The sequence below is a fragment of the Neomonachus schauinslandi genome, chromosome 6 (genome assembly GCF_002201575.2).
Source record: "Neomonachus schauinslandi chromosome 6, ASM220157v2, whole genome shotgun sequence".
Classification (NCBI taxonomy): Eukaryota; Metazoa; Chordata; class Mammalia; order Carnivora; family Phocidae; genus Neomonachus; species Neomonachus schauinslandi.
This window is the reverse complement of record NC_058408.1, coordinates 39,573,939-39,718,117: the sequence shown is the minus strand read 5'-3', so window position 1 is coordinate 39,718,117 and position 144,179 is coordinate 39,573,939. Positions and strand designations below refer to the sequence as shown.

Genomic DNA, 144,179 nt, shown 5'->3' with positions numbered 1-144,179 from the left:
AGACATGAAAAGACATTTTTCCAAAGAAGACATCCAAATGGCCAACAGACACATGAAAAAGTGCTCAGTATCGCTCGGCATCAGGGAAATCCAAATCAAAACCTCAATGAGATACCACCTCACACCTGTCAGAATGGCTAAAATTAACAAGTCAGGAAATGACAGATGTTGGCGGGGATGCGGAGAAAGGGGAACCCTCCTACACTGTTGGTGGGAATGCAAGCTGGTGCAGCCACTCTGGAAAACTGTATGGAGGTTCCTCAAAAAGTTGAAAATAGAGCTACCATATGATCCAGCAATTGCACTACTGGGTATTTACCCCAAAGATACAAAAGTAGGGATCCGAAGGGGTACGTGCACCCCGATGTTTATAGCAGCAATGTCCACAATAGCCAAACTGTGGAAAGAGCCAAGATGTCCATCGACAGATGAATGGATAAAGAAGATCTGGTATATATATACAATGGAATATTATGCAGCCATCAAAAGGAACGAGATCTTGCCATTTGCAACGATGTGGATGGAACTGGAGGGTATTATGTTGAGTGAAATAAGTCAAACAGAGAAAGACATGTATCATATGATCTCACTGATATGAGGAATTCTTAATCTCAGGAAACAAACTGAGGGTTGCTGGAGTGGGGGGTGGGGTGGGAAGGATGGGGTGACTGGGTGATAGACACTGGGGAGGGTATGTGCTCTGGTAAGCGCTGTGAATTTTGCAAGACTGTTGAATCTCAGATCTGTACCTCTGAAACAAATAACGCAATATATGTTAAGAAAAAAAAAAAAAGAAGAAGAAGAAGAAGGTAGCGGGAGGGGAAGAATGAAGCGGGGGAAATCGGAGGGGTAGACGAACCATGAGAGACGATGGACTCTGAAAAACAAACAGGGTTCTAGAGGGGAGGGGGGTGGGAGGATGGGTTAGCCTGGTGGTGGGTATTGAGGAGGGCACATTCTGCTTGGAGCACTGGGTGTTATGCACAAACAATGAATCATGGAACACTTCATCTAAAACTAATGATGTAATGTATGGGGATTAACATAAGAATAAAAAAAAAATTAAAAAAAAAGAAAACACAAGAGAAAATTCTCATGAGTTGGGTTAGAAAAAGCATTGTTAGATACAACACTAGGAGCTTGATCCATAAGAGATCCATAAGAGAAGAAAAAATGGATCAGTTGTACCTCATCATAACTAAAACCTTTTTCTCTATAAGATATGGTTCAGAAAATGAAAAGCAGAGAGTGGAAAATGTCTTCAAATCACAAATCCAACAAGTTAATTTATACCCATAATTTTAAAAGAACTCTCAAAACCAACAATAAGAAAACAAAGATCCAGTAAAAAAATGGACAAAGATTTGAACACATTTCAACAAACAGGATATTCAGATCACAAACAAGCAGATGAAAAGATGCTCGGGGCGCCTGGGTGGCTCAGTTGGTTAAGTGTCTGCCTTGGGTTCAGGTCATGATCCCAGGGTCCTGGGATCGAGCCCCGCATCGGGCTCTCTGCTCAGTGGGGAGTCTGCTTCTCCCTCTTCCTTTGCCCCTCCTCCTGCTCTTGCATGCTCTCTCTCTCTCTCAAATAAGTAAATAAAATGTTTTTTTTTTTTTAAAGAAAAGATGCTCAATGTCTTAAACCACAATGAGATGCCATTGCATCTTATTAGATGCACTTATTAGAATTGTTAAGAAATAAAAACAAACAAAAAAATAAATGGACAATACCAAGTGCGGACAGGAAGGCCGAGTAACTACAAATCTCATACATTGCTGGTAGGAATGCAAAATGGTAAAGTCACTCTGGAAATTTACATTTACCATATGATTGGCAATCCCACACCTAGGTATTCATTTACGCTAGGGAAATGAAAACTTATATTCATACAAAAACTTGTGTTTAAAGCAAATTCTATGTAGAGCAACATTGTTCAGAATCCCCGCAAACTGGACACAGCCTGAGTGTTCTTCATTGGTTGAATAAATCAACACACTCTGGTACAATAAAATACTGCTCCTCAATAGAGGGAAACAAAGTATTGATAGATATGACAACAGGGATGAATCACAGATGCATTCTGCTAAGTAAAAGAAAACAGACTCAAAAGGTTGCAAGCTTATGATTTCTCTTACAGGACATTCTGGAAGAGGCAAAACTATAGAAACAAAAAACAGGTAAGTGGTCCCAGGACCTAGACATGAGGGAGTTTCCACGATAAAGTGGCTGCAGGAGAGAATATTTTGGGGGTGAAAGAACTGTTCTTTATCTTGATTATGGCGCTGGTAACAAGACTCACAGACCTACGCACACAAAAATTAGTGAATTTTACTTCATGTGGATTTTTAAATAACTTAAAAAATACATACAAAACAAAAAGCTGTGTTCAGTGAGCAGATTATCTCACCCTGAAGGAGTGAGAATCCTACACCTTTCTCAAAATAAAACAAATCTTAAAAACATGAAGGCAAAGAAGCAAGAACTTTTTCGGGACTGCACTACTCAGAACTCTAAACTGTCAAGGTGTGAAAAGAAATTGGTGGCTTTTGCACATGACTGTTCGATTCATCTTGACCTGTCCCCTCAGGTTTCAAAAGGGGGAAAACAGCATGAGGAAAACAAAACACTTTGGCATCATACTATGTGATGACCGGTAATCACATCTCTATTAGCTCTGCTGCACTTAGTCTAACTTAAATGCCATTTGTCTCACAGGAGGAAGGAATGATCAGGATAATACTATCTGAGCAATGCTCATGCAGAACAAGGGAAGGGCTTCTCTAAGCTTCATTCTATTCCATTCAAATGCATCAAAGCCCTCTATTCCACGATTTCTTCTTTAAGCCTACATTTTTCATGAAATACCACCAACCAAAACTATTGCACAGAACATGTGGCAATGTTAACCTTTGAAATGAAAAGAAAATGAGGAACTGGGCTAAAAGAGTCTTGCACACCCAAAGCTACTAATATGAAAAAAATCAACATGTTGCATTTCAAAATCACCTAGTGGTTAACTGTGAGATAGTTGCATTCTGCTGCTATATAGTTTTTTTTCTGTTTTTCTCTTGCACTTATCAATTGTGGTTCCTGCTGGCTAAAATCTTCAGTCATACCAAGGAAAGCTTCTGATTACTAGATTCGAGTCAACAGATAGAACTATGCCCTGAGTCTCAAAATCTATGCCTGTATGATGTAGCTTACCAGCCTCTGAGGAGCTATGGGGCAGAGTTTTACCTGACGTCGTCACCTTGTTAATTGGTACACATATAGTTATATCATATTATATTATAATTATTATATAAATAATAATATCTATAATATACATAAAATAATATAAAAGTATAAAGTCCAATTGTCCAGATCCATATCATTTCAGCCAAGCAAGGTTGCCAGGATCACAACTGTAGCCTTGACTCCTTTGTAAAATAAAAAGTATAAATGAGTAAATATGAATATCCTTACTCTCTTGAAGTGTCTGGTATATATTGGTAGTGGAGAAGACAGGGAATTGCAGAAACTCAAGTTTTTCTGCACACCTGACTGAGGTTGACCTAGTTGCCCAAGTCTGCTCTGTGTGTACCTGGTTGGGTCTCTGGGGCAGGCACAATGCAAGGTAAGTGTTAATTACTGCTTCAGTTTAAGGCTCCCATTAAAGCATGAAAGAAGCAGATGAATTCTATATTTCTGGATAAAAATCAGAGATTATCCTAAAACCATTAGACAAATTATGCTAGATGCAAAGTCTCATTTCTCCATATTCAACCTTCTCCTTAGACTATTCTGCTTCATTCTGCTTTATTACTCGTATTATACAGCAGAAGAAGTAAACACCCTCTGCTTTAAGGGTGAGAACAAGTGAAATAATGTATATGAAAATGTTTTGAAAAGAAAATGGCACTATATAGATGCAAGATAATACTTTCTTTAATAGCCACTACTGACACTCTCCCAAATACATAGTGACTTTCCACTTAGTAAATCTGACAGCTAGATTGTTATTTCATATCTGTGATGTGGAAACATTGCTTAAGCCAGTTTAAGCAGTAGTGTAAGAATGATGGTTCTGCCAAGTGCTTTGCACTTGTAACAAATGAACACAATAAATCAAATCATCAAAATACACTGTCCACATCAAACTTTGGTTTTTGCAGGCACTATAGAAAGATGTCATAGGAAATATCTTGAAGATGAACATTTCCAGTCCTTAAACTCTCGAAAAAAACCATATCTGCTGAGAATGATTATGCTGATTACGGTGGGTTCCCTAAGATGATTAGACACAGGACGGAAGGGAAATTAATTAGTGATAGCCAATCCAGTGTTTCCACTGTCTTAACCATTGAGGACTGTAGACGGTCAAATTGATTTTACCACCTAACACATCTAAATCATCTAAAAAAACTTCATTATTTTCGATTTGTACATTCTGATTGCCTTACTCATTCTTTCATTGCACTTGTAGAAGTTTTGCTTAACAATTTTTGTATATTAGGAGCCCACTAAGTGAAGAATAGATATTTCTATCGAGTCACATCTTTGGGTAGCATTTAGCACAACCAAGGAATTTAGATTATTTTTTTTATTATTATTATGTTATGTTAATCACCATACATTACATCATTAGTTTTTGATGTAGTGTTAAGGAATCTAGTTTATTTTAAACAGCTAGAATGACTAGAACCACATAGTCAGAAAGGCCCCTAGAGCTCATGTAGTTTAGCCATCCTATTGCACTCTTACTATAGGCCAAGCTTGGCACAAATTGTCTCATTTAATCTTTACAGTAGTAATTCTAAGGAGGAAGAATTGTTAACTCCATATTATATATGAAGAATCAGAAACTTAGAGTTTCTCCAGGTCACATAGTTTATAAGCAGGGGGTCTGGAATTCCAAGAAATATTTGTCTGACTCCAAATACTTGCTTTCCCCTCCATTTTGAATCTCCTTATCTGTATCATATCACCAGTGGCAGGGAGCTCATTTTTCTTGGTACAGCAAATCTTGAACAGTTCTGGCTATAGATCTTTCTGATGTCAAGCAACTAACTAGAAAAAAATTATAATACGCCATAAAAATTCAAGTTATAATTTGTCATCAGTAACTACATCCCAATCATTCTGGAGGGCGGAGGGGTTCTAAGCTGACATCTTCCTTTTGAAGATAATCCTCAAAATCTTAATCATTCTACCATATATCACTGACTGGCTTTCATTAAATAATCCTATGCCTTAGGACTTCTCTAATATTGCATCATTTCTTGATTGAATTCCCAGAATTCTACATAATAAATCCAGATAATGTTACCCTGAAAAAGTGTTTGTGCAGATGATATCAACAAACCTTCTAATTCTTAAGAGAGCTTCCAAACAGTTCCTATAGAATATCTTATTCTAATGAGAATTATATTCTGACAGATCTGCCTGTATAAATTATATGTAAAATATACCTCTAAGTAGGAGACAGAACTGACCTGTTAGTGGGATAATTTAAGCTTATCCAAATGCTATATATGATTACCCCCAAAGTATTTTACCTTGATGATAATTGTTGCTTAGTTACACTTCCTGTCAGTTCCTACCCAAAGGATCCTACCACCACTTCTAACAAGATGTGGTAAAATCACCTGTATAGCATTCTTGCTACTTATAGTAGCAGAAGGACATGCATTCAGTTTAACAAGTATCTATGGCAAGTGATCTAGAACAAAATTAGAGAGCCACAACAGTGTTATCTGGCATCATAGAAGATAGAAATGGCAGCTCTAATAAATCTGCCTTACCTCTCTAGCTCTCTTCCATTGAGTGCCTTTCTCTGTGTTTTCTGCTTCTCTCCTGTCACTCCAGGAACACTTGGTTTGACTCCAAAATTCTCTTCATCTACTTGCCTCTCGGTTTGTTTTCATGCTCCTTACGCCTAAAAAATGATCTCCCCCATTTGAGGGTTTGGCCAATGTCTTGGCTTACCCACCAATCTTCAGCAGAGGGGGCTCCAAAATAGCTAATTACAAATGCTACAAATTAACACCTGGAAATTACATCCTAATTGGAAATCAGCTGATATTTTATACACTGAATTGCTCCAAAAACTTTATATCCCTTCAAATAAACAACGAGTTTTTGAACTCTTGTATTTGAAAAGGAAAACAACCAAGAATAGAAAATGATGAGAAATTTGATTTTTAAAGAAATTCTTTATTGAAGGTAGTAATGCAATGTAACCTCATTATGCAGTTCCTGTTAAACAGAATTCAATCACATTCATGGATAAGTTAATAAAGTAGAATCCTGATATGAAATGATTACTGTACACTCAAGGCATTTGTCCTATTACCCAACACCAGCATATATACATTCAAAAACTATCTATTAAGTATATACTCTGCCAGGCACTGAAGATGGACTTAGCTATGTTGAATATTTACATAGAGTTATGCTATTGAAGAACTTGATTCACATTTCCAAGATCATAATCCTATTCCTATGGAGTAAAAAATCTCTTACATAGAGACATCTAAATAATTTTTCAAACAAAACTACTAACCAAATAAATATAGAAATGAACAAAGAAGTCTCAGTTCCCAAGTTTTAGTGTAAACTATCATAGCTTTTCTTCCCCATTTCCAAGATTCTGAGCTATCTCTTCCCTAGTAAACAAATAAGATTCACTGAGGAAATAACTATATAACTAATATTCTGAGTAAATTGCAAATAACATGTGTCAATCTATATGTGGAAAAATTGATTACAAGACATAAACCAAAGCAAAGATAGTTTAAATGACCAGAGTCCAAACGTAATGGAATGTGTAGATACTTATGTTCATCAACTTTGCATTGCCAGAATCAATACATCACACAATAAAAGCCTGATATAACATGTCTATTATGTAAAACATGCCCACATGAACGTGTAATTTATTTCAGTGTTGCAAGGTCATGGAAAAAATTCCAGTAACTAACCCTCTGTTGGAACCACCCAATGAGTTTAATTACAGACTTGTCTATGAAGACTCCCTACATCAAATACTCGCTTGGAAATCTACCCCACGTACTCCAGAAATTTTGAAAACAAATGAGGTACTTGACTCTTGCTAAGATACTTACAGTAGAAGTTCCTTTTTGCTTGTGGGTTCATCATTTGGGGATGTTTTCATCAGGAGTCATCATGCTTTTGATCTTGAATGCCGTTCTTCCACCAAGGTTTCTTGTCCGTAATTTCCAAAACAGAGTCCCTTGTACTAACAAGCCATCGTCCCATACTGTTTCCTTTCTTGTGTGAAAGTTACCCTGTAGATCGATTTCCTGTCCAAAAACCCTCCAAAATGAACCAACACTGCTGTACGCCAGTGAAATGTGCTACTCAAATACTCTGTCTTAGGAGTTTGGTTCAGAAAGAAATTCCCTGATTGAAACGAGGAATTAGATCCTGATTGCTCCAGGGAGCTTAAAAGACAGACGTTTCTTCCTCATGAAAGAGCCTGTTAAAATGTGCCAGCGTCATTTATTCTCACTAGTCTGTGGCTTGAGTACTATTGCCCACGAAGCCTCCACATACTGTGTGCTTCCTGAAGACCCTCCCAATTGCCACGGTAACAGTATCCCAACTATATTTTAAAATCAGGCTTAGTATGCTTTGAAGTACATAATGTTTTCCATTCCTGAAAGGACAAAGAGATCTACATTGTCAAAGTTTATTTTTAAGCTCATGTGCTTGCTAAGCGCAGTGGCGAATGGGCTTTCCGTGCCTGTACTACCATCGCTGGAACCTATTAATGCAAACAGATGAATCTCTGGCTTGCTTCCACAGAGGCTTTTCTTTCTTTCTTTTAAACCTTATCTAAATTGCCTTGATTATAATTTTTTTTTAAATCAAGAATGCTATCAGTTTTCTGAGCTTGCTTGTTTTAATTTTATCAGTACAGAAGCCATGTGAGAAAGGCAAATAAGAGGAAGGTTTCAAATAGCTTTGGCTGAGATAAGAAAGTAATTGGAGGTAGATTCTGTGTCTGGAAGAACTTTGAGGGACATGTGGAGACAGTAAAAATGACTTTTTTTTTAAATAAAGGAACCAACAATAAAGAATGAAAGACAATGATAAATAATGAAAGGGTGACAGAAGAGAGGAGGTAAGGTGGGAGAGAGAGAAAGAGGGAGAGACAGAGAGAGAAAGAGAGAGAGAGATGCCTTGACTATTAGCAACAATTCTCATGTATTTTCTTATTGTTGGGAAAGCAAATTGCTCTGGTTTGTATAACCCCCTACCAGTCTGCTCAACCCACCAAAATTAGCCCACATGTCATCTAATACCAGACTAAGACTTGTGGAAACACATTATTGCTCTATTAAAGCCATAACAAAATACAGCTGAGCAGTGAACATTAGGTGGTAGGGTGACCCTGAGGTAATACAATCCGTATTATGGAATTTCTAGCCCAAATTTTAAACATCTGGTTTTGATATGATAACAAATGTGATAATGTACATTAAATACCAGTATTCAAGTAACATAATCCTTCCATCTGACTCAAACAATGAATGCTTTTCAAATCGTTTGAAAGGGAGATATTAGGTAGACAGACACTTACACTTGTGCACAGACCAACAATGACCCTCCCGTGCACAAACACACATGTACATACAACGCAAGAGCATATAAACTGTCAGTTGACTTTCCAGAAATAAGAGTGGGTTTTTGCCCCCACCCCCTGCTGTCCTCTCTTTTCAGGAACCCCTTTGCACAATTGCTCTAAATTGCAGGAGACTTGGCTGAGATTGGGAGGAAGGGAAGGGAAATGTGAAAAACAATAATGCTAATCGGACCAGACAGAGATGTGGACCCTGACCTTTGCTTCATTAGTACCATTTCATGCTATCATCTGATCAAGTCCCCAGCCAGCCCCTTGCAGCTTGATAAATAAACGACATCAGATTATCCTTATCCTGTTTTACTTTCATGAGAAAGAGCTTCTATATTATAAATCCAAATATTACCATGTTATTAGATGTCCAATAATTCAGTGCTTTAAATGTTGCTGGAGTCCAGAAGTTAAGATCCCTTTAAATGAGCACCTTAGAATTAGACCAGCTGGTGGAAGAGTACTAATCATTAGCATTTGCTGACCTTTTATGTTTGCATAAGAGGTTGAGAGAGTGACCTGGAGGATGGAGAGGGTGTGTGGAACCTGCAGGGATGAAAGTTAAGTTGGGAACAATGAGTGGGTGATTAGCATGGGGTTAAGAGATAAGGAAGAGGCTAATGTTGATGGAAGCCTCGTGTATTTTGGAAAGGAAAGCTTGTACGGTGGTGTATCATGCAATCCATTTCCATTTATCAAACATCTACTATGCCCCCAGGCACTGTGCTAAGAACACAATTTTGTATGTTAAATGCACCAATATAAATTTGTACAACGTAGAGAGATAGCAAAGATGAGGAAGTGGTTAATTAAGTTTGGCAAGATAAAGGTTGATGTCTGAGCGGCATGTGGGAGACGATTGGAATTTGCTAGGCAGACAAGAGGTGGTAGGACATTCCAGACCATGCATCAGCATATGCAATAGTGAAAGAGCAAAATTATTCTCAAAAAACACAAATGAGGGGCATTGCTGGGTTTTAAAATTCCAGTGAAATTTCAGAATGGGCAAGATAATTTGGTCCAGCTTTCTCCCCCCCACACTTGACCATGTGAGCCATCTAAGGGGAGGAACGAATTCTGGTGCACCGTGGTATCACCTAATTCCTGGCACATAATGAATTGACTGATTCACAGATAGCATTTCACTCTGCCCCTCAGCAAAGACTGTTCGGTAGGAGTCCGTCTTGCTCCAGCGGTATTCTGTGTTCTGTTTCTTCTCCCAGTTAAGAGGAAGCCTCATTCAAAGTATGTCTGAACATGAGGAATATTGGAAATGTATTCACTCCCTTGTTTCCTCCTGATGTTCAAAGCTTCATGAGTCAGGTGAATGGTATTTGAAGGAGCCGGCAGAAAATAAAAACCCCAAGTGCTTTTTCTTGGTTTGAGCCAAACCCGAACCTTTTCAAAGGCGTGAAAACATGCAGCTACATTGGTTTGGTTTTCCCTTCCTGGGCCGCTCTTCTTCCTGGTGCTGGCCAGCACCACACAGAAGTCTTGCGACATGAGCCATTTCCACGGAATTGAAAATTCTGCCAAAAACAAGAGGGATTGGAAATTTCGTGAGAATGGTTATTCTTAGGAGCTTTCCATCCCAGATTCCTAACTCATGTGGCTCAGATAAGCATCTAAAATGCACTGCCAAACCTTCTGAGGTCCCTAATGCACTTATTTCTACTCACATTTCTGCACAGAGACTCCAAAGTTACAGTGAAGGCAATGGTTTGTTGGGAAATTGCTTCTGTATGTCTGCCCAAGGTCCCCTACCTATGTGGAAATGGGTTTGGAATGCCATTTACAACACAAACATGTTCGATTTTTAGATGAGACATGTTTACATTCTTCCAAATCAAAACAACCTACCCCAAAGCAACCCTTCAACTATTTTCTTTGTTTTGTTGTTTCTGAGCAACTTCAAAATATAAGAATATTTTTTTCTTAGCATGTTGTTAAGTGTGTAGCTACTCAAGCTCTTCCCACACATAGATTCATTTTTCATGAGAAGACTACATCCTAAACTCAACCAAAATCTCACTTACTGGGACACCATATCAGTTAGTCATTGCTGTGTAACACCCCTCCTCCAAAACTCAAGTGGCTTCAAACAATAAGCATTTATTATTGTTAATTTTCGTACAGGTCAGCATGACAATTCTGGTCTCATCTGGACTCATTTGTGCATCAGCTGCAAGTCAGGTAAGTGACACTGTGATCTTGTCTGGGTTCTTCAATGTGTTTGAAGGTCAGCTGACTGCAGGCTGTGATGTGGGAAAGCCCCAGCTGGGACCACTGAGCTCGTCTTGTGTTCTTACTTGTATATATCTCTCATGTCCTTCTAAAAGGCTAGCCTAGGTAAGTTCTCAGGCCAGCTTGAGTATGGTTTCAAGGCAATCAGAGAGGAGGTGGAAATGTGCAAGTGCATTTTAAAGCCTCTGTTTGGGTCAACTTGTTAGGATCACATTGGCCAAAGCAAGATACAAAGCAAGCCTGGACTCAGTCTTGGGGGGTATCTACTCCCAAAGAATGTGGATACAGGGAAGCATGGAAAATTGGGGCCACTCATGCAAGCTATCTACCACAGGTCCACTGAAATTAGAGTCAGTCATACTGAATCACTTCGATGGATATCAGTGTGACTCAAACATAAGAGTTGTAGAGTTCACTTTCGGTACCAAGCAAGAAGAGGGAAACCAAACTCCAACTGGAGTAGGTGGAAAGTGTCCCAAGAAAGAAAAGGCAACACATCAACATGGCAGCTGTGGCAGAGGCAGAGTTGGAGTATGGCCAGAGACAGCAATGAGGAGCACATAAGAGCCAAACAAAACCACCAAGCACGGTGAAACCAAAGTTAGCAAACACTAACAACAAGTTAAAAGATGAACACTTGGGTGACATCTCTCTGGATTAATTTTCTTGAAGATGGTTGTTTGAGTAGGAGAGCAGTTACAATTGCCCACAGAAGACAAGAATGATAGGCATGGACGTGATGGGAGTGAGGAATGGGGAGAGCACCAGCATCAAGGGTACCCTTGCATCAAGGTGAGGACCCTTCTAGCCAATAGACACTTCCAACCAACACTTTCAGCCTCAGAAGACTGAACATCTAGTATGGTCATACATTAAAATGTTACCCAATATTTCCTGATTTTTAAAACCCTTTGAAAAATATCTGCAGGCATGATTTACCCCCACAGGCCACTGGTCTGCAATTCCACATGTAGAGGTGTCATTTCCATGGGGCAATCTCTATCTATCTTAAACAGATTCTCCACATTCATGTATTCAGGGCCTACATTAACAAATTAGAACAAATGATTTGCAATTAGAATATAAATAAGTAATGCAGAAATGCTTGAATCATTCTAGAGTACCAAACCCACAGTTAAAGGGCTCCCAAAGATATTTTTATCTCCTGAAAGCTTTTGAGTTTCAAGAGTTTTATTCTTCCATTCTCTATATGGAAGTCTAGTGGGTACTTCCATAATCTCACTCCAAAGTTAATTGCCCCTTATTTTTAAAATCAACTAACCTGTGACTTTATTACATAATAACTTTCTGTTATAAGTATACTTTATTTTGATCCCTCACATTGTTGATTTCTAGAATGCACTTTTCATACACAGATCTCTTCCTATAGCATCTAGAAAATATATTTACAATTAAGCACTTATAATTCTCAGTCTTGTTTACCTGAAAGATTATTATCCACACTGCAGGTTTCTGGATTTCAAGTTTATTGATTCAACTTCTTTACTTGCACTGTTCAGGCTTCTTACCTCTTTTCGTTTACTTCTATAGGCAGCCTGGAGGGAAGATATTTGAAACCCAAAGACCTAACTATTTCTTTTGCTCTGGGAGGACATCTCTTCCTGGGAAGGCATCTGATTCTTGGCATTTTTTTGGAGGACCATCTTGTCTATTTCCAGATAAACATGATTTTACTGCAAGTGAAATCCTAAGGGCAAAAGAGAGATGAACAGGTAAAGGTGGTTTTCTTTAGCTTCCTAAGCCAAATCTCCTAAAGACATCTTCATTACTCTGTTTTCAGACTTTTACTTGGATCTCAGCAAATACAAATACCCACTCCAAAGCTCAGCATATTTTTAAATTCTATCCCATAGAAACTTATACATACCTTTTTTCCTCCTTCAGTGCAGAAATCTGAGAATGCATTATACTGTATATTATGTTAATACTATTGCTGTGTCTGGATACATATATTTGAGTTGCATTATACACATCTTATGCCCCTATCTATATTCTCTTGGCTCTACCTGTTTCCCAGACCCTCAGCAACTTCTTCCATCTCAACTGCTGATAGATCTTGGAGTCTGAAGCATGATTTTATATCTGAGGCCAAACAAACAACATGTCTGGAGTCCTGGTTCCTCCCATTATTTCCAGACTTAGAAACGAAAGCACATATCACATGGAATAGGATCTGGCTTCCCCAAAGCTGCCAAAGGGACCAGGTGATAGAACTTCTTTAGTATTGATGAGTCAACTCCCATGAAGCAAACTGAGACCACCTGAAAGCAGAAGATGAAGGAGAGCTGTCAGATAAATATCATCTCACTTCTTTCCCCAGATGGGCTTTTAGGTGCAGGATTTTGCCATGCTGTCTGTCCAAACAATGCCAAACATGGTCAAGCAGGTGCACAGCTGATGGAATGGCTGTCTCTTTGTGGGTCTTTGTGAAGTAGTGGTCAGCATGCTAACACATCATCTTGCATTTGCTTCCCACTGCTCTCTGCCACACTTCTTCTTTTCTCACTCTAGTTACCCTGGGATTCTCTTCCCAATAAAGCATTGGCACTTAAACCTTGTGTCAAGCTTAATTTTCAAGGGAATCCAGGGAAGGACATCTGTGTATGTATATATATAATTATATATATTATTACAAATATGGTTTATATATAAATATATAGTTATATATAATTATATAGAGATATATATGACTTATCATATATATAGTCATTTATTTCCCTTTACTACTCTGCATAAAATGCCATACCACATAAAATCCTTAAGCACTGTACAGTGACATTACGACACAAAGTATTAATATGAAGAATTTATGAATCCCAGAGGTTCTTTTATGGTTTTGTTCTGCTTTTTGCTAGTGGAAAAAAGCTTTACACAAGGGTAATAAATACGAACTTTGTAAGATGCCAGCCATAAACTTTGGGAAATGATCAGTAACAACACTGATTCTTTAGGAAAATAGGGTTTGAGAATCTCGAAATTACATATAAATGAGAAGAGCACCTTGAAGACTTTCACCTTAAAATGTTTTTTTTTGAAATGTGGTGAGGCCTGAAACCAAAGCTCTGCTTTAATTGCTCAGCTAATAGCAGCAGCATATTTTAAAATAAATGTCCACCTGGCAGTTCTTACATGTGTGCTATTTTATGTCACATTGGGTGGATGATAAAGTAAACTCGTAACACCATTTGTATTATATTTTCACAGCTTAGCAAAACAATACAGCCTATTTAAATGATTTTGCTTTCATCCTTCTTATTGCTCAATTCTAAATAAAAGCATGCATATTCTAAGTAAAGGCAATGCCCCCAGAGGCATCAACCCCCTCGCTTGTAGGTACAAACAAGGGTTTGATGAGAGCAGGCTTCCGCCAGTGGCTGTAGAAAGAAATGGGCACTTAAGAGAAGATGCTGTTGTCATGAGATCAGCCCACATGGAAGTGAGGCTGAGAGGATATGCACACAGACATCAGAGACGTCAGATACCATTTCAGTAGTTAAAAAGCAGGGCCAGTTTTCTCTTCGGCATTCTTCTATTTAATATAGCATATACTTGAAATTGTAGTCTACTTCCAATGCCTGCTGGACACACTTTCCCCCCAGAAATCTTACTGAAGTGAACCTTCAATCCAATGCTATACCTTTGTGAGCCCAAAGGCCCCCAGCCTTGCCTTCTGCAGATTCCTGACAGTTGATATTCATAAGTATTTCTGTTTCTTGGCCTACTGCCTAGAATTGCAGAGTCCAACCTCTACACCAGTTTCCACTGAAGCACTATGTGAGTTGAGTAGATTTAAGACTAAAGGCATCAGGAGAGGATCACAGTCACACTGCCTTACGGTCCGCTATCTCGCCCACTAGACTCCTCATACTCCTTCCCATTCCATGCCTTGAAGCCAGCTCACAAATGCGGCCCATTTTCTCTCTCACACAAAACAGGTCCATCCGTACTTCGTTCTTAGAAGCTTGCCTTTGCCTAACAAAATTGGTTTCGTACCTGTAAAGAGTTTTCATATAAGCCACTAATTTTTTTCTCCATTTCATTAAATAAGAATATAAAATTTTCTCTATGTGACTCATAAAACTATTTTTGAAAAAAAAATGTGGTCATAAACATTTTGTTTTTCCTGAACTATCCCTTGCACAGAATATAATGCCCATGGTAGACTAGCTCAATTCCCCCTTTTATTATTTTTTTTATTTTTTATTTTTTTTAAAAGATTTTATTTATTTATTTGAGAGAGAGAGAATGAGAGAGAGCACATAAGAGGGGGGAGGGTCAGAGGGAGAAGCAGACTCCCTGCCGAGCAGGGAGCCCGATGCGGGACTCGATCCAGGGACTCCAGGATCATGACCTGAGCCGAAGGCAGTCGCTTAACCAACTGAGCCACCCAGGCGCCCTCAATTCCCCCTTTTAAATGCTTACATAATTCAAGGTATTTTTCCCCTTTAAAGTCCTTATATTTATAGTTTTCTCTTTATTTTTTATGATTTTTGATTAATGTATGTCTCTTCCCACTAGGATGTAAACTCAAAGAGGATAGCAACCAAGTGTATCTTGCTTGGTACTGAATCATCGGTATCTGGTAATTAGCCTGGTACAAATGTAGATGATCAATGCATTTGTTCAATGAATGAATGAAATTATATCTGCAAACTTATTAATTTCATCTTGCATATGCCCAAGAAAAAATTATAGAGAAAAACAAAAACCAAAGGTCCATAAAAGTGAATTGTCTTGCCCAAGTTCACACAGTTAATTGATAGCAGAGTATTTTAATAAGTTTGCCATGCCTGTCGCTCAGCCTTCTTGTGATTTTAGACTGCAAATTCATTGTCATATTACATTTATAAGCAGTCTTATAAAGCTAGTATTTTTTTCTCAAACCCATATGCATGACTAAAGAAATATCAATGAAGTCTGGTCACAGGATTCCCTGATTCTTTATTTTTTTTTTTTTGTAGTTTTATGATTTTATTAACACAAATACAACGTGCACATAAGCTGTCTGTCTATTCATTTTCTTCGCCGCACAGCCTGGCATTGGAATTGGTGACTCTTGATGGCCAGCTGAGCTGCTCTTTCCACAACGGCTTTGTGGTTCTTGGAGGAGACACTCTGAGCAATCTCTGCACAGTGAGAGTTGTTGCACGTCAGCAGCACTTCCAGCTCCTTGACACTGTGAACGAGGAACTTCCGGAAGCCACTGGGCACCATGTGCTTTGTTTTCTGGTTGTTCCCGTAACAAATGTTAGGAGTCAAGATCTGGCCCTTGAATCTTCTGTGCTCCCTATTGCCAGTGCTTCTGGGTTTCTGCCAGTCACGCTTAATTTTGACATATCTGTCTGACTGGTGCCGGATGAATTTCTTGGTCCTCTTTTTAATGACCTTGGGCTTCACCAGAGATCCGAGGGTGGCCATGATGCCAAGTAGGAGACGGCTGCCACCTCCATAGGCAGCTCTGAGGAAAGAGGATCCCTTGACTCCTATTTTCCTGTTGAGAGATACCAAATTAGTTTATATCTTACACTGATAAATGATATTTTGTGCCCATCCCTCCCACCCTTGCCATTGGAAATCAGTACCTTAAAATGCCTCCGTTATTTCCACTGGAGCTTTTAGTGATTTAGAATCATTCCTCAGATACACCAAACTGCACCAAGAGCTGTTTCCACTTCTCAAGAACACATGGAACAAAATGGTGCAGGTGGACAAACACTCATAAGGTCTTGTAAAAACAACTATGTAGGGCTGTCAGTCCCCTCTGAGACTTCAAAGAGCCCCAGAAATTCAGGTAAAAAGTACAAGGAGAGTAAAAAACATCTTACCTTATTACAACACATCTTAAAAGAAGTTGTATTGAAATATAAATTTCTCCTTGGAGCTTGAGGAGAGATACATTTATTTTCTTATTGTTTTCTAGTCTAAATGTACCGGTGGAGCTGCCAGGGCGGATAGCTTAGGAGGTCAAGAGAGAAAGCCTGCAGCTCCAGGGTCTGTGTGGAGTCTGCTTCTGGAGGCAAGGTTTGAGAAGAGGAGAGGGAAACCAGAAGTTGTCATCTGAGAGGCTGTAATTCAAATCTATGTCACTACCTAAGTATTAGACGATTTGTTTTAAGATTGAGACTGCAAATATGAAAGCCCTCTCACATTCGTTCACCCTTGACATCTCTCCCAGAGACTTGTATACATGTTATTCCCAACATTCACAACATGCAATAAAACTTGACTATTTTGCACAAAGTAAAGGAAGATCATGCTCCTATAAGGGATATAGACATTATACTCGATTAAATGTGTTCGTTATTCTCTGAAAACTTGCTTACACATTTTAAATGGCAAATCTTCTTTTTGTGGATAAACCTCAACAGAACCCTTGCACCAAAGATTTCAAGTTAGTGTGGCTAACGTCAATGGCATTTGCTGTGAATAATCTCTAGCAAGTGATTTGCAAATAATCTCTAGCAAGTGATCCCCACCTGTGAGCCTATTCTTTCTATACAAAACCATTTAGAATTTACTGGATTGCTTGCACTCCCATAAGAATACCATGAATTACTTCTCATCGGAAAAGATCATTTTTTAAAGGTCTGTAATGATGAGAAAACTATTGGGGCAACTTGTGTCTGCTACTGCAGAGGATAGGATAATTTCTCTCTTTCCCTCGCTTTCTTTTCTTCTATACTTACACTCTGGTTTCCAAAACCAATGGTACTTAAAAAAAAAAAAAAAACCCAGAACTATAATGGCCCTGCTTTGTAACTTGTTCCATATGTTTGACATGCTTCATAAAATAATTCCACATTAGTTTCCCTAGCCTAGTGTTTGGATCGTGACATCTGTTTTTTTCCTCTGTTTTCATGATTTATTTTGGTGTCCATGTGAACTTGCTCTATAACAGTAAAAGGAATTTGCTTAGATTCCCTTTTCCTAGAATGTCTCCTGGTGCCTTGCTGACCCATCAGGCTTCCTGTCCAAGGAGATGTCACACAGTCACTATCAAGCTAACTCTGCCACTTCCTAGTGTATGAACTCACAGAAGTCACTTGATCTCTCTAGACCTCAATTTCCACCTCTGTAAAATGGGGATAATAATAGTAGTAACTATTTATAGGGCTTTGGGGAAGGCTTAAGTAAGTTATTATATGTATATATTTATAAAGCACTTCAATTAGTGCCTGGCACATGGTAAGTGTTCATTTCTTTAGTTATTGAAGCCAAGGCACAAAGAAAGGCCTCCAAGGGATAGATTCCTCTTACTCTATGACCCCTTGATGACCTTCATTTATTCATTCTCTCAGCAAATGGTTATCAGGTACCAAAAGTTAAAATCATCAACAAAGTGGAGTCATATTGGTCACTGAGGCTAAAGGAAGTCAGTAGTATGAATTTTATCTTTATTTAAAATTTTGACGTGTTGTTCCTCACAGATTTTTGTACTAATTTTGACTTTTAAAAACTATTGTATTACAATAGTATCTTGATTACTGATAAAATATTATTTCTCTTGATTACTTGATGTACCCTCCCTCAATTAAATTTTATGCCCGAAGCACATGCCTCACTTACCTTACCTGGTCCTGGCCCCAGAGAATTGTGAGCAAAACACTCAGTCCCAGTCCTCATGGGGCTAACAATCAAGTGGGAGGAAGGATAGACCTTAACAAGGTTATCACAAAAATATGTAAATTCTTTCCGTTAAAAATGCAAGAGTTTTATATTCTGTGGCTGAATGTAAGTACATTTTTGAAATTAAGAGCTCAGGTTTTCAGTCATTCATTTTTTAACAGATAGGTGTGAACTGCCTACCATGTTCCAGGCACAGCTCTGGGAACTAGGGCAGAGCAAAAGAGACACAAATTTCTACTTTTATAGAGTGTATATTCGTGTGTGGAAAAGAGACAATGAATAACACAAATAAATAAAATAGACTATATGTTTTATGGTGCTAAGTTATAAAGAGAGAAAAAAATATGTGAAAAGGAGAGGGAGAATGGAAAGAAAATTGAAATGTTAGCTAAGGACCACCGGAATCGTGACCTTTGAGTAATGAGGTGGGGGGAGTGAGGAAGGGGGCGGGGAGGGAGGCAGATACATGGAGGAAGACAGTCCAGACAAAGAGTGTGGTTAGTGCAGGGCAGGACCCTGAAGTGGAAATATGGCTGAAGTGTTGAAGAACATAGTAAAGAAGATGGTGTGGCAAGGAGCGAGTGAGCAGGAATTAAATCAAGAAGGTAATGGAGGGCTGATCATGGAGGACCTTTTACATCATCATAAGTACTTTGTTTTGCACTCTCGGTGAAATGGGAAATCACTAAAGCATTTGAGTACAGGAGTGACGAGATCTGACTTAGGTTTAGCAGGCTCAGTCCAGGGCTGTGCTGAGGATGGACTGGTGGGAAACAAGCGAGGAAATGGGACCAGTTAGGAGTCCACTACGCAATCCAGGTGAGATGCGATGGAGGCTTGGAGCAGGATGGCAGCAGTGGAGGGGGCTTTAAGCAGTCAAATTCTGGGTGTATTTTGAAAGAAGAACCAACAGGTTTTGCTGCTGACCTGGATGCGGCATGAGAGAGAAAGAGGAGCCAGGGATAACTCGAGGTTTTTGGTCTACGCAACTGAAAGAACGGGGTTATCATCAGCTGGAAAAGTAAAGACTGTAAAGAAGTAGACGTTGGAGGGAACATCTAGGAGCTCAGGGTTGGACATGCTCGTTTGAAGATGCCAATAATCAACAAAATGGATATGGTGCGTAGACATTGGCATATAGGTTTGAACTCTAGAATTCAGGGTATTAGTCTAGTACTCAGGTATGGGAGAAGGTTCTAGCAAAGGAGACTGAGCTGGAGAAAATCAAGAGAGTGTGGTGGCTTGACATCAAGTGAAGAAAGTATTCTGAGGAAGCAGGTGTGATGAACCTTCAGAAGCTGCTGACAGGTCAATAAGGTGAGGATTAAACATTGCTCATTGCAGTTAGCAAAGCAAAGTGACCTTGATGGGAGCAGTTTTAGGGGAGTAGTGTTGGTAAAAGCTGAATTTAGTGAGTTTGAAAAGAAAACAAAGGAGAATTTTTAGAGAATTATATTGACTTTTGCTGTAAAAGGAGGGTAAGAGGTGGGGCAATAACTAGAAGGGAGAAGAAGTTCAGGGATGGGTTGTTAAATTTTTGTTTTATGTTTTAAAATGAGGGAAATATTATCTTGTTTGTACATGAGGCAGAAGACAAAAGTTAATGGCGTATAAGAAGGTGTAATGATAGTAGGTCTGGTCTGATGACCTGTGTGTGTGTGTGTGTGTGTGTGTATGTGTGTGTTGTGGGTTGTGAGAGGAGGGAGGAAAAAGTGGCCTATGAGAGACAAAAAGGAATAAGGAGGACAACAGTCCATGCTTCCTCCAAGCCAGTGGTCCAAGGAACGCAGCTGGAGAACAGGATCCACTCGAGAGGGCTTCAAGGGAGTGTTGTCCTCCGGAGAGCCAGACTGGGTCAGAGCCTTCATTTGCAAACCTTAGCACACATCGGGATCATCCGGAGGACTTATACTACAAATTTCAGAGCCCCACCCGAGGAGTTTCTGATTCGGCAGATTGGGTTGGGGTCTGAGAATTGGCATTTCTAACAGGTTCCAGGTGATGCTGACTCTGCTCTTCCTGGGAGACCCGATCCACTGAGTTAGCCCAAGAAAGTGAAAGTAACGCTCACAAAAGAGGCTCTTTAAGCTCAGTGGCTTTTAAAATTTGAAAGTCCGTGTGAAATTAATTCCAAATCTCATTGATTTTTTAAAACAATGTTTACAAATTCATTATTAAATACAATTCTATTTTTCCATGGTCCTTTATACTATTTATAAGAATGTCCATTTCAAATAGTGTAGATATAATTACATTATTGCAGGTTGAGAGAAGAAATGTATGCCTTCTTAATCATATTTCTAGTATTTTTTAGCCCCTCACCTGTTTCATCTCTTCCTTTGAATCTATTCAATCCGTCTTGAAAACATTTGACTTGGAGCCTACTTATTTATTCGTGCATTTATTCAACAGATATTTACTGAGCACGTACTAAGTACCAGGCACCATTGTAGCACTTGGATTATGGCAATGAACAGAAGACCCTGGCCTTTGGAAAGGCACATCCCAGTTCAAAGAGAAGGAGGCAAAGAACAAATAAATACAAGTAGTAATTCAGGTGGTGATAACTTTTACAAAGATCAAAAATAAAGCAGGAATGGGGGACTGGGGTGCAATGAAAAATAGGGTGGGTAGGGAGGGAAGTTCTCACCAAGGGATATTTCGGCAAGAACATGAAGGAGGTAGGGAAATGAGATACTAGGGGAGGAGTATTCCAGACAGGAAGTGAAAAGCCTCCAAGATTGGCGCATCCCTGGCAAGTTTAAAGAAAAGCAAGGCCTGGCAGTCCACACTGGAGCGGGGTGGACAGGAGAGAGGGGGAGGAGCAGAGGAGCCCAGTGGGGCGATGTGGAAGGCTGGGACAAGGGCTCACATAAAGGCTTGTAGGCCAGTGAGATAGCTTTGGCTTTTCTCTGTGTGAAGTGGGAAGCCAGTGGAGGGTTTAAAGCAGTGACGAGGCATGACCTGGCTTGCATTCAAAACGGATCCCTCTGGCAGTTGTCTTCAGAATAGTGTCCAGGGAGCAGAGTGATCGTGAGGAGGAGGCATTCGTGACAACTCAGGCAGGGGATGACAGGGGCCTGGAGGGTGGCAGCAGTGCAGGTGTTCAAAAACACTGGGATCCTGGAGACTTTTGAAGGCAGAGCCAACAAGCTTTGCTGAGGGAGCTGATGTAGAATGTGGAAGGAAGAGTCAAGGATGACTGGACATTTTAAAGCCTTGCTGGCTAGAGTTGCCGTTTACTGAAAAGCAGAGTATTCTGGAATAAAAATATGAATTTTGAATTCATCTCTACTGAGATGGTATTAAAAGCCATGAGATTAGATGAAGTCACCCAGGGAGTGAGTGAGTGATGAGCGTGGATAAAGGAAGTGATCCGATGATGGAGCCCTGGGTGCTCTAGTGTCCTAGCGTATGGAATGAGAAAGAGGAATGAGCAAAAAAACCAAAACAAAACAAAAAACCCCCAGGGAGTGGCCATGAGGTAGGAGAACTAGGGGAGCATGGTGTTTCTGAAGCAATGTTAAAAGTCTTCAAGAAGGAGGGAGTAATAGACGCCTGTACTAATTTGGACTATTTGCTCTGTAGGCGATTTGTGTACGTGTTTTTTTCTGGGATGCACAGTAAAATATACCACATTGAAATGACTGAGGTCCAAACTAATGCAATCACATAAAACATAGGACCATGTTAGTACATGATAAATGAAAAATAACCAATTAGTATATACTTTCACAAATAAGAGTTAAGGTAGTACAATTTCTATGGTACAAAACTGACTAACAGAACTGAGGAAATCGCTAAACATTAAGAGGCACTCACTTCCTCACTCTTCCTCTTCCCCACAACAGAGAAGAAACATACCCTGCCCAGTTTCAGTGGGGATCCTCGAGCCAATCTCCAATCTCATTATCATGGGATTATGCTTTATTTTCACTGGATCCCTGGGTTAGTTCCACTAATTCACGTTCCTACTCTTTTAGTTTATTTTTAGTTCATCTGTTTGCTTCTTCTGAAGAACTTTCTAGGAGGGTTTTTTCTGGGTACTTACATGCTTGAAAAAAACACCTGATTATTAATTTGGCATACCTGATGTATCATTTTTATAGGTAATCAAGTCCTAAAGTTCAAATTATTCTTCAGAACACGGAGGCCTGTTGTTACCGGTGAGAAGGATGACATGAGTTTTTGTTTTAATTTGCATTGCGTTTTCCCCTCTGAGAGCTTTCTGTCACTTTTTATCTTTGTTGAAGTGTCTAGGTGTCTTCTCCATTCTATACACTCTTCAGTGGTCCCTTTTCAATGTAAAAATTCATGTAATTCTTTTTTTTATTATTGAAGTATACTTGATATACAATCTTATATTAGTTTCAGATGTGCAACATATTAAAAACTCGTGTAATTCTTGAGTCCTGACAAAATTGTCTTCTATTATTTCTTTGATAATTTCATCCCTTTACTTTTCTCTGTTCCATTTTTCTGTAATTTCTATGAATTGGATATTAAAGCTCAATACTGATCCTCTGTAACTCAGTTTTCTTTTTACTATATTTTCTGTTTGTATACTTTTTACTTTCAGGGGAATTTTTTTTTTTTTAAAGATTTTATTTATTTATTTTTTTTATAGAGCGAGCGAGAGAGAAACAGCATGAGAGGGGAGAGGGTCAGAGGGAGAAGCAGGCTCCCCGCTGAGCCGGGAGCCCGATGTGGGACTCAATCCCAGGACCCTGGGATCATGACCTGAGCCGAAGGCAGACGCTTAACCATCTGAGCCACCCAGGCGCCCACTTTCAGGGGAATTTTTGAGAGATCTATTTACCAACACTGATTTCAAATTTTGTGTAAGTCACATGCTTAATTTTTAAGTTGTCTTTCTTGCTTTTGGATTTTCCCTTGTTATAGCATTCTGTTTTTATTTTGTGGCAGCATTATTCTTGGATCTCTTTCATGATACAGATTAGGTTTTTGTTGTTGTTGTTGTTGTTTGTTTTACTTTATCTCTTGTTCATGAATTATCTATATACTCCAAGACTAGGTTTCATACATGTTTATCCTGATGTTTCTTTTTCATTTTGCAAGTTTTTTTCAAAAGTGAGTGGTAATCTTTGGCTGTTGATTCACATTTAAGAATGGAACAACAAGGTAGCTGACTTGAAGTTCAGTGATTGTGGGCAGAATGGCAGAGCTGGTTTTTCGGCTGGGCACACTGGCCCCATATGCTAGAATGAGGAAAATTTTGCTCCAGAGCACTAATACACACAGCAGCTGGTCCAATTATCCCTAAAATAGTTTTGCTTCTTTTCTAAGGGGAAAAAAAGACGTGAAACCATAAAACTCCTAGAAGAAAATGTAGGAGCTCCTTGACATCAGTCCTGGCAATGATTTTTTGTATTTGACACCAAAAACAAAGGCAACAGAAAAAAAATAAACAAGTGGGGCTTCATTAAATTAAAAAGCTTCTGCACAGCAAAGGAAACCATCGCCAAAATGAAAAGGCAACCTACTGAATGGAGAAAATATCTGCAAATCATATCTCTGACAAGGAGTCAATATGCAAAATATATTAAGAACTTATACAGCCAAATAGCAAAAAAAACAAAAAATCCAATTAAAAAATGAGCAGAGGAACTGAATAGACATCTTTCTGAAGAAGACATATAAATGACCAGCTGGTACATGGAAAGGTGCTCAACATCACTAATCTTCAGGGAAATGCAAGTCAAAACCACAATGAGATATCACCTCACCCTTATTAGAATGTCCATCATCAAGAGGAAAAAAGATAATGAGAGTTGATAAGGATGTGGAGAAAAGGGAAAACTTGTGCTCCATTGCTGGGAATGTAAATTGATACAGCCACCATGGAAAACAGGATGAAGTTTCCTCAAAAAATTAACAGTTAGAACTACCATATACTCTATATATAATCTGGGTATATATCGAAAGGAAATGAAAACAGGATATTGAGATATCTGCACTTTCATGTTCACTGTAGCATTATTCACAATAGCCAAGACATGGAAACAACGTAAGTGTCCATCGATGGATGAGTGCATAGAGAACATGTTTATATATGTGTGTGTGCGTATGTATATATGTGTGTGTATGGATGTATATGAATGTGTGTGTGTGTGTGTGTATATATATATATATATATATAGCATTCTGTTTTTATTTTGTGGCAGCATTATTCTTGGATCTCTTTCATGATACAGCTCCTATACACACACACACACACACACACACACACACACACACACACATATATATATGTACATGGATGTATACATACATACATACACTAAGGAAATATTATCTAGCCAGGAGAAAGAAGCTAAGTGAAATAAGCCAAGAAAAACAAATATGACATGGCATCCCTTATATATGGAATCTAAAACAATGTCAGATTCATAAAAACAGTAGTAAAGTGTTTGCCGGAACCTGGGTAGGGACACAGGGAACAGTGAGAGGTTGGTAAACTGGTACAAACTTTCAGCTATAAGATGAAGAAAGTCTGAAGCTTGCTAAGGGAGTAGAAGTTATATGTTCTTACCAAATAACAATAACAACAACAACAAAGGCACAAATGTGAGATGGTGGACGTGTTAATTAACTAGATGTTGGGAATCCCTTCACAACATATGTATACACATATGCTGGCTTCCCCCGCTATCCTAAAGTTTGCTTTACAGCACTTCGCCTTTATGAAAGACCTAAACTAGTACCTGTTTTCCCCTCACCAAAAGAGGATTTTCACTTTTACGAAACAGTAACTGCTTCTTCACTTTATGCCATTTCAGCTTAGGAAAATTTTCGTGGGAATGCTCTACTTTCGGATAGCGGGGGAAACCTGTATCAAAATCCTTTCACTGCGTATACGTACATCAGATCGCCCCGACGTACACTTAAGATATCTTACAATTTTACTTGTCAATGATAGTTCAATAAAGCCAAAAAAAAGGAGAGAGAGAGAGAAAATAAACCAAGAAAAGACAGAAACTGGGTTTCTGACCTGAGTGAAGACAGCTCATGTTGCAATGGTCCTGGGGGGATAGGTTGACTGCCCCACACAGATTATCAAATACCTCGTCCATTTTCAGCCCCCTGCCTCCTTCCACCCTCAGTTTACCTACTAACCCAGACTCTGTAGCCTCACCAGGGTTCTGCTAGTGCAACCTGTGAATATTTATTTATTTATTTATTTATTTATTTATTTATTTATTTAGAGCACACAGTGGGGAGGAGCAGAGAGTCTTAAGCAGACTCTGCGTTGAGCACAGAACTGGACGCAGGGCTTGATCTCACAATCCTGAGATCACAACCTGAGCTGAAACCAAAGTGAGATGCTTAACCGACTGCGACACCCAGATGCCACTAGCCTGAGTATATTTTAAGCTGTGACTTCCAAATCAAAACTTTCTATTCACTTTCAATCTTCCAGAAATACGTTGAAATTTCACATTCATTGATGCCCTCTCCTGCTCCGTTTGCTGTTACGGAATTTTTTAAATAAGGAATTATGAAATCAAATGACAACCCGGGCCAGGAAGATAAAACAAGTCTGTGTAGCAGCCTGTTGAAGACCTATCATTCATTTGGAATGGTGACCATTATCTACCCCTCAGCCCATGGTGAGAAGAAAATGTCGTCAAATCTTTGATTTTCCAGATTTGACAGAAACATTAACTTTTATGAGAAATCATTAGTTTTCAAATGTCAGGAAATAATATTTTCAAAATATTCTAAAGGCCAATCAAAATACATCCACTGGCAAGATCCAGTCCTTGGTTTGCCAGTTTTCAATCTCTGATTTATACCTTTAAAAAAATTGATTCTCTGCTCCCATTACAATAGGCTCTCAGGAAAGAAGGAAAATAAGTACAGGTTTTCATTCAGTCTGTCTCCAAATTGTAGGAGTTAAATTCTCTATTACCTATAAAATTTTAGAACAATGTCCAGTGCATAGTAAACAATAAATGTTAACTCTTGTATTATTTTTTAAAAGATCATTTATTTATTTATTTGAGAGAGAGCACGAGCAGGGGGAGGGGCAGAGGGAGAATCAGGCTCTGAGCAGGAAGCCTGATGCGGGGCTTGATCCAGGGACCCTGGGATCATGACCTGGGCCAAAGGCAGACGCTTAACCGACTGAGCCACCCGGGCGCCCCTAGCTCTTGTATTATTATTGTGAGTTATTTGGAGTTTTACTTATATCATCATGCTGCAAAAGGCAACAATAACTTACGCATTCAGAACCAAAAACAACAGGGCCAGGTGGCAGTTTTCAGAGGTCAGAGCAAGACTATGCCAGCGTGCTAAGGGATGGCAAATAATTGACTCTCACCTTGAAAGAGAGGGGGGGAAAAAGACATAAAATACCTATTAAGTAGGTGGTTGCCAAGAATACACTTTAACAAATTCTAATTATACCCTAAATCCTGGCACTCATTTCTCCTTAAGAGAACCAAGGAAGATTCCATCTCAATTTCCACGGCTCCCAGAAATTTATGTTTTCTCAAAGACACCCTGACATGCTTGCACATCATTCAAAGTTCTTCCCCTTAATCATTTGTGGGGATTGTAGAGGACACACACAAATATATATTTTTAAAGATTTTATTTATTTATTTGACAGAGAGACAGTGAGCGAGAGAACACGAGCAGGGGGAGGGGCAGAGGGAGAGGGAGAAGCAGACCCCCCGCCAAGCAGGGAGCCCGACACTGGACTCGATCCCAGGCCCCTGGGATCATGACCTGAGCCGAAGGCAGACGCTTGACTGACTGAGCCACCCAGGTGCCCCCCAAATCTATTAAACACACAGATACACACACTCATCCATACACACGCACTCACACACAGCCGTAAACCTGATGCACGTGCATATACGTGAGCATGCACAGGCACGCTCTTTCTCATTGTGCTACTCCATCAAGGATTCAGCAGCATTTCCCAGTTTCCTGCAAAGTCTTTGACATGAATCTATCTGGGTGCTTTGCTGGTAATTATTTGTCAATCATCTGTGGTGTCACCCAGAGTTTCTGCGTCAAAAACAGAAATAGCTGTCCAGCTTGTGGCCAGTGCCCGTCTTTCCCCAGTGGTCCTCTGGCTCCTTTGTGCTGGCATCAGTGATCACAAGAAGAGTCACCTTTATCTCCTGGGTGTCCTCAGCCACATCTCCCCCAAGCCCTCCCACTGCTGACAGTACCGTGCCGCTGATGGTTTGTTTTTGTCACAATGCATTTTTAACAATCATCTCTAGCCCTAATTAGCCAGAGTGCGGATTCTGTCTTCTCTCCTCTGTAAATTTACAGAAGAGAATTGAAAGCAGGGCCCCCTGGGCTATACATTTTAGTTATTTATAGTGAGGCCAAGGACCCACAGCCAGAAGAGGAAAGAAGCGTAATTTTTTCCCAAGCACATAGCAGCAAGAGTCCTGGATGGCTGGACCATTTCTGTTCAGTGCTAAAAAGCATACTGTGGGAACAAATGGGGTCTTTCTTAGCTTTCAGTGACGGTATCACTTAGAGAAAACCATGCCCATATTATCTCTTTGCCGGACTGACCTCTTGTGCCGTCTGACTCCTCTGAATCTCATTTTCCCATCTGGGAAGTAGGAAACCAAGCTCATGATCTTGTTTTAAAAGAACGATACGCTGGGGCACCGGGGTGGCTCAGTCGTCTGACTCTTGGTTTGGGCGCAGGTCGTGATCTCTGGATCCTGAGATCAAGCCTCACGTCGGGCTCCACATTCTGTGTGGAGCCGGCTTGGGTTTCTCTCTCCCTGCCCCTCTGTTCTCCCTTCTGTGCTCTTTCTCTCTCTCTGAAATAAATAAATACATCTTAAAAAAAAAAAAGACCTGTAAGCTAAGTATAAATATCCCTACTCCACTGGTGAGGAAACTAATGTGTCAGCATGTAAAAGGAGCTTTGCACATTGAAAAGTGCTTTATGAATTTTAGTTATTAACATTACTATTTATCTAGAACTACTAAGAAGATCACCTCCCCCCCGCTACTTTCCTCTTCGACTCCATAAATTTGGAACTTACAGCCTGATGATATCACAAAAGAACATTTAACACTGCAACTGGGGAGAAAGATGTTATAACCCTGGTCTGGGGAAAAATAACTTTCAGGGGAAGAAATAGCCAATGCTCTCATTTTAATGGAAGGATGATTAGAGAACCAAACATTGCATCACTGAACCTGTGAACTTTCTGTTGATTTCCCCTTAGTAAAGCAGTATGAGGGGTGTTTTCAGGAAAGGAGAGGATGTCACTCCAGGGAGGGATTCAGCTACCAGAGAGTTCTTGCAGGCAGAAGAAACTGTGCTGAGAAGAAAAAAGAGAGAGAGAGAATTCTCAGAGAATTGCAGACACAGTGACCCGAATCTCAAACTTGAGAGAGCATCAGAACCCCTCGTGGGACTTGATAAAAACACCAATTGCTGCGTCCCACCCTGGGAGTTTCTGATTCGGCAAGTCTGGACTGGGGCCAAGAATGTGCATTTCTAACAAAGTTCCCAGGAGATGCTGATGCTGCTGGTCTTCCCTCTGTACTTGTCTCTGTCCTCATCTCCTCTTATAAGGACACTGGTCATATTGGACGAGGGCTCACTTGAAAGACCTCTTGTTAACTCAATCACCTCTTTAAAGGCCCATCTCCAACTCCAGTCACATTCTGACCTACTGGGGGTTAGGACTTCAATATATGAATTTGGGGGCTGGAGAGGGACATCATTCAGAGAGTGATGGGCCAACTCTGCCAACACAGTGACACAGAAATCTCAGCAAGCCAGGAGCCAGAAAGCAGATCCCACACACAAGCAGACACCTTACACACCACTGCATGGAGTGTGTCCAAGGCTGAGCGGCAGCACGGGGAAATATTCCAGAAGACTTTGTGAGACCGTGGGAGGATAGCACAGCCTTCAGACCTGAAGAGTACTGTGGTTCTTTGTGTCTCTAAAATATATTTACTGCAGAACCTATTAGTTTAACCTAATTTTAATAGAGTAAAGCCCAAATGGTTTTTAAATAGGGAGCAGGGTCAGCTGATGGGTTTCTGAGTGGGAGTTTATTTAAGTAGAATGAGGCAGCAATCCTTCTAGAAATTAAACCCATCAGCTTCTGCACTGAGCTAGAGCATTTGTGCTCCCCAGCCGGGTGTCTCAACCACAGCACCACTGAGAATTTGCGCAGAATAATTCCTGGTGTGGTGGGGGAATTGTCCTATGAATTGTAGAAAGCAACACCCCTGGTCTTTTCCACTGGAGACCAGTAGCACCTGTCGGGACAACCAAAAATGTTTCTAGACATTGCCAAATGCCCCCAGAGGCAGGGGAATACAAAATTGTTCCAGGAAAGAACCACTGCTCCATAGATTCCGTCTTAACCGGTTTGGGCTTCTGTAACAAAACTACCCTAGATTGGGTGGCTTAAACAACTAACATTTATTTCTCACCGTTTTTGAGGCTGGGAAGTCCAAGATGAAGACCCCGACAGATCCGATGCCTGGTGAGGGCCTCCTTCCTGGTGCACAAACTGTTTCGCTGGGTCCTCACTGGGTGGAAAGGGAGAGAGAGTTCTCCAGGGTCTCCTTTGTCAGGGCACTAATCCCACTCATGGCCGCCTCACCCTCCTGACCTACTCACTTCCCAAAGCCCCTGCCTCTTAATCCTACCACCCTGGGGATTCATTTTCTTTTTCTTTTTTTTTTTTTTTAAAGATTTTTTATTTATTTATTTGACAGAGAGAGACATAGTGAGAGTAGGAACACAAGCAGGGGGAGTGGGAGAGGGAGAAGCAGGCTTCCCGCGGAGCAGGGAGCCCGATGCGGGACTCGATCCCAGGACCCTGGGATCATGACCTGAGCCGAAGGCAGACGCTTAACGACTGAGCCACCCAGGAGCCCTGGGGATTCATTTTCAACATATGAATTTGGGGAGACACAAACCTTCATCTCTACCAGGTTCCATTTCATAAACCCCAAGCACATGATCTGCATCCTTACAGCAAATCTACGAAGACAGGACACACACTTCTTATTGATCAGGAAGCACGGCCTCCTTACTCACTTACTTTCACACACCCAAGAAGTGTCCCTGCCATTCTCAAATCTGTTACCTTTTACTAGGCTCTCTCCATGCTCTAGAATCAGGACAATCAAGTTCTGTACTCTAATTTCCAGAAGTAGGATAACGAAAATACCTCTGGTTCTAGGCCCAGGGAAGAGATGGCCTAGGAGGGGAAAGGAGGCTAATTTTAATAGCCAGTCGTGCGTGCAAGCAGCAGTGTGGGGCTTCCCTGAGGCTCGTTCTTCTTGCCGCAGCCTGACAGACATCTGTCAGGTAGCAGCTTAAAACTGGCAGGGTATGAAAAACACACCCAGCCCTCTGTGACTTATCAGGCAAAGCACAGCTTGTCAGCCTGTTACTTACTGTCACGATGGAGCCAGACTGATTTAGGTTCTTTCATCATACACATGAAATACTTTGTGTTAGCAGGGAAACCCTTTTGGGAATCGAAGACCTGTGGCTTTGTGGTTCCTTTCTTTTTCCTTTTGTTCTTTTTTTCTTTTTTTTCACGTTTCTTGGATGTCAGAGGTAAAGCATGGCTTCTGAGGAAGTGAAAGGATAAGCAATCAATTTAAAGAATAATCAAAGAAATGGGTAAATCGGCCAAGCAAAAGGGGCACTCATTTATTTATGTCACAACATTCACGGAACACCTAATGTGTGCCCAGTCTGGGGCCTGGCACAGGAAACTCAGCGATAGACGCAATATGCTTTGTGCCCCCCATGGTTCTCACTGGCACGCCCCATGGAGACACTTCATTCACTGTAACGCAATCATGCTCAGGTGTTCACCAGAAGAAAGGCTAAGAAGCCATATGAGGAACAAAAGGACAAGGAATGCAAATTTAGGGATGCCCTGCTTAATTAAATCATGATAGGAGCTATTCTGTCTGCTGTTAATTCATAATAAAAGAAATCCGCTGGAATGGAATTATAATCCCATTTGATTCTTCCTCCTATTATCAAGCTTTTAAGCTCCATTGCTTCCCTCCCATTCAATCGAGACAACTTTTTGAATCCCCACCCAATATGGGGGTACCATTCTTTCAACAATTCTTCATAATTTGTCACATTTGCAAACTGTTAACCTATCTTGAATGAGTCTTTTTTTTTTTTTAGTAAAGATTTTATTTTTTAAGTAATCTCTACATCCAACGTTGGGATCCAATTTATAATCCCAAGATCATGAGTTGTATGCTCTACCCACTGAGCCAGCCAGACGCCCCTATCCTGAATAATTCTTTTTCCTTCTTGTTGTTTTTTATTCTTTTGTATTTACCAAGTGTTCTCACTTTCTTCCTGTTTTAGTTGTTTTTATTGCAACTTTTAAATGTCCCACTCCCACTGATAATTCTCCGCTTTTCTCTCAGGTTTGCTAGGACAAGTTTGCATTCTTTTAGGAAAGAGACATTGAGAACCAACCAGAGCCAGACGTATTATTTCTGATTCTGCTAATTTTACCTTATTGTGGCTGTAGCAGCAACTCAGGTGAGGTTTCAACAAGGACTTGTGTATGCAGACTCTAAATTAAAGCTGTTGATCTATTTTGTCCTTTTAGTGCAAAATGGCATCTTCACTTTGAAGTTTCAATTGATTGTAAAGGAAACAGATTAGAAGCCAACAGTCAGACTGAGCCAGTCGAATCAGTCAGTGAAGTTTATTGTGCTACAAAGGACAAGACAAAATTGGAGCAAATAAAGCTAAGTGTTTGGAAGCTGGTGTTTTATGAGGGGAAAGGGAAATGTTTGAGCACTGTGTATTAATAGCTTTTTAAATTAAAAAAACTCAACTTAATCTTAGGACATAATAACACTGATATGGTCAGGTCATGTCATATACCAGTCTTCCCTTGCTTTGCATGACAAGGAAAGGACAAAGGGAGAAAAGGAGTGTTCTTCCCCAGTCCCCAGTTGGTGCACACATGTCCTGTACATGGACAGAATCGGGCTGAGTCAGTCAGGTGCTCAACACATCTGATAAGAGGTTGGAAGAAGTACAAGAAACCAGTCCATTTCCCCCATTTATTTTTCCATCTGAATTTTTTTTTTCTCCCTGTGTGAGTAACCAAGCAGAGAGTGTTCCTCAGGCATTTTCTCCCACACAACAGCAATGGGTAAACTCCAAAAATGAAATATCAAAACGAGTACTTCCTTCACCCTACATGCATCATCTGCTCCAACCAAACTGGCAAAACCTATTGGTTTTTAAGCACTTACTATTTGCCAGACATGATTCTTAGTGCTTTATCTACACTTATATACTTTGTATTCTTATAATCCATAGGAAAACCCATGAAGTAGGTTTTGATATCCTCATTTTACAGATTAGGAAACTGAGGCTCAGAGAATTTAATTTACTAACCCAAGGTCACACACAAGCATACTAAGTGATCAAACTGTGATTTGAATCAAGGTCAGTGTGACTCCATACTGTCCTGAGCATTCCTCCTGGCATGCATTTGTACAAATCTGTACTGCCTTTCTCTTTTTGGACCTGCCATATGCATTCCTCATGGAATGGCATTCCTTTGTATTTCCATTCATCATTTCATTCATCTAGTCCTTCCATTCCTTCAAGTCTCAACTCAACTCCCAGCTCTTCCACAGAGCTTAGTCCAGCCTTTCCAAGAATCAATTGCTCCTCCGAAATCCTATGGTGCTTTTTTCCTTGGCATTTCACAAATGCAATCTTCTGTTGTTCATTTGTTGGGCAGTAGGGGCAGTAGGTGTTATAAGCTGTTTATCCACTGAATATTCAGACAGTTTGTGGCTATAATCTGTCCTGCTAAGATGTATAATGATGGAAGTGGAGGATGTTTCATCAACCAGCATAACCCTAGGGCCTGGCAGAGTAACTGAGACAGAATGGGTACTCAATATATTTTTATCAAACAAATTTATATGGAACGGGATGTTGAGGTTGAGAAAGATAAGATCTACATGCCTAAAAACCAAAGAAGCATCTTGTGAAAGTAATTTGTGGTCAACAAAGATTAATCCAAGCCTAGTAGGTCAGTGTGGGAGAGGAGGGGTGGTTTTAAGTGCCACCTGATATATGCTGCTCCCGTTGTCCCCTGGCCCCTCAATCACTATGCTACCCAATAATCCTAGCAGAACTCAGCTGAAATCCTTGGGATTTAAAGTTTATAAAGTAAATAAATAAAAGTGCTGCTTTATGAAGATCTCTATAAGGCCCAGAGCACACAAAGTGCTGCTTCTCTTTAGCCCAGGCAATAGACCAGAGCATCAAGTGGGCACAGAAAGCATTGTCTTCTCTTGAGCAGGGCAGTCACCCAGGAGGCAGAGATCCGTGCGATGTGAGAAGGAAGAAGACCGTAGAAGCCTGGTTAGGAAGCTAAACTGACCTACACATGGAAAGCAGATGAGAGGACCACACTACAAATCTGCTGGCAAGCAACATCCCTGAAGAACCAAAAGCAGGAGAGAGAACATGGTAGTCTCCCAGGGTAGCCAAGAGACCTGCCCTGGTAAGGCGTGATGAAGAACTCTCAGATTCAACCTAGCAGACAAGAAATCTATGTTGGTTAGTACAAGTGAGATACTCCTTCAGAGCTTCCTGAACCAATGGAGAGAAATTTGAGGAGGGAACTGTAGGCCAAACTATACATAGTAGATGAGCCAGAGAAGTATTACTGGCTTGGGTATTTGTTTTTTCACTATTTTTTTCTTCTGTGTAGCCCAGACACACTCTGGTTATACCAATACATGCTATGACTTCTGTACAAGACTGCAATCCTATAGATGTTGGAAAACATACTATATTCATTTTGGTGTCTCCAAATCTTGACAAGATGTTCTCCATTAGATCCTGCTAAATAAACATCTAATGCAAAGATGATAATGGTGATACAAATCTTAAAGAGATAATAAAAAAAATCTACCTTAGTTTTCTTACATGTAATTATTATTACTGAATTTTTTTTTTTAAGTTTTGCTCCTGCTCCAAAATGTCCTAGTAATAGTATATTCATTCTGACAAATAATTATACCTTAACCAATCAAGGACCATCTTCTCTCCAAAAAAAGCCTTTTATATTTTTAAAAGAGCCTTTAGTGCACATTCTGTTGCCTCAGTGAATGACACTTTGAGGAATCCAGGGTCAAGCACACTTGCCAAGAACCACATAAACACAGTACCCCTAGACATCACAAAACAAAGTAGAGAGCACAACCTTTTTCAAAAGAAAACAGATAAAACATGAAAACAATCTGGCCACTGCAGGGGCCCATTTGTGCCCCAGTAGAATGTCAGATGCACCTAAAGCAACAAGAGCCTATTGGACTCTGGGTTGCCAGGAAACAGATTCTCTTTTCTATGCTTTAATGCCTTTTCACCACACTGAGAAAGCTGGCATCATGATAGTCAGACCCAGATGGGAGAAGATGACTCTTAATGACCCTCCTCTTCTAGAAGTTGAGATAGTGGTGTTCTAATCCAGACTATCCTAAAAATAATCAGGCTTCTTTGGAATCAGAGTACTGATGATAGTAGATAATGAAAATTGGTTTGCTCTCTTGAGAGCCTCCTCACAATAACATTTCTTTTATGATTCTATAGATCTTAAGTCACTAAATTTGTGAGATCAGCTTCTGCTGAAAAATGCTAGAAACATAACTTAAACTTGCATGACAAAAGGGGACATTTGGGGGGTCAGGGAGTTAGCTGCAAATAGCTCTAGGCTGCAGGTGGCTGTAGAGAAAATTGGGGCTGTGCCCAGAATAACCAGGATGTTCTCTAATGCCTCAAGTTAACTTCTTTCTTGAGTTCCAACATCCTTCCCTCAGACTGGCTTTGGTTAAGAGGGTCAGAGCAGAACCATTTACTGCTCCTTACTTTATACCTCCCAGCTTCACCCATCACCCAAAGGGAGAGCCTGGAATGGACTGGCTCAGCTTGGGTCCCCGGCCCACCTCTATGCCCAGCAGGTAGATTACTGTAATGCAAAATTTCCACCAGGAGCACTTGATACAAGTAGAGATTGGAGACATTTCCAAAAGGGAAGGGAATATAATTCCAGAAGTAGGGAAGGCAGTTGGGTGGGTAGTAATAATGGTCCACTGTACCACTGTATTCTGAAACTCTGATTCCAAAAGAAAAGGACTATTATGCATTTAAAATTAATTTAATATATTTTCTAGGAGATTTTACTTAGATCTCAATTTTCTTTTTTTTAAAACCATTTTCTATCAATCTGGACAATCAAGAAATTAAGTGCCTTATAAGTCCAAGATAGAATCTTTAAAAAATAAATAAATAAGCAAGTACACCAAGCACATTAAAAAAAAAAAAAAGCTAAATATTCTCCTCACTATAGTCTAACCAGTCCGCATCTCATGCCCCATATACAGTACTCATCTTTGTATAAAGGTTGCTTTCTCTGGAATGTCCTTTTTCCTTGCTTCTATCCATCTTCACCTGTCCCTGCTTTCAAAATCAGGCTAGAAGCTCACCTTCTCCAGGAATCTTTCCATGGTCAGTCTGACTCCTTTCTCATCTATTCACTCAGTGCTATTGTCACAATGTTTCCTCCATTATCTTAAGTTTGTTCTTTCAGTCAGGAGGCTTTACCTTCTAGGAATATCCAAAACCCATCCCTTGAAAATGCTAAGTACAGAGTCTAGGTTTTGAGAGCTAATGAGTAAATTCTTTACTTTCATCTACGTTTGAAAATTAAAAAGATACTGAGGCAAAACTCTAAGAGTGTACCAAGTAGAAATAATAAATACATTATTTTTCATAAATAACTGTTATCAAAATGAACATCCCTCAGTAGCAAATGTAGTTCCAAACCTCAGTTTATTTCAGACAAAAATCAGAACAATGTCTTAATTCAACCACAGATTACTGGGTGCCACAGTGTTCCAAGTAACTGTGTTAGACAACCTGGGGAATACAAGGATGAGAAAGAAGAATCTGGAGCAGAGGCTGCTGAGAAGATGGTGGAGTAGGGTGTCCCTGGGCTGACCTCTTGCCACGTGGCCGCCTAGAGAGCACCCACGTTGGCATAAATAACCCAGAAAGCCGCCCGAAAACTGGCAGAACAGACTCTCCGCAGCCCAGCATAGACAAGAGGCCACAGCGAAGCAGATCCACCCCCTCCGATCGCTCTTGCAAGATCCCATCAAAGCGGTGCCACAAGCCTGGCAGTGTGTGCACAGCCCAGACAAGGGTCAGCACCACTCCAAAGTGAGTCCTGCCCCAGGGAGAGGGGAAGATAACCACACACCCGTCTGACTGTGACCCCAGCAGTCGGCTGAGGGCAGGCAGCTGGTCTGACTGCAGGCCCCACCCACCAACAGCAGCTTCTCCGGGACGACACAGGGATAGGGCCTGCAGTTTGGTGCTACTGCATCTCTGGCAAACGCCTGGTCTGACTCAACTCAAGCCCAAGGCAGCCCCGGAGCAGCCCACTAACACCACGGGCACCAGACTCTGCCCACAACAGGCAGGGAGCCATCGCAGACAACAGGACTGAAGGCAAACACGTCCCAGCCACAACGGTAGGACACCCCTGGAGCAACACACATAGGAGACAGCCCCTGAAGCACCAGGTTCTGGGGAACAGACATTGCACTGCAGGACCTCTTCTTCATAAAGCCACTACTTTCAGATGTGGGAGACATAGCTGACTTTCCTAACACAGAGAAACAGACAATGCAAGAGACAGAATGAGGAGACAGAGGAATATGTCCCAAATCAAAGAACAGGACAAAATCAGAGCAGGAGACCTAAGTGAAACGGAGGTAAGTAATATGTCTGATAGCGAATTTAAAGTAACGCTCATAAAGATGCTCGCTAGAATTGAGGAAGAATGGCAGGACCTCCATGAGACCCTCCACCAAGAGCTAGAAGACGTAAAAAAGGACCAATTAGAGCTATTGGACTCGCTAAATGGAAATAAAAATAGACCATCTGGAATAAATAGCAAGCAAGAGGAAGTAGAAGAAAAGATCAGCCACCTGGGGGACAGAGTCATGGAAAGCAATCAAGCCAAGCAGATGAGAGGGGGAAAAATATGCAAAATGAAAATAGACCCAGGGAACTCAGCAACACTGTCAGGCATAACAGTCACATGATAGGGATCCCAGAAGGAGAAGAGCAAGGAAAGGGGGCAGAAGATTTGTCTGAAGAAATAAAAGCTGAAAACTTCCTGAATCTGGGGAAGGAAAGAGAAATCCAGATCCAGGAGGCACAGACAGCCACCAACACAACCAACCCAAAGAGGTCTGCGCCAAGACACAAAGTAAATAAGATGGCCAAAAGTAGTGATAAAGAGAATTTTAAAAGCACAAGAGAAAGGAAAGCAGGTACATACAAGGGAAACCCCATACAGCTATCAGTGGGTTTTTCAGCAGAAACTCTGCAGGCCAGAAGAAAGTGGCATGATAAATTCCAACTGCTAAAAGGAAAAAATCTACAGCCAAGAATACTTTATGCAGCAAGGCTTTCATTTAGAATAGAGGGAGAGATCAAGTTTCTCAGAAAAACAAAAATTAAAAGCAAAACCAGCCACGTCCCTGTCACACACGATGCCATCGGCCTGTGGGTCCCAAATTCACGGTCCGGCTGCCCTCCTGCCCGAGTCAGCATGCACGGCCTGCCACCTGCTAAATGCCAAGTCAACATGCCTTCACCTCAGATTGCCAAGGGCTCAAATTGACACTGTTCCCCTCAAATTTCAGCCCCTGTGCCCAAGTTTGTGCACAAAAGTGGGAATAATTATAACAAAATGAAGCTGTTATATTTTATTTATTTATTTCTATCTATTTCTGTGGAATATAGAATGGATAAAAGGAGTGTGCTAGGCTGAGAACATCTCCAAAAAGCACATGAACAATACATACAGCATGATTCTGGTTAGTAAAAAAAAAAAAAAAAAAAACCTGGGAAGAATAAAACAAAATGAAACCAGAGAGGGAGAAAAACCATAAGAGACTTCTTAAGTATAGGAAAGAAACTGAGGCTTGCTGGAGGGGAGGTAGGGGAGGGGATGGGGTGACTGGGTGGTGGACGTGAAGGAGGGCACGTGATGGAATGAGCACTGCGTGTTGTATGCAACTGATGAATCACTGAACTCTACCTCTAAAACTAATAATACACTATATTGTTAATTAATTGAACTTAAAATTAAAAAAAAGGAAACACCCCCGCCCAAAAAAAAAACAAAAACAAAGAAGAATCTGCTTATCAAGAAAATCATAACCTAGCAGAGGTGAAAGATTATGCTTCTGGAACAGCTGAATTAAAGGTGTGTTGGAAAAGATACATTAAGTATAGTGGAAGATGAGCCTTCCCAATTTTCCTGGAAGGATTTAGCTAAGAAATGTATCTTTTGCATATTCCCATGTAAAAGTTTTTCTCCTTGTTTTTCTCCTTTCTACCTACTCCTCACTCACACTCACACTCTTACCTGGACAGAAACTGCCCATTTATATTTGTTTCCATAAAGCATTCAATAAAAATCTATTGAATGAGTGAATGCATGCATGTGCGCATGCTGACATGGGGTAGACAAGGCAGTGAAGTGTCTTGTACCCCTTGCTCAATGGTTAGTATTTTATTCTGTAAGCAGTAGATAGGCATCACAGCTTTCAAAGGAGAGAGTCAAGATCAGGTTTGTATTTCATAAAGAATACTTGTGTGTAAGCAGAGTATGCACGGGGTGAGGCAGGAAGAGACTAGAGGCTGTAATAATATTCTGAACAAGAGACGATAAGGGTCTGAACTAAGGCGGTAATAATGGGGATGAAGAAGCCAGGACAACTATCACGAGATACAATTTGGTTTCCGCTTGGATATGGAGATGAAGGAAGAGTTGAGGATAAAACCAATTTGAATGCACAAAAGAGATCTGGGCAATCCCTTAAAGATGATTGTAACAGAGCTGTTTCTTGTGCACACAGGGGTGATTGATAGTGTTAAGTAGCACAAGCCCACACAATCGACATCCCTCGTCAATGCCAAATTTTTCTCACCTTTGAAACAACACCTGCACTAAGAGAGACTTGGCTCAGGTATTTCATGAACTGCCACAGTACTTGTTAATTTTATAACTTACATAATGATTCCCTTTTATGTGTCTTAAATGTCAAGGTTCCTGAAGTAACAGCAGAGCAGCAAATTAAGTAACTTTTACTGAACTTACGAAGTCCTAGCTATTTAGGCAAACTTTCAACATCAGCAACTTTTACAAAATACTATTATGAACCCTTGGGATCTCCCCTAAAAAAGATGCCTCTGACAAGGTGGAATTATTTCATTGAAGTTGGAAAATGATATGCAAGCATGCGTTGCTCCCTCTCAGCCCCCTACAGAAGTAACCCACCCTGAGAGGCTGGGAGCCCACAGGCCATTTTGCTCTAAGGAAGAGTTTAAAAAGGAACAGCTGAATGAGTGAGCTCTAACATTTCAGATCCATGAAAAAGACTGAAGGATTAGGGAGTAGATGTTGTCAGCCTGATTCAATTCTTCACCCCCACATCAGTCTAGATGGAGAATGCTGTGGGCTCGGGAGGAAAAGATAATAGAGAAAGAATAGAGACAAGCCATGGGAGTTAACCATTAATGAGAGAGGTGGGGAGACTGTGTCCTAACCCCCCCTTTCTTCAAGCTCAGCCTCCAAGGGGACCCAAAAACTCCTTCAGCCCTCCATTTAAGTTGTTGGATTCAAAGTTAGGAGGACCTGAGACTCCATTTTCAGGTGAAGTCCTTGGAAAGCAGCTGACTGTGCCAGGTGGTGTGGCCATCACAGAGTATAAAGGGAGAGGGCTGGGGACAACCCAGGAGAATCCTTCGGCCCTGGAATCAGCGGGCGTGCACCCAAAGGCTGTTGTGGTCCCCCAGGGTGGGTGCAGCAGTTGGCCAGAAGACAGTATTGATGGTTTGTAGAGGAATTATAGAAGAGACTACAATGCAGAGACTACAAAGTGGCCCATCCAGTAAGGTTCATCTGAGAATGCTATTAAAATGCCGTTATGGTAGAGATAAGCCAGATCATCAAATGAATGGACAATGGTAGGCCACCAAGACAAACCCAAGTCATGAAATAAACCCCTCTCCACCATTTGCATAGCCTTCTAAGCATAGCATTAACTCCAGGAACAATAGTTGAATAACCTCAAACTTGAAATGACACGGCAATTTAACATGACTAAGTGTCCCTGATAATAACTACATGATGATGTTTGCATCAGAAACAATAGGAGCTTGAGGTAGAAATTAGGCTTTTGTAGACAAGTGAAGGAATTTACACATTTGCTCACTTGAGCAAAAGTAACTGTAAACTATGTACACAAGTTCATAACATAGAAATAAAGGACAGGAGCTCTAGTGCAAGGCAGACCCAGATTTGAAGCCAGCTCTCCCAGTAACCAGCTGTGTGGCTGTGAGCACGTGACTCATCCTGACATCCTCATCTGACTCCAGTTTCTCATGTTTATTCATTACCAAACTTAATCCCATGCCCATGGATCCCAGTGGGCCTAGCAAAGAGATCCCATCCTGTGTTCCTGATCTCTTTTCCTGTTCTATATTTGCTTTACCCAAGATCCTTATTTTCCAATTCTAGGCTCTAATTGTGCCTTTTCTAGGTCTTCCTAACCCAGAACTATGCCCTCACAGCAATTAACCCAGGCAAGACAGTTCAGCCACACCTCGTACCTAAAAACCCAGTCTCTGAGATGATTGCTGCAGTAGCCTTCCTAGAAGCGATGGTCTTTCAATTTAGTTGACTCTGCTGATTCTGAGTATAGAATCACAAAGATTTTTAAGAGAAGAGAATAAAGAAATGTAAGTAGTAATTGGATGAGATGGTGCCTGTAAAGCATTTGATGTAAAAAATTTTAGATGTCAAAGCTGTTAATAGAACCCTTGTATGTACAACAAGTTCCCAGAAAATAAAATAATAAGGACAGAAAATATTCATACCAGCAAGGAACATTAGCACTATCAGAAGGCACAAGCTGAAGCACAGAGAACCAAGTCACAAGCAACACATGCAAAAGCCAACTGTGCTTTAGAGTTCTCATCACCTTTGGATTGATCTTATTTGTCTTAGTAGTCAGTCTTTATGCCAACTTTCCCAGGATCACTCAGAATAAAATTTCGTCATCGTACAGAAGCCTACACTCCACTTATCTCCCCATATCCATTCCAAATGTTTCCAGGATAGCTACAGCCCTTTGGATTCTCCTCAAATTCCCCTTCCTTTCCCCCAGGGTGAATCAGCATCCTTAATTTGTTATTTTTCATTGACACAAATTTCTTTTATTCTTTAACACCATGAGCATATATTCCTGAACTATATATATATATATATATATATATAATTTGGTTTTATAAGTATTTCAACTCTGTATATTTCTTTTTTTAGATTATCTTTTTTATCCTTTATTTTATTTTTATTATGTTCAGTTAGCCAACATATAATACATCATTAATTTTTGATGTAGTGTTCATTGATTCATTTGATTCATTTGTTGTGTATAACACCCAGTGCTCATCACCTCATGTGCCCTCCTTTATGCCCATCACCCAGTTACCCCATCCCCCCACCCCCTCCCTTCTGCAACCCTCAGTTTGTTTCCCAGAGTCAAGAGTCTCTCACGGTTTGTCTCTCTCTCTGATTTCTTCCCATTCAGTTTTCCCTCCCTTCCCCTATGATCCTCTGCACTATTTCTTATATTCCACATATGAGTGAAATCATATGATAATTGCCTTTTTCTGATTGACTTATTTCACTTAGCATAATACCCTCGAGTTCCATCCATGTTGATGTAAATTGTAGGTATTCATCCTTTCTGATGGCTGAGTAATAGTCCATTATATATGAACCATACCTTCTTTATCCATTCATTTGTTGAAGGGCATCTTGGCTCCTTTCACAGTTTGGCTATTGTGGACATTGCTGCTATGAACATTGGGGTGCATATGGCCCTTCTTTTCACTACATCTGTATCTTTGGGGTAAATTCCTAGTAATGCAATTTCTGGGTCATAGGGTAGCTCTATTTTTAACTTGTTGAGGAACCTCCATACTGTTTTCCAGAGTGGCTGCACCAGCTTGCATTCCCACCAACAGCGTAAGAGGGTTCCTCTTTCTCCACACCCTCGCCAACATTTGTTGTTTCCTGTCTTGTTAATTTTTGCCATTCTAACTGATGTAAAGTGGTATCTCATTTTGGTTTTGATTTGTATTTCCCTGATGACAAGTGATGTGGAGCATTTTTTCATGTATCTGTTGGCCATTTTATGTCTTCTTTGGAGATCAACTGTGTATATTTCATTTATTTGTTATATCCTTACTTCCTACACAAAGGATTTGGGGTGGCTATAATATAACCAGGAACTACTACATCACAGTAGAATAGAAATTAGAATTTAAAAAATTAGTAACAGAAAGAACACAAATAAAACTAGTAAATTAAGACTTGGGGGGAAAAAAGAAGAGAAATATGCAAAGTGATTTTATTCATAATGAAATGTAATAAAACTGAATTTCTATCAGAATATTATAATTTAGACATGCCGGACTATTCAGATTTTAGTTTAAACTGTGGAGGGTTTAACATCACATATATTGATGTGAAATACCCCATGCTTTCTTATGGAATGATGACAATATCTTCTGTCTCCCAGCTCCCCCTAGAATGGCCCACCACTGGCCCTCAGCTTTGGAAGGAGAGGTGTAGTCATGGATGGAGGATATAATCAGGGTAGAGGGCAGGGCTAGTAACAGCAAGAATAATTGCTAAGACTTACTGAACACTTGCTAAGAATCAGGCACTGTGAATATAATCCATAAATATAATCTTTGATATAATCCTCACAACAACCCTTGGAGCTAGCGCATTTCACAGAAGAGGAAACTGAGTAAGCCCTAGAAGGTTAGGCACTTGCCCAAGATTAAATGGTTAGTAAGTGGATTTCAAGATCGGTTGGGGTGACAGAGACCCAGGTATGTGTGTTAAACCATTGCACCAGCCTTTCTGGAATCCCTGGATTCATTCCTCACCACTGCAGGTGAATTTGTAGCTTATGTCTCAGAAATCAAACTGCTAGCATAACCATGCTGATATATTTCATTAATAAATTTTAATGGAACTGGATACCTTTGAAGAGGTGATAATGTGCATTCAAGCCATCCTGCACCAATGGGTGCCAACGCCCTGGCAACTCTCAGAGGCCTGACAGAAATTTCCCAGAGAAAAAGCAGAACCCCTTCTGTGGTTTTAGGACCAACTACATTCGATTTAAGAAATTTTATTCTGAAGATCATGGGCCCCAGAATCTAACCACTCTGCCTCTGTGAACAAAATGCATCCCTTCAAGCCCCTGGGAGATTTTGCTTCTTTTGTTTAAAAAAAGATGGAAAATATTAAGAACTTATCCATTTTACTAGAAAATATTTAATATTGAAAGTACCTCAAGAGGCACATCTGAAAAATCCAGAAATAGATATTTTACATTTTATATTCAGCTGATTTTCCTGTACTTAATTGATTCCATTATTCATGTTTTCCACACCCAGAAAATTACTGATTTTTTTTCTTAGTGCTTGTGCACTTCAAGAATGCATAGTTATTAATCAAAGGATCTGTTCTTCACTTAGCCAAGTTATCCATGTTAAAATCTTTTCATCTTCCCCCATAAATCAGTTCTTCCAGCTCCTTCATTTTTATTACTCATGTACAAGTTCTTTCCAATTTATGTGAGATGCTCAAAACTTCCCAGTGTCACATATCCTACAGAAAGGGATACTTTACTTCCATAATCATGAAATTATGGTTACCTAATTACAGTAAACTTGACATGGACATTTTTTTTTTGCTTTCTGTTGCTCAACTCAGATTTAATTTGCTACATTTCAAGATGGCACTTTTCAGATTTGGCTTCTTTATTAAGAATCTATTCCTGGTCACTCGTTGCCTGTCTTAATTTGGGATGAGACCCCACAGAAATAAGACCCTAGGGGGGTGTTTAAGAGTCAAAAGGGGCTAGTAGCCTGAAACATTTGATTACTAATTCACTAGAGTTTATCGCAATACCAAGAGCAATGAGTCTAGAACTTCCAGATCCCTGCCTTTATGTAAATGTATAATAAACAAGTCACAGGATTGTTTTCAGGCTGCATTAGTTCAAACACCTGTGCACAGTCATGTTCTTTGTCTCCAATAACTTCCAAGATACCCTATACCCAAACAGCTTTTATAGTATTTGAGGGTTAGCAACAGAAGTGTTTTTGTGTGAAAGGCCTATAGAATCTCCCTGGCAAGATTTGGCTTGGGGCAGGGAGCCTGGGTGGCTCAGTTGGTTGAGCATCCCACTCTTGATTTCCACTCAGGTCATGATCTCGAGTTCATGAGATTGAGCCCTGTGTCGTTGGGTTTCACTCTCAATATGGAGCCTGCTTGTCCCTCTCCCCCTGCCCCGGCCCTCCCCCAATCCCCAATTGCTCCCTCGCCCATGCACTCTCTCTCTAGAATAAATAAATAAATAAAATCTTTAAAAAAATGATTTGGCTTGGGGAACCAAATTGTATATCCTAGTTAATCCTCCACTATTTCACATTGATTGTTCAATAATCCTACAGCTCTGGTCATTTTCCTCTTCTTCTTCCCTTCGCCTGATACATAGGTATTCTTATCTCTATTAAATGATGGAGGTGAGACATGAAAGGTAGTAAAAGCACTCTTCATTGATTTTCTACTATGTTTCTGAGTTCTGTACCAACAGATTAGTATTTCTTGCTACCAGCTCTGGTCTTCACATATTTAAACCTGCTTTCCCTATACCTAGACCTAGCATAAGATACTGTGAAAACACAAAAAAAATCTCCTAAGTTTGAGCTAACCAAAATATGGTTTGATGTCACCTGTAGATTTTATTTACTAAAGTTAGTATTACAGCGCCTGCCTATGGACAATCAAGAATGAGCTGCAATTGAATCACCCTTGTGAGGATCAACCAGATAAAAGTGGCAGGAAGGAGAATTAAGTATCATCTCCTAGAACCAGCCTAGCAAGAGCATCACAGTGTATTAGGAATGGATGTTTTCTGCTGAGACTTCATATACAAGTCTAATTCCTACTAAATATGCTAAATCTTGAGGCAGAGCTTTGGCTACTTATTAATGAATTTGCCAATCTATTGGAAAACACCACAGACATACCTCAGTGAAATCCTACAATCTAAGAAAATATAAAACTTGGATTATAATCGTCACTGAGGTGGCTCCTCTGAATCAGTAATGATAATGTACCAGTGCATCAGTGATTATGCAGATAATTTTGTCATCAATTACCTTTTTTCCCCACATTACTACAAATTACAAGAAAATCTTTAAAATTCTTATTTAAATCAGAAAGATATATAGTTTGAGGTAGAATGAGGTTAAAATTTCTAATGGGATCTTGGGTGTAAATTACCCTCTGGTTAGAAGCTTCTAGATGTTTTCTATTGTGGTCTTGAACTTAATTATCAAAGAGTCGGGATCCATCTCTGGCAACTGATGTCCATGTTCTAAATGAAGCAGTGGTTACTACTGCTGATTGGATTTTTATTTAAGAAAACGTTGATTACTGGAAATTCAAGAATTTGGAATCCTCTGATCGTCAGAATCTTCTAGACCACTCAAACATGAGAGCTAATAATGAATGTAATATTTCTGTGGTAATTAAGGGTCTAGGTGTGTTCAGAGTCAATATGCAAAACATGTCACTAGTGACCCCAGTACAATAATGTACATGTGACTGAGATCACTCAGTGCATATGCTGTAAAATTCCCTTTTCATTTCACCTGGTATGACAATCATGTCCTAATTTCTGTCATTTATCTTGTTCTGCAAAAGCACAGGGTTGAAAAAAATCTAGTTAATTAACAGGTCTCATTAGCTTTTCACTGGGCAGTACTGAGTGTCGTTCTTCTATGTATCATTTAGTGGCATTTTTTGCAGCATGACCCATGCAGTAAACAGACGGCGGGATCATCCCTAAGGATGACAAATTGTGGCAATCATTACAAACATGAAGAGAAGGAAACTCAAGGCCTATGACATGTCAAGTGGTTTCCAACCATTATCTCATTATTTCATTCAATCCTCAAAGCCATGCTGCAACACTGAAAATCTTGTTCCCAGTTTTTGAGATGAGAAAACCAAGGCTCAGCAAAATTAATCAAATACAAGCTGTCCAGGAGGGACAGACAAAATGGGTTCAACGGTGTAGCCATAAAAAAGAAGCGTCTCTCCTCATTGAAGGAACTCTTCCAGAGCTGTGTTGGCTATGACTGAACATCCAGAGGGCTAGAAGTATCTGAACCAGACCAGTAGAGACCTGAAAACAGGAAGCTGCCTGACGTTGCTCAGGGACTCCCAGAGAAGCCACCTCTGTCACAAGCAAGTCCACAAGCTTGTCCGGTTGGGGTACAGTAAATGGTGAACACACTTTTGGAACACTTCCACCCAAGGCACTAACTACATCCCTGAAGGTGGGTACCAGAGTCTGTGGATCAAGACTTCCCTTGATGTTCTTTAACAACTTTTGTTTCGTGCTCGCTTCGGCAGCACATATAATAACAACTTTTGCTTCTTACATTTAGAATTCCAGGCAGGAGATGAAGAACCTCATTCCCCAAGAGAATGTTCTGACAAGAGACTGTCAGGAAAGTTGAAAAGCCTGAGCAGAAGCATGGCAGGCAAAAGGAATAACTTCGGGGTGCATTGAAGCTCTGCTATCACAAAGCAGTCCCAGAATTCCGGAGACAGCGGGGGCGGGAGGAGCTGGGAACGGCCCCCACCAAGCAAAGGCTTCAGGCCAACATCACACAATGATAAGCTCTACAAAGGGCTCTGGCCGCACATCAAAGCACAAACAAATCCCCCCTCTCTGGAGACGTTCTGTGTAACACTCACATCTCTCAATCCTTCACACTCAAAGGAGGCGGGGTTTTTTAAGCTCTTTCATGCCTCCGCTCCACTTTAAGGGCACTCTTTCCTTATGCACGTGCAGATTTGGGCTCTCGGGAATTGCGGTCTCTAAGAAGATCGCGAATCCCTCCCGCGCATGTGTGGGAGAGAAGATGGGGAAGGAGGGCAGATTCACGCTGCATGTGTAGCGCCCTTGCTCAGGGGCAGAAGACACATTCGTAAGAAAGGACTGCCCCTCCTGCCAAGCTGCCCCAAGCTTCCCACACCCCCCTTCCCTCCGCCCCAGAGCAACAGACTTAGGCCTCTGTAGCCCCAATTTATCATGATCTGAATCTTCTCTCCCTTTACCCCCCCCCACCACTTTTATTAAAAAAAGAAAACAAAACAAAAATGATTCCCCCCCGTAATAAGGATTTGGAGCAATCATTTTGGGCTCATTTTCTAAGATTATGAGAAAATATCAATAATAAAAAGCAATTTCCTGAAAATCTACATTAATTGTAGTATAGAAGAGCCTGGCATTTCTCCCTTTCACCATATAAAATCATCTTCAGCTATGTCAGAATAATTTCAGAATCAAAATCAAGTCATCCTCTTTGAGAACCTCCTGTGTCAGTCTCCAGGCAGAGGCTTTAATATATACACGATCTTGAGTATTCTGTCCTCAAAACTGCCTTGTGAATCAGGACTTATGACTCACTCTCACAAAGGGGGAAAATGAGGCAAGGAGGGTCTAAGCATCCAGCTATCTACCACACAGCTGGGGAGTGGGCAAATTGGGGAGCAGAAATCAGACCCTCATGACTCTAAGCCCAGCTCTAAAGGACACATTATCCCTTGTTTTTCCTCTAAGCCCAAGTTGTATGGGACTTTTTAAAAATAGCTTATTATTCTTTGTAGTTTTAGGGAATTTAGAAAGTCTTTAAAAGCAAAATCAGGGGTGCCTGAGTGGCTCAGCAGTTAAGTGTCTGCCTTCGGCTCAAGTCATGATCCCAGAGTCCTGGGATCGAGTCCCACATCGGGCTCCTTGCTCAGCGGGGAGGAGCCTGCTTCTCCCACTCCCTCTGCCCTTGCTTGTGCTCTCTCTCTCTCACTCACTCTCTAATAAATAAATAAAATCTATATAAAAAATAAAAGCAAAATTAAAGGCTAACTCTGCACAAAAGGTTTTAATATTTACAGTGAGAGAAACTAAACACTTCCACCAAAAGATACATTATGTTGAAATAATGCCTTACTTTGGGGCCAAAGTTTTGTAAATGTGAGGACTTGTAAATGCCTCCATTTCTATTGAGTAATTGGTGTGTCCCCCAAACTGGCTGTCCCTTGTTAGCTATTTATTTATTTATTTATTTATTTATTTATTTATTGCCCCTTGCTTTTTATTTTTATTATTATTTTTTAAAGATTTTATTTATTTATTTGACAGAGAGAGACACAGCGAGAGAGGGAACACAAGCAGGGGGAGTGGGAGAGGGAGAAGCAGGCTTCCCGCGGAGCAGGGAGCCCTATGCGGGGCTCGATCCCAGGACCCTAGGATCATGACCTGAGCCGAAGGCAGACAACGATTAACAACTGAGCCACCCAGGTTCCCGCCCCTTGCTTTTTAGATGAACAGCATTTCATACTTACTGAACCCCTTAACCTACACTCCCTTGGCGGTGAACGAAACGGAATTTATTCTGAGCGTTGGGACACTTGGGTGGCCAGTCTGTTAAGCGTCCTACTCTTGGTTTCAGCTCAGGTCGTGATCTCGGGGTTGTGAGATCAAGCCCTATATCAGGTTCTGCGCTGAGCATGGAGTCTGCTTGAGATTCTCTCCCTCCCTCTCCCTCTGCCCCTGCCTGCTGTGCACTCTCTCTCTCTCTCTCAAATAAATAAATAAATAAATAAGTATTCTGAGCATTAAGTCAGACCAAAAGTCAGAAACAAAAGTGAAAAGAAAGAGCCTATGTGTTTGCTTGAATCATCAATGATTACCTCATTTTCACCTTTCTGAACCCAAATGATTGTGTGCAATGCTCAGAGCATCAAGCACGTAAGGCCCCACACTCTGGGCTTGTTGGCAGCCTCTCAACCCAGCCTTGACCTGAGCTTATCAGCCTGACTCTCACTTGCCAAACCCACCGGCTCTACATAGGCTGAGGCCATCATCATGAGGCTGAGGCCTCAAGTGATTGCTGAGCACTTCATCCACTTGAGGTTTTTAGTTTCAAGCAACAGAAGTAGACTCTCACTGAGTAGGCAGAAAATGAGATTAAGGATATATCAGGTAGTTCCCAGAATGGCTGGGAGTGCTAGGGAAGCAGACTCGAGTTGAGCTTCCAGGAACAATGCCCAAAATTGAGCCGCAGAACTGATGTGATGAAGAAAAGTTTGCTGCCACCATCAAGCACTGGGCACAATGCTGTCATTTCTGTGCCAAGAACTAAGCCTCGAAATCATGGCTACTGCCCATGTTGACAGAAAGGGACAGAGAATGAGCGCCTCTATGATGTCACCAGCCAGAGCCAAACACTGGAGTGGCTGAATCTAACAGGCAGATGCGTTGCATGTGCCTGTGGCAGAGGAGAGAGGTCATCTCCAGATTTGTAGGCGAAAGAGGACTTTGCCACTTGCCAAAACTCACAAGGTAAAGGATTATTGAATGTTAAAAGGGAGGGGGCATAGATGTGTTTACAAAACAAATAAAAACATAGTGTCAATTTCTTGGCACAATGAAATAGATGTAACAATTCCTGTTTTTGAATTGAGAGAACAAGAGAATGATGGCAACTTCCCTGAATTCATAATGACTAAATTAGGATTAGATACCTGGTTTTTGTGTTTTAAAGCCCATGCACTTTCTTTCTTTTTTTTAAATTTTATTATGTTATGTTAATCACCATACATTACATCATTAGTTTTTGATGTAGTGTTCCATGATTCATTGTTTGCGTATAACACCCAGCTCTCCATTCAATATGTGCCCTCTTTAATACCCATCACCAGGCTAACCCATCCCCCCACCCCCTCCCCTCTAGAACTCTTCTCAGAATCCATAGTTTCTCGGGTTTGTCTCCCCCTCTGATTCCCCCCCTTCATTTTTCCCTTCCTACTATCTTCTTTTTTTTTTTGACATATAACGTATTATTTGTTTCAGAGGTACAGGTCTGTGATTCAACTGTCTTACACAATTCACAGCGCTCATCATAGCACATACCCTCCCCAATGTCTATCACCCAGCCACCCCACCCCTCCAACCCCCCACCACTCCAGCAACCCTCAGTTTGTTTCCTGAGATTAAGAATTCCTCCTATCGGTGAGGACATATGATGCATGTCTTTCTCTGATTGACTTATTTTGCTCAGCATAACACCCTCCAGCTCCATCCACATCATTGCAAATGGCAAGATTTCATTTCTGACTTGATAATTTTAGCCATTCTGACTGGTGTGAGGTGGTATCTCACTGAGGTTTTGATTTGGATTTCCCTGATGCTGAGTGATGTTGAGCACTTTTTCATGTGTCTGTTGGCCATTCGGATGTCTTCTTTGGAAAAATGTCTGTTCATGTTTTCTGCCCATTTCTTGATTAGATTATTTGTTCTTTGGGTGTTGAGTTTAATAAGTTCTTTATAGATTTTGGATACTAGCCCTTTATCTGATATGTCATTTGCAAATATCTTCTCCCATTCTGTCAGTTGTCTTTTGGTTTTGTTGACTGTTTCTTTTGCTGTGCAAAAGCTTTTTATCTTGATGAAGTCCCAATCGTTCATTTGTGCCCTTGCTTCCCTTGCCTTTGGCAATGTTTCTAGGAAGAATTTGCTGTGGCTGAGGTCGAAGATGTTGCTGCCTGTGTTCTCCTCTAGGATTTTGATGGATTCCTGTCTCACATTGAGGTCTTTCAACCATTTGAGTCTGTTTTTGTGTGGGGTGTAAGGAAATGGTCCAGTTTCATTCTTCTGCATGTGGCTGTCCAATTTTCCCACACCATTTGTTGAAGAGACTGTCTTTTTTCCATTGGACATTCTTTTCTGCTTTGTCAAAGATGAGCTGACCATAGAGTTGAGGGTCCATTTCTGGGCTCTTTGTTCTGTTCCATTGATCTATGTGTCTGTTTTTGTGCCAGTACCATACTGTCTTGATGTTGACAGCTTTGTAATAGAGCTTGAAGTCTGGAATTGTGATGCCACCAGCTTTGCTTTTCTTTTTCAACATTCCTCTGGCTATGCGGGGTCTTTTCTGGTTCCATATATATTTTAGGATTATTTGTTCCATTTCTTTGAAAAAAGTGGATGGTATTTTGATGGGGATTGCATCGAATGTGTAGATTGCTCTAGGTAGCATTGACATCTTCACAATACTTGTTCTTCCAATCCATGAGCATGGAACATTTTTGCATTTCTTTGTGTGTTCCTCAATTTCTTTCATGAGTATTTTATAGTTTTCTGAGTACAGATCCTTTGCCTCTTTGGTTAGATTTATTCCTAGGTATCTTATGGTTTTGGGTGCAATTGTAAATGGGATCGACTCCTTAATTTCTCTTTCTTCTGTCTTGTTGTTGGTGTATAGGAATGCCACTGATTTCTGTGCATTGATTTTATATCCTGCCACTTTACTGAATTCCTGTATGAGTTCTAGCAGTTTTGGGGTGGAGTCTTTGGGGTTTTCCACATAAAGTATCATATCATCTGCAGAGAGTGAGAGTTGGACTTCTTCTTTGCTGATTTGGATGCCTTTTATTTCTTTTTGTTGTCTGATTGCTGTGGCTAGGACTTCTAATACTATGGTGAATAGCAGTGGTGACAGTGGACATCCCTATCGTGTTCCTGACCTTAGGAGGAAACCTCTCAGTTTTTCCCCATTGAGAATGACATTCACTGTGGGTTTTTCATAGATGGCTTTTATGATATTGAGGTATGTACCCTCTATCCCTATACTCTGAAGAGTTTTGATCAAGAAAGGATGCTGTTCTTTGTCAAATGCTTTTTCTGCATCTATTGAGAGGATCATATGGTTCTTGTTCTTTCTTTTAGTAATGTATTATATCACATTGATTGATTTGCAGATGTTGAACCAAACTTGCAGCCCAGGAATAAATCCCACTTGGTCATGGTGAATAATCCTTTTAATGTACTGTTGGATCCTATTGGCTAGTATTTTAGTGAGAATTTTGGCATCCATGTTCATCAAGAATATTGGTCTGTAATTCTCCTTTTTGATGGGTCTTTGTCTGGTTTTGGGATCAAGGTAATGCTGGCCTCATAAAATGAGTTTGGAAGTTTTCCTTCCATTTCTATTTTTTGGAAGAGTTTCAGAAGAATACGTATTAATTCTTCTTTAAATGTTTGGTAGAATTCCCCTGGGAAACCATCTGGCCCTGGGCTCTTGTTTGTTGGGAGATTTTTAATGACTGCTTCAATTTCCTTAGTGGTTATAGGTCTGTTCAGGTTTTCTATTTCTTCCTGTTTCAGTTTTGGTAGTTGATACATCTCTAGGAATGCATCCATTTCTTCCAGGTTATCTAATTTGCTGGCATAGAGTTGCTTATAATATGTTCTTATAATTGTTTGTATTTCTTTGGTGTTGGTTGTGATCTCTCCTCTTTCATTCATGATTTTATTTATTTGGGTCCTTTTCTTTTCTTTTTGATAAGTCTGGCCAGGGGTTTATCAATCTTATTAATTCTTTCAAAGAACCAGCTACTAGTTTTGTTGATCTGTTCTACTGTTCTTTTGGTTTCTATTTCATTGATTTCTGCTCTGATCTTTATTATTTCTCTTCTCCTGCTGGGTTTAGGCTTTATTTGTTCTTCTTCCTCCAGCTCCTTTAGGTGTAGGGTTAGGTTGTGTATTTGAGACTTTTCTTGTTTCTTGAGAAAGGCTTGTATTGCTCTATACTTTCCTCTTAGGACTGCCTTTGCTGCATCCCAAAGATTTTGAACAGTTGTGTTTTCATTTTCATTGTTTTCCATGAATTATTTTTAATTCTTCTTTAATTTCCTGGTTGACCCATTCATTCTTTAGTAGGATGCTCTTTAGCCTCTATGTATTTGAGTTCTTTCTGACTTTCCTCTTGTGACTGAGTTCTAGTTTCAAAGCATTGTGGTCCGAAATTACGCAGGGAATGATCCCAATCTTTTGGTACTGGTTGAGACCGATTTGTGACCTAGGATGTGATCTATTCTGGAGAATGTTCCATGGGCACTAGAGAATGTGTATTCTGTTGCTTTGGGGTGGAATGTTCTGAATATATCTGTGAAGTCCATTTGGTCCAGTGTGTCATTTAAAGTCTTTATTTCCTTGTTGATCTTTTGCTTAGATGATCTGTCCATTCAGTGAGGGGGGTGTTAAAGTCCCCCACTATTATTGTATTGTTGTCGATGTGATTCTTTGCTTTTGTTATTAATTGCCTTATATAATTGGCTGCTCCCATGTTAGGGGCATAGATATTTACAATTGTTAGATCTTCTTGCTGGATAGACCCTTTAAGTATGATATAGTGTCCTTCCTCATCTCTTATTACAGTCTTAGGTTTAAAAATCTAATTTGTCTGCTATAAGGATTGCCACCCCAGCTTTCTTTTGGTGTCCATTAGCATGGTAAATCGTTTTCCACCCCCTCACTTTCAATCTGGAGGTGTCTTTGGGTCTAAAATGAATCTCTTGCAGACAGCATGAAAGCCTATGTACTTTCAACTAAGCTATGCTCTCATCTTATTTTAATAAACTAAGAATAGTTTTAATTCAATATTATAAACAGCACAGGGATCATTTAAAAAAATTTTTTTTTAATTTTAATTTTTTTTTAGAGAGAGGATGGGGAGAGACAGAGGGAGATGCCGAGTAAGAATCTCAAGCAGACTCCATGCTGGGCACAGGGCCTGATATGAGGTTCCATCTCATGACCCTGAGATCATGACCTGAGCCAAAATCAAGAGTCGGATGCTTAACTGACTGAGCCACACAGGTACTCCTCACAGTGATCATTTTTAGCTATAAATGTCAGACATATAAGTAAAACATCTTAAGTTGGCAATTGTGTTCAATTAAGTTTTGATAATCCCAAACCAAATAAATGCTGCAGTTCAAATAAGTGACCTACTTTTTTCCTCTTTGGGTCAAGTATGGATCATACATTGAATCCAAATGGTGCAATTTTATATTTGTAACTTACTTATCTATTTTCTTACAGGACATTAGAAAATGAACAGAAAAAAACAGTTTAATGTATGTATAAGACTGTTGGACTGTGGAGCCTTAGATCTGTACACATAAAAGTACATATTCATTAAGCTGTTACTCTATGCAAGACATTGTTCTCACCACTGGGGCAGAAAAGATGACTCTGCTGGGGAGAAGTTCAAAGTCTAGTAAATGAGTTAGAGAAATAAAGATATCATCTCAATTGTGCATGGAGTGCTATGGTAGGGCCACACACAGGCTATGACAGAGTTCACAGGACACTAAAGCAATACCCAGGGAATCTGGGAAGGCTTCTTGTAGGAGGTTCCAAGCCATTAGGGAAGCCCCAACCATCTTTGTTCATCATTCTAGGCTTTGCTAAGAGTTAGGTGTTTAGGATACAAAAGAAATAAAGTCTCTACCCATGTGGAACTTAGAATCTAGTGAGAAAGACATAAATTAAACAAATAACTACATGAATACTTGGTTAAATGTAATTGGAAAAAGTGTTATTGAGAAAAAACAGAGTTTTATAAGAGTTTATAAGAAAGGAAACCTACCATAATCTAGATGAAGTAGTGAGGAGGTGTTAGGAGACCAGACTCCATGGGTCTCTCATGTTTATGTATGTCTTATCTCAGCTTTGGCTTCATATTTTCTCTTCAAGGATGTTTGCATAATAAGCAGCCTCAGAAGATAGAGACAGTGCCCTCTGGGGTGTAGGGAAGATTTGTTTCCTATAATACATTAAAGATAATGTCTCTCTCCATGGTGGAGGATGGGCAGGTTTGCTGGCAGTCCCCTTTAGAAGCCTGAAGTTTCTTCAGCTTTAAGCTCCTCAGCTGTGAGGCAAACCCACCACATGTGCAGCATTGACTTGCACTGTTCTACATCATCCCCGGGAGACTTTAGGAACATGTATACATCTGCTCCCTGCTGGGCTGTGGTGACATACACCTTCGTTTCTGATCCAGGAGACTCATGTCTTCTGCCAGCTTCTGTGAAACTGAGGCCAGATAACATGTTAGCTTATACATAAGATAGAATTTCAGACCAGTCAAGGCATTGGGGGAATTGGTGCGAAGTCAGAGATCTCCTTGAAGAAGGAAAGTTTAAATTGAGACCTGAAGAATAAGGAGTTGCTAGTGGGCATTGGTTATTTCTGGGCAGAGGGAACTCACCTAGCAGGACTCTGAAAAAAAGGAGCATGGCAGATGCAGGAGCTGAGGAAGGACTGGAGTGCTGCGAGCATAGCAAGTGAGGTTGGAAGGATCTCTACTTGTGGTTGCAGAGGTAAAGAGGGGCTTGATCATATAAACATATGTGATACTGTGATTTATAATGAGAAATATATATTCGGTCTTTGTCTTTTTTCTGGCACAGAGCTCCAAAAACTCTTGGAATTTCCTAAGTGATGATAGCAACAAAGGTATGTTTTATCATGTTAATGAGGTGACCTTTGGAAAGTACCTAAGGTTGGGGGCTGGTTGCCAGGAGAACCAACCATGTGATGAGAGGATTAGAACTTTCTTTTTTTTAAATTTTATTTATTTTTTTTAATTTAAATTCAATTACTTAACATATAAGGTATTATTGGTTTCAGAGATAGAGGTCAGTGATCCATCAGTCTTATATAACACCCAGTGCTCAATTACACCACATGCCCTCCTTAATGTCCATCACCCAGTTACCCGATCCCCCCCCTCCCTCCCCTCCAGCAACCCTCAGTTTGTTTCCTATGAATAAGTGTCTCTTATGGTTTGTCTCCCTCTCTGATTTTGTCTTTAGAGGATTGGAACTTTCAATCCTACTCTACATCCGGGGAGGGGGGGGAAGGAGCTGGAGGTTGGATCAATCACCAGTGCCAGTAATTTATTTAAGCAGTCATGCCTATGTCATGAAGCCTCCATAAAAATCCCAAAGGAGGGGGTTCAGAGAGCTTCTGAGTTGGTGAACATGTGGAGGTGCTGCCAGCAGCTGGAGAGGTCATGACAACTCTGTGCCCTTCCCATGTACGTTGCCTTATGCATCTTTTCCATTTGGCTGTTGATTTGTATCCTTTAATATCCTTTGTAATCAACTGGTAATTTAGTGATTAAATGGGTTTCCTGAGTTCTGTGAGCCATTCTAGCAAATTAATCTAATCCAAGGAGGGAGTTATAGGAACCTCTGGTTTATAGCCAGCCAGTCAGAAGCATGGGTTACAACCTGGGCTTGCAACTGGCATCTGAAGCAGGGACAGTCTTGTGGGACTAGCCCTTTCACTGTGGAATCTGATGCCACCTCCGGGTAGATGGTGTGAGAACTGAGTTGAATTGGAGGGCACTTGGCTGGTGTCGGTTACTTCCTTGTTGGATGTTGTGGGGAAAACCTCCCTTCCCATACATTGGACTGGAGTGCAGAATCCTCTTAACATAAAAGGAGGAGAATATATATTGGGAGACAATTCTCTGTGGACTTTGTTTACCATTTTGCAAGCTGCTTACCTGTCCTTCGTTATGGACTACCTTTTCAAGGATGTTTGTATCATGAATAGTTTGGGAAAATAGAAATAGCGTCTCCCTCTGGAGTCAATGGCGGGCATGCTTACTACCCACTGTGGAAGATTTAGGTTTTCTATGCTCAAGGCTCCCTCCTGTAATGTGACCCAGGGCATACACAGGTGTTACCTGGCCCTCTTGGAATCACCCAGTATGAATTGAGGTCTGGAGAAGTGGCATGAAAAATACTGATGCTCTGGCTACTGCTATTGCTTTGAGGAATCCGTGTCTTCCACCAGCCCCTATGGAACTGTGGGGGGGCTAACTTCATAACTTGTAAGTAGAGTAAAATCCAATCCTTCAAAGTCATTGAGAATACTTTATTCTAAAGCCATTAAATGTTAGTCAGTGGGATTTTCTAGTTTTGTATTTTGGCTTTTGTTTGGTAGTGTTGCCTACACATCTCTAGAGAATAGTGCCATAAATCGAGGTAATCAAACCATCCACTCCCAGAGCAATATTTTGTAGAATGAGGAAGCAGAATGCTAAAAGTAATCATTTGTTTTCAAGGAGCCTACAATATCCATTGAACAACTTTGGAGTGGTATCATGGAAAGCATGTGGATTTGGTGTATTCCAATCTTAGGTCTGCCCCATGCCACCTGTCTGAGACGGGACAAGCCACCGATTTCATTTGCTCTTGAATTCATCATTCATTAAAGAGAGATAATACAACCTCTACCATATAGTTCACATGAAGGTGAAATAAGAGGCTAGCATTTGAATAATAATAATAAAACTTCTCTACCAATCCACTCTTAAAATTGTCCACGAGGGTCTCTCTTTGGGAAGCTTAGCTGTTGAGGAACACTGAGAAAAATTTTCAAGATGAGTTTGCTCTTGACCTAAAACTTCTTATTATTGGGCCACTGACAACCATCTGCCTATTTATGACAACCTTGGTTTTGTCTTTCTAAAAGCTTTGCCAAACTCAGGGAAAAATGTTGAGGCCAAATGCATCAGATGTTTGAAAATACGACCTACTTCCCAATCTCAGGGTCTGATGATTTTCTTTTCTATAAGCAATAGCTGGACTATTACAGGATATAATATTGGTAATATTGGTAGTCAATACCTGATTGAAAAACTATTTCAGCAAAGCCACTGTGACTGTCTAATCGCCAGAAAACCCTTAGAGGCACAGGTGCTGACGTGCAGAAAATGAAACCCAATGTCAATTCCCCCAAACATGCTGAATGACAGTTTCTTAAAAACGCCAGTAGCAGGTGAGACTTTTGTTGTTGTGTTTAATAGCAGTGAGGCATCTTATTCTCAAACTGATGAAGCCTAATTAAACAAAACCCAGTTCTAAGCTGCCTCTTTGTACCTTTCAAACTTCTGTGAATTCTGAGAAAAGAAATGTGCCTCTCCATTCTACTATGGTGTCTTTCTGGCACTTGCTTCAGATTATGATAAATCAGCAAAAACTGATTAATTAAAGCCTCAAACTGAAGATAACCAAATACTTTAGAGTGATGTTTCTTTGCTAGTTTGTAGACAAGAACAATTAATCCCAGAAGACAGGAGACTTTGTTATGGGAACCAAGTCTGGCCTGGCCTTGCCCCAATCCAGGGCTCAGTGGACACTGAGGTTGACTTAGGGGACTTATAAAAACTCACCTGAAGATCATTTTAACTATGGTTCCTGACCCTTCTTCCTTTTGCCTCTGTTTTGCCCTATACGTACTTTTTTTTTTTTTTAAATGACCTTTGTATCCTCCACTTTATGTCACTTACTGGTTCATCTGTTAGTTTCCTTCTTTAAAATCAGGAACAATATTTACTTTTTTATTCATCTAATATAGTTGTTTAAAAATATTTTTGTTTTTAAATTGAATGAATCAATAAGTAAAATATAATAACTAGTCTGATACATTAAAGTCCAGTGTACAAGCAGGGAAATTGCCATAGGAAGACCATGAGGTAGTGTTGGGACAGGAGACTCAAGTATTAAGGCAGTATTGCATGCAGCAAGCAAAGTGAGTTGGATTTGCATTTCAAAACTCTAAAGTTCCTTTCTCCTTCTTCCAAAAGGGAAAGTTTGGCCCCAAGGCTATTTAGAGGAGCGGAGAAGGAAAAGCTGAAGCCTTTGCCTTTTTTTTTCCACCTCTAATTAACCAGAGCACAAAATAAAGCTTAGACTTCAGAACTGTGAAAGCCTAGAGACCCCCAAGGGTGGCGGGACAGGTCCCAGGAGAGCAGAGTTCCTGGGCTCAAGCAGACAGAGAATGGAACCCTGGCTCCTCACAGAACTCTGAGAGGGAGCAGACCGTGGGGCTGCTCCATCCTAAAAAGATTTTCGCAAATATTTACTCTCAATATTTACTCATTCTTCTAAGACACACAAGTTGGCCTGTGGGTCCAGCGTTCAGACCCTGTGTCCAGAGTGAGCATCAGATGATCTTCATCAACCCATGTGCCCAATTGCACCCACCTACTCAGTTTACCTGCCTTGACAGGTGGTTCTTCCTATTACAGATACTTTGTCATTTCCCAATTTCTGCTTGACATTCCAACTAGCATTCTTGCTTCCCATGATCTTACACAGTTCTAAAAGGTAAACGTAGTGAATTTATTATTCAACCAATACAAATAGCTTCTAACTTTATGGTTTGCCCACACAGTAATCATTAATCACAGTTAATCTTTCCACAATCCCATTGAGCCAGAATCAGCATCTTTACAAACTGAGTAGAAAAGGGGAAGGGCTCTGATGAGTTAAGGATTATTCCCTAAATCCTCCTTTACCAAACAAGGGCAGAAACACAGGCAGCAACTGCACCTCCGTAGGACGGAGGAGGAAGTCAGGGACTGTGCCAGCAGATAGCAAACCCACAGCTGCGATGCAGTGGCATCAGAGGGACCTAACTCGTGGGAGGAAATAATGACCAGTCATGGGAACTGTGGTTCTAGGGAGGGAGGACGAAGGAAAGAGACCCAGGAACAAGCTAGGATCCAAGGCATTAAACAAGTACTGGGACGAGAACCCCACCAAAAGTAAGGGTTTCCTCTATTCTTCCCTTTGTCAGTCTTCTGCTCTTCTTCTTCAGCTCACTGGCCCTCTGGTGCATAAGAAATGGCTGCTCAACCTCACCAAAAAGCAAGGTATTTGTCCTAACTCTGATGTTTTGTGTCCCAAGTGAGCTCTTTTTAAAAGCTTCCTGTAACTTGGGGCAGTGTGAATGGCACTATTGTCCACAGTCCCTGGTGGGGTTGGAGAAAATGGTTCTCCTCTTCTATACCTCAAAAATAGCAGCAAACCTCAGAGAACAGGGCAAATTCCCTTCTTGATTTAATTCAAAAGTAGAAATTCCAGAGTAATAATCAAATTGAAGACCTCTATCCTATTCATTAGGATATCCAGGAAGATTATGCAGCTTTTGCAAAACTATAAGATAAAATAAGGCCAATGACTCTCTTATCTGTTGATGCATGCATTGGGCTGACACAAAGGAGACACCCAACAAACACTGGCTAAATGAATATTTTCCTTTATTAACTGTTATCAGAGTTATTTGCAAGTTTCATGTTAGAAAAATTCTTTGAAGTAAATTAAAACCTGCAATTTAAACCCATCTTTAATTCATCTATGCTGGAGATGGTGAACACATCTTATGCCTCCACAATAATTCTTTTTGTACACCCCCTCTCCTCTCCTGTTGTTATGTAAGTGAGCCCAAGCCTTCAAGCCCTCCTTACTAGTCCAGAACCTCCAGCTCTTGGTTCAGAATCCCCAGGCTCAGTCCCACATTCTCCCATTTCACCCTCATTTCACACTCCTCTCCCTGTAGCCTTTGGTCTAGCAAATAAATCACTGCAGTAAAGTGTTCTTTCCAACCTCCTGGCTTAAAATTTAATTATTAACAAGGTAATAATAAAGTAGCAACAGACATTTTCTTCATTGTTCCAAAAGAAAGACACAAGTAATTTATGTGACTTGGAGTTCACATAAATAACTTACTTGGTTATGAATGAACTTACTTATTTTTTACCAATAAAATCTAAAAATAAAATCTGCCAGGAATAACAACAAACAGAGTTAATTAATTTTGTGATTTATTCCATTTCAATGGGTCTGTCAAGATCATTTTTTTAACTCACTAATAGAATTATATGCAAAGCCCAAAACATAGCACATGGTAATAATTTCCACCATTTCATTGTCATTATGATTATCATCATCAAAATTATTAGATCGGTCATTTTCCTTTTCCTTTCTGCACAGGAAAACATTCCCTGAATGTGGAAAATAATTCTACATTTACTGAAATTATTTTCTACCCCAATAGCTTATATACCTAATGCCTCTGTCACTTCTTGGTATGGTTTTGTAAGGAGTAGAGAAACATGGCAAGGGATATTGGGTATAAAGTGGCTGGTACTTCTTTCCCAGGAATGGGCTAAAGCCTAGGGATCTGAGTGGACTGGATTCTGCTCCAATCAGTGTAGGGGAAACGCGTTCTATCCTACCCTGTTCTATCCCGCTCTTTGGAAGGCCTTAGAACCACAAGGCAGAATCATGAGGTTCGTTATATTCTTCACTGGCTACCTTGTGGCAGTAAGAGGACCCTACCATGGAGTAATTATTACTATGCCAATTTTAGAGAAAGCCACCCTTTTACTCTTTTGATATTGTTCTTCCATTAACTATGAGCAGTATGAGACTATAAGAGCATATAAGCATACTGAAACATTTTTGCCCAATTTAAACTGAGAACAGTCACTTTTATAATTGGAGCTTGGGTGTTAGAGACAGACATTCCTCCCTCGCAATCCTGTCACACTAACCTTGTGCAACTGACCTAAACTTTCTGTAGGTCTGCTTCCTCTTGCATAAACTGACACCATTAGCACTTATGTGACTGAGGTCATTAATTTTAGGAAGTAGTGAAATACTGTCTTAAAATAGTAACCCATGTGCTTTTCTTTAGGCATAATCTTACGCTAATTTTCTCAACAAAAATTAGGATTGTTCTATGATGAAGGCAAAGACAGAAGAAACAACAAATGTTCTGATTTTTTTTTTTTTACAATTCACAAATAGACTCTCAAAGCCCAGAGTAGCAAGATACAGATAGAGTGTTATGGGCTGAGTTATGTTGCCCCCAAATTCCTATGTTGAAGTCCTAACCCCCCAGTACCTCAGAATATGACTGTGTTTGGAGAAATGATCTTTAAAGAGGTAATTAAGATTAAATGAGGTCATTAGGGTGGGCCTTAATCCATTATGACTGGGGTCCTTATAAGAAAAGGAGTTTAGGACATGGACAAGCACAGAGGAAAGACTACATGAAGAAGACAGCCACCTCCAAGCCAAGGAGAGAGACTTCAGAAGGAATCAACCTTGCTGACACCTTGACCTCAGACTTCTAGCTTCCAGATTTATGAGACAATACATTTCTATTATTTAAGCAACCCAGTCCATGATACTTGTTAATAGCAGCCCTAGCAAAAGAATGCATCAGGTTTTTGCCATAAAAATAGATCAAGAAGAATGGAGAAAGCTCCAGATGCCTCTGGCCCCATAGAAGGCTGGCTCAGGATTGTTCATTCAGGCAGAAGCTGGAAGTATGAAAGAATGGAGCTTTGGAGAAGGAACCTAGAACGAGGAGACTAGATCTAGGGGAGCCACATGGAAGGCAGTCCCTCTACAGAGATGTTCAACAAAGGTTAACCCATCTCTTCTCCATCATGCCCACCATCACATATACTCATTACAATGTCAGTCATGGAAACCCACTGCAGATCTGACTTACATATCCCCTTTTACATAAAGGTTTTTAAGTAAAAGTTCCAAATAGCTATTAGTCTAGAAGAGGAAGAAATGGGCACTGTCCAGGCAGATGAATTGTTTAATTAAGAAGGTCCTGGGAGAAAGTGGAAATGTCATTTAAAGACTGAAAAGGAGTAATTCCCAAGGAAAGGCAAGTTTGTTAGAGCAGATACTGCTAGATAGGCAAATAGAAGAAAGCTCTGGAGATAAATCTACCATTCAAATATAAAAGATTTAATGGCCTTCCTGAAAAAATTCCTGAGAATTTTTGCCCTTTTGAGATGTAAAATCTTGACATTTTGAGGCCACTTAATTAACAATTTTGTTGTGAAAATAGTTGAATTTTGCATGAGAATCTTAAAACTGTAAATCAAAAGTCATTTGATTGGTTTAGAGATGGAAAAACAATACATAATTCTTCACTCCCAATCAGTCATGCCAAATATGTTATTTTTTCAAGTGTTTTTTTATGGCATTATATTTAAAACCATTCAGACTAAAGTTATTATTTTACTAATTTTTTTAGATATTTTTTATACTGCTCAGAACTAGTACTACAAATTTCCACACTCCAAAGTATTTAACAGTCTTCAGTTTTGTCATTTGATGGAAAACAGGGAAAATTGAGGAAAGAAGAAGTTTTCAATAGCATAGTAAAAAATTTTTTAAAAATTTTGCTTCTATCATATTCCATTCATTCACTATTTTTCACTTAACTTAGAATGTTTTTATCGATCACTTACTGTATGCTGGGCATCTGGACCATTAGAGAGAAAAAGACAAGCATTTTCCCTGCTTTCCTGATGCTTACAGGCTTCCAGGGAGGCAGGCATTAAACAAAGAATTACATGAATAATTATTTAAGAAAACTAATACTGGGTCTAGGTGCAAACATGACTCAATTTCAGAAAAAAATTCAGGTGGAGGAGGAAAAAAAAAAATCTCCAAACAAGTTAAATATCACTTTTGAAATACAAAGGTGATCCATGTCCATTACCAGCCCTCCTCAGTTGAAGTTTCTTTCTTTCTTTTCTTTTTTTTTTTTTTTTTGAGACAAAGAGAACATGAGCGGGGTGAGGGGCAAAGGGAGAGGGAGAGGGAGAGAATCTTAAGCAGGCTGCTTGCTCAGCGCAGAGCCCAACAAGGGGCTCAATCTCAGGACCCTGAGATCATGACCTGAGCCGAAACTAAGAGTTGGACACTGAACCGACTGAGCCACCCAGACGCCCTGAAGTTTCTTTTTACACCATCTTCATGAAGTTCTGAAAACCAAAGTCGGCCTTTTATTAAACAAGCATTGCTTGCCTCTGTTTATTTTTACCTTTGATATAGTTCTTTCTTTTTTAAAAGATTTTATTTACTTGAGAGAGAGAGAGCGAGAGAGCATAAGCAGGGGGAGCGGCAGAGGAAGAGGGAGAAGCAGGCTCCCCATTGAGCAGGGAGTCCAACACGGGACTCGATCTGAGGACCCTGAGATCATGACCTGAGCCGAAGGCAGATGCTTAACCAACTGAGCCACCCAAGCACCAAGCACCCCTACCTTTGATACAGTTCTGAGCATAGATCCTGATCTTTCACATTTTGCTGGAAAATAGAGGAGATAAAATCATGGCAAAGTGGGGGAATTCAAAAACATGCTGCCACTTTGCAGGAAAGATCAAAGTGACAAGGTCCCAGTTTACAGTCTTGAAGTAAGCGTCTAGGCGAGATTTTCTCTTCTTTCATTTTCTTCAGATAACAAAAATTGCTGAAGTGAGATTGCTGAGTTGTATGGTATTTCTATTTTTTTAAATCTTTAGAGGAAGCTCCATCTCGTTTTCCATGGTTGCGCCAATCTACATTCCCACCAGTAGTTCATGAAAGCCTGCTTTTCTCACAAACTTCCACTTTTGAAGTAAGTCATGAGGATGTAAGGCACAGCACAGGGAATATAGTCAATAATATTGTAATAACTTTGTACGGTGACAAACGGCACCTTTTCTATCAGTCAGGATTCTTAGTTACTGGTAATAGAAGCTGACTCTGAGTGCAAAATCACAGCAGGAGGGAGTTCGTTTTTTTAAGGATGTAGGGTAGTTCTCGGAATTCCTAGCTCCAGGTAATGTTCCAGGAAAAACATCCAACATCATATTGCAGAACCGGTCCGATGAGGACATTACTGCTGCCGCAGCTAAGCAGTAAATTTGCTGCTCTTGACCTTGATGTTACTGCAAACACTTACATCCCTGACACCGTTGCCTTTCCCGCCTTTTTGGTTACTGGTTCCGGAGTTCAAGTGGGGCATGAGTGCAGAGCCTGGGGTACATGCCTATTCGACTATCCCGGCACCATTACCAAACTGTCTTAATTACCGTAAGTTTCTGAAGAAACTCTTTACCATTTATTCAAGTTCTAATAATTGGATCTTTCTCTAGTCTTTCCACTCTTCTGTGACCTGAGATTTAGGTGTATCTGTTACCAAATAGATTTCTTTCTTTCTTTCTTTCTTTTTAAATAAAGCCTGCCAATTTTTATCTCTTAAATGGAAAGTTAGTCCATTTATATCTATTATAATGACTGACATATGTAGACTTGTTCCTATAATATTGAGTTTACATGTGAACTATTTGTTTTCGTCTCTGTCCTTTCTTGAACTCTTTTCAATGAATGAGATTTTTATATTCCTTTTCTTCCTTCCCTGCTTGGAAGCTATGCACTATGTTTCTATTTTTTTTAGCATTCCCCTACAATTTAATATGCATACTTATTTTAACAAAATATAGGCTCTAAGCATCCTTGAATTATTTTCATATTGTTCCTAACTTCAATACTATTTTTTAATCTAAGAAATTAAACATTATTGTTATTGTTTTATACTTTCAATATTCTTTTAGAATTACCCAGTGGTTTACCAATTTCTTTGCTCTCCATTCCTTATGTTAGAATGTTAGGAACATTTTTCTTTTGCCCAAACTACTTTCTTTAGTGAGGGTCTACTAGAGGCAAATTCTGACAATTTTAGTTTACCTGTAACTATCCTTATGTTGCTTTCATTCTTGAAAGATAGTTTCAGTGGGTTCTAATTTGACAATTATTTTGACTCTGCATACCTGGCTATTAAAAATTTAGATGCCAGTTGAATTACGTTTTTAATTTTCTTCGGTTTTTCCTGCTTTTAAAAATTCTCCCTCCCTGTCCCCTTTCTGTCCACCCCCCCCCCCAATTACAATTGTATGTAATGTCTAGTTTTGCACTCCTTTTAATTTACCATGGTTGGGGATTTAATGAGCTTCCTGAATATAAGGATTGGTACCTCTGATCAATTCCGGAAAATTCTCAGCCATTAACTTGTAATATTCTACTCTTCCCCATTGTCTTCCTGTTATCAATTTCTGAACCCACAATTAGATTATATCACACTTTTTATTTTTTAAAATCCTATATTTTTTTTCATTTTCCTGAATCCCAGGGAGATTTTTCCCTCATATTTATCTTCTACTCCACTAATTTTCTCTTATGTTGTGTCAAATCTACTGTTGAATTCATTTATGCATCTTTAAATTTTAGTGATTTTGTTTTTCTCTTCTTAGTGTTCTGGTTTTTTTCTTTTTCTACCTACAAAGAATATTTTAGAAGTCTCTTGTTCTCCTTTTATACTTTCAACTCCCTCTTGAACATTCTGTGTTGATATTTAAAGTCTCTTTGGGTTGGTTTGTTTTTCTGCTGGTTCTAACTTATGGTACTGTATGTCCTGGTGTGTTTTGTGATGTTTGTATGCCGTGTCACTTAATCTTGACCTGTGGGAATTTTGAGGCCTAAAACAAAGATTCTCCTGAGGCAATTGTGTTTGCTTCTGCCAGGCACTTTCTGGGGCCTTACGATCCCAGGACCATTTTCACTGAAATCTCAAGTTAAAGTCTTTTGTTTCGTTGTTTGCTGCACATATAGGGTGAATCTAGATTCCCTATCTGTATGAGGGTTGGATTATAGCTATAGATTTTCAAGGGATTCTTTTTTTCCCATGAGTTGACTGCAATATTTAGATAGGCAAGACCCTTTATGTTCCCTTCTGAGGAATACATTTATTTCTAGTTTATGCTTACACTAAGGATGTGTAAACATTTGTGAGCCTAGATGTAGAAGGGCCTAGATTTATAAGATTGAAAAGCCTCTCACCTGGAGTGGAAAATTCTCAGCAACTGTCTTTTTAAATATTTTTCTTTCTTATTATTTTCCTAATATCAGGCTTTAGAATCTCAAGTTTAAAACTAGGCTTTGTGAGTATATTCTGCATCTTGTGTGACCAACGAATTGTTAGCACAAAGTCACCAGGGTTTGTGTGCTCTCAAGAGAAGAGTGGCTTAAATGTATACCTCACAGGTTTCTGGCATTCACTGATGTTCTGGCTTCTAAGGATTTCTGACTGCCTCACCAGTAAACACCTTACAACTCAGCAACACACATGAAATATTTCAATACTCATGTCTAATTGTTTTCAGTGAGATGCTTGTTCAGGTAATTCTGCTAGAGAAAAAAACCCTCTCTTTTCCCCCCATTTGTTCTTTTTCTTTTTTTAAATAATAAGATTTTTTTAATAATATGATTTTTAAGATATCTTCAGCAGCCTATATGCTAATTTTTATGTCTTAATATGAAATCTTAGGTAAAATGATCAGACTTTTATCCATCCGCCTTATCCTCACTCTCTTCCAGTGCTATTGAATCGGGGAAGGAGGTTCTCATTTCTTTGTTACTTAAATGTTAGGGTCATAATGAACTATTTCCAAAGGCTTATGGATAATTAATTATGGAACAGATTAAATATAAGTCTACATACCTGATACTAACAAATGCTGGAGTGTCCTGCCCCTTCAGCTCTAGGGTCAATTGAGTTTTGGAAGATTTTGTCTTTTAATGCCTCTTGGGTGAAGGCAAAAGTGGAGAGTCACATGATTTTAGAGCTGAAATAGATTATGTATTTCAAAGACGCATGTTCTCTCTTTCTTTGCCCATGGCAGATCTTCCTTATCAAAGTATTAATATGTGGCATGTGGAAGTAAAAAATATAGGAGAAAGCATGTCTCCACTTTCCTTTTAATTTATATTCAGGGAAAAATAAAAGAAAAATTCACCGAAAAGATCCATCTATCCATGAGAAATACTCTGTGTGACGTAATGCAAACACCACAGATTCTGAGCAGGCTGCAAGGTTTTCAGAACTAGACAGAACAATTCAGGATAGATTTCGTCCTACCTTGGGGTCTACATTTATGGTGAAAACATGAGATATTTCACAAAAATGATGGAGGAGAGGAATCACATTCCAAGAAGGTAAACTGGGATAGAAGGAGAATGGGCCAGGGAGGTGACTGGATAATCACAGATGGATGATCAATACTTGAGCTGCACTCTTGAGACAAGAACCAGAATCTGTTCTGAAATGGAGCAGGAGTATGCTGTTCTCTGTTCACATTTGCTAGACATCAGTCCAGTTGGCAGCTCTGCTCTTTCCAGGCATTCCTAAGGTAAAGTGAGAGAAGAGTAGTGATAGGAGGACTCTACTCCCACTTGCTCTTGGGAATACCCATAGTATCCAACAGGAGACAAAGGCAGTGAGCCCTGTCACCAGCTCTGCTGGTGACCGTGTCATGGCAGGTCATCCATCTTCTGAGATCTGGCTCATTCACTTTGCCCAAGTCTTTCTGGTTCTATGATTCTACTGTGGTGTTTCTTAACCAGGGCTGCTCATCAGAATTAGTTGGGGCAGCTTTTGAAACATACCTATGCCTGGAACCACCTCTGGAAATTCTAATGAAATAGTTCTGGCAAACAGCCTGGACAGAACTGGATGAAGCAATGATCCAGCAGAACAGTGGCCATGGGTGCCAATCAGTACAAAATACTGAAATGCCCCTGGATGTGCAAAAACATTAGGAAATTGCATACATTAGAACGTCTCTCCACGACAATATTCTTTACGACTGAAAGGACAAATGTTGATAAATTGCTTGAAGGTCAACAAATGTTAACTTAAAAAGAGGTGTGTTTACCCAACAACTTCCCTTTGCTGAGAGCATGGTCTGCCAGTTAAAAGACAAAACTGATGCCCCCTTCTCTAATCTTTCCCACAGGGCATGTCTCCTCTAAATAGTGATCCCTGTTAGTCAGTTGGTCTACATGTGTCTTTTGACTGTGATGCCCACCATACCAATCCCCAACTATATTCATACTCCAGGTGAGAGACACTGTTCTAGAAATAAAGCATACAAAAATGATTTTGTAAACGAAATAGTTCTATGTTATGTTTATCATTATCATCATCATTATGGAAAGGCAGTATGACACATAATAAACAATCAGCATTAGTGTCATTAATATTAAAATACTATGGAGCATATTTTTCTCTTTGGTATTAGGAAGCTCTATAACCAACTACCTGCTTCAAATTCTGGCTCTACTACTTTTTATCACTGTGAACTTGGACAAATTAATTCATTTCTTTGTGCCTTGATTTCCCCATCTACAAAACGAAGAGAATAATATTGCAAATTTAAGGTTATTAAGAAAATGAACTATGTTAATATATGTAAAGTATTTATAACAGTGCCTAGAATACACAATGAAAGTTTGTTTTTGCTATCATTTTCATCATCATTATTATCATGATTAGTATTGATATGAATCATGGATATGTTGGATCTGGAATCCAAACTGGTGTGACCAACATTAGGACTAACAGATTTTTTAAAGAATTTAAAAAGGAACCAGAAGAAGCAATTGAGACAAAGCTGACTCAAGTAATTTTTTTCCAGATCCTGTCAGATACAGACTCAGGAGATGGAAACTTTATCAAGTAAAACCAATAGCACAGGACACAGGCCTAGATTTATGGCCAGTGTCAGAACCAAAATATCTGATCTCTGAAATCCAAAGCCAGTAAAAAGAAAGGTCAAAAAGTGGAGGCAGGCCAGACACAGGGAATCAAAATGAAAGAGCCATTTTAACAACCAAGTATTAAACAAGAGGAAGTTTCCTGGTTTCTCTCACTAGATAGGAACAAGTTAGGGACCTGACCTGCTATACTGCTGGTCCTCAGAGCAAGGCAATGGTTGTTGCTCAGAGTAAGGGGGCCCAAATGCATTTGACAGCACAGAATTGCAAATAAGTTTCCTCCCAGAATTGTTATGAAAATATAATGGGATTGTGTGTAATCTCATAGTGTAAATTGTTACAACTATCATTTGGATAAAACTAAGGAATGACACTGAGATGCCCGGTTTTCTTCTTGGTTTATTCCAAGGAGGAAAGAAGGTCATTGCTATTTTACATGAGACTTAAATTTATTACTCAGGTATCTCAATTTTTAATTTTTGTAAATCATTTTTTAAGTAATAGCCTCATCAGTTTCTTGATTTCTATTTATTTCATTGGTTATTATTCATCTCCTTCTTTGGTATGAAGCACATTTTATTAATTCCTGGCCTTGGAAACTAAGTTATCCATATAACAGATGTAAAAGTAAGCTTAATTAGAGCCTGCATTTTAGCAAGTTCATCAAGTGATATGTATGATATGTGTATGTGTTAAAGTTTGAGAAGGTTTTTATCATAGAGGAGAGGACTTTTGACACAAGCCAGCCTTATAGGTTCTTCTCTATATCTGTATGTTAGAGAGAGGGACTTCCTTTCCCTTGCAGGCCTTCCTTTCCTATAGTCCATAAGGATTTAAGTTTGGGATTGTGAGGGCTGCCTTCCCCACCACATAGAGTAAACCAGCCAGAAAGTATACCCAGGCCAAATAACAAAGGATGGTTATGAGATATAGCAAGATAGAACCCGTACAACATTACTTGAGTTCCTGCCATGCCTGAAATCAGAACTCTTGAAGTTCCCAGTTAAATGAGTCAATAAATTATCCCTTCTTTGCTTAAACTATTTTGAGTTGAGTGTCATTTGAAACAAAGCGTTCTGAAATACCTAATAGAGCAGTATCAACCATCAAATACCAAATCTCAAAAAAGTACATAAATTTATCATTCTGGAGCATCATGCAAGAGACAGATCTAATTTAATTTCCAGTCTATTTCTGAGCCAGAAGCTTTGTAAAGGAAGTAGTCAATGGGCAAAGGGATAAATACTATATCTCATTGTCAGGAGGAACACTTGTCTCCTTTCATCCCATGCTGGTTTCCCCTTCTGTTCTTTTCCCAGCATCTCCCAAGCTCAAGATTTTCAATTAGTTAATAAACTGTCTCCAGCTGTTTCTCTTGTTGTGCAAATTTCAGGAGAAAAATTAATTAGCATGCACCTGAATGTATTTAGACGAGATTTTCAAGTGGCTTTTTACTATAAAAATCTGAGCAGTCCTATAAAAATAAATTAACAAGCTTTGGGAATACAAGATTGGAAACAGACTTTCGCTTTCCCCTGGGTTAACAATATTGAATGGGCAAAATGATCAGAGTGATGGATACTTGCTAAAGAGGAAAAGTTTCTTTTAGGAATCAGGCATATTGTTCTATAGTTTTTATTCTCTGGAAAGACCAAGAATAGTAATGCCTCTTTGCTACATAAACATGCAGAGCAGAAGAAAATGATTGCTTTTAATCCTCTTAAAAGAGCAATTACGTTTCAGTGGGTTCTACCCTGTTTTGTCTCTAGTTCTTTATCCACTCACGTCGGCAATATCAGGGATGATATGTTTGCTCTTACCGTCTCAACAAAAATGTCAGACTTCTAAGGCAAAGTGTAGGATTCAACATTTAATGTTTATGAGTCCTCAGAAAACTTCTTTCTTTATTTGACCTATAAATATGTCTTATGATAAATAAGATATAGCAATTATTTGAAATCCAAAGTAAAAACACACTTTCCTCCAAACAAAACGAAATGGAAATGTTGCGTTAAACAAGACCTACTTCTCCATATCTGTGCCTTTGCCGTTTCTTTTTTTTTTTTAACGATTTTATTTATTTATTTGAGAAAGAGACTGAGAGAGAGAGAGCATGAGAGGGGGGAGGGTCGGGAGGGTCAGAGGGAGAAGCAGACTCCCTGCCGAGCAGGGAGCCCAATGCGGGACTCGACCCCGGGACTCCAGGATCATGACCTGAGCCGAAGGCAGTTGCTTAACCAACTGAGCCACCCAGGCGCCCAGCCTTTGCTGTTTCTTTAGCTTGCAATGCCCTCTCTCCTATTTCTAAAATATATAAAATAATTCTTTTTAAAGATTTTATTTATTTGAGAGAGTGAGAGAGCACAAGCACGGGAGAGTGGCAGGGGAAAGGGAGAAGAAGACTCCCCGCTGAGCAGGGAGCCCGATAGGGGGCTTGATGGGGGAGCTTGATGGAGGATTCCATCCCAGGACCCTGGGATCATGACCTGGCTGAAGGCAAACGCTTAACCGACTGAGCCACCCAGGTGCCCCTAAAATATATGAAATAATTCTTGCCTTAATACCTATACATCCTAAGTGCCTACCACTGATTAGAGTTTGCTACCCTTACTTAAATAATAATCCTTGTTGTTTACTTTTACATAGCGCCAAGCATTGTGATGATTGCTTTACCCATGTTCATTCATGTCATTATCAGAAGAACCCTATGAGATAGATATTACCATCATCCTCATTTTACAGATGAGGAAACAGAACATACTAATTTGCCTAAGATCACACAGTGACGAAGCAGCAGAGCTATGGATTGAGCTGTGCTAGCTGACTGTCTAGCACAGTATTTTTTAAAAGAGACTGTTCCATCTTTAAGGGAAAAATTAGCAAATCTGTTACAGAATACACAGATTTACATAAACACACACACAACTTACTCTTCTCACAATTCAATTCAAATTCAGCTAAACTTAAAAGCCCCCTTCTCAGTGACCACTGTCAGGTCTCCCCCCTACTTATCCTTAATTCTCCCTTGGAAATAGCCTATGAACTCCTATGTAATTCTGTACTTTTTCAAAGTACTCATCTGAAAAGTCCTTGGATTATAATTATATATATGATTTATTGACCCAATGAAATTGTAGGCTCTGGGAAAAGAATTTTAAAATTATTCTTACAAAGCATCTGATGTAGTGTTTTGCATGGAATACATGCTTAATCGTCACTTGTTAATTGAATTAATTAATACTATATACCAAAATTGTCTTTGCCTGAAGGATAGATTCCAAGCAGTTGTCTCGAATTTGGGGGAAAAAGATGAATATGATGATGATGATGATGATGATGATAGAAATGTTAATGATAAGGATAAATAATAATGGTAGGTATACAGAAAAAGAATCTAATACTGGGTAGTTCTGTGGAAAGTAACTGTTTTCCAAAATAATGTTGATAATTAACTGAATTCTCTTATAAATATCCACTACCAATATCTATGTAGCCAACTCAATATTTTTCATTTACACTGTTAGAACAAATGTTGTTTCTTTCAATCTCTTATTAAGAAAATTTAAGGTAAGATAATGAGTTGATGACATTTAAAACTTTCTGAGCTCAGTGGAAAAACAAAGCTTTTGTGCATTAATCCTTATTGTGTATTTCTTATTGCATATTTAGAATAATAATAGCAAGAAGTAACGATGATGACAATTATCTAAACAGCAATATTCATCTTTCTAATTTTCTAACAGCTTACTACTTAACCTCAGAAAAATGCCTATGACATTTTCTGGCCCGTGTCTCAGAGACTGCACAGAAACGTGGTCTCCTGTGTCCAGTCTTTGGGCTCAGATCTTGGCCCTCCTACCTGGGCGGCCCCAGGTCAATCGCTTTGCCCTCTGGGTCCTGTCCTGTAACACAGTAATGACAATTCCCATTTCACACAGCTGCGGTGAGGTTGGGATGACACGCTAAGCACTGAGCAGTAAATTGTAGATAGAAAGCACTGAGTATCGGATACTATTTTAAAGGTGTCTTATTGGCAATATTCATACCTCCCTCACATTATCCAGTTGTCAGGAAGAAAACATTTAAAACCTGATTGTACCACAGAATTTGCATGCATGAGTAAAGATGTTGCCTGTTCAGTAATGTTCTCAAAATGACCTCAGTCCTTCATTTCCCTGTGAGCATTTCTGAAAAGGAAATGGCAATGATAATTATTTACTTTTTGATGTAATTATTCTGTTCTGAATTCATATTTATGTATATTGCTATTTGCCTCATCAGGTCTTTGGTCACTATGACTATCATGTTTAATATCCTTCTGTTAGTATCCTGATGTAATGCATTTAAGACAGGCATGGCCATTTGTTCTGGTACTTCTAGGCAAGGAGATAATAAAATGAACCATGAAAGAAAATTCACATGGATTTTGAAAATCTGTGACAGTAAAACAATGTCTTTTTTAATTTCTGAAGGGCTGTATATTTTCAGTGTAATTCATTCCTCCCGAGACTTTTAATGTGGGACAATTTGCATATTAATTGTTCCGTCTCAAAGGATTAATTGGTTACTTCAAATAAATTTGGTGGATTTTCTAAAGAATTGTCCTGAGTGATGGAAAACACAGACACACACACACACACACACACACACACAGAGTAATGAAAATGAGCTATAACCCACACAAAAAGTTTCTAAAAGAACTCTCACATGCTTAATGGAAATTATTTCATGGTTTTAAAAGAAATGAGCCTTATTTGGGAGCAGACTCCCCCAAGCAGTCACAGGATATCTACTGCTTCTTTGTGTCAACTCAGGGGCTGAGGGATGTCTCAAAGTCTAGCAGGGCTAGCTTTTTCTGAATTTCTCTGAATCAATCTGTTGGATGATTCAGGTCATGACCTTCGTTGTCATCTGGTCAAACACAGGTTTGTAATTTGGATTATAGCCAAATACAAAGCTATATTCCAAGACTATGTAAAAGATTTCTAATGTGGGTTCCTTCTCTGTAATTCCATGTGTCCTGGTAAATCAACATTTTCTTTCTTAAAACCCCGAATTTTTTCCTATGCGTTTCATGGAATGAATTACTGATAAAGCTTAAATTTATTTTCCCTTGACATTGAGAAAGTCCAGACTTCTCTACCCAGACTGCAACGGGATTTTATGAATGTCAAATCACCTTGTATTCATCAAGAAAATAAGCGTATATTTGAATTGAGACTCTTTGTAGTTTTGTTAATTAATGGGTAATACTCATTTTCTTCCTTCTTAATCAAGAAACCAAATGTAATCGCTTTTGCTGCAATTACCAACGTGCCTTATTCCCAAGCTATTTGACAAATGATTCTATAAAGTACAAATTGATTTTGCCATCATAATGAGTAACATAAAAGCTTGATCAAAATAATTACCTCTATATTTCTGGCATTTTCATGATGCTTCCTTGGGAAAAAAAATAAAAACTAAAATTTTTCCTAGTTATGTCCTTCCCAAAAATGTGGAATCACTGAGTGAACAGATTTTTGCTCTAAAACACCTGCAAAAATAGTTATACTCATGGTCTTCTTCCAAAGAATTTTCATCCTGTGCAGCACTATTTAGCATTTAACACATCAAAGTCATGTCAAGTTTTCCAATCTTCTAATCTTCCTTTTACCAGAGGTAGGTGGAATATTGAGTGGCAGCATTACAATTCTTTCCCAAACCAGAGATACTAAGATCTGCAAATGCCATACATGTGTAATAACTCTTCTTCACCCTTGTCTTTAATAAAAAGCTAAAATTGCATCTGCACAGGCAAAGCTAAGTCTCAAAAAAAGAAAAAAAGTTTTTTTAAAAGGCTGCATGTGTGACTCAAACAGCAAAGTCTTTAGAACCAGATAAACCAGCGTCCTTTGTCAGAAGTCATGGCTTAACTCTTTGAGCCTCTGACTCTTTACCTGTGAAATGTGTAATAATAATATAAAATAATATCTAGCTTCCAGAACTATTGTGAGGATTAACTGAGATAATCCACAAGAGAAGATGGGTACCTCATAGACATTCAATAAATGGAAGCTGTTTTTATTAAATTGTTTCATGGACGGAATTTATTAGTTTCACCAAAACCATTTAATTTGACTTGTATAGACAAAAACAGGAGCTCAAGTGATAAATATAAAATAAAATAAAATAAAATAAAATAAAATAAAATAAAATAAAATAAAATAAATAATTGGAATAGAATAACCTCAATCTCAGCTGAACCAGAGCTCACACAAAACAGGAAAAAACTCAGAGGAAGGAAATAGAGTTGAGTTGATTACTCTCTGAATTGAATCCTACAGAGAGCCATTTGGATAATTATTTGTTACATTCATACATCACAGAATCAGCAATTCAGCCATTCCACTTAGCCACTTTCTTTTCTTCCATCCCTTCCTACATTTTCCAACTTCATAGATAGGTTTTCATCAAAGCCAATCAACACCGTAGGAAACATTTTCTGATGCTATGTAAGTGATTTTGTTAGGATAGTTTGAAATCAGGACTGACTTTTGAATTATCCAGATTGCCTACTTACAGTGCCTACCTAAGCCAATGCCAAAATAATTGCTCAAATGTTTAATTAGGAAAGAGCTATTTCCTAATTGATCACAAAACTCTTATGATGGAGAAAGCAGATGCTAATTTCAAATCCACCTGTATTAGTTATTTAGATGACATTTTATATTGAATTCATGCACTGTCAACCCTGGGACCTCAGGCTTACTTAGATTGCCTGACATGTGTCAGTGTCAAGGGCATAACTGGGCTGGAGGCAATGGGGAAAGATCTCCAGCACACTAAACACCGTTGGAATACTGGGCAGAGGAAGGTATCATCAATATGATTCCAGCTCTTTCTAATAAACCGAGAGAGTGTCATCCACCACAGCTGACCCAGCCATGACTAGCTCCATGTCTTGCTGCCAGTAATTTTAAGAAAAATTAATTAGCATGCACCTGAATTATTTAGACAAGATAGTGATCACATTTTAGATCTTCTCAAATTTCAAAGCTACTGTGGTGCTCTGGTTGCAATATAATCAAATCTCCCATATTCTGGGGCTTACAATTCCAACCTGGACAATTCCAAAAACCTTGGATTGCTTAAAAGATGGCACCATTTATGGTATCTATAGAGGCCTCCCCACAGTCATCCATGTTCCGCCAAAGAGAAAACTGTGATGCTCACTTCTTCAATTGTGCTAGTACCTGGAGTAATCAATTTTATATTTCTACAAAGGCTTCATAGTTAAATCTAATGGCTACATAATATTTCACAGAAGCTGAGGAATAGCCATTCTGCTAGAGCTGAACATTTAAACTCCTTCCTCTCTTCCCATATGATAAAAATGATGCAATCATGATGTCCTTTGTCACAATTTCCTTCTCAGGAAAAGGATTACTGTATCAAAGGGAATAACTTTGGGGCGCCTGGGTGGCTCAGTTGGTTAAGCGACTGCCTTCGGCTCAGGTCATGATCCTGGAGTCCCGGGATCGAGTCCCGCATCGGGCTCCCTGCTCAGCAGGGAGTCTGCTTCTCCCTCTGACCCTTCCCCCTCTCATGCTCTCTGTCTCTCATTCTCTCTCTTGCAAATAAATAAAATCTTAAAAAAAAAAAAAGGGAATAACTTTTAGAGTTTTTGATGTGCAACACTAAAATTCTTTCCAAAAATGTTGAACCAGCTCATGCTATAAAAGGTGTGAATTTAAAGCATCAGTTTCACTTTGCATTTCACAACATTCAATTCTTTAAAATATTTTGCTAAATAAATATGCCAATTTATTATTTTTGATCTTTATTATTTTTATTATTCATAATATTTTTTCTTTCATTTATTAATCTTGTTACCTCAAGTGAATGTTGTTTTTGTATATTTTGCTTATTTATCTGCTGGAATCATAATGGTTCTCCTATCGCTTTATAAAATCTGCATATTTTTAAAGTATTAAATTATTTCTGTCGTATATGCTGAATATATTCTTCTCTAAGATGAGCTTTTACTTTTTTGTAGTTGTTTTTGTGCTTCAAAATCTAGACTTAAATTAACAAATATTCATTAAGAGCTTATTGTATATCAGGCATTTGACAAGATGTTAGGGCTACAAGATGTCATGGTTGCTGTTCTTGTATAGTTGCATTTAAGAATGCATTAGATAGTCAAATAGCAAAAACTGGAAATCAATGGCTTAAGCATATGGAGTATAAGTTTAAAATTATAAAAGTTAGTTAGTCCAGGCCTGGTACAGATGATAGCTCTTGAGCTTTTTTTGTCAAAGACCCAGACTCTTCTCTTTCTGTTCCATCAAGCTGAGTTCATGACTTTCCTACTCATGATTGCACAATTGCTATTGAATCTCCAGGCATCAAATCTACATTTCATGGGGGAGCCATAAAGGAGTTCTAGAAGTAGGAGGATATTTGTGAGCAAGAACTTCTCCAGAAGTACAGGTAAGCAAGACTTTCCCCACAAATCATCAGTTTATGACTCATTGACCAGACCTGTATCACATTGCCACTCCCAGCAACAAGAGAGCTTTTAAGTATTTTTGTATACTTCGGTGCAACGGTCATCCAAAGAATAGCAAGGGTTTCTTAATAAGGAAGAAATAGGACTGGATATTAAGTAGGTGTCAGCCTCAGAAAGGCTATCCACAAAAATAAATAAATAAGTAAAATAATTAAAGTTGTAATGAGTGCAGTGAAAAAGGGTAGCAAATGCTGTTATAAAGACTAGTATGGACTGGGACTATATTAGACAAGATGCCCCAGAAGACCTCCTAAGGAGGTGACAAAGTTGATGGGAAGATGAGAAAGAATCAGTCTTGGAAGAATGAAGGGGTGTAATCGGAGGGGGAGACAAACCATGAGAGACTACAGGCTCTGAAAAACAAACTGAGGGTTCTAGAGGGGCGGGGGTGGGGGGATGGGTTAACCTGGTGATGGGTATTAAGGAGGGCACGTTCTGCATGGAGCACTGGGTGTTATACGCAAACAATGAATCATGGAACACTGCATCAAAAACTAATGATGTAATGTATGGTGATTAACATAACATAATAAAAAAATTTAAAAAAATTAATGAAAAAGGACATAATAATGTCAAAAAAAAAAAAAAGAAAGAAAGAATCAGTCTTGCATACAATGATGAAAGGAAAAGTAATCCAGGCAGAGGGCAGGAAAAATGCAAAAAGGCTTTAAGGCAGAAAAGAACCTGGTTTATTCACAGAACTAAAGAAGACTAGTGGAGCTGTGAGTCTGAGGAAAAGGCCCAGGGAAAGAGCCGCAAGATGAAACCATAGAGCTGGTCAAAGTCTTCCTTATTCAGAGGCTTATTGACCATGCTAAAGTGCTTTGATTTTCAAGAGTAATGTGCAGACTTTGGTGCGATGTCTTACATAATCTGATTTACATATTAAGGAGATTACTCCAGCTGCTGTTTGGAAAAAGAACTGTAAATGACAAGAGTGGACATGAGACGCCAATTAGCATTCTGTGATGGTCCAAATGTGAAAGAATAATTTTCTGGATCAAGATAGCAGAATAGTGATAAAGAGAAATACGGTCACAGGAAAACGTCAGAGGCAGAATTATCAAGATATACTGATACCTTGGCCAGGAAAAAAAGAAAGAAGGGAAGAAATCAAGAATGGGTCCAAGATTTCTGGCTTGAACAACAATAGTAAGACAAATGGACTTAATATTTATTAAGAGGACAGAGAGCAGAGAGAAATCAAGAGTTTGGTATAAGATGTGTTAAAATCAAAGCTTCTATAAACCAATCACATGAAGAGATCAAGTAGGTAGTTTAAAATATGAGCCAGAAGCTCAAAGGAAAAATCTAGGCTAAACATAGATGTGAGAATCAGCAAAATATAGATAACATTTAAAGGCATGAGTATCAATAAGATCATATATGGAGAAAGTATGCAAAGATCGAAGAGGACCCAGACAAGGAACAGAAATATTTAGTGAGGGAAAAAAGGTGTCAGCAAAGTGAGTGAGGGGGAGCAGTTGGTAAAGTAGGAGGTAAACCAAGAGAGTGGTGTGTCTTGGAAGCCGTAAGAGGAGCATTTCAGAAAAAAGAGAGAGCTCTTCACGAAAGCTCTTAGGAGATAAAGTAAGAGCAGCATACAGATGAATCTATTAATTTTGTACTTTTTTCTAGCAACTTAGTGATATTAACCTTATCATTCTATCATGATTAGATCACAAAGGCCTTGAGGGCAAAGATAATGTCTAATATTATTTCTGTTTCATCCATATGCTTATCAGAGGGTTAACTCAGTAAATTTTTAGAGTCAGAGAATCACAGCGATGATAGAAGTCTTAGAAGTTACCCAATCCAATCTCTTCAACAAATAGGGAAACCCAGACCAAGAGTAGTTAAATAATTTGCCCATAGCCACCCTGCTAATTATTGGCTACTTACAAAAAGACCTGAAACTAAATCCATACCCGGTCAATTCCCAATCTAATTTATGTTTTACCACATTATGCAATAGATTTGTTTTCAAACATAGACGTGGAGGGAAGAGGAAATTTTTTCTTTCTTATAGGCAAACTCAGCTTCCTATGTTAAGCCAGTTTTAAGTCTAAATTAGAAGGAATATATAGAGAGAAATGAAATGTTGATAGTGAACATGTCTGTATTGAATCCATATAGATATAGCCACATGTCTTTCCATATTACAAGATGTGGATCATTCAATGACAATGATTGAGAGAAAAATAAACAGGAGGGAGAGAGAGAAATAGTGTCTTTGTTTCAATCAGAATGTCTAGTAAATTAAACTACTTCCTTACCTATTTGACCACTTCCTACTCAACCTAACCCAGTTCAAAAACGATCTAAATCTGAAGACTGGGGAGAGAACTTACTATCTGCCCTGTATGTGGTCTCATACCTCCCTGCTACCAGTGGTCAGAGATGGAAGACATGGTTGACAAGATTAATTAATGACTGTTGTGAAACACATACCACACTAATAGTTTATGATATCAGCTCTTTATACAAAACAGCATATCATTGTATTTTGCTGAGATTTTAATTCACTGATCTAAAATGATAAGCTATTTGAAAGCAAATACAGTATTTCATATAATGTTAATTTTTATGGGCTCCTAACCTTCCATCATATAATCCAGTGCCATTTTCCCTCTAAACAGTAAATCAAATGGATACAATTTATTCATTGTAAATATTGAATAAATCCTTAATGAATCACATAATAAATTCTTACATGGTTTCCTAGTGAAGTCTCTGCACAAGAAGTTAATGCCTTGGGGCACCTGGGTGCTTCAGTTGGTTAAGCGTCTGCCTTCAGCTCAGGTTATGATCTCAGGGTCCTGGGATGGAGCCCCTGCTCAATGGGGAGGCTGCTTTTCCCTCTCCCTCTGCCCCTCCCCCCCTGCTTGTGCTCTCTCGCGCGCGCTCTCTCTCAAATAAATAAATAAAATCTTAAAAAAAAAAGAAGTTAATGCCTTGATCTGATTGTCTTTATATTCATGAGAAATTATTGAAAAAATATGTTCCATGATTATATAATAGTGTTATTTGGACTATAAAATGTACTATAAAATCTATATTGGTTCTAAAATTTTTTATTAGTTAGAAATTAAATAACTTAAAATACTAAAGCATGCCATTTTCTGCTGCTAGAGACACAAAGGGGCAGATGGTTCTGGAGTAATTATTGTGATCCCTTTAGTTAGACACACTTTAAAATTATGTAAACAGAACCAAGCAGAGCAATTTATCAAAGTGGAAATTAACAATATATAAATGCAGAACATCATGAAGATATTTCTAAGAAATTTGTGTCTTCATTCTAGTTAAATTTATTCGACTTCTATCTGTAAATACTTCTTAAACAAGCTTTCACTAGTTATTTCTTGAAAGACTGCCACTTTGAGAAAGACAGCTAACTCATAATTTTGATAGCTTTTCCAACTGATTCTTGTCATCCCCAGAAAGTTCAGGAACCTTTACAGAATTGTATGGCACCTGTCTTTTAGCCACAAAAGACAAACTTACCAGAACAATATCTCAAAGAAGAAACACAATATAGATAACAAAAGATAATAAAATTAAAAATATGAAGCAAAATTTGCCCAAGCAATACTAACATACATTGTCAATTCTAACCCTTAGTTAAAAAGAAATGTATTCATAGAGAGTAAACTCTTTTGTAAAATGCTTCTCTGTAGGAATAGTTATTACCATACTCCAGGATTCTAAGTAGAATTGTTGCTTTCTTCTTCACTGACTCCCTAAGTGGCTGAGCTGAAAATGTTTCCTTAAATGGCTCTAGACTCTAGAGCAGCTGTGCATAATGATTTGACTACTATCAACTCATCCTGGGAAGAATGATCTACATGACCTTCTTTGACCCTCTGGACTCCTGGTACTAGACATATCATGTAACACAGGCTCTGGGACCTCCACTATATTGAACTAGCTCCATCATTTGTAACAAAAGCTAAACATGCAGCAATAGTGGCTGGGCTGTGAAGAAGAGAGTAGCATCTATGCTGTCTTCTCTTTCATCTCATAAATCTTTAGTTCAACTACATAGAGAAAAGTGAACCATATTTGGTTGAATCTATTTTCTCCCAAATACATCCAAGGCACTCCAGGAATGAAGAACTAAATCCTTGAGCAGGTGCTGGAAAACCATGTCATGATCCTATATGCAAGGTGATTCCACAATATACTGTAATGAAATCCACAAAACCGTAATATTGAGAGAAATGAGATACCTCTAAGATTTGGTTCAGGGATGCTCTAGGTTAATGGTCTTGATATTGACATAAATTGACATAAATCTCTGGACAATGACAGTGATGAAATTTTTTTTTTATCAGTTGAGTTTCTCAAAATTTTCCCTCTTAGATGGAGGGTGTTTTAGTGGTTACAGGTACCTGCTGTAGAGTCAAATTGTCTGGGTTCAAATCTGGGCTCCAATGTGTTGACCCACAAAGAGGTAACTTTAGGCAAGTTCCCAATCTCTGGAAATCTTAATTTCTTCATCTGCAAAATGGGACTTACTTTGTAGCTCATTAGGAGAATTAAAGGAGAAAAGATAGGTAAAGTATTTGGTATAGTGCTTACTACATATCAGTCATTCCAAAAAGTTATTAGTAGAGACCAAGAAAGAGCCAGTAATTGCATGTTTGGGTCCATGAATAATTGAAGTTAGGAGCCTCTCTGTTTAGTGCCTCTCATTTATTTGATTTTCTATAGAATGGAAACTCAAGAAGCAAAGTGACATAATGAATTGTTCAGTGTTCACCAGGGCAGAATAAGGATAGTATCAGTATATTTTGCATTCAGGTTAGATTTAGTTACTATCAGAAGTTCATAAGAATAGACATCACAATACTTGCTGGCATCCAAACTTTCTGTTTGTCATACCATATTCATCCTTATGACCAGAAAACGTAATGTTTAAGGTTAAGTAACAAAAATAGATATCTGGTTTCAAAGGTTTTTTTATAAAACCTTTTTTTTTTAAGATTTTATTTATTTATTTAGAGAGAGAGAGAGCATGTGAGCAGGGGGAGGGGCCAAGGAAGAGGGAGAGAGAGAATCTCAAGCAGACTTCATGCTGAGCGCAGAGCCCAACCTGGGTCTGGACCCAGGACCTTGAGGCCATGACCTGAGCCAGAATCAGGAGTCAGATGCCTAAACGACTGAGCCACCCAGGTGCCCCTATAAAACCTTTTAATAACCCAAGATCTGCATTTACTTTCCATGGTTACAAAGGTAGATATCCAAAAAGCACAGACTAAAGCTCTTCATAAAAAACAAAGCTGAAACATAACAGCAAATGGTATAGATAATAATAGGAGTAATTTAAATGTGACTTATAGTATATACAGATTCCTTACAAATTCATGGTTTATAAATAAAATTATTTTAAAATGTTGTAAGCAGATAGAGAATTAGAAGCAAGTTCAGAAAAAGTGAAAATAGTTTGATTTGTAGAAAAGAATATTGAAGGTAAATAAAATGATTTAAAAATTTTTTCACTGTTGGGGGACCTGGGTGGCTCAGTTGGTTAAGCATCTGACTCTTGGTTTCAGCTCAGGTTATGATTTGGGGGCCCTGGGATGGAGCCTTGAGTCGGGCTCTGCACTCAGCATGGAGTCTGCTTGTCCCTCTCCTTCTGCTCCTCCCCCGCTCTTGCTCTTTCTGTCTTTAAAATAATAAATAAATAAATAAAATATTTTTAAAAAGTTTTTGTCGCTGTTATGCTACTGTTTAAATGGTATTTTAAACTGGACACATGACCATATCTACTAAAAATGCTTTTAAAAAACTAGCTATTTGACTGTGGAAAGTTGCTAATTGTTTTTGTCATACAAGCAAAAAATAGGTAGCTAATACAAAATACCATTTGTAATAAATTTCCAAAAGCTGAAAATGCCTATTACTAGGAATCCATAATAGTAGAAAAATGTTTGCTTATTAAATATTGTGAAGGTTCAATATAAAAGTAATCATAAAAGTAATATAAAACGAAGCCAATTAGAATGTTTATTTTTTTTAAAGTTGGGTTTACCAACACACCCATACACACACACACACCACACACTGAAGATAATCAGTTTTTTGTAATATTAAGTTATCTAAGCCTTTGATCTAGAAAATTATATCTATTAGATAGGTCTCTAATCTGGACACTAAAAATTTAGTCTAGAGACTAAAAAGTCTCATCGAGAAATTATTTTTTATGTAATGTTTTTATTGAGAAAAGTTTTTCAACAAAGGTTAGATTTTCATAAATGCATGTAAAATGTGTTTGAGAAATTATTTACCTCACTATTACAATTTACTGAGCTTTTTAATGTGTTTATACTTATTTATAAGAAGAAAATAAAAGCATATTTGGCATTACAATTACCATTAAATACAACCTTTAGCCTTAACAAAGACATGTATGAAAAGATGTTCAAATGAAGATTCGAATTAACATGAGCCCCCCCAACAATTTAAATGCATTAGCCTCATTGTCAATAACGCTATTTTAAGAATACGTAGAGCTCTTTTATGTCAGAAAGTTGCTCAACATCTTAACCCTGCAATGAACTTCTTCACACATAAGCAGAACTATCACAAGAAGAGGAGTAGGAAAATGGTTGGCCACAGAGGAACTGGGCTGGTGACCCTGTCTTCTACTTGGTAAGATGTGGGTAGCTGAACATTGTCTAACAGGTGCCTGGAGTCTGTTGTGCGATTCTCAGAATGGTTACATTTGCACAGATTTTTGACTACATGATGTACTCAGTGGGGAAAATTATAGTGAAATCAAGAAAGAAAAATTATTCTCAGTCCATTATCTGATTATTTTAGGTGAAAGGGTTTCAAACCTAGATTACTCAGAAGAACATTCTTAAATCTCCCCTTTACTTTGTATATTCAGTCACTGTAAGATCCCAGGCTCTTTATCACGTCTTTCTATGAAAAAAAACACTTCTCAGCAAGGCGCTTTGAATATTGGTATGTAAGCTGTTCTCTAAGTCGGTAGATATTTAGTACCTACTTTCATCTAATAAGGGGTACAGCATATCAGCTGGGTCAACCAGAAGTTGAATAGGCAATATTTCAAAGGAAAAGCAATTACGACATTACAGTATTTTGTTGTTTGACTATTTCACATACATGATGCACCAAAATGAAGAATAGCTAAAAGAAAGTCTCTAACTGAAAAATTTTATCAAGGGCAACACTAAACTGTGCTTTGCTTGTTGTTCTTGTTGAAAGCATTCCTTAATGTTGATCTGTTTATTCTTTTAGAATGTTGTCGGGGGAGAAACTCAAGCTGATAAATCATGTTTTTCTTTGAATTTGTTTTTTTGAGTCCCACAGTTCAGTATTTACATAAATGGGTGCCCTGCTGCTGTGAAATCGCTCATCCATGTTTGTCTAGAAATTGTTTGCTATAAAGCTAAACCCATATGTTTTGCAAGGCTTTTTCTCCCTCTTAAAAATAAACCTGAATTTCTCCTTTCCACTAACATTGATGAGTATTCTAGAACTGTCTTCTGTATAAAGTCTCCACACAACGGAAGATTAGAAAATTCATAATAATAGCTAACCTATCATGCCTTCACAGTTAGTTTATTATCAGGTTCTAAGCCCTCAGTAACTTGGCTACAAGAAAAAAAAATACATAGTTACTATAATCAGAGTTTACACCATAAAACTGTAGCTAGTCAGTGTCACAAATGTTTAAATCTTATTTTTCCTAGTTTTGGGAAATAGGAGGCAGGCACTTTATAAAAAAAAATTCTTTTAAAGTCATAATCATAAGGTTGTGAGGTTGACCCCAAACTATTGATTTTGTGAAAAGTCATAGTATATAGTCTTTCTAGTCTTGTGAAAAGAAAGAAAAAAAATATTGACCTGTAAAAGTATAGTACATTTTAGGAGCTTTTTCAGGATGCCACTAATACCATCTCCCAAATGTAATCTCAAGGGAGTTAACCTTCCAATAATAAGAAAGAAGTTTAGATTTTGCCAGTGGGGAAAATTTGGAGATCAAATACTGATGTACTTTCTAGACCCTTACTACTAATATTAGCTGTGAGTGGGAGGCATAAAGGCTAATAGTTTTAAGACTTTAGTTCTCTTTTCTACCTTCTCAACTCATTAAAGTATTTGATTTTAAAACAAGCTATTCCATAACTGGAAGCCTGTATCTCTCAGCCCCTTCACTCATTTTGCCCATCCTCACACCCCCCTCCCCTCTGACAACCATCAGTTTGCTCTCTGTATTAATAGGTCTGATAAGTCATGAGAATAAAAAGTACAGCATGGAGAATATAGTCAATGGTATTATAATAGCCTTGTATGGGGATAGATGGTAGCTACACTTGTGAGCATAGCATAATACATAAACTTGTGAAATCAGTATGTTGTACACCTGAAACTAATGTAACACTGTGTGTCAATGATACTCAAATAAAAAAAATTTAAGTAAAAACAAGCTGTGTTTTTATTCATTATTTCCCATCCCAAGTTTGGATGATGGAAAGAGATCTCTATTTTGTCATGTTATACTCCTTGCCTTTTTATTACTTTTCTTTTCAAAAGAGATAAACACATTCATGTCATCCACAGCTGTTCCTCCAGATGTTCCTGAATCAGGACCAAAATCAGCTCATCTGTTCTTTAAATGTGGTCTTCTTGGGAAATCTCTGTCTTCTCTAGGTGAGCTCTTTCATAATTCCAGTCACAGCGGGACAGAGACCTTTGCTTCTAAGAACATCTGCCTGCCAAGAGCAGGATGAAGCTCCCTGACCAACTCGGCCATGGAAAAGGCAGCCCCACCATCAAGTGGCCCATCCAAGGGAGGTGAGAACAGCTTTCAGCTGGAAAGTGGACAGAGTGAAACCACAGTGAAAGGCCTTGTTGTAGAGAAATGCAATTTGCTGTTGAATTCAGAGCCCATTTATTGAGGATGCAAGGTGTGCTGTGTAATTGACATACATCATTTTATTTAGATCGTACTCAATGACATCGTGAATTTCATCACCACTTTACAAATTAGAAAACCAAGTTTAGCGAATATATGAATAAGAATTCTTTGGATGACATTGCCAGAAATCCAATGCCAACCATTTTAAGTAAATAGAGTTTAGTTGGCTCAAATAACTGGAAAGCAGTGTTGCCTTCAGGCCTGGCTGAGTCCATAGGCTCAAAGGTTATCATCATATTTCTGGCACTTCATCTGGGTTTCTCAGCTCTGTTTCCCTCTGAGTTGGCTTTATTTTCAGGTAGGCTCTTTCCATGTGTGTCAAAGATGAACACCAAAGTTCCATGCTGACATTACCCTTACAGCTAGTAATTCCAACAGGGAGAAAGAGTGCCCTTTTTCTGACAACTCTAGAAAAAAAAAGTCCTGAGGAAGACTCTGATTGTTTTGGCTTGGATCATATCCTCATATCTGAACCAATTACTTGAACAGGGTGCTCTGGCCAGGACTGGGTCATGTTGCCCACTTCTGTGGTGAGAGAATGTGGTCTGATCAACCAAACCATATGAAGAAGGTCCCCACAGAAGGGTTCAATGACCATTAAAAAGTGGGAAAGGAAACCATGCTTAACCACAAACAAACAAACAAACAAAATCTGTAGTTACCAGGTTCTTGCCCGAGGCCACAGTGCTTGGACTCATTTTCAGTTGAGCTGACTCCAAATCCCATTCACTCCTACCCTTGAGAAGAAAGGGAGAAACAGACGGTCAAACTACCTGAGGAGAGAAGACTGATGTTAGGTCCACCAAATGTCTCCAAAATACTTTCGAAGTAAGTTAAATGGTAGACTCAGTTCTTCATGGTGTTTGAAGTAGAGATCCCTGGAAAATATATGTTTCTGAATCATGGATTTCTGATTTAGGGTTTACCCTCATAATTATAAAATGTTTACTATTCAATTTAACTTGTAATTAAAACTTTCTAAAGTATATTTAAAGTGTTCTTATCATTTTTAAGAGAGCACTTATATAGAATATAATGGCTTGAAATCATCAACATAAACATTAGCTATTATAATGTACTACAGTATAATTACACTCTAGGGTCTCCTGAGGTTGGTAGAACTATTTACCCATATCTTAAATTTAAGTTTTCCTATCAGTTTTTGTTATTCTTCTGTCATCTCCCTCATTTGTTAAGACGATATAAAAACCAAAATAAAATTATATTTTTAGTAGGATAAAAGAATGTCCTCTACCACTGCTAGCCTCCATCAATAAGCTCCACCATTATTTTGTTCGATGCTTCGAAAGTACAGTGAACTTTGAAATCAGATAAATGGTCGTATGCTTCTAAAAATGGTCTCTTTGTAAATGGACTTCAAATAAATTTATTACTGAAAGTGATTTTGTTATACAACTAAAGTATTAAGAAGAAATAAACATTTCTATGAAAAAAAATTTGGTCAATAACTACATGGGCAATGCCTCAAATGCTTAAAGAAAAATAAAATATAAGCTTCTTTATATAAAGTAGGCTTCCCCAAATATTGAAGACAAAAAGACATAAATAGAGATTGGGGTAATGGGGCAGATCTGGATATCCCTTTCACTTCCAGAGTATAGAGGTGGTAGAGAATCACTTTTTAATGCTTGTGATCTGAGGTTAGATTCAGCTTTGGTTCAAAGATTGATCATCTTTTTGTTATGTATCCACAGATAAGTTCCTTACCCTCTCTGAGCACCAACTTACTCACTTATAAAACACAAGTAGTAGGAGCTTCGTCAGAGGGTACTTAGGAAAATTAAATAATATTTTGAATTCTTGTCACAAGTGCTTGGAAAATGATGTCTACGTTATTATTATTGTTGTTTTTGTTGTTACTGCTGCTTTGATCTAATAGAATATAATGGACTGGATTTCAATAACATAGCAATATAGGCAGAAGAGCACTGGAGGCTGAAAAACTGAGGTTTAGGGTTTTAGTTTTAAATCTTCCTTTACTTTCTAACTCTGTTGAGGGAGATAAAGAAAACAATTGGAGCATGTTTAATCTTCAAAATTTAAGAAGTAAAATTTGTAAATGCTAACAATTTGTTTATACTTACTGTTCCATCTATTATGATTTTAGTGGGATGGGGCTGAACAGATGATGAGAAGTTAGTAGAGTAGAGTAGCATCTTACAAAGAAGTAGGACCCTAAGTCAATGGATATCATGCAAATCAATGCAAATAGCCAATCATTCCAAATACAGACCTGCTAGGGCTATGCATAGAAATTTAGCAGGACTATATTGCAGATTCTTTTATTTTATTATTATTATGTTATGTTAATCACCATACATTACATCATTAGTTTTTGATGTACTGTTCCATGATTGATTGTTTGCGTATAACACCCAGTGCTCCATTCAATACATGCCCTCTTTAATACCCATCACCAGGCTAACCCATCCCCCCACCCACCACCCTTTAGAACCCTCAGTTTGTTTCTCAGAGTCCATAGTCTCTCATGGTTCATCTCCCCCTCCGATTTCCCCCCCTTCATTCTTCCCTTCCTGGTATCTTCCTCTTTTTTTATTTTTATTTTTAACATATAATGTATTATTTGTTTCAGAGGTACACGTCTGTGATTCAACAGTCTTACACAATTCACAGTGCTCACCATAGCACATACTCTCCCCAATGTCTATCACCCAGCCAACCCATCCCTCCCACCCCCCACCATTCCAGCAACCCTTAGTTTGTTTCCTGAGATTAAGAATTCCTCATATTAGAGAGGTCATATGATATATGTCTTTCTCTGATTGCCTTATTTCACTCAGCATAATACCCTCCAGCTCCATCCACGTCATTGCGAATGGCAAGATCTCATTCCTTTTGATGGCTGCATAATATTCCATTGTATATATATACCACTTCTTTATCCATTCATCTGTCAATGGACATCTTGGCTCTTTCCACAGTTTGGCTATTGTGGACATTGCTGCTATAAACATCAGGGTGCACGTACCCCTTTGGATCACTACATTTGTATCTTTGGGGTAAAACCCAATACTGCAATTTCCGGATCGTATGATAGCTCTATTTTCAACTTTTTGAGGAACCTCCATACTGTTTTCCATACTTGCATTCCTACCAACAGTGTAGGAGGGTTCCCCTTTCTCTGCATCCCTGCCAACATCTGTCATTTCCTGACTTGTTAATTTTAGCCATTCTGACTGGTGTGAGGTGGTATCTCATTGAGGTTTTGATTTGGATTTCCCTGATGCCAAGCGATGTTGAGCACTTTTTCATGTGTGTGTTGGCCATTTGGATGTCTTCTTTGGAAAAATGTCTGTTCATGTCTTCTGCCCATTCTTGATTGGATCATTTGTTCTTTGGGTGTTAAGTTCTTTATAGATTTTGGATACTAGCCCTTTATCTGATATGTCATTTGCAAATATCTTCTCCCATTCTGTCAGTTATCTTTTGGTTTTGTTGACCGTTTCTTTTGCTGTGCAAAAGCTTTTTACCTTGATGAAGTCCCAATAGTTCATTTTTGCCCTTGCTTCCCTTGCCTTTGGCGATGTTTCTAGGAAGAAGTTGCTGCAGCTGAGGTCAAAGAGTTGCTGCCTGTATTCTCCTCAAAGATTTGGAGGGACTCCTGTCTTACATGTAGGTCTTTCAACCATTTCAGTCTATTTTTGTGTGTGGTATAAGGAAATGGTCCAGTTTCATTCTTCTGCATGTGGCTGTCCAATTTTCCCAGCACCATTTATTGAAGAGAATGTCTTTTTTCCATTGGACATTCTTTCTTGTTTTGTCGAAGATTAGTTGACCATAGAGTTGAGGGTCCATTTCTGGGCTCTCTACTCTGTTCCGTTGATCTATGTGTCTGTTTTTGTTCCAGTACCATACTGTCTTGATGTTGACAGCTTTGTAATAGAGCTTGAAGTCCAGAATTGTGATGCCACCAGCTTTTCCTTTTCAACATTCCTCTGGGTATTCAGGGTCTTTTCTAGTTCCATACAAATTTTAGGATTATTCGTTCCATTTTTTGAAAAAAAGTGGATGGTGTTTTGATAGGGATTGCATTGAATGTGTAGATTGCTCTAGGTAGCATTGACATCTTCACCATATTTGTTCTTTCAATCCATGAGCATGGAACATTTTTGCATTTCTTCGTGTCTTCCTCAATTTCTTACATGATTATTTTATAGATTTCTGAGTAGAGATTCTTTGCTTCTTTGGTTAGATTTAGTCCTAGGTATCTTATGGTTTTTGGGTGCAATTGTAAATGGGATCGACTCCTTAATTTCTCTTTCTTCTGTCTTGTTGTTGGTGTATAGGAATGCCACTGATTTCTGTGCATTGATTTTATATCCTGCCACTTTACTGAATTCCTGTATGAGTTCTAGCAGTTTTGGGGTGGAGTCTTTGGGGTTTTCCACATAAAGTATCATATCATCTGCAAAGAGTGAGAGTTGGACTTCTTCTTTGCCGATTTGGATGCCTTTTATTTCTTTTTGTTGTCTGATTGCTGTGGCTAGGACTTCTAATACTATGGTGAATAGCAGTGGTGACAGTGGACATCCCTGTTGTGTTCCTGACCTTAGGGGGAAAGCTCTCAGTTTTTCCTCATTGAGAATGATATTAACTGTAGGTTTTTCATAGATGGCTTTTATGATATTGAGGTATGTACCCTCTATGCCTATACTCTGAAGAATTTTGATCAAGAAAGGATGCTGTACTTTGTCAAAAGCTTTTTCTGCATCTATTGAGAGGATCATATGGTTCTTGTTCTTTCTTTTAGTAATGTATTGTATCATATTGATTGATTTGCAGATGTTGAACCAAACTTGCAGCCCAGGAATAAATCCCACTTGGTCATGGTGAATAATCCTTTTAATGTACTGTTGGATCCTATTGGCTAGTATTTTAGTGAGAATTTTGGCATCCATGTTCATCAAGGATATTGGTCTGTAATTCTCCTTTTTGATGGTCTTTGTCTGGTTTTGGGATCAAGGTAATGCTGGCCTCATAAAATGAGTTTGGAAGTTTTCCTTCCATTTCTATTTTTTGGAAGAGTTTCAGAAGAATACGTATTAATTCTTCTTTAAATGTTTGGTAGAATTCCCCTGGGAAGCCATCTGGCCCTAGGCTCTTGTTTGTTGGGAAATTTTTGACGACTGCTCCAATTTCCTTAGTGGTTATAGGTCTGTTCAGGTTTTCTATTTCTTCCTGGTTCAGTTTTGGTAATTTATAGGTCTCTAGGAATGCATCCATTTCTTCCAGATTGTCTAATTTGCTCACATATAGTTGCTCATAATATGTTCTTATAATTGTTTGTATTTCTTTGGTGTTGGTTGTGATCTCTCCTCTTTCATTCACGATTTTATTTATTTAGGTCCTTTCTCTTTTCTTTTTGATAAGTCTGGCCAGGGGTTTATCAATCTTATTAATTCTTTCAAAGATACAGCTACTAGTTTTGTTGATCTGTTCTACTGTTCTTTTGGTTTCTATTCCATTGATTTCTGCTCTGATCTTTATTATTTCTCTTCTCCTGCTGGGTTTAGGCTTTATTTGTTCTTCTTCCTCCAGCTCCTTTAGGTGTAGGGTTAGGTTGTGTATTTGAGACTTTTCTTGTTTCTTGAGAAAGGCTTGTATTGCTCTATACTTTCCTCTTAGGACTGCCTTTGCTGCATCCCAAAGATTTTGAACAGTTGTGTTTTCATTTTCATTGTTTTCCATGAATTATTTTTAATTCTTCTTTAATTTCCTGGTTGACCCATTCATTCTTTAGTAGGATGCTCTTTAGCCTCCATGTATTTGAGTTCTTTCCGACTTTCCTCTTGTGATTGAGTTCTAGTTTCAAAGCATTGTGGTCCGAAAATACGCAGGGAATGATCCCAATCTTTTGGTACCAGTTGAGACCTAATTTGTGACCTAGGATGTGATCTCTTCTGGGGAATGTTCCATGGGCACTAGAGAAGAATGTGTATTTTGTTGCTTTGGGAGGGAATGTTCTGAATATATCTGTGAAGTCCATTTGGTCCAGTGTGTCATTTAAAGTCTTTATTTCCTTGTTGATCTTTTGCTTAGATGATCTGTCCATTTCAGTGAGGGGGCTGTTAAAGTCCCCCACTATTATTGTATTGTTGTCAATGTGTTTCTTTCCTTTGTTATTAATTGGCTTATATAATTGGCTGCTCCCATGTTAGGGGCATAGATATTTACAATGGTTAGATCTTGTTGGATAGACCCTTTAAGTAGGATATACTGTCCTTCCTCATCTCTTATTACAGTCTTTGGTTTAAAATCTAATTTCTCTGCTATAAGGATTGCCACCCCAGCTTTCTTTTGGTGTCCATTAGCATGGTAAATGATTTTCCACCCCCTCACTTTCAATCTGGAGGTGTCTTTGGTTCTAAAATGAGTCTCTTGCAGACAGCATATCGATGGGTCTTGCTTTTTTTTATCCAATCTGATACCCTGTCTTTTGATTGGGGCATTTAGCCCATTTACATTCAGGGTAACTATTGAAAGGTATGCATTTAGTGCCATTGTATTGCCTGTAAGGTGACTGTTACCGTATATTGTCTGTGTTCCTTTCTGGTCTATGTTACTTTTAGGCTCTTTCTTTGCTTAGAGGACCCCTTTCAATATTTCTAGTAGGGCTGGTTTCCTGTTTGCAAATTCCTTTAGTTTCTGTTTGTCCTGGAAGCTTTTTGTCTCCCCTTCTCTTTTCAATGACAGCCTAGCTGGATATAGTATTCTTGGCTGCATATTTTTCTCATTTAGTGCTCTGAATATATCCTGCCAGTCCTTTCTGGCCTGCCAGGTCTCTGTGGATAGGTCTGTTGCCAATCTAATGTTTCTACCATTGTAGGTTACATATCTCTTCTCCCGAGCTGCTTTCAGGATTTTCTCTTTGTCTCTGAGACTCGTAAGTTTTACTATTAGATGTCGGGGTGTTGACCTATGTTTGTTGATTTTGAGTGGGGTTCTCTGTGCCTCCTGGATTTTGATGCCTGTTTCCTTCCCCAAATTAGGGAAGTTCTCTGTTATAATTTGGTCCAATATACCTTCTGCCCCTCTCTCTCTTTCTTCTTCTTCTGGGATCCCAATTATTCTAATATTGTTTCATCTTATGGTATCACTTATCTCTCAAATTCTGCCCTCATGATCCAGTAGTTGTTTACCTCTCATTTTCTCAGCTTCTTTATTTTCCATCATTTGGTCTTCTATATCACTAATTCTCTCTTCTCTCGTCTGCCTCTTTCAGAAAAAAGAAAAAGAAAAAGATAAAAACAAACAAACAAAGAAAAAAAACCCAGAATATGATCAAATATGATCAGGCTGGTGCATAGATCAGTGACACACACTAGATTGTGGGCATATTTTGGTCTGTTTAAGAAAGTGCCTCCCAAAATTTTAAAGAAAGAAAAACTTACATATGTACAAAAATAAGGGTTAATATAATGAAGGGATGGAATATGACTGCAAAGATGAAAATTATAAAAGATTTTATAAAAGGAATTGATAAGATAAGAAGTTGGTTGAAAAAAGAAAGAAGAGGATTTTTTTTATTCTTATGTTAATCCCCTACATTACATCATTAGTTTTAGATGTAGTGTCCATGATTCCTTGTTTGTGCGTAACACCCACTGCTCCATGCAGAATGTGCCCTCCTCAATACCCACCACCAGGCTAACCCAACCTCCCACCCCCCTCCCCTCTAGAACCCTCAGTTTGTTTTTCAGAGTCCATCATCTCTCATGGTTCGTCTACCCCTCTGATTTCCCCCGCTTCATTCTTCCCTTCCTGCTACCTTCTTCTTCTTCTTTTTTTTTTCTTAACATATATTGCATTATTTGTTTCAGAGGTACAGATCTGAGATTCAACAGTCTTGCACAATTCACAGCACTTACCAGAGCACAAACCCTCCCCAGTGTCTATCACCCAGTCACCCCATCCCTCCCACCCCACCCCCCACTCCAGCAACCCTCAGTTTGTTTCCTGCAATTAAGAAATCCTCATATCAGTGAGATCATATGATACATATCCTTCTCTGTTTGACTTATTTCGCTCAACATAATACCCTCCAGTTCCATCCACGTCATTGCAAATGGCAAGATCTCATTCCTTTTGATGGCTGCATAATAATCCATTCTGTATATATACCACCTCTTCTTTATCCATTCATTTGTTGATGGACATCTTGGCTCTTTCCACAGCTTGGAAATTGTGGACATTGCTGCTATAAACATCGGGGTGCACGTACCCTTTCGGATCCCTACTTTTGTATCTTTGGGGTAAATACCCAGTAGTGCAATTGCTGGATCATATGGTAGCTCTATTTTCAACTTTTTGAGGAACCTCCATACTGTTTTCCAGAGTGGCTGCACGAGCTTGCATTCCCACCAACAGTGTAGGAGGGTTCCCCTTTCTCCGCATCCCCGCCAACATCTGTCGTTTCCTGACTTGTTAATTTTAGCCATTCTGACTGGTGTGAGGTGGTATCTCATTGAGGTTTTGATTTGGATTTCCCTGATGCCAAGCGATGTTGAGCACTTTTTCATGTGTCTGTTGGCCATTTGGATGTCTTCTTTGGAAAAATGTCTGTTCATGTCTTCTGCCCATTTCTTGATTGGATTATATGTTCTTTGGGTGTTGAGTTTAATAAGTTCTTTATAGATTTTGGATACTAGCCCTTTATCTGATATGTCATTTGCAAATATCTTCTCCCATTCTGTCGGTTGTCTTTTGGTTTTGTTGACTGTTTCCTTTGCTTCGCAAAAGCTTTTTATCTTGATGAAGTCCCAATAGTTCATTTTTGCCCTTGCTTCCCTTGCCTTTGGCGATGTTTCTAGGAAGAAGTTGCTGTGGCTGAGGTCAAAGAGGTTGCTGCCTGTGTTCTCCTTTAGGATTTTGATGGACTCCTGTCTCACATTGAGGTCTTTCAACCATTTGGAGTCTATTTTTGTGAATGGTGTAAGGAAATGGTCCAGTTTCATTCTTCTGCATGTAGCTATCCAATTTTCCCAACACCATTTGTTGAAGAGACTGTCTTTTTTCCATTGGACATTCTTTCCTGCTTTGTCAAAGATGAGTTGACCATAGAGTTGAGGGTCCATTTCTCGGCTCTTTGTTCTGTTCCATTGATCTATGTGTCTGTTTTTGTGCCAGTACCATGATGTCTTGATGATGACAGCTTTGTAATAGAGCTAGAGGTCCAGAATTGTGATGCCGCCAGCTTTGCTTTTCTTTTTCAACATTCCTCTGGCTATGCAGGGTCTTTTCTGGTTCCATACAAATTTTTAGGATTATTTGTTCCATTTCTTTGAAAAAAGTGGATGGTATTTTGATGGGGATTGCATCGAATGTGTAGGTTGCTCTAGGTAGCATTGACATCTTCACAATACTTGTTCTTCCAATCCATGAGCATGGAACATTTTTCCATTTCTTTGTGTCTTCCTCAATTTCTTTCATGAGTATTTTATAGTTTTCTGAGTACAGATCCTTTGTCTCTTTGGTTAGATTTATTCCTAGGTATCTTATGGTTTTGGGTGCAATTGTAAATGGGATCGACTCCTTAATTTCTCTTTCTTCTGTCTTGTTGTTGGTGTATAGGAATGCCACTGATTTCTGTGCATTGATTTTATATCCTGCCACTTTACTGAATTCCTGTATGAGTTCTAGCAGTTTTGGGGTGGAGTCTTTGGGGTTTTCCACATAAAGTATCATATCATCTGCAAAGAGTGAGAGTTGGACTTCTTCTTTGCCGATTTGGATGCCTTTTATTTCTTTTTGTTGTCTGATTGCTGTGGCTAGGACTTCCAATACTATGTTGAATAGCAGTGGTGATAGTGGACATCCCTGCTGCGTTCCTGACCTTAGGGGGAAAGCTCTCAGTTTTTCCCCATTGAGAATGATATTCGCTGTAGGTTTCTCATAGATGGCTTTTATGATATTGAGGTATGTACCCTCTATGCCTATACTCTGAAGAATTTTGATCAAGAAAGGATGCTGTACTTTGTCAAAAGCTTTTTCTGCATCTATTGAGAGGATCATATGATTCTTGTTCTTTCTTTTGTTAATGTATTGTATCACATTGATTGATTTGCAGATGTTGAACCAAACTTGCAGCCCAGGGATAAATCCCACTTGGTCGTGGTGAATAATCCTTTTAATGTACTGTTGGATCCTATTGGCTAGTATTTTGGTGAGAATTTTTGCATCCATGTTCATCAGGGATATTGGTCTGTAATTCTCCTTTTTGATGGGGTCTTTGTCTGGTTTTGGGATCAAGGTAATGCTGGCCTCATAAAATGAGTTTGGAAGTTTTCCTTCCATTTCTATTTTTTGAAACAGTTTCAGAAAAATAGTATTAATTCTTGAAATGTTTGGTAGAATTCCCCTGGGAAGCCATGTGGCCCTGGGCTTTTGTTTTTTGGGAGATTTTTGACGACTGCTTCAATTTCCTTAGTGGTTATAGGTCTGTTCAGGTTTTCTATTTCTTCCTGGTTCAGTTTTGGTAATTTATAGGTCTCTAGGAATGCATCCATTTCTTCCAGGTTATCTAATTTGCTGGCATAGAGTTGGTCATAATATGTTCTTATAATTGTTTGTATTTCTTTGGTGTTGGTTGTGATCTCTCCTCTTTCATTCATGATTTTGTTGATTTGGGTCATTTCTCTTTTCTTTTTGATAAGTCTGGCCAGGGGTTTATCAATCTTGTTAATTCTTTCAAAGAACCAGCTCCTAGTTTCGTTGATCTGTTCTACTGTTCTTTTGGTTTCTATTCCATTGATTTCTGCTCTGATCTTTATTATTTCTCTTCTCCTGCTGGGTTTAGGCTTTATTTGCTGTTCTTTCTCCAGCTCCTTTAGGTGTAGGGTTAGGTTGTGTATTTGAGACCTTTCTTGTTTCTTGAGAAAGGCTTGTATTGCTCTATACTTTCCTCTTAGGACTGCCTTTGCTGCATCCCAAAGATTTTGAATAGTTGTGTTTTCATTTTCATTGGTTTCCATGTATTTTTTTAATTCTTCTTTAATTTCCTGGTTGACCCATTCATTCTTTAGTAGGATGCTCTTTAGCCTCCATGTATTTGAGTTCTTTCCGACTTTCCTCTTGTGATTGAGTTCTAGTTTCAAAACGTTGTGGTCTGAAAATAGGCAGGGAATGATCCCAATCTTTTGGTACCGGTTGAGACCTGATTTGTGACCTAGGATGTGATCTATTCTGGAGAATGTTCCATGGGGACTAGAGAAGAATGTGTATTCCGTTGCTTTGGGATGGAATGTTCTGAATATGTCTGTGAAGTCCATTTGGTCCAGCGTGTCATTTAAAGTCTTTATTTCCTTGTTGATCTTTTGCTTAGACGATCTGTCCATTTCAGTGAGGGGGGTGTTAAAGTCCCCCACTATTATTGTATTGTTGTTGATGTGTTTCTTTGCTTTTGTTATTAATTGCCTTATATAATTGGCTGCTCCCATGTTAGGGGCATAGATATTTACAATGGTTAGATCTTCTTGTTGGATAGACCCTTTAAGTAGGATATAATGTCCTTCCTCATCTCTTATTACAGTCTTTGGTTTAAAATCTAATTTGTCTGATTTAAGGATTGCCACCCCAGCTTTCTTTTGGTGTCCATTAGCATGGTAAATGATTTTCCACCCCCTCACTTTCAATCTGGGGGTGTCTTTGGTTCTAAAATGAGTCTCTTGCAGACAGCATATCAATGAGTCTTGTTTTTTAATCCAGTCTGATAGCCTCTGTCTTTTGATTGGGGCATTTAGCCCATTTACATTCAGGGTAACTATTGAAAGATAGGAATTTAGTGCCATTGTATTGCCTGTAAGGTGACTGTTACCGTATATTGTCTGTGTTCCTTTCTGGTCTATGTTGCTTTTAGGGTCTCTCTTTGCTTAGAGGACCCCTTTTAAGATTTCTTGTAGGGCTGGTTTTGTGTTTGCAAATTCCTTTAGTTTCTGTTTGTCCTGGAAGCTTTTTATCTCTCCTTCAATTTTCAATGACAGCCTAGCTGGATATAGTATTCTTGGCTGCATATTTTTCTCATTTAGTGCTCTGAATATATCCTGCCAGTCCTTTCTGGCCTGCCAGGTCTCTGTGGATAGGTCTGTTGCCAATCTAATGTTTCTACCATTGTAGGTTACATATCTCTTCTCCCGAGCTGCTTTCAGGATTTTCTCTTTGTCTCTGAGACTCGTAAGTTTTACTATTAGATGTCGGGGTGTTGATCTATGTTTATTGATTTTGAGTGGGGTTCTCTGTGCCTCCTGGATTTTGATGCCTGTTTCCTTCCCCAAATTAGGGAAGTTCTCTGCTATAATTTGGTCCAATATACCTTCTGCCCCTCTCTCTCTTTCTTCTTCTTCTGGGATCCCAATTATTCTAATGTTTTTTCGTCTTATGGTATCACTTATCTCTCGAATTCGGCCCTCGTGATCCAGTAGTTGTTTATCTCTCTTTTTCTCGGCTTCTTTATTTTCCATCATTTGGTCTTCTATATTACTGATTCTCTCTTCTGCCTCATTTATCCTAGCAGTTAGTGCCCCCATTTTTTATTGCACCTCATTAATAGCCTTTTTGATTTCTACTTGGTTAGATTTTAGTTCTTCTACTTCTCCAGAAAGGGTTTCTCTAATAACTTTCATATTTTTTTCAAGCTCAGCTAGTATCTTTAAAGTGATGATTCTGAACTCTAGATCTGACATCGTACTAATGTCCGTATTGAGTAGGTCCCTGGCAGTTGGTACTACCTCTTGTTCTTTTTGTTGAGGTGATTTTTTCCGTCTTGTCATTTTGTGCAGAGGAGAATAGGTTAATGAGAGAACAAAATGCTAGCAGAGTAACAATGTCCCCAGAAAATATACTCTAAACAAATCAGAAAAGACCTGAAGCAGTGGAAAAAGAAACAGAAGGAATGAAAAAAGAAAAAGAAAAAAAAAAGAAAAAGATAAAGATAAAAACAAACAAAACAAAACAACAACAACAGGAAAACAGAATGTGATCAAATATGATCAGGCTGGTATATAGATCAGTGCCACACACTAGATTTGGGGTGTATTTTGGTCTGTTAGAAGAAAGTGCCTCCCAAAATTTTAAAGACAGAAAAACTTATATATGTACAAAAATAAGGGTTGATATGATGAAGGGATGGAATATGACTGTAAAGATGGAAATTATAAAAAATGTTATAAAAGGAATTGATAAGAAGTTGTTTGAAAAAAGAAAGAAGAGGATTTAAAAAAAGAAAAAAGAAAAAAAAGGGAGAGAATGTGATCAGGCAGGGGAGTAGAAAAAACCATATACTAGAGATTTAGGGTAAATTTTAATCTGTTAGAAGAAACTATCTCAAAATTTTAAAGAGAGAACAACTTATATATATATGCCAAAAATACGGGTAACTACTATGAAGGGGTAGAATATGACTCTAAAAATGAAAAATAAAAATGTTTTTAAAAAAAAAGGATTGGGGGTGCCTGGGTGGCTCAGTCGTTGGGCATCTGCCTTCAGCTCAGGTCGTGATCCCAGGGTCCCGGGATCGAGCCCCTCATCGGGCTCCCTGCTCTGCGGGAGGCCTGCTTCTCCCTCTCCCACTCCCCCTGCTTGTGTTCCCTCTCTCGCTGTCTCTCTCTCTTTCAAATAAATGAATAAAGTCTTAAAAAAAAAAAGGGATTGATATGATGTTGGTTGAAAAAGGGAAAAAGAAAAATTCAAAAAGAAAAAAAAGACAGTTAAAAAAAAATTAACTTTGAAAGACTAAAGAATCATGGTAAAAAAGCCATGAATTCTATGTGCAGTATTCCCCTAGCGCTGGAGTTCTGCCGTTCTCATTGATCGGTAAACTTGGTCTTGGCTGGCTGTTCTCGCTGATCTTCTGGGGGAGGGGCCTGTTGCCGTGGTTTCCAAATGTCTCTGCCGGAGGCGGAATTGCCCCGCCCTTGCCCCTTCCCGGCTAAGTAATCTGCTTGGGTTTTCTCTCCGGGGCTTTTGTTCCCTGCGAGCTTTCCGTACAGCTTTGGAGGCGGAGAGTGAAAATGGCGGCCTCCCAATCTCCGCCCCGGAGGAGCCGAGAACTCGGGCCCCCTCCTCAGTGAGCCCCCAGAGAAAAGCCGTCAGTCACTCCCATCTCCCTGGTTTCCGGCCGCACTCCGTGCTCACCCGGCCTGTGACCACGCATTTCTATCTCTGGCACCTGACCCTGGGTGGAGTCTCCAAACCCAGCAGATCCCTGCGGTGCACTCCCGCGCGGCTCCTCCCGGGGGAGGAAGGTGAGTCTCCCTGGATCTGCCGCTTGTTGGGTCCCTGCTGGAGGAGCAGGGGCCCGACTGTGCCGCACATCACTGTTTATGGCAACCCAGAGCTGGGAGCCCGCACCTGGGCTCCGCCTCTGCAGCCAGCTTCCCTCTCCGTTACCTGGGAGCTCTGCCACACTCAGGCATCCCCGGTCTTTCTGTGACCCCGAGGGTCCTGAGACCACACTGTCTCGGAGGGTTCCACCCCCCACTTAGCCACAGAGTGACGTCCCTCAGCAGAGCAGACTTTTAAAAGTTCCGATTTTGTGCTCCGTGGTTCTATCACTTGCCAGAAGCGGCTGTCGAGGGCCCCTCCCCCGCCGTCTATCCTCCCGAATATTGCCTCGGATTCACTTCTCCGCAGGTCCTACCTTCCAGAAAGTGGTCGCTTTTCTGTTCAGAGAGTTGCTGCTATTCTTCTCTTCGATCTCCTGTTGAGTTTGTAGGTGTTCAGAATGGTTTGATCCCTATCCAGCTGAATTCCTGAGAGGAGACGAAATCCAGGTCTCCTACTCCTCCTCCATCTTGCTCCGCCGAAAGAAGAGGATTTTTAAAAAAAAGGGAGAGAATGTGATCAGGCAGGAGACTAGAACAAAGCCATACACTAGAGATTTAGGGTATATTTGATCTGTTAGAAGAAACTGTATCCCAAAATTTTAAAGAGAGAACAACTTATATATATATACCAAAAATAAGGTTAACTACTATGAAGGGATAGAATATGACTCTAAAAATGAAAAATAAAAACGATTTTTAAAAAAAAGTGATTGATAAGATGTTCGTTGAAAAGGGGAAAAAGAAAAATTCAAAAAAAAAAGAAAATTAAAAAATTAACGTTGAAAGACTAAAGAATCGGGGAAAAAAGCCATGAATTCTATGTGCAGTATTCCCCTAGCATTGGAGTTCTGTGGTTCTCATTGATCAGTAAACTTGGTCTTGGCTGGCTGTTCTTGCTGATCTTCTGGGGGAGGGGCCTGTTGCCATGGTTCCCAAATGTCTTTGCCGGAGGCAGAATTGTCCCGCCTTTGCGGGTGCGGGCTAAGTAATCTGCTTGGGTTTGCTCTCGGGAGCTTTTGTTCCTTGCAAGCTTTCCGTCCAGCTTTGGAGGCCGAGAGTGAAAATGGTGGCCTCCCAATCTCTGTCCTGGAGGAGCCGAGAACTCGGGGGCCCACTCCTCAGTGTGCCCCCAGAGAAAAGCAGTCAGTCACTCCCGTCTCCCCAGTCTCTGGCCGCACTCCGTGCTCACCCGGCCTGTGACCATGCATTTCTATCTCTGGCACCTGACCCCGGGTGGAGTCTCCAAACCCAGCAGATTCCTGCGGTGCGCTCCCCGCCGCTCCTCCCGGGGGAGGAAGGGGAGTCTCCCTGGATCTGCCGCTTGTTGGGTCCCTGCTGGAGGAGCAGTGGCCCTACTGTGCAGCGGATCATGGTTTATGGCAACCCCGAGCTGAGAGCCCATGCCACGGCTCTGTCTCTGCAGCCGGCTTCCCCTCTCCGATACCTGGGAGCTCTGCCGCACTCAGGCACCCCTGGTCTTTCTGTGACCCCAAGGGTCCTGAGACCACACTGTCCCAGCAAGGGTTCCACCCCCTGCTTAGCCACTGGAGCGAGGTCCCTCAGTGGAGCAGACTTCTAAAAGTTCTGATTTTGTGCTCCGCAGCTCTATCACTTGCCACAAATGGCTGACGGAGGCCCCCTCCCCCGCCGTCTATCCTCCCGAATGTCTCCTCGGATTCACTTCTCCGCATGTCCTACCTCCCAGAAAGTGGTCGCTTTTCGGTTCAGAGAGTTGCTGCTATTCTTTTCTTCGATCTCTTATTGAGTTCGTAGGTGTTCAGAATGGTCTGATCCCTATCTAGTTGAATTCCTGGGACCAGATGAAATTTAGGTCTCCTACTCCTCCGCCATCTTGCTCCTCCCCTCTGTATTGAAGATTCGAAGAGAGGGACTCCAACCCTTGAGCTCTAGGACTTTTATGTTGCATAATTAAGGAAGCATGGCTCCTCCCTTGGTTGATCAAGGGCAAAGATACACTAACAATACGAGTTGACAGAACCTTGGCTCCAATCCTATCTTGCCATCTTAAACATTCACTGTTGAGGGTAATTCCAGCCCCTCCCTGACATGATGGTCTGGGAAGAGAAAACTGGTATCCAAACTTGCAGTTGACCCAGATTGATCATCTTTTTTTTTTATTTTTTAAGATTTATTTATTTATTTGGGGGGGAGAGAGAGAGCAGGAGAGGGGTGGGGGAGCAGAGGGTGAGGGAGAGAGAGAGAAGCAGACTCCCTGCTGGGCATGGAGCCCAATGTGGGGCTCAATCCCAGGACCCTGAGATATGACCTGAGCCAAAATCAACAGTCAGAGACTTAACCGACTGATCCACCCAGGTGTCCCTGATCATCTTAAGCACTGATGCAAAGCTAGTTTGCATGGAGCTTCAAGGAAAAATCTTTCTTTTTTTTTTTTTTTTTTTACTGGAAAGCCAGCCTGTAAAGGATCAGTGGTAGGCAAGTTAATTCTTGCCTCTCAGAAGGTAAAGTCATAATTGTATATAATTAAAACTACCTTTGAAAAATCCAAATTTACCCAAAGCACAGTATACATTTTTTTTTTAAGATTTTGTTTATTTGAGAGAGAGATAGCATGAGAGAGAGAGAGAGATCACGAGGGGGAAGGAGTAGAGGGAGAAGCAGATTCCCCTCTGAGCAGGGAGCCCAACTCGGGACTTGATCCCAGGAGCCCGGGATCATGACGTGAGCCAAAGGCAGATGCTTAACCGACTGAGCCACCTAGGCCCCTAGAGTATATATGGTTTATATATAGAATTCTGCACAATAATCTTATGCACACTAAAAGAGAGAATCCCTGAGGTAGGCTGAAGGGAAAAAAAAAAGGAAAGTCTAGAGGGAAATACCAGCATTCAAAGCATTTGACTTTTAAAACAACACTGAAATTTCTGCATGAATGAGAGTCTGGTGGAGAATTCTAGAATGTTCCTATTCATGTACAGAGCTGACTCCATTCTCTTTTAGTAGAAAATCTCTATAGCATTAATATTTATTAATAGGTTTGTTGTTGGAAGAATTATATCAATTCTTAAGTTAAATGAACTTTGTTCAGTGTTCACAGGTAACGATGGTTGATGTAATAAAAAAACTACTGAATTATTTTTGTTTTCATACAGCATTTGAGCTTTGCTTTTGTTTTCTTGGTCAAGAGCTACTTTTTAATCAAATGGAAAATGACATGCAAAATATTACAAAGAAAGAAGAAAAATTATTAATAAGAAATGCATATTAAAAAGACAAATACACCATTTTCCCTCTGTCACTTTATTAGAGAAAAACTACTATGTTCCAAGAAAATTCCTATCCACTGTCTGATTTAATTCTTATAATAATTCTATGATACTTATCCTAGATGAGAAAACTCAGACTTCAAGAGAGGAAGTGGCTTACCTTAGTTCATGCAGCTTGGGAATGACAATACCAGAAATAAAACCCTCCTCTGTTGAATGTAGGGCTCTCTGTCCTTCTCTTGCCTTTATATCATACCTTAAAAAATAATCTGATATTTAGGCATCAAATTAAAGCTTAAATACAACACAGAAATTCACTTGCCTCTTCATATACACTTGCTAAAAATAGATATGAAATCAGTTTATTAAATATTTATCTAATGGTTCTAAATGCATGCCAAAATATTGGCATCACCTGGTTCCGGATGTTATTAGAAATATTGTGGCATACTTGGTTCTAGATGTTACTGAAAATATCAGTTTGCAATTCATCTGACTAGATTTACTCATATGCTTGGGGAGTGAAATTACTTCACTCTAACTCAGATAGTACCCAGCCAAGTTTGCGTTTTTTTGGCTTTCCTTCTTAATCCTGGAAATAAGTTTCCTTCTTAAGTCCTGGAAATAAGTTTAACTGCATTATTACAACAGCTTAAAGACATTTTATTAATTTCAATTGTTATTTAGATAATCATACAACATAATTACAAAGGATGACATTTTAATGTAAGAAATTATAATGCAATATTTAGCAATTAATAATTTACTTAACAAAGAATATTCCAAAAATATTAATTTAAGACTATTTATTGAACCCCTTTTATGTTTCAGACACTTCTCAGTGCTGAAGATGCAGCACTGAATAAGGCAGACAAGATCCCTAGCTTTAGGAATCACCTCCTTAGAAGCTGGAGATAAACAATAAGCAAGTGAACAAAAAAATAAATAATTAATATGGATCACAGATTGTAAGGTATGCACCAAAGGAAACAACCAGGGAGAAGTGAGAAATAACATGGGTGATGGGACAGGGGAAACTTCTTTAGCGGAGAAGTCAAGGAAGGCTTCCCAGGGGAGATAGTTGAACTTATACCTACCTGTAGGTCAGACAGAGCTCATTGTGTAAAGAGCAGGGATCGAGGCTTTCCAAGTACAGACATGGCAAATTCCTAAGACAGGAAAGAATGTGGCTGTTGGAGCAAAAGAAAGTCATCCACGAAGCAGACCGTGGAGTAGGTTGAGAGTGAGGGGTGGGCAGGGGCTAGATTGAACAGAGACTTGTGGTTCCCAGTAGGAGTTTGGATGTAATCCCAAGACCTATGGGAAACCACTGAAGGTAGACTCAGCAGGGGAGTGATAGAGTCTGGTTTGTGTTCAGCATGCCTGCCAGTGAGCACTGCTCCCGAACACTGTGCTAAGACCTCTCCTTCTTACCCCCGTAGGTCGTCTCATCACTATCATGATAGGAGAAAACAGAGCTACAAAAAATTATTCAACATCACTTAGCTGATGATTTGAAACTCATACATCTGACTCCCAAGACCAATGACTCAACCACCAGGCTTGGCTCTGATAATTCCTAAACGGCCTCATCAATGACACATTTTCTATTGCCAATGTTTTCAGCATATGCTTTTCGCATTTCTTGAGACAGACTGGGATCCAAACGAAATTTAATAACCTCTTGAGGGCTAATGGCAGTATTCGTTTAGAACTAAGATTGTGGTGGAATAAAGATTCTTAGTCAGAAGATAAGTGAAGTAATTAGAACTCAAGTATATAAAAAAATCTGTGGTTGGTGCTAACCAGGACCACTTTATTTTCACAGAGGACCACCCAGGGAGCAAATAGGATTAAGCCAACAAGAAGCACTTAAGAAAACATTACATGGATGAAGAAAATGAATAGACAGCTTGTTGTGCATGTCATATTTGTGTTAATAAAAGCATAAAATTACAAAAAGAAAAAAAAGAAAAAAGAAAACATTACATGGAAACAGTGGTAAGTAAAATCTTATACACCATAAGAATAAACAGATTATTGCTCTGAAAGTGGAAATTGATTTGACTCTGACGTGGATGATTTAAGTACAGTCCAATCGGACATAGGTGTCTAAACTTCTCAGGATATTTCTAGTCTCAGAGGCTTGTCTGTCCTGTCAGCCTCCTCTGTTACCCTGCATACATGTAATATGTTTCAGGCCTTGGGCTTTCCTTGACTCTGCAACTATGTTATTTTTCTTAGTCTCTGTATTGTTTGTTTCCAAAACTGCTTGTTATTTACTTGCACTTAGTGGCGTCTTTTCAAGGATGAGGTAACCAAAGACCCAGAGAGCACCATTGCTAAAGTGCAAGGAAGTTAGGTCACGGTATATTTCATAAATTACATGTTCCTTATAAAGAATTACGGAAAGGGATCTTAATATTATTTTTAGGTATAAAATAATAGTAACTGTAATGTTTACTAGAAGCATTAGGCATGCCTCTAAGTGCTTTATGCATATTAACTCCTGTAATCTTATTAGATTGTACTATTATTACTTCCATTTTGCAGATGTAGAAACTAACACAAATACAGATTTCGTAACTTGCCCAGGGCCCCAGAGCAAGTAAATAGTAGAACTTGGATTGAACTCCAGCTGCCTGGCTCTGAGTATGTGCTCTTAGATACTTTTTTTTATGCTGTTTTATGGCAAGATCTAGAAAATATTTGGAGTCCTGTAGCTCCTGAATTTTTAATAAATGTCCAGAATTTAACAGAGCACTTGCATACCCTAAAGCCAGGGAAATGCATAGCTTGGACAGGACATTAATAGGCAGCATTGTTAGAAGGGGCTCTTCAGGGGCATTACTAAGAGGGAGAGTTTTCTATCAACCTCGAATGATTCAGTGAGAGACATACAAAATAGATGTTTTAGTGCAAAAGCATCAAGAACAGGAGATAAGCCCTTTAAAAGGATTTCTGGGGTAAAAATGTAAATTCTAACTGAACAAAAACCTGCTAAAACTGTAGAAATTTGAAGATGATTTCTCCTAACATCAATCTGTAAAAATGAAAAGATTCTTGCAGCTTCATTTATAACTGCCCACAAAGAGTGGAATCCTCCACCAATAGAAAATGTAAAGATTTCATCTTATCTGTGGGCTCACTTCCCCAGTGAAGTTCACAGGTTTGCATCTCCTGCATGAGGGGATTAATCTTGGCATTATCACAATTCCCTAGAGGATAAGGAACACCCAGAAATTATAGTAACTAAACCCTGGTGGGCCTTTATTATGTCCTAAGGAGTTGGCTTGCATTAAAGCTTTCAAGTCTCACAATGGCTCTCTGAGGTCTTGATGGTGGATGGGGAGATTCTTTGCCCTGCCTCCCCTCTCCTGACCCCACACTGGTTAACTAACCCCTCTCCTGTGCAGGAGGAGTTGCTGATCTGAGTTCAGAACTAGAGGCACAAGTCTTTGTTTACAGTAGAAAAGATTACACGTCCTTAAAGTTACCATGGGACCCCCATGAGACTTCTTGTGCTAAACTGACCTGGGCAAAGTCTTTCTCCTGTGTCAAGTCACTGGCCATTTTTTTCTCTTTCACCTCCTCCATGACGAGATAGGGTGGCTAGTCAGGTCAAAATCAGCTCTGCTAATCCAGCTAACTCAGATTCAAAAGCAAAGGAATAAGGGGCCTCACCTAGGTTCCCAGGACCTGCCACATTCCCAACTGAGGGTTTTTTTTTTTAATTTTTTATTGTTATGTTAATCACCATACATTACATCATTAGTTTTTCATGTAGTGTTCCATGATTCATTGTTTGGTATAACACCCAGTGCTCCATGCAGAATGTGCCCTCTTTAATACCCATCACCAGGCTAACCCATCCTCCCATCCCCCTCCCCTCTAGAACCCTCAGTTTGTTTTTCAGAGTCCATCGTCTCTCATGGTTCATCTCCCCCTCCAATTTCCAGCAAGCCTGGATGGTGGGTTACTGGGAACTATTCTAGATATTTCTAAAGTGCCTCCTTAGTTCCCATTTTGGTTCTTTTCCTTATCAAATAAATATATTGATTGGAAACTCCCACAGACATTAGAATGAGTGGTAGATTACCAAACTTACCTCCCTCCATTTTTCTAACAGTAAATGACTTTCTCTCTCCAGGAAGCAAATGAGGGAAACAAGGTATTGCTGGGTTAGGGAAAATATCACTGATACATGGTTAAAATGCAAAACATTGAACACATGCCCTAGAGCAAGAACTATTTAATCAAAACCTTTTTTAGTAGAAAAAAATATAAAGTCTTTGGTTCCATTGCCTGCAAAAAATCTAGAACTACCCTAGAACCTGGAATGTGTTCTTCCATAATGGGAAGTGGAAGGAGGGGGGTGTGGAGATATGAGACTGAAGATCTGCTTGAGGTTGATAGAAGCATGTTGTTCAATAAAGGGCACAGACCCGGAGCTGGCAGCGATGGTTCTGGTCCCAGATTTTCACTACTTAATGTCTCTCGAGTGAGCTTCCTTTGCCGTAAGAGGAACACCTTGAACTAAATGACCTCAAGCTACCTCTCAGCTCCAGAATTTCATGGCTCTTGGAAGGGGCTGCTAGGAGAATCAAATAAGATGTGAAACCACTTTAAAACATTTTTTTCCACAGGCAAAAACAAAAACAAAAAACATTTGCTACATACCTGGAAATGTATTATTACATGGCAAATTATAGCAAACTAGTTCTAAATGTTTTAAGAACACAGGATCCAGGTGATTTCCCACTTGGTCCCCTCTGAGGGCACTCCCACCCAAAGCAGCACTCAAGGAAACGCCAAAAGGCCTAGACATCCTTAAAGAGCAAATGTCTCTGCTGTTGTTTTTGCCCAAGACTCTTTTCTTCCCCAGCTGGGGTTCCTTTGAATTGATTTCCCAGGAAGAACACTCCCATTGTCACAAATGAAAGTTGCACCTGGTATCTATAGAGAGGCAAATAGAACTCACCAGGAGGGTAATGAAACAGGTTTTGCTTAAATCAGAGACCTGGGAAATAGACAAGTATCAGTTTGAAATTATACTTTATCACAGCAGTTAAAATAGAAGTCTAAGAAGTAGGCATTATCTTTAGAGAAATGGACAGAATTTGTGAATGAGGAAAAGATTTAGTGGTAGAATGGGACCAAGGTGGGTTGATATGGCAGATGGGCTTGGTGAGGGTAGATGCACAAGATAGAATGTTAAGAAAAAGTCCAACTATCTATAAGGGATAGATAGTTTACCTACATTGATTTAAAACAACCAAGCAAAACAGATATCAGAATCCCCACTATATAGGAGAAGAAAGTAAAGCCTAGGAGAGACGAATTGCTCTAGTAACAGAAGCAGACTCCTCAATGCTACCCTAAAGACACTAGTGATTCCTCAAATCCTCCTTCTCCCCATTCCTGTATTCATCACTGAAGTCTCCATTTTGATAGTTGTGGAGGATGAGGGTGAGAAAAGTGTCCTGTTGTGCACATTAGTGAGTGTTCACACGCATGTCATTGTTAGCGTGGCCGTAACTGCTGGCTCAGGGGCTGAAGATACGGTCACCGACCCAGGGACCACTGACTTCCGTCTACCTCAAAAGTGGGATTCTCAAACATGTTAAACCAAGCAGAGAAGTCTCTTCTTTTGTGCAGTCTCTTGCAGTTTGACCATACTGTCAAGTTAATCAATGGCAAAATGCCTGGGAATAGGACAGGTCCCCTCCCCAGGCCCCAAGGATGTAGTGAGGGTTGGAGTTGAGGCAGTTGACATTTAGGTAGTGAATGGAGGATTTGCTTGTGCAGCTTTGTGTCCCTGCTCAGGAGGGAGCCAAATGGGAAAGAAGAACCAAATCCACCCTGAGAAAGACAAAGTCCAGCCAATATGTGCAAACTACTATTGTATCAACAAATGGCATTTTTCTGGCTTCCAAAGTATGAAATAGTTTTTTAAGTACATTTTTTTCCCCAGGTTGTCTACCAACAAGGACCTCTTCTCTTTCTTCTTTAATTGAAGTATAGTTGACATACAATTTTATAATAAGGATCTCTTTCCTTATATTTACACTGAGATCCCTTGTTTTGAAAGATCTTTATCTACCAAACTTCATTTATTGAGTAAAGCAACGTATTTGCTGAGTTTTATTCATCAAAGACATAACTGCCCATCAAAGCTTCTAATGAGCTTTGGGATAATTAATATTTCCACAGAGTACTAATTATAATTCCAGGCTAAAGCAAAGAAAGTTGACCTTTTAATTACCAGGGGCAGCTTTGCCATAGTAAATGAGCCGTTTCTACTGGCTATTTTATATTGAAATATTGAGAATAGCTTCCAGTTGTCCTTATAGATCCAGGCACCCAGCATTCAAAAACAATGGAGTTCGCTGGTCACTGAAACTGGGTCAGGTGTCCTTTTAATGTATTCCCTTAGGACTTTCTGCAGGCTCTTTCCATCACATTTTCCACCTTGCATTGTAATTATCTTTTCTCTTTTTGGCTTAAACAACAAGCATTTATTACTAACAGTTCTGGAGGCTGGGGAGTCCAAAATTAAGGTGGAAGCTTTCATGGTTCCTGGTGAGAGCTCTAGCAGATGGCCCCCTTGGGGTTGTGTCCTCACATGACCTCTTCTTTGTGCAGCCTGGGACAGAGAGAACCATTGTAACTGTCTTTTTACATATACATAACTAGCTTTTGATTACGTAGCTACCATCTCTAATTATATGAGTATACCTACTGAGTTTCTTCCAAATATGTGCTTTCCCTCCACAACATTTCCAATGGATGTTATTTTCTCCATCTGATATCACCAATATCTGTCCATCCAAATATTTTGGTACATATGCATTCAAAGAAATGAAAATACCCTTTCTCCAACTCCCAACTTGACAAATAGGCAGAAGCAGATGGTTCACACGCTGAATGAATGAAATAAGGAGGAAGGGTAAAGCAAGAGGGAAAGGATAGGGAAATATTTTTAAATTTATCAAAATATGAGTTTAGCTAAACATAGAAGAGAAGGTGAACATCAGTGCACAGAGGGCATGCTCACTAGCTTTATGTAACTAGAGTTTACAGACTAAGGAGGAAAGGATGGGAGGTGATGGTGCAGGTTGCAGGTCATGCGTTCACCGATAAGAAATTAGGTTCTATCTGGAAACTACAGTCATTGAAGAATTTTGGAAAAGATATATTTGTGCTTTAGAAAACATAATGGCTCTGACCATAATGTGACCAGTGTGTAACCCAGATGTCGGCAGCACTGACCCTGCCCAGGGACACAATGGAAATGCCCGTGTGTACCCCCAAGTCCACGGTCCTCTCATAGATCTCTGCTATTTCCCAGGGAGTGCCTGTTTGGCCTCCCCAGTCTCTCTGGCTCCTGTTCTCTTTCAGCATCAGTTCTAATCAGACATCCAGTTCTCTCCTTCAGTTTCAAACATACAATAAAACAACAGTTTCGTTTCGTTTACACAGTCTTCGTGTTTTTTTGTTTGTGTTTTAGTTTTGGTAGCTTGGTTTCATTTGGTTTGGTTTTGAAAACTGCACAGAAGATTTCTTAGGGAAGACACAGAAAGGTGTACATCTCAATGATGCGAATTAATGGGGAAATGAGGCATTATTCTCAAAATACCCTTGGCCATCCACTGCCCTGGGGCTTTACTGGGTTGCCTTGGGCACTCATCGCTGCTTTTCCCTATTGGACCACTGTGATTTTCACACTTCTTTTTAGAAGTGTGAAACTTCTAAAGTTTCCAGGAACTAGGAATGCCTTTCCCTCTATTTGACCAGCATGTCCTCTGCTTCCAATGTCTGATGTCTGTAGACATCTCTGTCCTGGGGTGGATTCAGCTAACCCCAAGCAGGCATATCAAGGCATATTCTCATAAAGAGTATTTCTTTCTCAGAAGAAACTCTCACAACAACTGTTAGGAGAGTTAGATTTTTTTCATCGTTATAAAAATCATTGAAAGGAGGCAGAGTTGCAACGGAAAAAGAAATAGTTGGTGCAAAAATATAAGGGAAAAAATTATGAGAAGCCTGAAATAGTAGCAGTACAGATAAAAAGGTTGTTTCAAGAGATAATGAGACAGAATCAACAGTACTTGAAGATGGATTGGATACCAACTTTGTGGAGGGAGAGATAGGGTCAAAAATAATTTTGTTTTCTTACTAGGGCAACTGGGACTACCATAAATGATAATGATATTCACCAAGGTAAAGAATACTGAAGGATTCTTATTAGTTGGTATGTTATTTTTTTAATATTCTTTTTTTTTAAGATTTTTATTTATTTATTGAGAGAGATAGTGATAGAGAGAGAGCATGAGAGGGGGAGAGTCAGAGGGAGAGGCAGACTCCCCGCCGAGCAGGGAGCCCGAGGCGGGACTCGATCCCGGGACTCCAGGATCATGACCTGAGCCAAAGGCAGTCGCTTAACCAACTGAGCCACCCAGGCGCCCCTGGTATGTTATTTTTTAACTATTGAGTCGATATGTCTGTGGAACATGCAACGAAGTTGTCCACTAGGTCATTGGATTTATTGGTCTGGGACTCTGGAGAAAGATATTTAAACATCACCAGAATTTCAGTAGATTTGAAGCCATACAATAGATTACATCAACCTGGGCCAGTATAATGCGAATGAAGAAGAGAAGTGACAAGAAAACTGGGAAGACACATCTACACATAAGTAGTGGAGAGAGAAAAAGGGGCCCTTGCAGAGATAGGAGGGGCTGCCCGAATGGAGTAATGTACTGTAATAATCAGGAAGGAATAAATGTCTTGAAAGCCAAGAGAAAAAAGTCTCCAGAAGGAGAGAAACTGATCACAGTGTTAATACTGAACAGAAGTCAAGTTATAGGGCACCAAAATCCTCCATTGGATTTTCTCCTTCTTTACTGAAGGAAGAAAACTAGTGTGAGATTTGGCAGATTTGAATTAAACAGCTGTTTTAATTTCTTCTCAGTTCTAATAATTTATTTCTCTTTAACCCACTTTTCGTTACCAATAGGTAAATATATTCCAAATGTTCCAGTATATGACTTTCTTATTTTCACACCTATGGAATAATGATAATTATAGGTGTATCTGAGGGGCCATACATCACCTCCATCTTAACTGATAAAGCTGAAAGTCACAAGGAAACCAACATTAGCCTAGCATAACATTAGCCTAGCAGTTACAAAGCTTCAGCCATGGCCTGGTGAAAATTAGGCATATTTAGTAGCTGCACTCAATCTTTCAGGTCACTGGGTCAGATGCTGTAGTAAATGGTATAAGAGAATAAATACAGATTACTGAATGTCCAGAAATGTATCTATTAGGAGAATATGCCCTAAGACAGCAGTAATTTGATTTTTCAAAATCTTATTTTCTTCCTTTATACATTATTCAGACAGTCATAACAAGATCTCCCTCAATATAATCTGCCTGGCTGCCTAATGTTAACAAATGCTATTCTTTAAGAGCAAAGGATAATATCCAGAAGTATTCTCCTACCTAAGAGAAAACATTTCATAAAACCTGACATGGTGAGTGCTGTGCTATGCCACCCAGACCCCCCACCTCAAGCTCAAGGTACCCATTCTATGGACTGTGGGGAGAGCCCTGACCACTCGCAGCCGAGACCCTACCTGAGCCAGAAACACTGCCTCATCCAAGTTTATGCACCATCCACAAGGACAATCCACACCCAATGACTGGCTGATGGGGGTAGAAAGCCAGACCCCCCATCTATCTGGCTCCTGCCTTGAATCTGGACAACTCTACAGGGCCAAGGCAATTCCAGCACTCCAGCTCCAGCTGAGGCCTCCGTGGCAACTACACCCAGTTCCACTTCTTCCTTTGCCCAAATCTGCTTTCCTCACTCCCTCATTGGCGTTGATCCCAAGAGCACGCCACTGAACTCCCTGCATGCAAATCTCAGTGTCTGCACGTCTGGTTTCCAAGGAACTCAACCTGAGGTAACTGCTATTACACGTTTACTTAGAGGCTCGAGATTAAGAGATAGTCAATCTCCTAAAGCGTTTAATATTATAAATATCTGCTTCTAAACCTTTAAAATACAAAAGGACAAAGTGATGATAATATACATTTGTAACTGTCAATCATCCACATTGTGTGGGCTCATGGTTTAGTTAATGATGATTGCATCTTCCATCATTTCTGTACAAATGCCATATTAAGTAGAGGGTTTCTTTTTTTTTTTAAAGATTTTATTAATTTATTTGACAGAGAGAGACACAGCGAGAAAGGGACCACAAGCAGGGGGAGTGGGAGAGGGAGAAGCAGGCTTCCCTCCATGCAGGGAGCCTGATGCGGGGCTCGATCCCAGGATCCTGGGATCATAACCTGAGCCGAAGGCAGACATTTAACAACTGAGCCACCCAGGTGCCCCAAGTAGAGTGTTTCTTATCTCAATTTAACCACTCATCTTCCCTTCTTCTTGAAAATTTTAGGAAGTCTGTTGTGCTTTTGCTGTTCATGGTGTTATTGTTGACTATTTCTTTTTTTTTTTAAGATTTTATTTATTTATTTGACAGAGAGAGAGCGAGCACAAGCAGGGGCAGTGGCAGAGGGAGAAGGAGAAGCAGGCTCCCTGCTGAGCAAGGAGCCTGATGCAGGACTCGATCCCAGGACCCCAGGATCATGACCTGAGCCTAAGGCAGCTGCTTAACCTACTGCTTAACCCAGGCACCCTTATTGTTGACTATTTCTATCTTCCTTTTATTAACTTTGATTATTACCTTCTTTATATTCAAATGTTCCCTATTCACAATTACTTAACCTTTTATATCCATCTATAATCTTCACTACATTAGCTTATAGAGCTATCTTCTGTTCTTTAAAGTATCTGTGATTTTTTTCTTCTTGATTTACTTCCTTCCTCTTTTTTGAAACATGTTCCTCAATACTATATCTGTCACTTTTTTGTGTTTTTTAAAGATTTTATTTATTTATTTATTTATTTATTTATTTATTTAATATATTCGGAGACTGTGAGCTGGGGTAGGGGCAGAGAGAATCTCAAGCAGACTCCTCACTGACCACAGAGCCTGACATGGGGCTCGATCTCACCACCCTGAGATCATGACCTGAGCTGAAATCAAGAGTCGAATGCTTAACTGACTGAGCCACTCAGGCACCCCACTTTTTTTTTTAAGGACCAAGACCTCATTTACCTTAATCAACCCTCTTATATTTTATTTATTTTTTCTAAGATTTTATTTATTTATTTGACAGAGAGAGAGAGAGAGCCAGGGAGCACAAGCGGGGAAAACAGCAGAAGGAGCAGGAGAAGCAGGGCCTCTGCTGAGCAGGGAGCCCAATGCGGGGCTCGATCCCAGGACCCTGAGATTATGACCTGAGCCAAAGGCAAAGGCTTGACCAACTGAGCCATCCAGGCGCCCCAACCCTCTTATATTTTAATGGTTTTCTATTTGTTAGCAGTTTAGAATGAGATTTTAATGATGTTAATTAGAGAAACTAGAGGTGCCCTAAGTATGTCTAGTCAATCACTCTATGCCCATGGATCCCCCCTAAAAACAAAAATTTAAAGAATAAACAACATGGTATACAAGATACCATTCCAAAGGTAGACAAAAACAGAAGCAGAACAAGTTGATCCAAACTAAAAGCCTCATCAGAATGCAACCCCAGCTCTTATTATCAACTAATTCTAAAGAATGGCTAGTGCATTCAGGCTCAAAAGTCAAGAAAAAATGAAAAAGACAGCTGACCTCATACATCTGTTTACCCCATGGAAACTGGAATAGGAACAAGGCACAGATAAATGCACAACCTTTTACCTAATGTGATCTCCACATTCCCAGCAGCTTGACCCATCCCTTAGAATGTTAGGCAGAAGGGCCTGGCAAACAAACACAGTCCCCATACTCTCTCTCTCTCTCTCTCTCTCTCACACACACACACATTGATGTAGAGGAAATTTTTTACATTCCTGAAGTCTTTACTTCTGCTAAGTTTCCCTGCTTTTGAAAAATTAGGCTAGACAAATAGAAAGAAGCACTCTTACCATGTATTTCTATAAGGGGTGCTATTTACCTGATTTTTCCCACTCTGGAATCAGAATTTTTTTTCTAAACTCAGGATCCACTGGAGTAATGAATATTACCTAGTACCACCAGGCTGCTGTAATAGTGAAATATTCCATCATATTTATAAATATCTGTCATCCCCCAAACCCCCCAACCCTGATTCCATCTATACACTTACCTCTTCACAGTCCATCGACTAAAGGGATAATGCCTCACACTGCAGGGGACCCCAGAACCCTGCTCTAGCAGAATAAATGGTGGCACACTGATTAGTCATTGCAGGTGATAAATCACCTGCTTCTTTGAGTATTGGACCTACATACATAATACAAAAATTAGAGGAATTTCTTATTTTAGGATTTTATAAAGATGAGAAAGGCATATACAACATACTAATGAGGTGTGTCCTGTTATTATCTAGACCAAGGCTTGAAGATAATAAGTGATGTTGCCAAAAACGCACCTTTACCAACTGAAATGAGAAGAATATACAACTTATTAGGCAGTGGATTCTGGTAAGTATTTCCCATGTCTCTATGTTCATGTGGTTAAGAGAATAGAATGGGTTCCACTGGTTTCTCCGTAGTGTCTCCATCTTGTTCATGCCCCAGGTGATCTAATCAGTACTAAGATCAGTTCTTTCTTCAAGTCCTCCTTATTAATCCTTAGTCTTTTTTTTTTTCAATTGAAGTGTAGTTGACACACAATGTCACATTTGTTTCAGGTATATGTATAGTGATTGAACAAGTCTATACATTTTGCTATTGTCACCGCACAATACTATCACAACGCCATTAACTATATTCTTTATGCTGTACCTTTTACCCTTTTGACTTATACATTCCATAACTGGAGGCCTGTTCTTCCCACTCCCTATCATCTCTTTTGCCCACACCCCACCCCCATCCTCCTGGCAACCATCAGTTTGTTCTCTGTATTTGTGGGTCTATTTCTGCTTTTTGTTTGTTCATTCATTTTGTTTCTTAGATTCCACATATAAATGAAATCATATGCTATTTGTCTTTCTCTGAAATATTTCACTTACCATAATACCCTCTAGATCCATTCAAGTTGTCACAAATGGCAAGATATCATCCTTTTATGACTAATATTCCATTATATATATATATTTATACACTATATTTTTGTCCATTCATCTATCGATGGGACTCTTGGGATGCTTCCATATCTTGGCTATTGTAAATAATGCTGCAACAAGCATGGGGGTGCCTATATCTTTTTATATGAGTGTTTTCATTTTTTTTGGTAACTACCTAGTGGTGGAATTACTGGATCATATGGTATTTCTATATTTAATTTTTTGAGGAAACTCCATACTGTTTTCCACAGTGGCTGCATCAGTTTACATTCCCACCAACAGTGCATGAGGGTTCCTTTTTCTCCACATCCTCGCCATTAATAGCTATTTCTTGTCCTTTTGATTTTAGCCATTCTGACAGGTGTAAGGTGATATTGTGGTTTTGATTTGCATTTCCCTGATATTGAGCATCTTTTCATGTGTCTGTTGGTCATCTGTATGTCTTCTTCAAAAAACTGTCTATTCAGGTCCTCTGTTCATTTTTTGATCAGATTGTTTGGGGTTTTTTGTGGGTTTTTTTTGGTGTTGAGTTGTATGAGTTCTTTATATTTTGGATATTAACTCCTTATTGATTAATCCCGAGTCTTGCTCTTTCCTTACTGGACCACTATTGTCTTTAAGATCTCAGGATTTCCTGGTTTATTTTTGCTCTTCCCTGATGTGTTTTACAGAATGCTCTTATTTTTCCCATCTTCAAGTAATTTCTCTTGAAACCACTTCCTTTGCCAGTTGCTGCCCTGCTTTGTAGAAAAAAATCATCCAAGAAATCATCTGCATTCCTTGTCTGCAATCCTTCTTCTGCTATTGTCTCCTAAACCCACTTGAGCAGGATTTTCTCCCAACACTATACTGAGACTGCTTTTGTAAAGGTGTCTAATTATAATCACATTGACAAATCCAGTGGTCAATTCTCAGTCCATGCCTGACTGAACAGAGCAGTGTTTGAGACATTGGATCACTATATCATCTATGACTATGTCTGTGATTTCCTTTGGAATTTCCAGGATGTTATCCTTCCCTGCCTTTCCTCCCATCTCTCTGCTGCTCTTTCTCATCTAATGTGCTTGTGCCTCTTTATCTCAGACCACTTAATGTTGGGCCAGGATCTCCTCACTTTTTTGTCTGCACTCAGGGCCATGATCTCCTCACTTTTTTGTCTGCACTCAGCCTCTTTGGTGATCTCATCTACTCTTGTGACTTTGTGACCTTACATACCACTTACATTCCAAAAACTCACAATTTTTATATCCAAGATCAGATTTCTCTTCCAAGCTCTATCCTCATATGCCCAACAGCCTACATGACAACTCCTTTTGTCAACCTCCTTACACCTAACATGTCCAAAACTCTACCCCTGATCTTCCTTCCCCAAACTATTCCATCCACGATCTTCCCACATTTACTCAAGGTCACTCCATATCTTTCCAGTTTTCCGGTCAACGCTTCAGAGTTGTCTTCAACTTTTTTCTTTCTCTCACAAAAATAGACAGTTCAACAAGCCAATCCTGTCAACACCATCTCTAGCATATACCCAGAATCTGACTGCTTATCCCCACTGTATTGCTACCCTCTTGGTCCCACCCACTCTCACCTCTCACTGGGGCAACCTCAAGAGACACCTAACATGCCTCTCTGTTTCCATCTTTGCCTCTCTTTAGTTGGTTCTCAATTTGGCAGCCGGAATAAATTTTATAAAACATAAAGTCAGGTTATCTGTTCCTACACTCAAAACACTATAATAACTTCTCACACAATATGTAGTAAAAGCCCAAATCCTATAGTCGTCTCCAGGACACCAAAAGGTTTGATCTTCCCACTGTTCAATCCCCTATTCTCACTGCATTCCAGGTTCCTTGCTGTTCTTAGAAGAGGCCAAGCATATTCTTTCAGTTTGGAACACTCTTTCCCCAGATATCCAGATAGCTAACTCCCTCACCTCTTTTAAGTCTTTGCTCAAATGTCACCTGTTCAATGAGACTTACCTTAATCACCTATTTCAAATTGAAAACCTCCCCTAGTACTCTTGATCTCACCTACCCTGCTATAGGTTTTTTATTTTTCATAGCACTTATCTCCTTTGACTATCCTATAAAAATCTCATTTATTATGTGTCTCCCCCTATTATAAGATACATTCCATGAGAGGAAGGACTTGGTTTGCTTTTTTCAATAATGTATCCCAACTACATAAAATAGAGCCTGACGCATAGTAGGGGCTCAATAAATATCTGTTGAATTAATGGCTTTGGTAGTGCTGTCTCTCTCACCTAAATAGTCTATTCCTTATTCTGTCTTCCTTGGTGGCTGGCTGCTCCCAAGAGCTTAAAGGGTTTCTGTGTATTCTACCAAAGATAGGATTTTTTGTCATCATTTTTATTGAGGAGAGTTATAGAACATAAAATTAACCTTTCCAAAGTGAACAATTCAGTGGCATTTAGTAGATTCACAATTTTATACAGGTATCACCTCTATCTAGATCCAAAATATTTTCATCACGCCAAAGGAGAATCCCATATCCATTAAGGAGTTCCTTCCTCTTCACCCCTACTCCCAGCCCCTGGCAACCACCAATCTTCATTTTCTCTGTGGGTTTACCTATTCTGGATATTTTATATAAATGAAAGTATACAATGCTTGGCCTTTTATGTGGGTTTCTTTCACTGAGTATAATGTTTCTGATCCATGCCACGTTATAGCATGTATCAGTACTTCATTTCTTTTATGGCTGAATAATATTTCATTTATGTATGTATCGTACTTTGTTTATCCATTCAGCCATTGATGGCCATTTAGGCGGTTTCTACCTTTTAGCTGTTGTGAAGAGCTGCTATGAACATGTGTATATTTGCTTGAGTACCTGTTTTCAATTCTTCTGGGTACAGACCTAGGAGTAGAATTGCTGAGTCATATGGTAATTCTATGCTTAACTTTTTGAGAAACCACCAAACTGTTTTCCACAGTAGCCAAACCATTTCACATTTCCACCAGCAATGTATAAGGGTTCCAATTTCTCCACATCCTGTCCACACTTGTTATTTTCCATTTATGAATTGTTATTATAGCATCCCAGCAGGTTGAGGTGGTATTTCACCATGGTGACTAGCGACTGACTACTGATATTGAGCATCTTTTCTTGTGCTCATTGGCCATTTACATAACTTTGGAGAAATGTCTATCCAAGTCCTTTGCTCACCTTTTAATTGGGTTATTGTCTTTTTATTGTTGAATTAAAAGAGTTCTTTATATATATTCTGAATACTAGACCCTTATCAGACACATTACTAGCAAATATTTTCTCCCATTCTGTAGGTTGTTTTTTCACTTTCTTGATAATGGCTTTTGATGCATAAAAGTTTTCATTTTGATGAAATTTTATTTATCTGTTTTTTTCTTTTGTTGCTCATAGTTTGGGTGAAAGGAAGGTTTTAAAGCCATTTTAGTGGGAAGAGTCTCTTCCTACTTGTAGCCCAAATTTTAATCAAATTCTAAATGTAAATAGCACCATTACCCATCTTTGTAACCCCCGTTCAGCATCACCTGACAGCAGTAAATCTGGACATCACCACTCATTATCACAGAGCAGTGCTTCCCACTTCCTGGTGTTTCTTTCCTTGTGGAAGGAGCTTTCCCTGTCATAACACTCCTGGCATCTGTCCAGCCCCTGTCCACGATTCCCCATTATCAGTACACAGAGTTAGGAGTGATAAGCTGGCATAGTTGGCACTGCCCCTCCTTTTCTCTTGACAGTTGCCTTGCCCATGGAGAACACGTGTCCTACTCTGCGATCTGCCAGTGGTGAAAGGGCCTGCAGCTGAGGGTACACATTTGCTCAAATCTTACGTCTGTAATAAAGTTGATGTTTTTATTTTCATATGCCTTTCTCATTCATTCATTTATTCATTTATCCATTCAACCAATAATGATTGAAAGCCTGTTCTAGGCCAAGTCCTATCTAACATGCTGGGGATACAACCATAAACAAAATAGACCAGAAAAATCCTGTGTTCATTGATCTGTGGTCCTAACATGAAGGTTGGGAGAGATAAACAAGATAAATAAGTAAAATTACGTCAGTCAAAAACTTGGGCAAGGAACGCAGAGGTGCCATTTTATTGGCCCATTCTTATCCCAACAATGACCAATGCCATCGGGTTTTCAGTCTCATGATTCAGAAAAGTTATCATTTTCTCTGGTTGACATTCTTGGTTACAAGCAAAAGGAAGGAACTCTGGTTCTCTAATGTATAGGTGAGATTAATAAAACCTTGTAGAGACATTCACAAAGTAGAGAAGTAGGTTTGAAATGTAAATAGGAGCCAGGGAGGTCTGGAAGCCAACAGCAGGCTATAATACCTGACCATGCATGGCTCAAAGCTCACAGCTCCACAGCTCCTTCCCAAGGGTCAGGTTCCCAGGAAGGAATAACCTAACGGTGGAGCTGATGTGCATGCTCTGGTTGCCAGAGGTAGGAGGAGAGAATAACTAGGTTTTTTCAATTTCCAATAGTGAAAAAGGTATGGATCTGTTTCCTACTGAGGCCCACATAATGAGATCATTTAAAAATCAAACTGGTTGGGTGTTGGGCTGCTTGCCTGGCCAAAAGAGACATATATGCATCATTTTAACACCATGGTCCTTCTTGCCCCTTAAGTCCTGTTAATCTTATTTTTTTCTACTTCCTTTTTTATAAGCAGTGCTTAGCCTACTTTTTTTCTTTCTTTTAATCTTACAGCTAGAAGCTGGAAAAAAAGTCCATTTGAAACTGCAAGTACTTTTGTTTCCTGACAGATGAAGAATCGAATTAAACTTTGAGGCAAATTGCTCCTTCATTTTTATGGAAAAAACCCACCTGTATTCAACAACATTCTGAGTACAGATGTTTCTAAATCTGAAGATTTAGTTGGCTTGTTGAGATAAATGTTTCTCGTTTTCTGGTGAGATAGAAACTGCCCTATGTCTTTGTATTATTGTTTGTTTTGGTGGTGTGTGTGTGCGTGCGCGTGTGTGTGTGTGCACTCAAGTTCAAGCACTTTCTCAGAAGCAGTTTGGGAGCAAAGACTCTAAAAACTAAAGCAATATGATATTTACTGTGAGCAGACAAGACACTGTAAAAAGAAACTGGAAATATAATGCTCTACACATGGTATTGCTCAGCAGGGAATAACACAGAATGTGGAAAATATACTTATTTTTTGACATTGTTGAGGTGTGATTATCTTTGGAAGCCCCAGGACAAGATCATAAAGGAGTGGGTTGTGAGTCCGTCCCACTCAGGAGAGGGAACATCCCACCAGCACCAGCTTGGCAACCACTCATTTGGCTACAGCCACTTTCACCACGGCATGCACTTCCACATTCAGGAGCCCAAACCTGTAGCTACCGCCACCTCTCCTGTGACCAAAGAGAGAGCTGCCCCTCCTCCCCCCTCATGTCACTGGCTCCTGAGATGATATCTGACATGAGGGTTTCTCAGTGTCGGACCTTGGGAATCCGTCTGCAGTCTAATTGCAAGGCAGACTGAGCAAGCCAGTGGGGAGCCCTGACGACTCCTTTAGTGGGAGAAGGTCTTTGCCACCATTTCTTCCTCCTTACCAACCCATTCCTGCTGAGGTGGGGGATCCCCAGACGTAAGAAGGAATTTGAATAGACAAAACAATGGCAAACGCCCACTGTACATTCTAACATCATTATAAATATGGTGGCATCTTATAATACAATCCAATGTTAGTCTTGCTACCATCACCTTCATTTTCTACCTTGAAACCAGAAGATATAGTGGTATAATTGCCTGATGAATAAAAATTTAAATTTGCTGTCATTAAAATTTTCTTTAAATTCAGTAATTCACTCCATTCCATAAGTACTTCTAAGTGCAGAATCTTAACTCATGGTATATAGTAATAATTTAGAGTTAGGAGTTAGGAGAGCTGAAAGCAATGTAGAATGCCTTGCACAAAGATTTTTATTAAATATCCTAAGATTACTCATTAAAGAAACAAATTTAGAAAAAATACAATTGTATAATTCTACTATATCTACTAAAAAACACATAGTTTTTTTTTATTATGTTATGTTAGTCATCATACATTACATCATTAGTTTTTGATGTAGTGTTCCATATCACCCTGAACGCGCCCTATCTTGTCTGATCTCGGAAGCTAAGCAGGGTCGGGCCTGGTTAGTACCTGGATGGGAGTCCCTGAATGTTTTTTGCATTTACATTCTTTTCCAAGTTTTTGCACATCTCTGATCTTTTTCATCTTAATGTCTTATGGAATCATATTCAAAATATCACCAATTTAAAAATGAAGGCAATAGAAAAATATCAAACTATATATATACATAAGCTCTAGAGACACAGAGACATCTCTCCTGTCAAAACATATTTTCAAACATCGTGTAATGAGCACATACTGTATGACAGAAAACACAGTTTGTTATTGAGAGAGACTAATAGAATGTGTTTACCTTTCATACCTAAGTAGTTAACCTACCTTAAGTTAAATTTTGCTTATGTGTGAAGTAGGATATATTTTAATTTCCTTCAATATGGAAAACTTTTCCAGAGTGATTTATTAAATCACATGCCCCTCCTTCACTGATCTGCAGTGTGGGCTTCCTCATCTATCTAGCGGAAATTGAGACATGCTCTCTGTTATGCCCACTGCACTGTTTGACCATCTCTGCATTAATGGTGGCCTCTCCAAGCACATAAACTGCTCCAGAGCAGCCTTATTTGGAGAAGGTGGGATGGGCTCAGGCACCTGGTTCCTGTGATTAGGCAGCAAGTCATCGGAAGGGCAGTCCCAGAAGATGGGCCTGTTTCAGGGTTTGTGAATTCTGAAAGTGACCACATCCAGAACCAATCTTAAATGACTCTCTGTGCTGTGCTTTCTTCCCATCAACCCAAAACTTCCATTAAGTTTTATAGCCTTGCCTCATCTTTCACCAAGAGAAATAAGACAAGATACCAGGGAGTAATAGATGAAATAGTACAAGGCAGGGCAGCTTTCGGGAGACAAGACTCCATAAATATTTTCCAGTTTCTCCAGCCGGGGCTTTCTGAGAAAAGAGCACTGGCACTTGTATTAAGGATAAATGAAGAGCAACGTAAAGATAGAGACATCTGGAGACATAGATAGATTTATCTCCCTGGACCCATTTGTTTACATGGCAGAATGGCGCCTCTCCCCAGAGAGGATTTATTTACATTCCAAACAAAATCCTCTCTCTCCCTCCCTCTCTGTCTCTCTCTCTTACTTTCTTACCTTTCCTCCTCCCCCACGTCCCTCCAAGCCCCCAGAGTGGAGGAAGGGCAGATGTGCCAACGACTCTGATATAAATTCCAAGTTTCATAATTTGGGGGTTCCTCCCCTGTATGCAAACACCCTCACATGCAAGTACAGATAGTGTTCCCGGTGCCACCCCATGAAGAATTAGGGCTTGGGGAACTGAGGCAAGCTGTTCTATAAGGAAGGTCTGCTCCTTCACTCTGGGATGTCATGTCTATGGATCTAGATAGAGATGATAAACATATGGATGTGGAGAGGGAGGCAGAGATGTCAAATGATGGCAGGTGAGCTTGTTAGCTTGTAAGGAGGGCAACAATTCAGACTTTTCACAGCTGCAGACTTACCCTTAGTACTATCCAAGTAAAAGCGTTCTGGAGGTGATAGAAAGTGATCTTGTGTGTACTAAACAAGCAGCCTGGGGACCCGAAATCTGGAGCTGCATGGTGCTGGGTCTGCAAGAGGCATCCAGGGCAGATCTGCTCTCAAAGTTTCCAGTAGCTCTGCAGGGTGAGAAAATTGGTAATAGACTGAACTTTCTGTGATCAAGGGGTTTGGGAGATGAGGTTGGAGAGGCAGGCTGGAGTATGACCAGGATTACCAATGTCCCATTGAAGAATTTGGACTCTATTCTATAGGTAATACTTTTTTTTTATTATGTTCAGTTAGCCAGCATATAGTACATCATTAGTTTTTGATGTAGTGTTCAACGATTCATTAGTTGTGATAACACCCAGTGCTCATCACAACATGTGCCCTCCTTAATGCCCATCACCCGGTTACCCCATCCCCCCACGCCCTTCCCCTCTGTAACCCTCAGTTTGTTTCCCAGATTCCAGAGTCTCTCATGGTTTTTCTCCCTCTCCGATTTCTTCCCATTCAGTTTTCCCTCCCTTCCCCTGTGGACCTCTGAGCTATTCCTTATGTTCTACATTTGAGTGAAACCATAAGATAATTGTCTTTCTCTGCTTGACTAATTTCACTTAGCATAATCTCCTCCAGTCCCATCCATGTTGATGTAAAAGTTGGGTATTCATCTTTTCTGATGGCTGAGTAATATTCCATTGTATATATGAACCACATCTTTATCCATTCACCTGTTGAAGGGCATCTCTGCTCCTTCCACAGTTTGGCTATTATAGACATTGCTGCTATGAACATTGGGGTGCATGTGCCCCATCTTTTCACTACATCTGTATCTTTGAGATAAATACCTACTAGTACAATTGCTGGGTCATAGGGTAGCTCTATTTTTAACGTCTTGAGGAACCTCCATACTGTTTTCCAAAGTGACTACATCAGCTTGCATTCCCACCAACAGTGTAAGAGGGTTCCCCTTTCTCCACATCCTCGCCAACATTTGTTGTTTCTTATCTTGCTAATTTTTGCCATTCTAACTGGTGTAAAGTGGTATCTCATTTTGATTTTGATTTGTATTTCCCTGATGGCTAGTGATGTTAAACATTTTTTCATGTGTCTGTTAGTCATTTGTATGTCTTCTTTGGAGAAGTGTCTCTTCATAAATACTTTTAAGCAATGATCAGATTTGTGAGTTTTTGCGGGTTTTTTTTTTTAAGATCACTCTGACAGCAATGCCTAGCATAAATGACAGGAGGCAACTAGCAGCAGGAACGAAAAAGTAGAAACTACTATACTAGTCTAGGTGACAGATGATGAAGTCTTCCACAAAAGGTCTACAGATTCTAGTCCTGTCCCTCTTAAATTGATGTTAAAGTTAGAACTAGCTTCTCTGATGATTGAAGGTGTATTTGTTCCTGTTTCCAGAATTAGGACTATAGCAAATATGCTTGTGTTCATTCAAATTGAATATATAATCAATTCTCCACTATATATCCTCTTACTAACACTGCTCCTTACAACTAAATATTTCTTTCCCTGGAAGGGTCTTCGTACTTCTGTCCCTACATAGAAGCCACGTATTTCTCATTTCCTCTCCCTTTCTCCTCTTCCTTCTCTCATTCTGTAGCCAGTACAGAAGACAAAATGGGAACACCAGAAGTATCTTTCTTCCCTTGTGGCTTACTCCTTCTGCTCCACCTCTAACTTCTCAGTTTCTTCCTGTCATTCAATTCTTGAAAACTCCCATTTGTAGCTGATAGCTGACACTCACAATGTCCTGGGCTGGAGCCAAGGAAAGAATATTTGGGGCTTCAGCTACCTCAATCCCCACGTGTCTGGGGTTCTAGTGTCCACTGCTGTTGACCTTGCATTCTCTTTCTCTCACAAGTTCTGTATAATTTGAATCCATGCCTTCAGTGCATCCTGACTCTTCCTCCTCCTGATACCTGTTGGAGTCCCTATGGATTCTATGTCCATTCATTAATTTTTCTTCTTCTCTCCACTGATGTCCATGTTGCTTTTATCTCAGGAAGCATTCAACCCTTGGAGAATAGCTCAACTTACACTTCCAATAATCCTGCAAATAAGCATAACAAAAAAAATTATCTCTGTTTTGTAGATGGGAAAACTAAGTCACAGAGACATGAAGTGACTTGTTTCAGAGTCACAGAGTTAATTGGTGTCAGTGCCAGAACAAACAGCCTGGCTCCCTTACCCATCATGCACTACTCTTTCTAGGATGATATCCTAACCAGCAAGAAATATTTTTTTTCCAAATCAAAGGCTTCCACTCATACCTGAGGAACTAAAGCTTTCCATAATACTCATAAAAAAAGAAAAAAAATAGGGAAACCTTAGAATAGCCTAGAATGCCATGATTCAGATTGCCTTTCTCTTTTGAAAAAAGAAAAAATCAGGCCCAAAGCTTTGTCAAAACACTTGGGCTATATTTCAGACACAAACCAGAAAATTTACAGTTATCTAGAGTTCAAGAAAAAGCCTTTCAAAATTATTTCCAACTGTCCAGATAATAGAGGGAAAGAGTTTAGTGATTGTCTTGGTATAATCGAAATAACTCAATTTCCATCCCATTATACATATACTGAGGAAAAATGAAATCTAAAGAGTATTTTAGTCACATCATTGTATGATTATGTTATTTAGCTTTAGAAATATAAATTCTTGAATCAATAACTTAGGAGATAGATAAATATTTAATAGATAACTTGATGCTTTTTTCCAAAGACATTGAGATGCTACTGAAATTCCAAGAAACGGCTCTTAGTTTCATCGATTTTTTCTTTTTTTTTTGGTCTCTATTTCATTTATCTCTTCTCTGATCTTTATAATTTACTTACTTTTGCTAATCTGGGGTTTCGTTTTTTTCTTCTTCCAGTTCCTTTAGGTGTAAGGTTAGATTATTTATTTGAGGCTATAAACTTCCCTCTTAGAACTGCTTTTGCTTCATCCCAAAGATTTTGAACCATTGCTTTTCATTTGCCTCAAGGTATTTTTTGATTTCCTCTTTGATTTCTTTGTTGACCCATTGGTTGGTTAGTAGCATGACTGTTGATACTACTGTGGGTGTGCTGGTGGGCAGGGATTGGCCCCTGGCACAGCTAGCTGAAAGGCCTGGCTTTGGCTGTTGTGGGTGTGTTAGTAGGTGGGATTAACCCCTGATGCAGCTGGATGAGAGGCCCAGTTACAACTGCGGCAGATGTGCTGGTGGGCAGGGCAACCCTCCCAACCCCAGAGGCAGGAGTCACTTTGGGAGATGCCAGTCCAGACCAAGGCTGCCTGCTGGGTGTGGTGGGGCAGGAGCTGTTTTGTGGGGGTACCTGCCAGGACAGGTATCTTGGATGAGGTGGATCTACAGAGGAACACAAGGGCAGGGCAAGTGGTGATAGCAAGGTAGATGGAGAATGTCAGAACTGTCTCCTACCAGTATCCAGCCAGTTTGGCTGAAGGAGGGCAAGAAAAATGGCACCGACCAACACTTCCATTCATAGAGAAAGCTCCTACAGATCCCTGCCCCTCTGGATGTGCCCTAAAATTAGTCAGTTATTCTTTCACATATAACCCAGGTGCTTTTCAGCTTGCTGCATCTATGCTGGGTCTAGGACTAAGTGATATAGAGCACTGGCCCTTTCAGAGCAGAGTCTTGGTTTCCTAAGCCCTCCAACTCCCCCAGAGTTAAGCCCTGTTGATTTTCAAAGCCAGCCATTAGAGGAGCTCATCTGCCTGGTGCAGATCCCCAGGAATGGTTATGCCTGATGTGTGGAGTTTGACCTCTTCACTCCCCAGGGAGGCCCTTCATGCCTGTAATATCTCTCCCTCTTATGAGTTGTCATGCTGGGGTTTTGGTTCCTGGTTGCATCTCTGTCCATCTTAACCTTCTTGATGTGACTTTTCTTTGTATCTTTAGTTCTGCTAGTCTCCAGGTCGTTTGAAGGTGAGTTGCATTATATGTAGTTGCATCCGTGTGTCTGTGGGAGGAGGTGGGCTCAGGATCCTCCTACTCTGCCCTGTCATCTGAAAAAAATCTCTTTGGTTTTTGGCTTCTCTTCCTTTGTTGAACTTCTCATTTTATTCATACATTGTTTTTTTAACTCTGTTTAATGGTCTGTTTGTTCTTGTAGTTTGCTGAACCTCTTTTTGAGATTATCCGAATACTTTGCCAGGCAGTTCATAGATCTCCTTTTTTTTTTTTTTTATGTCAGTACTTGGAGCTTTAGTAGTTTACTTTGGTGGTGTCATGTTGACCTAATTCTTTGCGATCCTTATATCCTTGCATTGGTATCTGCACATTTATGTAAGTTGTCTCCTCTTCCAGACTTTATAGGTCCATGTTGGCAGGGAAAGCCCTTCATTAGTCAGCCAAGCTTGGGGTACTGGAGAGGTCAGTTAACTTTTAGAGCCCATGGGCAAGCAAGGCTTGCTATCAGGGTCTTGATTTGGGTGAGGCCACTGCCTATGCTCCGAGCTCAGGGGGTAGGGAGCATGCCCCTGTGGTTGAGCACTGTAGTTGAGTGGGCCCGCTGGCTGGGCTCTTTGTTCAAGCAAGGCCACATGTGGGCTCCTTGGTTGAGAGTGGCTGCTGGTTGTGCTCCACAGTCAGGTGAGGCCACTGGAGGGGCTCTGCAATCACCTATGGTTATGAGAGGCAGCAAGCTGTGTTTCCTGGCAGGGTGGTACCACCAGTTGGATTCTACAATTGGGCAGGGTTGTGGGCTGGGCTCCACAATTGCTCCTGGTCTGGCGGGGCCTCAGGCTGTGCTCCCCAACTGGATGGTGCTACTTGCTGGACTTCACATTCAGGTGGGATGTGGGCAGGCCTTCCTGGTTGGATAGGGCCCAGTCTGTGATTTGATGGGGCCCATAGGCTGTGTCCCAAATTTTGTCAGAGCCACAGGTTGGGCTTTGCACTTGGGTAGGCTGCTGGTTACTGGCTGTGCTGCTCTTTTGGTTAAGGTTCCTGGCCAGGCACTGTGACTTGTCAGGGTCTCCAGTTGTATTTCACAGTTGGATGGCACTGGAAGCTGTGCTTCATAGTTGAGGAGGGTCACTGTCCAGGCTCCCTGGTCAGATGGGGCAGCAGTCTATGTTCTGTGACTGGGGGGTGGGGGGGACACTGGCTGGGCAAGGCCACGGGCTGTGTTCTACAATTGGGTAGGGCTATAGGCTGAGTTCCAAGGCTCCCCAGGGTCACTGTTCATGCTCTCTGACTATGCACAGCCAAAGGCTATGCTCAACAGTTAGGCAAGGCTCTTGGCTTGGGTGCTTGCCCAAGTGGGAATGTATGATGGGTTCTGCAGCTGCCTGGGTTCCTTGACCAGGCCACCCCTGGTTGGATAGGACTGGAGGCTGTGCCCAACAGTTGAGTGAGTCTATGAACTTGTTTCCTCGCTCAAGTGTCACTATGGGATAAACTCCATGGCAGGTAGGGCTCGGCTAGGGACTCAAATAGGTGGAATTGCCAACCAAGCTCCCTGGCCAAATGGGTCCACTGGTTTGACTGCCCATCTGACTAAGATGGGGGTCCCACTGGTTGAGATCTCTGCATGGGCACTGCTTCAAGTACGAATGTGATCCACTGAGATCTGAGCCCTGGTAGCTGTAAACCCCACTCCCTTCATCTCTATCTGATCCTAGTGGTCAAGCCCTGAAGATTCCCCCAGTGACCCCCCCCCATGAAGCGAGATCTGAGTGGGCCTCCTGAGAAGTGTCCTGCAATGCCTGGGAAGCTGGATGTCCACCTTGGGCTCTCTTTTTCCACTGGAGAAATTGCAGGCCCAGGGGGGACCTCTTGGTACAGTGCTGTGCCAGCTTAGGGGAAGGGCAATGTAGTTAAAGAGAAACTCCTCCTCCTCCCTTTCTAATTCAGTCCTTCTTCATGTCTGTGATCTAGGTGAGTGCTTCAGCAGCACCTCTGGGTTCTGGGGTTTTCACAATGGTGTCTTGTCTATGGAGAGGTGTTAGTCAATCTTCTTGTGAGTGTCTTTAGAACATTTTTAATTCAAGAGTGTAATCAAGTATTACATGTTTGCTCTTATTCCCTCACCCCATACATTCATCCACTGAATACTTATGCAATGTCAGGAAATTAGTAGTCTGCCTGGTCTTTGGTCTGTGGTGGTCTCCATATTTTTTGTCTTTCTGTCTGCTATAATCAATGCCACCATCAAGTACCTGTTGATACTTCTTAGAGCAAGCTCTAAGTTGCCCTTCCCAATGTCTGTCTTCACAGAGTGCCAGCCCGGCCACAGGGGTCAATCTTCCAGCATCCATGAGTCATTGCCATCAGCAGCCTGCTACCTCCTGAGGAGCTATGCAAATCTCTGTCCACAGATTCCATTCCCTATCAACTCAGCCTGGCTCAGTGAATCCCTTCTCTGGCCACTCTCTTCTCTCTTCCAAGCATCAGCCTCTCTCCCCTCATCAACTCTCTTCTGGGCAACTTGACCCCATCTCTTTTTGAGCCTGACTTCCCCAACAAAGGCTATATGGCTGAACTTGAAATGATGGAAAAGGAAAGAGCAGGGTCCTCGATCAATCATTCTCAAAACACTCTGTGCATGAGAATCACTTGAAGTACTTTTTAACAAGTACATCTTACTCAGTCGTTTTGAGTGGCTCGCAGAAATTTGTAAGAAGTGAAAACAGGTGGTTCCAGGACCAAACTTGGAGAAACATGGGCCTAGTTCCTACAATACAAATGCTTGGCTAACCCTCTAAGAAGGACAGGAGTGCAAAAATGCCTCTCAGCCTTCAGTCTGGAAAATAAAAGAGTTGATTTCTCAAATCAGTTTATCTTGCTTCATATGCTTTGTAATTTTTTTCTAAGATATAACAACTCTGGAAGTCAGGATGAAAAACTGTCCCTCTAAACTGAGATCAAGTCATTTAATGCTCTAGAAGCAGAAAAGGTAAGAAGTGATATATATTGGAATATTCTACATGTCTATATAAATTACATATACATATTTTCAGATTTGGCTATTCCAACTGTTTTCATTGCCAGCTTATTTTGTGAGCCTATATTTATATAAATATATATATATACATGTTATACATACACACACACACACACACACACACATATCTGCTTATGCCTTATAAAAAACCACAAAGTAATTTTACTTTTCTCATAAGGAAATTTTTTCTTATTTTGTTTTCATGTCATAGTATATATCCAGTATAATAATCATTCCTGCCTAAGAAAAGGAATATATGAAGAATACAATGCATAGTAATGAAGCACATTTCAAGTGAATATTGCATCTTTCAAAGTGGATATTTCTTTTCTCTTACTTCTCCCTCCCAATAAGTACTCCAACATCCATTAGCTGCTTATAGGGAAAAAAAATTAACTTTCTGAAATATGGAAGGTTGAAAGCTAGAAAATGTAAAATAATGATTATAAAAAATGTAAATTGTTGCCTCTTAAGGAGTGAGTTGCATCCAATCCTTTCATTGTTTTCCTATCACCACCGTATAGAAGATACAGAGGCTCATAGGGAGGAAATGCCCATGATTCTGGTTAGATAATTTCTCTGTTTGGACACCTATCCCAAGAATCTTTGTGTTATTAGGCCATTTACAGAAATGGGAACAGAATCGTTGTGTATTAAAGGTAAAATACAATGACATATAAAATCACTTTTAGATCATTTTACTCCTTTGTGGCATATTACGTTCTTCTTCTTATTTACCAGATAAGAACTCAATGTATACTTGCCTTAATAACTACCACATTGAAGGTGTCTCCCCAAACTGGGCAGGAGAGTACCTTGAGTCTTTTCATTTCAGTGAGAGGAAATTTTCAGAAGACCAAGTGGTAAAGAGTGGCCCAAAGTCTTTATTCTCCCTTGGGTCCCTACCAAGTGCAGTACAGGTAGTACCCAGATCGTGCAAACCCACACAGCTCCTGGCCTCTGTTGAGAGGAGGATCTTGTCAACTATATGAGGAGTCTCAGAATCTGTAGCAGGATGGCTCTTCAAATAGCAGGGCCAGGCAACAGAGGGACTGCTTCGGAGGCAACCAGGGCTTTGTGCAGTAAGCTGAGAAGACTGTTGCACAGAGCAGAGGTGTACTATTACTGCCCCATAGAAGAAAGTATGACCCTTTGTGATAGTCCAGGTTTCAAATGTTCAACTGTGTTTCACCTTATTTTAGGACACTGATGGGCAAGTTTTACCTTATTTTTCATAAAAAATATAAAAAAAATAAAGATTGTCTCCAAATAAAGAGAACATTTAACAATAGATTATCAGATGCTGGGTGGTCTCCTTCCTTTTATTCTTTTTCTAAGAACAACACGCTATAGTCACCACCCATTTGTTCATTGGCTTCTCATAAGAAAAATGGATCTTAGGTCCCAAGTAGGGAGCCGAGTAGGAGATTTTCACAGGAGTGTCATATAACTACACTCAAACAAGAGAAGAGAGAGAACGACCCTTTAAAACATAGAACAGAATAAGAAAGTTTAAAAAGTATTTGTTGAAAGATATATGTCTGAAGATGTTGTGTGAAGAATGTTACTAAAAACTTATTTTTATTGCCTTATAGTTTTAGGCATACTTTAGCTCCATTTCTGAATTATTTTTCTTAGCAATGGCTCCTAAAGGTGTAGCTTTCAGGATTTCTGTCTTTCCTCATCCTTGCTTTTACAAAGTGGTTAATGACTTGTTAGCCAAGACTTACATGCTTCAAGGAAAGCAATTAATAATTTTGCAAAATGAGGTCACTCTTTTTGTAATGTGAATCCTCACAAGTTACATAATTGTTTAGCAAATCTACATTTTCTTAATCTACATTAATATGACTAAAGAAAAATGTAATTTATACTTTATTCATTTCAGATACCATTACTTAAAATTATAGTCAACTATTCTATTCAAATTAGTTAATTATGTTCAAGAACTCTAGAGAGCTATCGATGCTTGGCCTCTAATATGTGGAAAGCAATTCTTATGATCAGCTCATTTTGGATCCATTTAATTTCTCTTGGGATCTTACATATAAAACATAAGCTGCTTTTATATCTTCTTAACTTTATCCTATTATTAAAAAACAATTAAATCATCTCTCCTATGTGGAATCCATTAGTGTTTTCAATGTTTGTGAGTGAGTGAATGTGTGTGTGTGTGTGTGTTTAAGCAAGGGCTAGAGAGAAGCAGAAAATACATGCATTATAAAAACTTCAAAAATGGAACATTCCCTTTTGGACTGAGGGCAAAAAGGTGATGTTTGGAAAGTAGACAATAAGACTTTAAGCAAGTTTTGTCTTATTTGATTTTGTTTTTAAAGTTTTAAACTTTTCAGGAGAACAAAAGCAGTAATTTCCTTGACATCAGCTGTAGCAACATTTTTCTAGATACGTCTTCTAAGGCAAGGGAAACAAAAGTAAAAACAAACTATTGGGACTACATCAAAATAAAAAACTTTTGCTTTTTTGTGAAGGAAATCATCAACAAAACAAAAGGCAATCTACTGAATGGGAGAAGATATTTGCAAATAATATATTCAATAAGGGGTTAATATCCAAAATGGTAAAGAATTTATACAACTCAACACCAAAAAAAAAAAATCTGATTTAAAAATGGGCAGAGAGGGCGCCTGGGTGTCTCAGTTGGTTAAGCGACTGCCTTCTGCTCAGGTCATGATCCTGGAGTCCCGGGATCGAGTCCCACATCAGGCTCCCTGCTCAGCGAGGAGTCTGCTTCTCCCTCTGACCCTCCCCCCTCTCATGTACTCTCTCTCATTCTCTCTCTTTCAAATGAATAAAAAATCTGAAAAAATAAAATAAAATAAAAATAAAAATGGGCAGAGAACATGAATAGACATTTTTCCAAAGAAGACATATAGGTGGCCAACAGACACATGAAAAAAATGCTCAACATCACCACTAATCAGGGAAATGGAAAACAAAACGACAATGAGATATTACCTTACACCTGTCAGAATGGCTACATTCTAAAGGACAAGAACTAACAAGTGTTGGCGAGAATGTGGAGAAAGAAGAACCTTTGTGCATTGTTGGTGGGAATGTAAACTGGTACAGTCACTGTGGAAAACAGTATGGAGGTTCTCAAAATTTTAAAAATAGAAATACCATATAATCCAGTAATTCCATTACTGGGCATTTACCCAAAGAAAATGAAAACACTAATTCAAAAAGTTATAGGCATCCTTATGTTTATTGCAATATTATTTACCACAGCCAAGATGCACACACATGTACACAATGGAATATTTGCAGCCATAAAAAGGATGAGATCTTGCCACTTGTGACAACATGGATGGACCCAGAGGGTATTATGCTAAGTGAAATAAGTCAGACTGAGGAAGACAAATATTATTTAATTTCACTCATATGTGGAATCCAAAACAAATGAATGAACAAACAAACAAAAAGCAGAATCAGAGAACAAGCTGATGGTCATGAGAGGGAAAGGGGGTGAGACGATAGGCAAAATGGGTAAAGGAGAGTGGGAGATACAGGCTTTCATTATGGAATAAATAAGTCACAGGAATAAAAGGTACGGCATAGGGAACATAGTCAATGGTGTTGTAATAGTTCTGTGCAGTGACAGAGGCAGCTATACTTGTGGTGAGCCTAGCATAATGCATGAAGAAGTTGGATCACTATGTTGACTATGTTGTACACCTGAAACTAATGTAACATTGTATGTCAACTCTACTCAAGTAAGAAAAACTTTTTTAAGAGACTTCAACTTTTCTATTGTTAAATATAATTTTTAAGAGCTTGCTCAAGGAAAGTTTGAGAATGTGAAAAAACCAATCAGGCAATAGCATGTACATATTATATAGTATTATTTCAAAGTGTACAAAAATTATTTCATTTTGTGAGCCTTAAGATTGGATCAATATATGCTATTATCTTTGAAAATCTAAGTGAAGAGAAAAGCTTAACATATCATACCAAAAAGCAATTTGTGTTCACTCTATCATTGTTTTGTTTTGTTTTTTTAATTTGGTTTTATTGCAAGGCCATAGTATTATGATGTCAATTTTTTCATCTGTGAAAAAAATTCATGTCATTCATCAATAGCATTTTATGTTGTAATAAAAAGATCTGAGAATAATGGCCAAAAGAATCTCAGACATACAGGAAGACTGTGTTTTGTTTTATTTATTTTATTTTATTTTATTTTATTTAGAAAGGCTGTTTTAGAGAAACCAGCGCTTAATGTTTCAATTAAATAACTTATTTTTATTGAACTAAAAATTATGGCCAAATAATTATTATTTCAAGCCAATAACTTTTGAAGTAGTTTGTTTTGCAGTGAAAGCCAGCTTCCATTTATAGAAAGTTCAAACAAAGGTAAAATTAAATAATATATTGCCTAAGATAGATAATACAAAGTCAATTTTATAAAATAACTACTTGAAAAGCAAAAGAATGACTAACACAATAGTTAAAATATTGCCCAGGATGGGAATGGAATTGGAAAAGAACACACAGAGAATTTCTAAAGTGTCTCTGATACTCTACTTTTGACTTGGGTAGTGGGTACCCATTATTGGATTATTGTTATTGTTCTTTAAGAAGTATATATATGCTCACAATCCTTATAGAAGTATATTTCATATTTTAAAAAGTAAAGGTAAAACTAACGTAAAGAAATAACAAACAGCAAAATCAATGCCATATATTGGTGAGATGAATGGGGAATAAACAGAATGGAAAGAAAGGGCTTCCTCAATTGCTGGAAATGATGTTGAATCTACCAGTATAGAAATACAGCCAATGATATCTGGCTGAACAGAAAGAGCTGGTGTCTGGAAGTAAATAAAAAGAATTACCCTTGTCTCTGAAATATTTGTGAATAGCCCCCAACTGGAGAATTACAGGCTTCTGAGAAAATGATACAGACTTGTTAAACAACTTCAAAAACTTTTGATATTGCCTGAATATTCCAGGCAGGTAAAAGACAGGATATTCCAGAAGATCAAACTATGAGCACCAGGAAAGTTAAAATAGAAAATGAAAGGAAGTTAAAGTGAAAACACTCCCTATGTATCATTTATCTATTTTACATACAAGCTGAGTAAAGGAATAATTTATTACCAGCTGTGGAACTTTGATCTCAAATCTCAGTGCAGGATCCTAATAAACCAGATAGACCCATCTGGTGAATTATTTTTGCTGAGGCTTACCTGAGCATAGGGACCTAAAGCAATGGCAGAAAGAACGTTTTGTTTTGTTGTCTTGTTGCCTTCCTTAAGCTCACAACTGCCTCTCAGACTTCTGGTGAAAAAAATCCTGTCCAGAACACACACACCATCAGGAGGAGAACAGTTTGCAGAGACAGCTCTCAGCCCAAGAGTGGGAGAGCCACTCCCTTGACTGTCTTGCCCTTAACTGGACTACCACAGAGCATTGAAAGACTCCTTAAGACCCCAAGAAGAAGCCAAAGTAAAAGGAGATTGTTGGGGTTTCTCTGGAAAGGGAGCATCTCATATTCCACTCCTATTAGTCTGTGTGCTATGAAAACAAAGGAAACAAAAGCAGAGTATCCACCCTTTGGGAGCCTGCGTGGTTGAGCATACTCATCAAACTCTAATAGTATCGAGCCCCCTCCTCCTCGGATGTGGCTGGAGCTTGAGACGCCGCAGACCCGGACCCGGAGCAGCTCAGAGGCGGTGAATAATAGCTCTTCAAGTCTGCAAAAAAAAAAAAAAAAAAAAAAAAAAGGCCTCCAATAAAACTACATTGCAAAAAATTGGAAAGAAACAAAATGGAAAGAGTAAAAAAGTAGAAGAGGCAGAGCTTGAAGAATTTGTAGTGGAAAAAGTACTGGACCGACGTGTAGTGAATGGGAAGGTGGAGTATTTCCTGAAGTGGAAGGGATTTACAGATGCTGACAATACTTGGGAACCTGAAGAAAATTTAGATTGTCCAGAGTTAATTGAAGCATTTCTTAATTCTCAAAAAGCTGGCAAAGAAAAAGATGGTACAAAAAGAATATCTTTATCTGACAGTGAATCTGATGATAGCAAATCAAAGAAGAAAAGAGATGCTGCTGATAAACCAAGAGGCTTTGCCAGAGGTCTTGATCCTGAACGAATAATTGATGCCACAGACAACAGTGGAGAATTAATGTTTCTCATGAAATGGAAAGATTCAGATGAGGCAGACTTGGTGCTGGCAAAAGAGGCAAATATGAAGTGTCCTCAGATTGTAATTGCTTTTTATGAAGAGAGACTAACTTGGCATTCTTGTCCAGAAGATGAAGCTCAATATATATATATTTATATAATATATATAAAACTGGGCCTTTGTTTTTTGATTTATTAGTGTGAAGAAATAACATTCTAATGAAAATCAAGTTTGATATGTTTGTTTTGAAGTAGTATTGGGGAGTTGTTGGATTTTTTTACATCTATAGCAGTGGTTACTTTGAACAAATAAAAGCTTTCTGTAGCTGCTTCCTTTATCAGAAAAAAATACCTGAGACCATGGTATATTATCCCTCTGCATTAGAGAACACCTTTTCTAATATGTTGGGGGAAATCTTCATAGTCGTTACTCAGTCAGAATTTGTGTTTAACTCCTATATGCCTAAGGACCATTCTGGATTTTTTGTTTATTTAGGGGGGTTTTGTGTGTATACTTAAAATACATACCTAAATGGTTTTTGTTTTTTTAACACTCACCAAAACAAAAACAGCATTTTATAACCATGGATAAGCCTGTGTTTCCGGGATACTATCATTTTCAGCAACTAAAGAAATAAATCACTTAAACTGAAGTTTTTCCTGAAGCCTTAACCTTTCAAATTTTTAAATTGGACAATTTAAAAGCAGCCATATCAGAATCCATATCCATATCTACAGTCATATAAATGCAAGTTCATTTGCAAGATCCCTGAAAGGAAAATTTTATCACCACCAACAACCTACCTACCCAAATGACAAAACTAGACAAGTCCTGGTGTGTTTTAATTAGGTAAGCAAAACTTAATTAAATGGACACTTAAAGGTTCCTTCTAGTGAACCATTCCTTTTCAAGAAGTTGAAATCTCTGTGCTGTATTGACTAAAAGGTCATGATTCATGGAATGTCTAAGACTTTGTTCATGGAAACCTAATCATAATCAGATGGTTAGAGATGTTGGCAATTTAGCACCTGCTGGAATAAATGGGTGGACAGACTTTTATAATCCAAATTCTTAACCTCCATGTATTTTCTTTACCCCAACTCATTCCTGACATGTAGGCTCAGTCTTCTCAGTATTTGAGTTACTGGTTCAGCAGAAACCAGGAAAAACAATAATTTTGTAGTCAGAATGTTATCCAACTGTATATTGTTTACATTATTGTAAATATTGATAAACAGTGGTCAATAAATAGTTTTATATTTAAAAAGCACAAAAACAAACAAACAAAAAACAACAACAAAATAACTCTAATAGTATCTACAAGAGAGGAGGAAGGTAGTAATCACAGCAAGTAAAGCTCCCACCACAGGGAACCTGGTGTGGAGTGGACATTCATTCCCGTTTGCCTAGGAAAGTTGTATTTACACCATTGTCCAGACATAATTATTAATAGCACTCCACCTCAGGGGCACTTGGGTGGCTTAGTCCGTTAAGTGTCTGCCTTCGGCTCGGGTCATGATCCCAGGGTCCTGGGATCGAGCCCCACATCGGGCTCCCTGCTCAGCGGGGAACCTGCTTCTCCCTCTCCCTCTGCCTGCTTCTTCCCCTGCTTGTACACTCCCTCTGTCAAAAATAAATAAAAATCTTAAAAAAAAAAAAATAGCACTCCACCTCACTCAGAAAAGTGTCTCTGTTTTGACAATAAATTATATAGTCATCCTACTTATAAGAAAAGTCTTTTGAGGGAAGTTCAGGACAATGAAGCTGAAAAGAAGCACCTGTTTGTTTTCATGGTCTCTTGCCTTCATCCATTTTTGATGCACCTCTCTTCCAGGACCCTCTCCCTGGCTCCTCCCCAAGTCCCTCTCACTTCCTCCCTCTCTCCCGTTTCTCCAACTATAGAAATCACACCATCACTATCTTCATTCCAAATAAATGGATGTCTCTAAACATTTTTGGGAGAGTTATTCAATGGGTCATAAGAATTATAGGAATCTCCAAATTATAGTATTCAAACTGGGGGTGGGGGGCAGGAGGAAGAAAGGTGGAACTGTGGGGTAAAATAAAATTCGAAAATTCCTGCTCTGGATAGGTCTTGATTTTTATTTTCATCCTTTATTTCCCTTATAAAATACCTACTGCAATATCAATAGGTACTATTTTCAATAGTATTAGACATTCTATATTCACATTTTTCTTCATGGACTGTGATAAAGCACACCTTTAATCCAGTGACTCCCACTTCATTTGCTCATGTTTACTTTCATTTCTCCATGTGTGCTGGGTGATTTCAGCAGCTAGATTTTTTTTTCTTCTTTCCTAATTTAGAAATTATCTGATTGTCCATTTACAAAATTTATGTACTTGCTACTGAAGATGACTGATAAGTTCAGTTGTCATTGTGTAGAATTGAAAATATCTGAAATGCACAAAATTTATCTCCTAGATCACAACTTTAGTTCCTTAATTTTTATTCTCATGCGATTTTCACACCACGTTTCTAAAAGCTCCTATTTGTGTTTTTTTTAAAGATGAGAACTCTACCATCTGTCTCTACAATGATCATTTTTTTCCCTAAAATAAATACAGTACAGAACTCTTATTATCTAATACAAAATTTCAGTCTTATTAAGGTAGTTGGTATTTTACAAATCAAGCAAAGGCCAATCTCTTGGGAGATACATCCTTGAAGGGAGACAAGCATCAGGTTGTGAGCTGGACATGAGCTATTGATTCATTCAACAAACATTTATATAGCAAATAAAGTGAACTATAATAGATTATGAACTTAGTTTTATTGTTGTCAAAAGGAAGCAAAACCAATGATATTGGAGTGCCCCAATAATTTCCTGCTACTTGTCTTTCCTCCTTAAAGGATTTTAGATCAACAACCCTATCCCCAAGGGACAGTAGCAGAACAGAAGTCAAAACATCAATTTATTGATAATCAATACTCTTTAGTCAAAAGCCTAATCTGGAGATCCAACTGGGATATTTTATTTTCCACTAATACCATTATTTCTAATCTCAATTTAGGGTCCAGTGTGTATTGGTTGCCTTCAGAGAAAAAGAGATGGTCAAGTCAGAAGGGGGGGACTTGAATCCATTTAACTACCTATTACAATGAACAAGAGAGGAGAAAATGAAAAATTTTCACCTTATGGCCTTGACTTTCCTGTGAAAGAGACAGGAAAGAAATACAGATGATGTAGATGCAGATGGAGAAACAGGTATGGATATAGATGTAGATAGAGGTGTAGGTATAGAGATGTAGAGATAGAGAATAAAGATGCTATGAGTGCAGTGCTGGGTTTTAATGTCCTTTAACCCAACCATGTAATAAAATGTAACTCTGACCAATTGATTTACTCATTCTTCCTCCATTTTTGAAGCAAGATGAATCTGAACTGAAGAATTTCCCCCCTCAAGAGGTACCAGGCCATATGGTAGGTGTTAGTGATATAAAGATCAGTATTACAATACTCAAATGGCTCATACTTATGAAGAGAATGTCAAATGAATCAACTATCAAGCTCCTTCCAAGGCTAGAACTACCCTACATGAGTCTACTACATGTGCCTTAATCTAATCAATGAGTCAGGAACTAGTTTTAAAATTTTGATCCATGTAATCACAGGGCTCTATAAGACAACTCTGGAAATTTCACTAAAATTAAATGTCCTGTTTAACTCATTTGATTCTAATAGTTTCAGAGCCCATCTAATCCCCAGACAAAGATAGATTGCATCTTCTGATCAGTGAAAAGCAACACATAAAGAAACCATGGTTTCAAAAAAACCCTGGAAATCATTTAGACTTTCATGCTTTCATTTAACAAATACTGGTTGAGCACCTAATATATGCAGGCACTGGGGATGCAACAGTGGACAAGAAAGCCAAGGACCTTTCCTCAAAAAATTTATTTATATAGCACACACACATGCACAGAGTATGCAGAGCTTACAAAATTATTGTTTTTAAACAATCATGGATCTCTGATAAGCTTCTTAGAGTTGAATAAACTTATGCCATAATTTAAAAAGCACTAGGTAGAAAGACTGCTTTAAAAATCAGATAAGGAATTCAAAAGCAAAACATAAACTGTACACATGATTATTGTCCCAATAGCATGCATGTGTGGCCTTCTGCTACTCAAACCCAGATGTTGCTCATCAATCAACACACTTTTTCCAGCTGAGCCCAGATATCACCTCAGTATCCATCTCATAGCCCTATCAGAAGCTGTTACCAATCAGTGAGGTAGTCACTCAGTTTGTCCTCACTGATGGAGAGCATCCACCACAAAGCATGTAGTGAGTACCTACCACGTACCTCCAACTGCAGCTAACTGCTAAAAGGAGAAAATAGGACTAGAATTTATTGAGGTAGGTACCCTCTATCCCTACACTGTGAAGAGTTTTAATCAAGAAAGGATGCTATACTTTGTCAAATGCTTTTTCTGCATCTATTGAGAGGATCATATGGTTCTTGTTCTTTCTTTTATAATGTATTGTATCACATTGATTGATTTGCAGATCTTGAACCAACCTTGCAGCCCAGGGATAAATCCCACTTGGTTGTGGTGAATAATCCTTTTAATATATTGTTGGATCCTATTGGTTAGTATTTTGGTGAGAATTTTTGCATCCATGTCTGTCAGGGATATTGGTCTATAGTTCTCCTTTTTGATGGGGTCTTTGGTTTTGGGATCAAGGGAATGGTGGCCTGATAAAATGACTTTGGAAGTTCTCCTTCCATTTCTATTTTTTGGAACAGTTTCAGAAGAATACGTATTAATTCTTCTTTAAAAGTTTGGTAGCATTCCCCTGGGAAGCCATCTGGCCCTGGGCTCTTCTTTGTTGGGAGATTTTTGATTACTCCTTTAATTTCCTTACTGGTTATGAGTCTGTTCAGGTTTTCTATTTCTTCCTGGTTTAGTTTTGGAGGTTTATACATCTCTAGGAACGCATCCATTTCTTCCAGGTTATCTAATTTGTTGGCATAGAGTTGCTCATAATATGTTCTTATAATTGTTTGTATTTCTTTGGTGTTGGTTGTGATCTCTCCTCTTTCATTCATGATTTTATTTATTTGGGTCCTTTCTCTTTTCTTTTTGCTAAGTCTGGCCAGGGGTTTATCAATCTTATTAATTCTTTCAAAGAACCAGCTCCTAGTTTTGTTGATCTGTTCTACTGTTCTTTTGGTTTCTATTTCATTGAAATAGA

General features: G+C 39.4%; 3 protein-coding genes across 3 annotated transcripts in view; 1 reads left to right on the top strand and 2 right to left on the bottom strand.

The window, feature by feature from the left end:
- The window catches only part of KCNK2 (potassium two pore domain channel subfamily K member 2), a 225,755-nt gene extending 218,245 nt beyond the window's left edge, over positions 1–7,510 (bottom strand). Inside the window, exon 1 of the mRNA XM_021682561.1 lies at positions 7,111–7,510. Within this exon, the coding sequence (XP_021538236.1) occupies positions 7,111–7,144 (34 nt within the window). The 5' untranslated portion in view covers positions 7,145–7,510. The remainder of the gene's footprint in view (positions 1–7,110) is intronic.
- Positions 7,511–15,920: 8,410 nt separating this feature from the next.
- On the bottom strand, positions 15,921–16,325 carry LOC110573938 (60S ribosomal protein L32-like). Its single transcript, XM_044916378.1, has one exon. It carries the CDS (start codon positions 16,323–16,325, stop codon positions 15,921–15,923), a length of 405 nt encoding a protein of 134 aa, XP_044772313.1.
- Positions 16,326–65,177: 48,852 nt separating this feature from the next.
- Positions 65,178–139,152, top strand: LOC110574190 (chromobox protein homolog 3-like). Its single transcript, XM_044916093.1, has 2 exons — positions 65,178–65,306; positions 138,550–139,152. The coding sequence occupies exons 1-2, from the start codon at positions 65,178–65,180 to the stop codon at positions 139,150–139,152; spliced, it is 732 nt and encodes a 243-aa protein (XP_044772028.1).
- The last annotated feature ends 5,027 nt before the right edge of the window (positions 139,153–144,179 follow it).

Coding starts and splice junctions, on each gene's coding strand:
- LOC110574190 (XM_044916093.1), top strand. CDS start 65,178: ATGAGGACATTACTGCTGCCGCAGCTAAGCAGTAAATTTGCTGCTCTT. Junction 65,307..138,549: donor TTACTGGTTCCGGAGTTCAA/GTGGGGCATGAG, acceptor AAAAAAAAAAAG/GCCTCCAATAAAACTACATT.
- LOC110573938 (XM_044916378.1), bottom strand. CDS start 16,325: ATGGCCACCCTCGGATCTCTGGTGAAGCCCAAGGTCATTAAAAAGAGG.